The 120,000-nt window shown below is 44.0% G+C and overlaps 8 protein-coding genes across 16 annotated transcripts; 3 read left to right on the forward strand and 5 right to left on the reverse strand.

Moving 5' to 3' along the window:
* The first annotated feature begins 1,895 nt into the window (after positions 1-1,895).
* Positions 1,896-19,789, forward strand: epn1 (epsin 1). Of its 2 annotated transcripts, XM_026999124.2 has the most exons (13): positions 1,896-2,330; positions 4,320-4,450; positions 5,569-5,670; positions 6,932-7,090; positions 7,226-7,354; positions 12,393-12,513; positions 12,662-12,801; positions 15,340-15,411; positions 15,874-15,957; positions 16,610-16,868; positions 17,423-17,581; positions 18,122-18,370; positions 19,204-19,789. In XM_026999124.2, the coding sequence occupies exons 3-13, from the start codon at positions 5,602-5,604 to the stop codon at positions 19,695-19,697; spliced, it is 1,935 nt and encodes a 644-aa protein (XP_026854925.2). In that variant the 5' UTR covers positions 1,896-2,330; positions 4,320-4,450; positions 5,569-5,601; the 3' UTR covers positions 19,698-19,789. The 2 variants fall into 2 exon arrangements, with proteins under 2 accessions (XP_026854925.2, XP_026854926.2); XM_026999125.2 differs by lacking the exon at positions 15,340-15,411.
* Positions 19,790-21,088: 1,299 nt separating this feature from the next.
* foxj2 (forkhead box J2) lies at positions 21,089-25,564 on the reverse strand. The gene is made up of 10 exons (XM_026999142.2): positions 25,281-25,564; positions 24,706-25,124; positions 24,529-24,603; positions 24,157-24,246; positions 23,957-24,064; positions 22,901-23,054; positions 22,474-22,689; positions 22,291-22,392; positions 21,818-22,198; positions 21,089-21,718 (listed from the first exon to the last, which is right to left on the reverse strand). The coding sequence occupies exons 2-10, from the start codon at positions 25,054-25,056 to the stop codon at positions 21,609-21,611; spliced, it is 1,587 nt and encodes a 528-aa protein (XP_026854943.2). The 5' UTR covers positions 25,057-25,124; positions 25,281-25,564; the 3' UTR covers positions 21,089-21,608.
* A 209-nt stretch (positions 25,565-25,773) lies between these two features.
* isoc2 (isochorismatase domain containing 2) lies at positions 25,774-28,548 on the reverse strand. Of its 4 annotated transcripts, none has more exons than XM_026999178.2 (7): positions 28,365-28,548; positions 27,900-27,998; positions 27,370-27,494; positions 26,887-27,099; positions 26,687-26,757; positions 26,472-26,589; positions 25,774-26,087 (listed from the first exon to the last, which is right to left on the reverse strand). In XM_026999178.2, coding segments are annotated over exons 2-7 (594 nt in total). In that variant the 5' UTR covers positions 27,901-27,998; positions 28,365-28,548; the 3' UTR covers positions 25,774-26,021. The 4 variants fall into 4 exon arrangements, with proteins under 4 accessions (XP_026854979.2, XP_026854977.2, XP_026854978.2 ...); XM_026999176.2 differs by having other exon boundaries at positions 27,900-28,004; XM_026999177.2 differs by lacking the exon at positions 28,365-28,548 and adding an exon at positions 28,139-28,354 and having other exon boundaries at positions 27,900-28,004.
* A 93-nt stretch (positions 28,549-28,641) lies between these two features.
* On the forward strand, positions 28,642-36,270 carry u2af2a (U2 small nuclear RNA auxiliary factor 2a). Of its 2 annotated transcripts, XM_026999145.2 has the most exons (12): positions 28,642-28,721; positions 29,041-29,174; positions 29,658-29,808; positions 29,938-30,044; positions 30,135-30,286; positions 30,543-30,659; positions 30,811-30,949; positions 31,044-31,123; positions 31,213-31,335; positions 31,976-32,062; positions 32,999-33,250; positions 34,891-36,270. In XM_026999145.2, the coding sequence occupies exons 2-12, from the start codon at positions 29,126-29,128 to the stop codon at positions 35,023-35,025; spliced, it is 1,392 nt and encodes a 463-aa protein (XP_026854946.1). In that variant the 5' UTR covers positions 28,642-28,721; positions 29,041-29,125; the 3' UTR covers positions 35,026-36,270. The 2 variants fall into 2 exon arrangements, with proteins under 2 accessions (XP_026854946.1, XP_026854947.1); XM_026999146.2 differs by having other exon boundaries at positions 28,650-29,174.
* A 1,235-nt stretch (positions 36,271-37,505) lies between these two features.
* On the forward strand, positions 37,506-48,771 carry cacng6b (calcium channel, voltage-dependent, gamma subunit 6b). Of its 2 annotated transcripts, none has more exons than XM_026999163.2 (5): positions 37,506-37,559; positions 40,442-41,000; positions 45,570-45,644; positions 46,051-46,188; positions 46,561-48,771. In XM_026999163.2, the coding sequence occupies exons 2-5, from the start codon at positions 40,646-40,648 to the stop codon at positions 46,782-46,784; spliced, it is 792 nt and encodes a 263-aa protein (XP_026854964.1). In that variant the 5' UTR covers positions 37,506-37,559; positions 40,442-40,645; the 3' UTR covers positions 46,785-48,771. The 2 variants fall into 2 exon arrangements, with proteins under 2 accessions (XP_026854964.1, XP_026854965.1); XM_026999164.2 differs by lacking the exon at positions 37,506-37,559 and adding an exon at positions 37,577-37,898.
* Positions 48,772-51,379: 2,608 nt separating this feature from the next.
* On the reverse strand, positions 51,380-72,410 carry cacng8b (calcium channel, voltage-dependent, gamma subunit 8b). 2 transcript variants are annotated; one of them, XM_026999152.2, is made up of 6 exons: positions 72,105-72,410; positions 58,559-58,814; positions 57,719-57,943; positions 55,952-56,035; positions 55,030-55,170; positions 51,380-52,421 (listed from the first exon to the last, which is right to left on the reverse strand). In XM_026999152.2, exons 3-6 carry the CDS (start codon positions 57,939-57,941, stop codon positions 51,589-51,591), a joined length of 1,281 nt encoding a protein of 426 aa, XP_026854953.2. In that variant the 5' UTR covers positions 57,942-57,943; positions 58,559-58,814; positions 72,105-72,410; the 3' UTR covers positions 51,380-51,588. The 2 variants fall into 2 exon arrangements, with proteins under 2 accessions (XP_026854953.2, XP_035387012.1); XM_035531119.1 differs by lacking the exon at positions 55,030-55,170.
* A 2,238-nt stretch (positions 72,411-74,648) lies between these two features.
* On the reverse strand, positions 74,649-94,643 carry cacng7b (calcium channel, voltage-dependent, gamma subunit 7b). The gene is made up of 6 exons (XM_026999157.2): positions 94,350-94,643; positions 84,011-84,206; positions 83,694-83,780; positions 83,480-83,620; positions 77,231-77,376; positions 74,649-76,500 (listed from the first exon to the last, which is right to left on the reverse strand). Exons 2-6 carry the CDS (start codon positions 84,204-84,206, stop codon positions 76,039-76,041), a joined length of 1,032 nt encoding a protein of 343 aa, XP_026854958.2. The 5' UTR covers positions 94,350-94,643; the 3' UTR covers positions 74,649-76,038.
* Positions 94,644-98,133: 3,490 nt separating this feature from the next.
* On the reverse strand, positions 98,134-118,355 carry prkcg (protein kinase C, gamma). 2 transcript variants are annotated; one of them, XM_035531132.1, is made up of 17 exons: positions 117,552-118,355; positions 116,530-116,722; positions 114,422-114,453; positions 114,186-114,268; positions 112,472-112,583; positions 109,904-110,032; positions 109,020-109,176; positions 108,450-108,651; positions 108,131-108,313; positions 105,240-105,413; positions 103,673-103,764; positions 103,507-103,569; positions 103,143-103,281; positions 102,423-102,503; positions 100,927-101,034; positions 100,453-100,593; positions 98,134-99,924 (listed from the first exon to the last, which is right to left on the reverse strand). In XM_035531132.1, the coding sequence occupies exons 2-17, from the start codon at positions 116,715-116,717 to the stop codon at positions 99,763-99,765; spliced, it is 2,046 nt and encodes a 681-aa protein (XP_035387025.1). In that variant the 5' UTR covers positions 116,718-116,722; positions 117,552-118,355; the 3' UTR covers positions 98,134-99,762. The 2 variants fall into 2 exon arrangements, with proteins under 2 accessions (XP_035387025.1, XP_035387026.1); XM_035531133.1 differs by lacking the exon at positions 105,240-105,413.
* Between the last annotated feature and the right edge of the window lie 1,645 nt (positions 118,356-120,000).

The raw sequence follows: 120,000 nt of genomic DNA on the forward strand, positions 1-120,000 counted from the left end.
ACACTTGTCTCAACTCATACATTGCGTGACGCTTAAGGCTCAAGACTAATCTCATCAGTTACAGCAATATGCTCAAAGAATTTTATTTTAGTTTTAATGTAGAACCACCTTTTGAACAAAGGGTTGCTCTAACATCTTAAAATTATTCAGAGCAGAGGAGAAGTATCTAAACTATTGACACAATGTTTGTCACCATGTGGACTTTGATAACCTGAGATTGATACAATCGACAATTCAGTGTGGAGCGTGTTTATAAAAGGATGGACATATAGATTATAAAGTAGAAATATATACTCTTTATCTAAGACATATTTTCATTTTCTGTTTAGAGTCATTCTAAATCAATCACAGAGTCAAACACAACATAAACCAGGGCTAGCAAGCAAATATAAAAGGTATACATATCCCTTTTTTTGGGAAAAACATAATTATATCATTTATCTATGGCTATAATATTTGAAGGCTTTCGAGTCCAAATAGGCAGCTAGCCTGGGTCTCTCACTGCTGTTCCAAAAATAATAATCTCTGTTTTATCTTTATTTATCTGCAGAATGTTTTAGCCCATTCAGTTAGTGATGTGCTCATGGTACTTACAAAGACAGTCAAGGGGACCTTGGTTGTTGGTGAGAGTGACAAATAAATCGTGTCATGTGAATAGTTGTGGTAAGATAGCCCAAGTTCAAGATTTGGAAGCACATATATGCCAACCAAACCCTGTGAGACACAACAGGTTATGTGCATTCTTTTAGAAATATTATTTTCTATTGTGAAGGAAAAAAAAAAGGAAAAAATAAAAATTAGAGTTCTTTGAATGGGTACTGTATATAGCAGTACCAAAAATGTCGTCAATGTATCTCAGAAATGTTGGTATAGATCTAGTATATTTTTCAGAAAATGTTTCTCTACAGATCTAACAAAGCGATTTGCACAGGGTGGTCCCATACTAACTCCCATACTATGTCCTGTTATCTGTGAGTTATATGTGAGTCAAAGCTGAAACACAAGTTCCTTACAAGAGTACATGTGGGGAAATTCTCTTCAGGCCTTGTAAGAAAACTAAAGCTCTAAAAACATTTTCTTTAGAGATGACTGTGCTGATGTCCATTGAAAAAAATAGAGTTTTGGCAGGTAGTCTTTGTTCTTTCAAGAATTCAAGGATACGTAGAAAATGCCAAGAGTCTTTTAACATATATGTATACAGATTAAACAATAAATTGAAACAATGTCAATGATAAACTGGGATATCATTTCCATTGGGCATCTTTATAGGCATTAAAAAATCTTTAGTATCATTAACGGACTTAAATTCATTAGTAGTTATTACCTTTAAAGCATTTGGCATAAGCTCTTATCCAGAGCAATTTATATATTTATAAGTATGACGACCTACAAACTGAGTCCATGACTTTGGTGTTACTAGCAGGTATGCACTGCTGTGCTAAGTGAGCTACAGCTTTGGAGAAGCAGTACTATTGTTTCCATCTGCTTTCTCAAGTACAGCCAACTTCTTGTTTTTAGTATTAGTCATGAATTGAAAAATATCAGAATTCAGGTGGGGGGGGATTACATGTACAAGGTGTGTGTGTGTGTGTGTGTGTGTGTGTGTATACACGCATCATCCATTTATATATTACTCCTCCAGCATTCTGTGCAGCTATATTATGAAATGTGCTTTATGGTGATGAAATATTCTTTTTATTCTTTTATTCCTTTTGGAAGCATGCTTGAAAGTAAACGTTAATCTGTAACTATATATCAAGTGTCCCTGTTATGAAACCCAGTAAATGTATGGCTTGTTGTTATTTCAGTGAAGCGCACTGCCCCCCACCCCAAAAAAAATGAAGAATATGCAAGGGGGTGCGGTCCATCCGGTTTCAGAAAACGGAAGCGGAAGTGCCGCCATCTCCTTGTACCGAGCAACACAAGGGTCAGTACACACTTTATTGTAGAAAATAGTATCGATTTTCCGTTAACAAGTTTTACATGATACGGTGTATATATATATATATTATATATATATATAGTGGATACGGTATGACGGGAGAGACGTATTAAAGAGAGTCATTGTCAGTTGATACACTAATAAGTACATGTCTCTTGGAGCAACATGGATCGCTAAGTTTCGCTAGCTACCTAGCATAGCACCTAGCATAGCTTGTGTTGAGCTGTAGTTACTACAGCAGGGAAGCTTCAGAACAGATATTTACTACATGTCTCACCGAAATGGCTAGCTTTAAGTAGGCCTATGAAGGAGCGTTACCAGGACTCAGGTCGCCGCTTGTGCCGTGCCAACACGCCAAGCAGTTGCACTTTGGTTCGGATGTTCCGCGGTAAGTGGAATTGGCGGAGCCAGGGCTTTGTTTATCCACACAACACGGCATGCAAAGTTGATGTAACCGCCGACTAAGCGAACTGTTTCTACTGACTTCGAGGACTGCATGTTCTCTCTGTTCATAAATTCGTTTTTATTCCAGTATCGCTGTCGTTAAGTTGCTGCTGTTGTCGGATCGCCCGACCTGGGTGGGGGTTGGCGCTCCAGCTGAGGGTGTGCTGTCAGATACGTGTTGTCAGATTTGGCACAGAAGCCACAGTTTAACTTATATTGATAAGATAGCGGCGGGGGGTTCATATCTTATTTTTAAATCTCCGTGAAGCTTTAATTTCGGGTGATCAGGCACTGCCTGTTGTTAGCTAACTTAGGCTGCTTGTTAGCGTTAGGTGTACCGTGAGCTAAAGTGCTCTTGTTAGCCGCTTAGTCCTCCGTTTCGCCAATGGAAGTGATAACTGGATCTTTGCTCTGGTCTTGATGTCCACAGCGCGTACATTTTTTTCATAACGGGCGCTTGCTTGTTAGCTTATAGTTAAAATATATTTTAAAAGTTTTTTTTTATTATTATTATTATTATCGAGTATCAACTGTTGCTTCTCGATGACACTTGTTAGCTACTCATGACTTCCATCGTTATTTGGTCATTTTATTTGCCGACCGGTTCGCTATGTTTCGACAGAAGGGGATAAAAATGAAATGCGACGGTGGATAATTTTCTTTAATTCCACTCTGGTTTTCTCTTAGGACTTTGGACTATCTGTTTCTATTAGCCTGTTATGTAACGTTAATCATGTTTACATAGTGTGTCAAATACCACGCCGTATAATCTCATTTAGTTTTCATAAAAATTTCGAGAATAGTTTTATGCTATTTTGATATTTGTTTACGTTTGCTTTTTATATGAAGATGTTCAGTGTTTGCCCTAATACTTTTGGATTAAATAGGATTCTTGTGGAAGCGTAGGCGATCAACAAGCGGTGACTTTAACAACGACAAATGTGCAAAATGTTACATTTTATTTTACATTTTATGTTTTAGGAAATGAGAAGTTTGTAAAGTGTAGGGTTCTCTGAGCTACGTTGAGGCTATGGTTGTTAAAGTACACTTTAACCAGATGGTTATTTTACTTCCTTTAGATGTTATAAATATAATTATTATTATATAAATATTATAATTATGACTGAGTTGTTTGATGTAATATTGCCTGCAGGTTCATAGAAAGGTCAAGTTCAACAGGCATCAGCCAGTAAACTAAACAAACACTTTAATACTCAGTTAGATTTCTTTACATGGTTATTGTTCATACACAATGGAATTAAAAGTCTTCTGGTATTGTTATATGAACGACTGTTTGAAATTCAGCATTCCCTCTGTCACTGTTCTGGGAGTCCGGAGATGTTAAACCAACACACCCAGGTCTCTCACTGTTATTTATACATGCCTGCTGAAGATGTCAGAGGTCAGAGTGAGTGTTTGCCTTCCCAACAATTGTGTCGGCAAACAAAGTCGCTTTGCTTCATTTTATTATGGCAGAGCTGAAAAAGCCTGGTAGCAAAATCAGATCGCCTTGCTAATTCCAGCCAAACTCAGCTTCATGGATGATAACAGGAGTGAGTGAAAGCTCACGTGTGTTACAGGCAGTGCCACTTGCTTTATGTTAACTACTTCGGCTTCAGTGCTGAATCTTAACACAAAATCTTTCATTGCTCCACAGGCCTTATTTACGTGACAGAGTGACTATATGTTTTTCCCAGCTGCTGTAAGCGTGGACTCTCGTACAGTACGCTGTGACCTTGGCTGCCTGCAGGCACAGCTTCTTGGATCTGTGCATTTATCGCATTGCATTGAGACAAGCTTAACACCCCCCCCCCCCGGCATTATTTGGGAAGAGCATAGTATGTTTTCACACTCGTTGTCTCCTGTTTCTGTCATGCTCATCTAACACCCCTTTCCTTTGCTATGCCTCTCCTCGGCCGTTAATTCTCCCCAGATCTTCTGGGCCCCAATGTGGCTGTGCGGAGGTTCAGAGCAGCGGACAGGCTAAAGACTGAGTGCTCCGTGACCCTGACCTGAGCTCACACGCCGACGGATAGGGGGGGAGACCGAGACTGACGTGCCCTGGTAACCATGCACCACTGTAATTGCAGGAAATTGTTACAGGAGAGTGGAATTATGCCAATCAATTGTTTTGCATTTAAAGAAATTCCCATGCTCAGTTTTTAAAAATGCAAAAATGTATTTAATGATCTGTTATTTATTGCTTTAGTTTATTGCAGTCTGATGGTGGGGGATTGTGTGGGATGAATTTTCTTGTTCACCTTTCACTGCAGTTAGATTAAAACCTTTATGAAATTGGACTTCCACTCTTGGATGCCACTGGTGTTACTGGGATTCTTCTTCAAAGGAAGGGTTTTCCTTTTGGGGTGCATTTTAGCTGCACTGTTTTGCAAACATATTAATTCCATATATGCCTATTTTTTTAACTTCCTAGCCAAGAAGAGACAAATGCGTGTTTATATTGTTCAGAAAGCCAGCATTTAACACATTTGGTCAGCTACCTCACAAAACATTTTTAATAATAAACAGAAATAAGCAATAAATGGAAATTGCACTGCATGCTCTCAGAGTGACCTTGGATCTTTCCACTGATTGCTCTGATAATGTTCTGGAAGATGAAAGATGATCAGAAAGCCTGACAAATGTACCATATTCACAAATAAATTTCCATGGTAATTAACCTTCTGAAGAAGTTTCAGAGTCATGGTTATTCACAAATAGAATGTTGTAACATTATAGTTATGTGTCACTCATAACTCACAAAAACAAGCAGAGAAATTCTAAGCTTTCAATCAATAGTATATTTGTGTCTTTGAGTCAAATGGGAGATTTCTTTTTTTAATGATTTGAATTTAATAAAATTGTCACGTGCAATGTCTTATTTTGCTGGAAAAATAACCCTGACTCCATCGACGTTGTTTTCTGTTAGTTTCTACAGCCTATGAGTGATAAATAATGAATGTTGTTATAACATGCTGTGAAACTTTGTGAGTTCAGAGGGTTAAGGAGCCCTGTCTTTGCATACCTAATGTCTTTTAGACTTTGTGTTAATTTATCTGTTTCAGGCACTGCTTTTTTATTATTTATATTTCATATGCCTCTCTTGGTCTGTGTACGTTGGCACGCAGTGGTTTTTGTCCCACCTATCGGTGACTTATTGGCCTTGTTTTATAATTTACCAGATTTTACAGGAACCTGATAACCACCCTGTTGCCATGTCGACCTCATCGCTAAGGCGACAAGTGAAGAACATCGTTCACAATTACTCTGAAGCAGAGATAAAAGTGAGTGCTCGGTCTTTTCTCTCTCCTGCCCCTCCTTTTGATTTCTTTTCCACTGTTTTCTTCCCTGTTCTTTCTATAGAAAGATCAGCCAGTCACTTATTGTGTAAATGGGTTATGTGTGTTAGTAAATGTGCAATTTCTGTGGTGAATTATGTCACACTCCTAGACTGTAAGATCACCATTTTATAGGCTTTTCTTATTGTATTTTGTTTGTCCACCAGTGTCACAAAACTTGTACTCAGTGGTGGTGTGTGCAGGCCTCCTTTGGTAATTGGCTGCGAGTGGCATAAAAAGCCAGTGAAAATTGGATATGGGCCACTCGGTTAGCTAGTCAGTGTTTCAACATGGCTATCACATTAGGCCATAGCTTCTTATCAGTCCCATTGCTTTGCGGTTGGCAAGTTTTTTTTTTTGTTGCCCTGTGACATCTGATTGAGCTTCTGAGGCACTTGATTTTTATCTGATCAGCTGGATCCGTACGGCCAGAACAGGAAAACCTTCAACCTGTACAACCCTTGGCCCTTTAACCCAAAAACTGTGGTGTTAAGTGGAAGTTGAGCTCTGCATTCTCTCCATTGCCAGTAAACACACTACGCTGTTCATTGGGCTTCATCATCGCAGTCGGGCAAGAAGCAGGGTGAAGAAGCAGTGGCTTCATGTGTCAGCGGAAGCACACACTGGCCCTCATCCTCCATCAGTTCTTAACTATTGCACAAATGTTCACCTTTCAAAATGTTCAGTTGTTAATTTTTTAAATCTGTAATATCCACGAATGATGTATGTAAAAATGACATGTATAATGCATCCAAAACCAAAAAAAAATCAATTGATATTGGGCAACATTGAAATTAAAGATATCGGTATCAGATCGGCACAAAAAATGGTATTGTTCCATGTCTCGTTTATATTTATGGTATGTAAGATTTAAGATTTAAAAATCTTTCGTTTGGCTCTCAGCATATTACTGATTTGACTTATTTGGGCCGTTTGAAAAAGTTTTAAAACTCCTGCAAAAGGGGCGTTTGTGGTTGAATATGGTATTGGTATCACTTCTACTTTTCTGATCTATATTTATTCTAATTTGGATGAATTGTTTCTTATGAGTAGCGCACTGTGCACCACTGCAAAGCAGTGCACTGAAACACTGCAATGAACTTTTATTTTCCACTTTTGTGTAACAGTATTTTTATTGTACATTTCTATAACTTAACCCATATCCATAAGTGAACTTTATTAAATGTGCTTTATTACCCTCCCCCAGGTCAGAGAAGCAACTTCCAATGACCCTTGGGGTCCTTCTAGTTCTCTCATGTCAGAGATTGCAGACCTGACATACAATGTAGTGGCGTTCTCAGAGATTATGAGCATGGTGTGGAAGAGACTTAACGACCATGGCAAGAACTGGAGGCATGTGTATAAGGTCAGGACTGCACTGGTACCCAAATAAACTGCAACCCTCATGTTTTGTGCGAACACAGGGGTCAGTGAACATGTTGCTCTTTGATTTAATGGCTTTGACATATTATTCACTGCCCTTTACCCTGGTGTTTTTCAGGCTATGACTCTTATGGAGTATCTGATAAAGACGGGTTCAGAAAGAGTGGCACAGCAGTGCAGGGAAAACATCTATGCTGTCCAGACACTTAAAGACTTTCAGTACATAGACAGGGATGGCAAGGACCAGGTAACATAAATGCATTTGTGCGTGCACACGCACACACGCGCGCACACACACAGATGTGAGTTAACTGCAGCTTGCTGTACTCTATCTTCATACATAGTTGAACAATAAGCGACTGTGAACTCCGGCTTCTTCCAATGTACTGCCATTCACGTTATGTTCTGGAAAATATCAAGGTCTCAGAGACCAAAGAGGAAAAGTACAAGTATATAAAAGCTAACCGCCCACTCAGGCTGACGCACTCGCTTGCCTGCGCGCGCACACTCACATTCATATGGATGCGCTGCAGCCCTCTCTTCAAACTCTCAGCATATGTACAGTTAGGAAGGTAGCCATTGCGCATTCTTCACTTTGAACAAATACAAACACAGCTCAGCTTTGAAGCACTTCCAACTGTGATTTAAATGACCAGTAGTTCGGAATAAATAAACTAATGTTTAAAACATAGTACAACCAGGTTACACAAGAACAGCATTTTTGCATAACAGTCCATTAACAAATTTACACCAAGAGTAGAGTACCATCAAGGATTATTTTTACAATTATTATTGTACAGTACCCCCGAGGCACTTATTACTCTTGTCCTTTTAACGAAATTCACCATTCGGTTTCAGATTCGCACCACTCCAACCCACCACTGTCGCGGGCAGCCGTAATCCTGTACGCACCGTGCGTACAATTTTTATTGGTTTTGTTCATTTTTTAAAAACATTCTGTCTTGAAAATAAAATTGTGATAACAGCAGATCATATCGTTGAAATTTTTTTAATTAATAAGGTGCTTAAGAATGAGATGCGCTTTTTTTTGGGGGTGGGGGGTCTGTGTCTGCTGTTCCCGGCCACAACGTTATGAAGCAAATATATTTGAAGGCTGATGATTTGTGTTAACTGACTGTGGGTCATTGCGTGATCAACATTTCTGGCATTTAATCGCGATTATTGGCAATGTGGAATTTAGCCAGATTTGTCTTATCTTGCGTGTTGGCAAGCCAATTAACAGCACAGAAGTGTGCAACCGAAAACCAGACTTTTTTTTCAGACTTTTGAAAATAGAAACATTGAGAGCAGCATGAGCACTGAGCACTGCTAATGCTAGGACTAGCAGCTAGCTACATTTCCTGATCCTCCTGCAGCGAGAGAACTGGCAGGAGTTATTTAATTCTGTCCACATCTTGCTTTTTGCTTGTTTATTGTCGCAGATTGCTTTGGTCTTGCAGTTGCATATTGTTATTACCATCTTTATGCCGAACTGTTATGCTGCTGCTAAAGAACATTGTTTGCTTGCTGTCTTTTATTGCCTATTACTCTGGATTGCATTTAATATAGTGTATTGTAGTCTATTATTTAGCTGCTTTTTATTGCTTTTCAGGCCTGCTGGCTTATGTTTGAAATGCATGTGGTAGGATAATCAGTTTAGAATGGTGGCATATCGGTAACATGCACAAACACCTGACTCAAGTGCTGAGTAGTTGTATGTAAGTGCATTGGAAACTAGACATTAAAGGGAGCATTCCAGCAGGGGTGAGGGTTCTTGTGCTAACTATTAAAAATTATGCTGTTGGTGCCACTGTATCCCAACTCCACCTCTATTGTCCTGTCTAGTTATTGCACCAAACCGATTTTCTTTCAAACGCACAAGGACTAGAACATAAACATAATAAATGTTAAATGCATTAGAAAGGAGAAATGATGTTCCAATATTAATGATATTACTCAGGTCAGAGGGAGCTTAAAGAAAAGTAACTGAATCATTTAAAAGTAATGGTACGCTTTCTGCTGGAGTGTGACTAGATGGGGGAAGGTTCCCTTCTGGTCCTTCAGATGAGGCTCAAAACATATCAGTTTGCCTTGGGTAATACATTGACCCTAAATACTGGACAGAAATATCTGCTGTTAATTAAAATTGATTCTGTCTGACATAACTGACATGTCTGCTTTTGAAACCATTGTATAAAATTAGGTCATAGTAATCTGTTGATAACTTCCTACCATTAATAATGTGCTGGTTAGTGAGTTAATGTGCCTATGCATACAATTTGGCTATATCCCTTCATGAAGCATGAAAAGTTCATAAAAAGTGATATTTAGTATCCAGCTAGTTTTCTGTGGTGCCCCTGTGGAAAGCGTCCGTCTTTTCACTTGTGATATTAACGTGTGCATTAAGTCTTCTGCTCTGCACTTCAAGTTGGATTCAGTCTAAGGCTATCTGACAATGAAAATCGCTAATAAAATTGATTGTGCTTGACAGTTAATTATAGTGCAATTAAAAGTAATAATAAACTTTTTGTATAGCACTTTTGTATATACCGTTTCCAAAGTGCTTTACAGAAAATAGAGAATACATAGAGCAATAATAAAGCTTATTGCATTCTGAGATCTGTCAGCTCAGGAAGGTATTTGGCAAAGTTAAAAATAAAATTTAATTATTCAAAGAATACAGTGAAAAATTAAGACATTCAAGGAATAATAATAATGAACAGTTAATTTAAAGAACCTTAAAGAATGAATAATTTAAAGACAATTTAAAACCGCATTTCTGTCCATCAAAGAGATAAAAGTGCAGCTGCATAAAATACCAACGTGCATAGTTAAAAGTGAAAACATTATTTTAAAAATAGATAAGGGTAAAACAACATTTTTAAAATGAGCATGGTAGTAGTATGGTGGAGGCACAGCATCTTAATTCAGGTTCCTTACAGATCGAAAAGTCTTAACCTTCTTTTTGAAAGTTTTTAAGTCATCGAGAGCCTTCAGGTCACCTGGGAGATAATTCCAGAGTTTGGCCATGGCAGCAAAAGGCAGTCTCTGAATTCGTTAGTCAGGTCGAGACCCCCTTGATCAAAATTTTATCAGCTGATCCAAAGGCCCTTGAAGGTGCATGCCTCGTGATCATACTGCTGAGATATAGAGGAGCAAGGCCATGTGAACATTTGAAAGTGTGCAGTAGTAGGTTAGTCAATTCTGGATGACACTGGTAGTCATTGCAGTTGTTTAAGGATCTGTAATACGTACTCTCATCTTTGCATGTGCCAGTACTCTGGCCGCTCGATTTTGAACTCTGTAGGATTGGCACTCCAGATATGTTATCACATCAGTGCACTCATGACCATCTCTGTCCGTGTTCTCGTCGTTGAGTCGCAGGAAATTATGACTAGGGACAACTGTGACCAGCAGAAGCATATAAAGATTAAAGAGTGCTGGTCCCAAAACTGAGCCCTGGGGGACGCCACAGGATAACACATGGCGTATACAGGTACTTTCATCAAGTGTGACATAGTACTCATGACTAGATATGACTGGAGCGAGTTCAGAGAAATACCAGTTAGGCCAACCCAGTCTCTTTAGAATTTTACAATGGTCTGCAGTTGAGAAATGATTGGGAGTTATCGAGATGTATGCATGAGTTGTTCCTAAAATGTTATCTGATGTTCATCTATGTCATGATAACACGGCATTCTCATTTCACAAATCTCATTTTAAATGGCTATATCCTTATTAAACAAATGGTTTAAATGATCAATGGTTATTGATGGCAGGAGTACATGTGCCATTCAATACAATGAATTCAATATATAATTATTCTGCTAACTGTCAAAGTGCATGGCCTTGTACCCTCTTATATTGCTAACTTACTCCGCCTGTACATTCCATCTCGCTCGCAGAGGTCCTCCAGTTCAGGTCTACTCACTGACCCACGATGCCCACGATAGGTGGCCGCTCATTTAGTGTTTGGGCGCCTTTCCTCTGAAACTCCCTCCCCACAGCTGTCAGCTTCTGTTCCTTTCTGTCTACCTTTAAAACTCGGCTCAAAACCTACATCCTTTTTCAGTATTTATATTCATCATGTTTGTAACGACCTGTAAATCTTTTTTTTTTTTTTTAAGGCACTATATAATTCTAACCTATTATTTATTTCTAAGCACCACCTTTATTGTTGGTTACTTCAACCAATTGCTTGATGTCACAGCTGGTCAGTCCTGTGCAGCATTTAGGAGGTATTCTGGTCCACTTCTCTATACAAAACTTGTATAGTTGAGGTCACAGAATGGCATTTCTGTGGGATAAAAAAAATGTGTTTTTGTTTGGGTCACGCTGTGGTTGAGCTCCTGTGTTTTGTACCATTGTCATATTGCATGACTACTTTTAAGTTTTTTAGACAGATGCCCTGTTATTTCCTACAGAATGTCCTGATGTAACCTGACATTCATTCATCATTGATTGAAACCTGTACAAACCTGAAGGAACTGAACAGATCCATAGTTATTGCTGAATTTCTCCATTTGACCCCTTATAGTCTTATGAGTTTTTGTTCGCTCAAGTCTCTGCTAAAGTGGCAACTGGAACAAATTTCCAACAAAGGCAGCCTTATGGCTTCCTTTGTTTATGCGGCAAGCTTTACTTTGGCGGTTTATTAGGACCAAAGTTATAACATACCGAACGTTTTATTGTCTTCAGAGTGATTGCTGTGAGTTGAAGGATTCGCTCTGTGGAACTTGGATGAGAAATGTGTGGTTAGGATATAGTAAGTAATCACAGTTACTTGACCTGACCATTCTGTCATTAAATTTCAAACAGCCAATAGAACGTGATTTAGGTCGGTTTCTATCAATTAGCAAGTGAACTCTTTACCTCAACAAAGCATCCCAGTGTTAGATAAGCAGGGAAAATGTGGCGTTGGGCTTGCCAATTGCATAGTAACCTTTTGGATGTCTTGATGAAAATTTGTATTCCTTTTGCTACCATGGCTGTTTGTCCAGTGTGTTTGTTGGAACACTTTGGTGAATTACAAGGCAGTGTGCAAATGTGTAAAAATGGGTAGTTTTGTGTAATGGAGTGGTAGCAAGTGTTTTGGTGGGGGAGCTGCATTATTAGCACCAAAGCTGAAAAAATGGCACATTTTAATTTTAAACATCCTTGGTTTCAAAGCATTTGAGGGTTAAGAATGGATATTAGTTGATTTGCATATTGTCTATGTGATTGAGCAGTAAAATAAATATACCAGAACTGTACCATTCATCGAATGTGTCTGCCTATGTGTCCAGGGTGTGAATGTGCGAGAAAAGGCCAAACAGCTGGTGACTCTTCTGAAAGACGAGGAGAGACTACGAGACCAGCGGATCCATGCACTCAAGACCAAAGAGAAGATGGCACAAACGTCCAGTGGTGAGTCGCCCTGGTGCAGCTTATTCTGCCCTGACCCTAATTCATGTGCCGAAAGCAAGCTGGCTTTTGTCAGAGAGCCGGGAGGCACCCTGTGCTTTGTCAGTTTGCTTCTCTGATTGTAATGCTTGTGATAACGTTTAACCCTCAGCGTCTTCGGCTCCCTCGGCTCCTGCTTTAGGAGGACTGCACTCGGGTACGGACTCTGACCAGGCGTGGCCTCAGAGTTCGGGGGAGGAGGACCTGCAGCTGCAGCTAGCACTGGCCATGAGCAAAGAGGAGGCAGAGCAGGTAAAGTCACTGAACCAATCAGCCATGAGGTCCTCTGGCTACAGGTAAAACTAGCAGACAGAGAAGTGGAGGAATATGTAAGACTAAATATAGTGTATAACACACACACATAAATAAAATAAAGAAATATTTTCTAATTGCAGCACAAGCTTAAGTACCGTGCAACGTGAGTTTAATATTTACATTTAAATTATTAATAAAATGATAAATGATATTAAATTATTAATAAAAATGTAAATTTGTTAATAAAATGGCACAAAATTGTGTATATGAATATATCTATATAACTTTTAATTTCAATGACACTTCATACAACATTAAATAAGCCTTGAAATTTAAATGGGACACTTTTACCAAAATTGGGAGATGGATCATACGAAAGTACTGTTTTTTAATTCTTCAAGTGACTTGATTCTTTTGTTCATCCCTAAAATTGTCTGGTGGGCGGCGCTGTGCAGGTCAGTACTATTAGCTCAGTTTGGCTAAAATGTAAGTGTAGTACTTAGTTAGCTACTTGTGTGTGTATGTGTACACGTGTGTATGTACATGTGTGTACGTGTACTGTAGCATGTTTGTGTCTGCACGCATGTGCTCGCTCTCTCTTCCTCAGCAAATTACTAACCAAATTGGTATGAACAAGCATAAAGCCTTCTTTACAGGCCAGCGAAATAAAGGCATTTCCTTTGTCTGAAACAACCCTGTGTCGGATTGCACTGTGCAAAGATTGTTTCTTTTCCTGTGGAAGCCACCCGGAGCAGCGGTGATTACACAGCTGTTTATTAGACACAGTGAGCCTGATCCTAGTGTGTCTGAGATGGGAACTATGGCAACGTTTCTGGGTTTCAACCATGCCTAGTTGTAGTGGAAAGTGCTACCTGTTGGGCTATAATAAGCACAGCAATAAGTGTTGTACATATTATAAAACAGTTTTCCTCAGATTATATTAGATATGTAGTGTAAGATATAGCATAGTACAGGTATAGTCTGTACACATTCATTCAATCAACCTTGGTCACCTCTGACTTTGTGTACTTAATGAAAACACCTGAATTTTAAAGTGTAACAGCTATTATTTCATATATATCATACTGTCAAGTGCATTGACATTAAAGGCCACATGGTAAAACTATAAACAGTAAATTTATAAAGATGAATGCGAGGTCGTCCAGACGACTGCTACTCAAACTGGCCAAATGCAGTTGGCCAGGGAAAGGCCAAAGAGAAGAACGTGTGAGGATAGCAGCCATGTCAGACTAAGATGGTGAAAGAGGAGTTTCTGCCGTGCACATGCTACACTAGGAGCTCTGGCACCAGCCCTGCGGATACCCACCCTGTGCTTGTCTGGAGGTTCCTGTCATGCACTGCTTGAATGTCCTAGACTTCAGTCAGCAGACACTGGGCTCTCCGCCAGGTTTCTTGGGGAAAAGTGACAATTTAAGTTTCACCTTGATTTTCGTCTTGGCATGTAGTGTCATTGAAAATAAAAATTCTTTTTTTTGAAGAAATAAACAACTAGACAAGCAAATGCAATGTATACATTTTGTGCCATATTAAATTTCTTGTGGACATTTTGTCACTAATTATATATATATATATATATATATATATATATATATATATATATATATATATATATATATATAATCTCACACACATATTGTGTATTTAATTAATTTCGAAGGATTCCACAGTTCGAAGGATTCCACAACAGTTATTTTTATTTTAGTTGTGAATTTTTATTTTAGTTGTGAATTATTTACATTTTTACTTTATACTAATAGGAAAAGTAGTTTTTTTTACCTTTAAGGATGAGTAGAACTGTCAGAATGATGTTATCAGAAAAAAGCAAATAATAAATCCTCAGAAATGCCATCTGAATGTGCCTTCAAGCTAGCCCTGTAATAAAGTTGAAATGTGTCCTGTTTTTGACCAGTAATTTCATCTTGTATTCAGAAGGCCTTAGCAATATCCCTGCATGACGCAGTCAAATGATGAAGACCAAATTTAAAATGAGTTTGGTTATTTGAAAGAAGCAGCAATAGTGCTTGTGATTAATGTTGTTCAGCGGTCCTCAGCAACATCCACCTGTTGCCCCATCTCCCCCCACAGTGGATCATACACTGACAGCTGATATAAAGCCATTTTATTTCATTTTGAGCAAAATGTCACCAACAACACACAGCATCATAAGCTGGCTGGTTATATTTCATACCCAGTGATTCATGTTTACACTCGATGAAGCCAGTAGATGGTAAAAAGAACTTCAGCAAATGAACTTCAGATGGCATTTTTAAGGAACCTTAGGTACTCTCCCTGATAGTAACCCAACACTGCCTGCTGGCGTCTGCCTCGAGAAGCTCCCTGCCTCTCCTTCCTAACTGCCCCCCCCCACTCGCTTCCTCACTCCACTTTCGCCGTCACTCGTCTGGGGCTAGTTTAGGTGTAGTAGGTGCTGAACTAAGGCCCTTCAGGGTTGTTTTTGCACAGGGCCCAGCTCACTCATTCACTCCTGTCCTTGATCCTACCCCCCTCCCCCAGACTAGTGCTGACCCGCTGGAGGATGCCGAGCTCCACTACGCACTCACTCTCAGCAAGGAGGCTCACCAAGAGGTCAGGGGTCAAGGTTCACAAAGGTCACGGGGCGAAGCCGCTCCCGTGCCTCTCACGTCTCTGCTCTACTCTCAATCAGAGATCAAATTTGAATGGAGCCTCAGTGTATGTCAGTCTAATTTTGGTGATCAGTCAGTTTTCCTTGTGTGAGTGTGGTTAAGGAAGCTCTACAGCAGTGAAGTCTCTCACTAGGACTGTAGGCCAAGATTTGTTACTTTTCATGATGGTTTCAATTATTTGGAATTTGTTCATGCATGATCAAATTAACCCCTTTTTCCCTGTAAAAAAAAAATCATGAAAATGTGGTAAATTTCGTTAGAGCATGCCTTGCGAATTCAGGCCGCTTATAATTGTTCCCTGATCTAACCTGGAGGCGTGCCTCAAATACTGGTTAGGCGCATTCCCCATCAGCCCCTGGACACTGCTGAGTGTACTGATGTCATGCTGGCATGTGATTGGCAGGAGGAGCGTCTTCGCAGGGGAGATGACCTGAGACTGCAGATGGCCATTGAGGAGAGCAAGCGGGAGAAAGCCAAACCAGAGGAGGTGGGTGTGGATACGGGGGTGTCAATCCCAAAGATCTGAAGGAGTGGCCTGCGGTTGTGTCGTATGTAAAGCTGGTTAGCTGTGTGCCTACCGTTCTCTCCTCGAGCGTTGCGTGTTCTGTCTTTATCTCTCACCCTGTATATACTCTGGCACTAAAGGTTGGTTGTGTTTAAAACAATGAAATGTGCATACTCGAATGTTGGTGCAGGCCCTTTATTCACCGCACAAATTCAGTACATGAGTAGACTTGTAATAGCTTTGTAATGTAATATTAATATGAACATTTTACGTAAGAATCTTGACATATGTGGAATGACTTTTTCCAGTACGTGACTGTACAAATGATGAAAGGTTGGCAGTAGCATGCCCTAACCTCTGCCAAGGGAAGGAATCTCCTTTCATTTTGAAGATTTTGCTTTCATATTGCATTCCTAATATGCACTTGCTCACAAACTAAATAATTTAACTTGCAACAACCATTAATTATTTCCTGATAAAATAAAATTAAAACACCTGTACACATCACCTAAATCTGTACCGAGCAATGAGATTGAAATGTAAAAACACAACAGATTGTTTCTATTATCAGATATTCTGTAGAAAGGAAGGAGATCTCTGTTAACCTGTGTGTGCGTGTGTGCCTCTGTGCCAGTCCTCTCTGATGGAGCTGAGTGCCGTGGACCCATGGGGTGCTCCAGCAGCTCCTAGTTCCTCTGGCTCCTCTCCGCCTCCATCAGTCACCCCAGCCCCTGCTGCTGGTCCCTGGGGGCCCACCGACCCCTGGGGGGCTGCTTCGCCTGCCTCCCCTCCCAGCGCTGACCCCTGGGGTGGCGGGCCACCAACGATGGCACCCCCAGCAGACCCGTGGGGTGACTCCTCCAGAACAAACTCTGACCCCTGGACCTCGACAGGTGAGTGACGACTAAACTCTGCAAGACCTGTGTGTAGATGCGGTGGGGAACAGTATGCATGCATTTGGACTGCAATGTCAGAAACAACCCTGATGTGTGTTTGAGGCTGTCTCGCTTTTTCGTGTTTTCAAATAGGATTGACAGCATCTGTGCCAAAACGCGTCCGACTCGGGAGCTTTTAAAAGTGCAAGATCAGTGATGGCCAAGTTAAACAACCAGTCAACCTCTGGTGTGCAATTTATATGCACTTTACATAACAAGGCAAATGAAGTTGGTAGCAGGGCAGGCCACAGTGTGTCCCAGTTGGCAAAACGTCCAAAATATGGTGCAGTTTCAGTACAAGTTCATATCGTATGGTTACAAAAGCTTTTAAGCCTCATTGTCACTTTGGTGTGAGTTATCATGACACTTTAAGAGCCCTCTGCAGTCAGCATGAAAGTGAAGCATCATCCGGCATCCAAGCTTGTGTATTTACCCTGAAAGTGCACTTCCTGTCTACTTGTTATTGTGGTGTGTTGTCCTCTGACCTTTGAACATTTGTGTGTCCTTGCCAGCTGTAACCCCCCCTAGTGCAGACCCCTGGGCCCCCTCAGTAGCCCCCTCCTCACTACCAGGGCCGTCTGATCCGTGGACTGGAGATGGGGTGGCCCCTGCCACTGATTCCCTGACCTCTGACCCCTGGAGTGGCTCCACTAAACACACTAATGGCACAGGTACACATTCACAGGCACACAAGAGTTTACATATGATTACAAGTATATGAGTGTAAGCACAACTCACACTTGTGGCAAAGACATTTCCTAGTTTCGAGCTGAGCCCTTGGTGGTCCTGTAGCTGTCTGTGGCCGTCATTCATACGAGAGTTACAGGTTGGGTGCTCAATGGATGGGAAGGAGGACAGCACGCCTCTTTCACACTGAATCATGTGATGTCAGTTTTGTTGGTCATTTCATGTGAATAACGAATGTTTCATAATGAAACATTGTTCTCATGTAATTCTGAGAGAGATTGACTCCCCACCTCAATCCTGCGGTCTCTTAGTGGTTGTACTCAGTAAAAGCAGGTTTTTGAAAATCATTCACAATAAAAAGCCCCGTAAATGATATATGACCAGCTCAAACTTTTCTTTTTTTCAGTATCTTGTGTTAGGTGGTTAACAGCCCTCTGAATATTGACGACTGCCCCTCTACACACACACACACACACACACACACACACAAACATTCTAACTCTACCTCCTCCTCTTTCTTTAAGGAGATCCAGAGAGGCACAGCTCTGCAGTAACAGGCAGTGACGGAGGATGTGAAGGCAGCACAGGGTCTCCTGTGCCCTTTGACCTCTCATCGCTTGGGTCCTCCCTGCCTGTTCGGAAAACGCCGGAGTCGTTTCTGGGGCCCAATGCAGCACTGGTGGATCTCGACTCATTAGTGTCATCAAAACCCAAACCCAAACAGACCCCTCCCACCATGGCTGCCTCTCACAACCCTTTCCTTCAAACACAGGGTACGCACTCGAAATGGGGACGCATATCGGCTGAGCATCAGACATCACAAAAACTGTATCAAGTATATTTTTCCAGTAGAGAGTGACATAAAGTACAGATTCCCCACCTGGGACATCTTTACATCAAATCATATGCGATACCTGGTAACACACAGTGAAGCACTGGGCAGTACTACAGTGTGTTGCTGATGATTTAGCCTCGGAACTGTGGCCTGACAGGTTCACACTGTGGAGGCTTGGCTGTATTCCATGTTACAGGTTATAATGCACTCCTTTTTAGGCTCCTTTTTAAAAAAAACAAAAAAAACAAACTTTGAAACTTCTTAAATGCCAGCATATAGCATGCAATCAAGGGTTGTGAATCTCGCCATAGAGAGAGCAAGTCCAATGGTATTTGTGTAGTTTACATGTTTTTGTCCTCAACAGTCTTACTCTTCATGTTCTCGAATTTGAAGAGTCAATGTATGTGATTCTATATTTAAACATTCCCCTGCTTTCAGTTCTGGCTGTGGTATCGTCTGTCTTCTCTTCAGCATTTGGCTGAAAGAAAGAAAAGCAACTCCAGACTTCCTGTGGTTTGCCACATGCATTTTGCCATGTGCCAAATAGATGCCTAGAGCATAACTATCACACATTTTGCTTCACTTAATTTACATAAACGTCATGGTTCTTGCAGTGTGGTGAGAAAGCAAAACACAGACATACGTGGGAATTTTATAATTTTGGAATCCTCTAGTTCCTCAAAATGTTTGTGAACCATGCTAGAAAATGGCCTTATAAATCATGTATGCATATTTACTCTCCCCTTCGCCATTCTTTCTGTTTCCTGCTAGGCTCTTCCCCTGCACCAGGTATGGCAGTTACTCCAGGCAGCACTATTTCCAGCAGGGGAGTGTCTCCAACGCCACCTCCGTCTTCTAACCCCTTTGGCGTGACCCCAATGGCCTCCATTTCTCCCCAGCCCTCCTCGCTTGGTCTAAGCCAGTTACGTACCAGTCCTGTTCCACCCAATCCTATGCTGGGCCACATGCCTCCTCCAGCACTAGGGATGGTTCAGCCAGCGATGGGCATGCCAGGAATGGGAGTCCCTATGGCAGCCCCTGCCATGGGCATAGGAATGGTACAGTCCAGCCCAATGGGAATGCCTTTCAGTGGAATTTCCCCCATGGGCCCTGCCGGAAACTCCCTTATGATGGGCCCAGGGAGCACCAGTCAGCCTGCATTGGTGATGGGCGGGCCAACAGGAGTAGGCGGGGGAATGGGCACTGGAGGATCTGTGGGAGGGGGTGGATCTTCGGGTGCAAGCACCAATCCTTTTCTTCTTTGAGAGATTTCAACACCACTTTGACCTTTACACTTGACAAATCTGCCCCAAACACATTTTGTGTTTAAAAAGTGTGTGTACATCACTGCATTTAAAGAAGAAAGAAAACATTTTTGATTGTTTTTCTCAACAGAGCATTTCAAATATCTTTTTAATTTTGCTTTAAATGGAACCTGGGAATGGGAAAGGTCAAGGCCTATTAATTTCATTTAAATTATTATTTTTTTCCTTTTTTGGAGACTAATGTGAGTTTGTTCTTTCATTGAATACTCACAAATTATTATTATTATTATATTTTTATTATTGCACAGAAATTGAAGGATAGGCAAAGGGTGAGAAGAAGGAGAGGTGGGGGCATAATTAGCCACTAATAAACTGATATAAGTGAATCATCTGTACCTCCCTCCCTTGGTTGAAGATGAAGTGACACTTGGAGCGTGCATGAAGGAGCACTTAACCTCCCGCTGACTGCAGACACCTCACCTTTGCATTTCAGCCACAACTCTGGTAAAACTTTTCAGCAGCTGTGTTCCGTCTAATTTAATTAAATGTGTAATTTTTTGTAATTTATTCTTTTTTTTCTGACTCCTGGAAACAAATAAACCAAAATCGCACCATAATACAGCCACTAAATGACCTGCTGTGGTGTCCTGTACCATGTGATGTCTCGGTGCAGAATGATAAACTGGTTCTTCTACACTTCTGACTTGCTACAGGAAGGTTGGATCTGTGCGAGCGTGTGTGTGTGTGTGTGTGTGTGAGAGAGAGAGAAAAGGGGTGTGTGTGTGTGTCTTTCCATGTACCCCAACGCTGTGCTTGCTACATAAAGCCTCATCTATGGGGGTGGGGTGGGGTTTGTATTTACATTAGTGATACATTTCAGTGCTTAATGAATGATAATGATGGAATCTGAATTTAGTGTTGATGTCCTTTTTTTTGTTTCCTTTATAAGTTTTTGAAGCATTAGTTTCAACTGTGTCACGTGGGACACAAGATTTTGTGCTCACATTTCACTGTCCCACCATTGCCCCTTGATGTTTCAGAAACAATTGGGCAGGTGGACTATAAATGCTTCTAAAACAGTATGACCAGAAATAATATTTAAAAACATTTAAATGGTGGAATTGGGGACTGAATAACAATTTGTGCTGTTATTCTTAATTTAGTTTTGATTAATTATTTTATATAAAGATATTTCTCTTATAAGCTCAAAGAAATTGTGGTGTTAACTGTGAACATTCACATTGGGGGGGAAATGGAGGGGGGGGGAAAATGTAAAAAATAAAAAAAAAATCCCCCAAAATGAATTTCTATACGCTTCTGCGTTTGTCAGCTTCTGTGTGGGAAAGGCTGCAGCTGGAAATCCTGGCCAAGACAGTTCTTACAGATGTTGGTGCATTTTTGTACTACTTTTATTTTGAATAGAAGCATAAAATATTGAAACTATTTAAGTAAAATGGAACACAAAATGGCAGATTCTACTGGGTTATTTTGAATTAGCTAATGTGTTGACCAGTTTCAGGGAATCAATATTTCTGAATTAGAAATAATAAAAACTCAGTCAATTATTCAGTCATTTACACTGAAGAAGCCCACATCGCCTAAACACAATGCATCCCAGTTCATTTAATTATTAAGCAAGAAAAAAAATACAAATTCAAGTACACTTTAAAAAGGTGTAATTGTAGACAAGTAATTTATCACTCTTCTCTGAATTGTATTACAAACTAGAAAGCAAACTTCAAGCATAAAACAATACACTACTGTTTGTAGCTGGAAGATTTTAACCATAACATTGCTGTTTTTTTAAGATTTTTAAAATATGTCAGTGGTCATCCATTGGTAAATAACTGTCTTCTGCAATATTCTGAATTGCACTTTAGTTCATGAATCCTGTCATTAGATACAAAATATTCACACGATTAGTGAATCCCAGTCAAAGTCATCCTGGATCTCTTCGCTGTTGCTGTGGAGTTGCTTCATTGGTGGTCTGCTTCTAGGCATCAAAGGTTGCGCTTGCAGAACTACAAAGCACAGTCCCACATCTTGAGACTTGAAACATCCAGATAATCACATTTAATAATCATAATTCTGCACTGATGAAGATAACCATATGGTCTTACCACTGGAAGGCAGAGGTTGGCTGGTGCCAGGCTGGGGTTCGAGGTTACTCTGAGGAGTGTGGCATTGGGTCTGAGGGCTCTGGGTCTGGGTCAGGGTTTTCCTGAGGGGCTGAAGAGGGTGCCCGCCACTACATGTAGGAAGCTGAGAGGGGAAACTCAGTGGAGAGGGATGAGTTGAACTAGCCAGTGATGAAGGACCAGTTGGTTGCATGTTGGAAAGAGGTGGAGCAAACTGACTCAGAGAGGCATGGTTGCCAGATGAAGAACCAACGAGACCCTTCTGAGAGAAGAAACGGTTGAGCGAATCACAGAGCGAGGTGAAGAGTCCCGGATCCAGTGCCCAATCACAGTGTTCTGCCTGAAGCATGCTCTCTACCAGGTCTGAGGCAGAGTGAAAGAGTGGGGGATGAAAACATGGAGTGCTTTTCGTCACTGAACATTTCTACACATGCAGGTTCTATTGTGCCACTGACCAGGGTGACTGGTTAGGTCAATGGTAGCCCAATCCAGACTGCTAGCAATCCTGAAACTCTCTCTGAGAGAGTCTGCATTACTGAACCAGTCAGCAGGAACAACTGAGAAAGAGATACCATGGATCAGGAGTCACTTAGGGCATCCTGCATGCCAATATTCTTGGTTAAGGAATAAATACTTACCGTTGTTGTGCATCAGCCTGTCAAGCTCAGGGTTAACCTGTGTGCTGTGTGCTACAGCAAAACTAGGGTTAGTGTGGTTAGCGCTCGTGTTAGTTCCAGGAACTGAGACTGTATTGGGATTAGTGCTGGGACAGAGGTGAGGCGACATAGGGGGAAGGGTTGGCGTGTGAAGTGCTGTAATCTCATTGGGTACTGCAAGCAGACTGGGTGCTTCCGCTGGAAGAGAGAAGAGAAAGAGGTCACTGTCGTTTGTCTTGCTTGTACTTATCAGCAATCCATTTACAAGGAAAAAGCACGGGCTAGTATTAGGTGGTTACCATTTAGGACAAACGGTAAGGCTAAAAGAAATTCAGGGAACAGAAACTGAGAGCAAAACCGAAACGAGGATGGAGAGGTCAGGCGTTTCCAGTTTTCTTGTTCCACTCACACTGTGAGGCGACTCTCTCTCTCATGGAGCGACAGAGCGACCGAAAGGAGGTGTAGAGATCAGGCAGGTTCAGATCGGTGAAGGAGAAGCAGAGAGCTGGTTCTGCTGAGGGAGGAGGGGCAGCGGGGACCGTGGTTACAGGGGCAGGTGGATACTGGTGGAGGAAATGTGAACAGAGAAACGTTAGCAGCTTATTTCAAATCTGGATAAAAACAAATGTTCAAGCCCTCTGGTCTCAGTCCATGGTGCTCAATCCAGTTTAAGTTTTTACTGTATTCCAACACCCTCAAGTCAGTTATCCCAGAGTTGTGGAGTGTAGATTTCCAGACCTGGGTGTCTCGAAAGCATGGGAACTCGGAAGACGTGCATGTTCTATGAAGGCAAGTCTTAGAAGGCAGGTGTTTCAAGGGCAACTTGGTTATTTTAGGCTGTAGTCTAGTTTAGTGCTGCAGTTCACAATAAAAACGAAAAAACCTCTCCAAATTGGAGGCAAATGTGTAAGTAAGAATTCACCTCACACCTCTAAAATCACTATACCCTTGTAAATTAATGTTTCCCACAAAATTGCTTTCATAGTTATACATGCATACTTCTAAAATAAATTTCATTAAAGATGTAAATCTAACCTCTGTCCTGAATCCCTTATAACTAAAATGATTTCCTACAGCCACTAGAATAATAATAGTTGTTAATAATAAGTTACCAGCGTTCCTAAATCATTTTTTTTGCTATTTCACATTCACAACTACATGTTCTTCTCTATACTAAACTTACAGTTTTGAGCAAAAGTACACAAAAACTCATTTTAAACATTGAAAACTGGTCAAATACAAATCCAGTCTGGGATTTCATTGTAGTTGATTAAAGGATTAATGACAAAGTGGCCAACCAGTTACATCACACCTGACTCCCAGATGAAGGGAGGGTGGAAAGGACTTGGACCCTGAGGACTGTGATTTACTGCTGTTAAACATACAGAAAATGTTTTCTAGAAAAACATTAATTTAAGCAAAACAAACTGCCCAAAAAAAGAGAATGGAGAGAGCTCCACGGTACCTTGCACGGTGGTGAAGCCAAAGTGGTTTTGATGTCTGGTGGAAGAGGGAGGGACTCTGCTTGACTGACAGGTGCTTTGTCCTCTGTGAGTGGAGCTTTTTCACAAGGCTGACGGAGCATCAGAGAAGACACTGGATAAAAGTCTGTTCACATCACGTGTTTGCTCATTAACAAAAATGAGTAGTGTGAGAGGACTATACCATCATCACTTCCTCCTCTGTAGTATAAGACCTTTTAACTCCTCTAAGCTGAGTCTGGTCGAGTGGTCCATCTATTATCCAGTACGAACCCTAGAAAAAAAAAGTCAACGCGAGACCTAACTGATAGTATAAGAGTACCTAAAACCAATGACTATTTAACGTGGTCATATAGAAGTCATAAGACTGTGTATAGCAGGTTATTACTTTCCCAGGGTCAAATACAAGACATAATATTATAATATTTGTAAGCCATTTATTTATATATATATATATATATATATATATATATATATATATATATATATATATATATATATATGGATAATAGACTGGATTCTTGCATGGGGAAAAAAAACAAAAACAAAAAATCACCTTCCCAGGGTCACTCTGTGGTCTTGGAACTTTCCGGAAGCTTTTATTCAGGGAGAGGTTATGCCGAATTGAGTTCTGCATGGAAAAGAAGGATATGTCAGGACCTTGACTTGAGTTGCGATGCACAACTCTGAAGACCGAGAGTAGAGTATCTGGAGAATATGAGCTCCCGAATACCTTCCAGCCTCGTCCCGCTCTGCTATAGTAAGGGAATGCGTCACTGATCCATGTGTAAATGTCATTCAGACTCAGTTTCTTCTCTGGGGCAGAGCTTATTGCCATGGTGATGAGAGTGGCATAGCTATGCGGCGGCTTCCCTTTGGAGTTGGCCGGAGTGGTGGCAGAAGGGATGGATGGAGGAGCGTCTCGTTCTCTCCCTTGCTTCCTCTCACCTCTCTCCTTCCCAGAGCGCAGAGTGCTCACCCCCAGCTGCGGAAGCCAGTCGATGCTCGTCAAACTGGAGTCCAGCTCTGATGTCATGGTCAAGGAAGTGGATAGGGCGCAGTAACACGGAGCAGCGCGATGCATTAAACAGCGGCCGCGGCTTCGCGTCAAAAGCTTGCAGTCTGACTTTTGTAGATATTTCCGCCCCAAAGCTAAAAATAGAACAACTGAGTTTTAATGCTTCAAACCAAATGGAGCGCGGCTCCTGAAAAGAAGTGTGAACTTTAAGGAGCGTTTCTATAGAGGGTTGGATAGTTTCACATTCTTTCCAGATAGACTCAGATGTAATGAGAGAGAGAAGCACTCACCCTCCTGTCAACAGGCCCCAGGCTTCACGCCGTGTCCGTCTCTAACGCTGTCATGTCTCACAGCGCCTGAGCTGCTCCCTCAGCGTTTACTTCCCACTTTCCTCTTTCACGGCTTTTTTTTGTTTGTTTTTTTACGGCTATCGCCCTTCCATTTCCAACCCAGACGGCCTTTCAAGCGTTTGCGTGCTTTACACTTTCTCTGCGATATTTGTTTAAACGAGAAGGAGGAGGAGGGAAAAAAAAAAAAAAAAACAAAACTCGGAAAAGTTCTTCCTTTTTCTCGTTCCCTCTCCCCTCCCTTTGTGACGCACGTCACACGCTCCGCCCCGTGCCCCATTGTCTCCTCCCACCTCTCACGGCCATACCCACGCTAGCTGTGCTTCACTACAGCTGGAGTCCCACAGCATTCATGCCTGTTGGGGTGAGCCTGTGTCTGCGACACCTGGGTCAAACTCAGCCCTGCTCTTTAAAGAAAATGGCACGATTCCGAAAACGCTGTTATAGCTCAGCTTTATTTATTAGTTTGTGTGCATTAGTAACGATACATACAAAAATAATTACATTCTGCTTGTAATTGAGAGAAAAAACAAAAAACAACAACAAAAAAAACCTGAAGCAGGTGAAGACAAACGTCGACTGAAAATTTAAGACAGCCATAAACGGCCAGCGATGGTGATGTGTACTGGAAGATGCCTGCCCAATGAAGGATTTGTCAGGCTAAATTGGGCCATGTGGCTCTTCCTACAGGGAGCTGAAGAAGGCAAGAAGACCCGTGTCTGGGGAGGGGTGAGTCAGGAGCTTCTGGATCTGTGTGCAAAAAGAACTCGCCAATAACCCCAGGGCACAAAAGCTGTTAGCCTCCCAGTTCTTAGGCCTTCTGTTCCCACATGCAAAACCAATCAGACTTCCTTATTCACTCAACATATCCAACACGAACAGGAACAATCCCAAACATTCCCTGCTTGTTTCATTGTTCAGAAAGGAATAGTTCCTTTCTAGTTTTCTAGAAATATTCTTTAAAAACTCCAAAAAAAGTTTAGTTATTTAAAAGCCACACTAAATTTGACTTAACTGGGCTTTGTAATGCCCAGTAGGTCTGACCTAGAATACTCGATCTACATGACAGAGTGAGATTAGGCAGTAACAGGTGCTAGGTAGAGCGTTTGTCTGCGTTCTCCAGTGTGGCTGTACCTCTTTGAAGTTGGGGTGCTTGGCATCCTGCACCAGCTGCAGTAGGACCCCCTCTGTGGTGGTGAGAAAGGCCCCGCTCTGCTTCAGCCGCGACAGGGCGAACAGCCGGTCCGTCGGACTGAGGTGCAGGTGAGACGCTCGCTTTCAGCTAGTGAGCATTTACCTCAAGAACGCATTTAGGTTGTGGGTCGGGAAGTCTAAGTCAGCGGCAGTACCTTCGAGATGAGACGGCGTCTGCAACAATGTGAACCTCCATTCCTCTCTCCAGGAGATCATAGGTTGTGCACTGGAGAGAGGGCAGAATACAGCGTCAGAAGTCATAACCATTCCTTCGATTTGAAGGCTTTGATGTTTTTCCTACTGCGCATCCATAGCTGTCTGTTAAACGACACAGGTAAAACACCACAAAGCTTACTGCGATGCAGGCTTGGGCCTCTATGCCACACAGGATCGCCTGCTGAGGGTTGCCCAGGCTCTTGAGCTGGTTCTCCACACTCTCAGTCAGCATGGAGAAGCGGGTTTTGGCATGGGCCTTCAGGCCCTGTGCACCCAGCTCAGAGACGGTGGGGCCCAGACCCGTAGGGTACTGCTCAGTCACAATTGGGGGGACACCCAAGATCCGGCAAGCCTGCACAAGAGGGCGGCGCCAACCATTACTGGACATTTACCCTGGGCTCAGAGTTGTAAGGCTTGTGAGAAATATAAATAAGGAATTTACTTATTTGGGGTCAGCTTGTATGGGTTTTACATAAAAGTCATTTCGGGATAGTGATGGCGCTATGCCCTGGCTCCTTATTTTTACTGGTGCCACTTGTAATATAAGCCGAGTGACGTGCCAAACATACATATGTCCTAATACAAGTCCTGAGCGAGGCCCAGAGGCATTATGGTGGACTACCTGTAGCAATCTTGCAGCATTGCTCACAATGTTGGTGAACTGGAAAATAGTTGGTCGGAACTTCTCTTGCATGTCACACAGCAACAACACTGTGCTTTTGGATGACAGACGTCCTATATGTGCCACTGAAAAAAAAATCATTTGAATCAACAAGTTGTTGTTTGTTTGTTTTTTTAAATCCAGGATTTGTGGAAAAAGCACGTGGTTCACCAACCTTCTCATTATTAACAAGTATTTAGTAGTAATAACCGTTTCACTTCAAGTTTTGACATATTACAAAGTTGCCTCATAGACAGCTGCGAAATCTACGCTGGAAAACGAATTTGTGGGAAAGACTAGCATTCAGGTAGATGTATTTCAGAGATACGAAGATATAACCTTATGTGTATGTCTTCGTTGGAAGAGGTTTTACATTTGCATAGATTTGCACCTCCACCTGGTTACAAGCACCATCTTGACAAAAACCTGCGCGCCGTGTCCCTGCGACATGCAAGGCGACACCTGCAGATAACTCGAAATTCGCCACTTACTTTTGCTTGAGGACAGGTCGCCAGCGATGTCCTACGTCTATCGGTAATTTTTTCGTACGGAAACGTCAGAGGTTTGTCCGAGCAGCCTGGGGACGACGACTGTTACTGACAAGAAAACAACGGTTGTACCCCTCGTAGAAATGTGCAGCCATGTAGAGTAACACAACATGATCGACACACAACCTAATACAGATTTCATATTTATGATTGAGAGCTGACACTTGCTATCGCTTTCTTACAGATGCAGATTAGTAGACTATTTCGATCTAGACACCTAACAAGCGGATTTCCAATGTCTCTAAAATTGAAAAATTCGCATTTCTATGAAGGCATATTGAGGAATATTGGTGCGACATCATGGTAGAGTTTACTCTCTTCGCCCCGGTCTTGTTCCTGGGACGGTTCTGAGACATTACATATGGATCATCTTTCCCAAATCTCGCTGGTTTTATTAGAACCACCTACCCATAATATGTCCACGTATAAGAAACGTAAGACCTTCCATAAGACAAAATGGACTCCCTCCTGAGGCGCATCCACCAGGGGACGGTATGGGATAAACCAGTGCAGTGTAATTGGACTGTTCAATTAGCATCATTTCCTTTTTTTCCTTTTTGCACAAATCGACACATTTATGATGTTGTTTATTTCTCCATTATTTCAAACATTTCAACGTAATCTCAAAAAGAGGAGCCGTCTCCTCCCTCCCCCCCCTTTTAATGTGAAATTGACCCGGAAGTACTTGGGCGTGGCTATTGACCTTAGCAAGCGCACTCTTTTGGCCTTAGCTGGGATTTGGGGGATTTTGTGTGCAAAATAGCGGTAGGACTTTAATTAGTCCAGAACTTTGTAAAGTCGAACGTACACTTAATAACCAAAGTATTTTTGAAACATTCACAGTTGCTTGTAAAGCGACCATTGACTCCGTTTTTTGAAAGCACTGAGAAATAACACGTTTTCTTATGCTATGCTAACCTTTGTATAGCTCGAAGGGTTTCGGGGATTAGTAGCTAACTATAGCTGTTGCTAATCTGTTAGAGCATACAGTGTTTGGTGTCGTAGCGCATTGATTTAATCGCTTTGTTGTGTTTTAATTTGATCTTTGTACATATATATATTTTTGTGTGGGATATTTTTGTAGTCGCCGAACTGCTGGCTACTTGCTAGCTAGCTAGCTATCGCTAGCCCCTTTCACACTCGAGCGGCGTGTTGGAGCTGCAGGGAAAATGTCAGATTTTGACGAATTCGAGAGACAGCTGACCGAAAACAAACAAGGTAAGAAAGCATGTTATCGGATTTTAATTGAAACGTAATAAGCGGTCTATATATATATATATTTTCTAGTTCACCGGTAATTTTTTTTGATCGCGACTGCATAGAGTCTAGCTAGCATAACATAGCTGGTCACTAATGAAAACCAGTGCATCTCCTCGGTCTTTGAACGGTCTGCACCATTAACATCAGCTAACTAAGATTTTTTTAAATGTAAATTTAGTACACTTGTTGAAGATGGCTGAACTTTAGATGTTTTCAATGCTTCGGTGCTCAATTTAAACCCCTTGTCACAGTCATCCTGTTTGTTTACATGGACTTATATATGGATAACTTTATTGTAAATTATAGTTTTTTTTCCAAGCAGTGAACCTCACCCCATGGAAAGAACCCAGTAGATGTACTAACATCCCACATATTTTCCTTTGCAAACTATAAAGAAGTAACAAGGAATACCAAATAACCTTTGGTCTCTTGCGCCGTTAGCGGACAGAGATAAGGAGAACAAGCATCACCGACGCAGCAGCTCCCGGAGTCGGAGCCGGGACCGAGACCGGAAGAGGAGGAGCAGGGACAGAGAGAGGAGAAGCAGCCGAGATCGCCATGGTGACAGCAAGGACCGCAGACACAGACGGAGGTGTGCTGCATTCTGCTGTTGACAGATTTGACTTTAGTTGATAAAATGGCCTCCTGTCCCATGCTTCCTGTTTCCATGGCGCGTTAAAGCCTTCAGTAAGCACGGCCCTTGCGGTGTCTCTCTTTACAGTCGTTCCCCGCACCGTGAGAAGAAGAAGGCCAAGGTGAAAAAGTACTGGGACGTACCGCCACCCGGCTTCGAGCACATCACACCCATGCAGTACAAAGCAATGCAGGGTGAGTCCGTCTTCCTCCCTCCCTTGCTCCTCCTCCTCCCCTGTGTCCTGCTTTGTCTCATCATTCTCTGTGTTGTCTGCTGTCCCTCAGCTGCCGGTCAGATCCCCGCCACTGCCCTGCTCCCTACGATGACTCCCGAAGGGTTGGCCGTGACCCCCACTCCTGTCCCCGTCGTGGGCAGCCAGATGACTCGCCAGGCCCGGAGACTCTACGTGGGCAACATACCTTTCGGCATCACGGAGGCAAGCATGGCTAGACCCTACTTGCAGATGCACAGTCATTTTTCCAGTATTTGTACTGAACCTGTCTGTTAGCCAGCTGCCTTAGTAAAGGAAACATAACCACGCCAGAAGAGCTTTGGTCTTGGACTGTCTTGTTTTGATGGATGAGGTCTCACTCTTTTAAAGTGGTGTGTGATTGCAGTCGCACGGCCACTGTGTCGATGCTCTTCGGTGTTTGTGATACCAGTGGAGGACACGGACGTCTGGTCTTTTACAGGAGTCCATGATGGACTTCTTCAATGCCCAGATGCGACTGGGTGGCCTGACTCAGGCTCCAGGAAACCCGGTCCTTGCTGTGCAGATCAACCAGGACAAGAACTTTGCATTCCTGGAGGTCAGCCTCCTAAGTGCACTTCTTCCTCAAACCCTCAAAATCTGACGTAGTTTCGTAATTCGCTGTTCTAAACAGAGACGCCGTGTCCTTCTATGCTTTAAGCCACACCGTAAAGCTTTCCAAAGGTCGACTGCTCTTTGTGTTGCCTCAGTTCCGCTCCGTGGATGAGACGACACAGGCCATGGCATTCGATGGCATCATCTTCCAGGGGCAGAGCCTAAAGATCCGTCGACCCCACGACTACCAGCCCCTGCCAGGCATGAGTGAGAACCCCAGCGTCTATGTTCCAGGTTGGCTTCATTCACCTGTCTCATAATGGGCACAGCTGAACTATTAGCTGTGGTCACAACACCGAAACGTTCCATCTCTTTGCATCTGTCCCAGGCGTCGTGTCCACAGTGGTGCCTGATTCGGCTCATAAGCTCTTCATCGGTGGCCTGCCCAATTACCTCAACGACGACCAGGTTGGTTTCGATGAACATGTGGTTTCTAGATTTATTTTTAGAGTTCACTAATGGCTCTCTCCGTTTGCTGGCTTGTTGCTACGTCTCAGGTGAAGGAGCTGTTGACATCGTTTGGCCCCCTAAAAGCCTTTAACCTGGTGAAGGACAGTGCCACTGGTCTCTCTAAGGGCTATGCCTTCTGCGAATACGTCGACGTCAACATCAGCGACCAGGTAAGTGCCCGTGTACTCTTCTGACCGCCGGACGGGATTTAAACCTCCGTGGCTTGACAGACTTTGGTCCCAGCACTGGCACGAGCCACGAGTCCCGAACATGGCTCCGCACTCTTCAGATCTCCGACTGTTCCTGCTTTGAAACGGAGCCTGTGTTAAGGAAATGAAGGCTCTCTGTGCTAATGCACTGTATTGTGGGCGTGGCTGCCTCTTCAGACTTAGACCTGCTTTTAAAGGGCTTTAAATAGTACCGACGTTTCTTAAGATGACATAGTGTGCACTGTCGGAGAGTGTCCAAGCTTTATTCAGTTTGGAGAACAGAATGCAGACGTAGACTGAGAGAACGGGGGAGACGAAGGGGGAAAGGCAGAGTGTAAGTGGATCAGTAATGCAAATCCGGAAAAGTGGAGCAGAACGTGAGTGAGCGGAAACGATACTTAAATGTAGACTGAATCTGAAGCAGAAATTAGCATACACTTTCAGGAACGACTGTAGCACAGGACGCCATATCCAATCAGGAGCAGGAGGCGTATCCGTTGCTTCACCTGCTTTAACCACTGGCATGGCCGTTTGGGTGTGTAAAAGGCCCAGAGGCTTAAGCCACGCTGTTTGTGACCTGTCTCCCTCTCCCCTGTTGCAGGCCATCGCTGGCCTCAACGGCATGCAGCTGGGGGACAAGAAGCTCCTTGTTCAGAGAGCCAGCGTTGGATCCAAGAACACCTCACTGGTGAGTGGGGCGTGGGTGTGCACGCGTGCCAGTGTAGTCCGCTGTTTCCCTGTGGGGACGTTGAGAAAACAATTCCCCTCTCCTCATCTGTCCCTCCCTGAGTTCTGTCTTCCATCCCTGATCCATGTTCTCTCTCTGTATATGTGTATGTATATGTTAACCAAACACTTAGAATTCTTATGAATTAATATAGGCCGTGTACTCCCGCCTAAATGCACCCGCGTATGCGACTCCGCCTAACTTATCGAGTTTGTTGTGGTGTGTGAGAGGAGTACCAGCATGGTCCCACAGCCACAGAAAAGTTTATTCCATTCATGGCAGTCAAAGTGTAGATAAGGTCAGACTGCAGTATATTAATTACTGAAATGGAAGAGTCCTGGGATCAGAGCTAAGATAACCCAGCTCGGACATAAGAGAGCGAGGAGAGAGAGATCTGTGGTTGCACCCCACCTAACTGAATGCCTGCTCTGTTTACCCACCTCATCTGTTTTCCTTTTCCTTGGAAAATACCCAAGTAAGCTCATTTTATTAGCACTTTATAGGAGTGTCTGCTAAATGCCAGTGTAATATAGCCTGTTAGTGCCATTAACCAACTGAATTCCACATGTGGGCACAGGGGTGGGAGTCAGGCTTCTCTAGGGACTTACTAAAAGCATTGCATTACATAAATGGTTGGTTAGATTTATTGTAGTTTTAAGTTTGTTTGTTTATTTGTTTATTTGTTTGTTTATTTATTGCTGTGGCAGCAAGGATTTTGGTATGCAGGCCACCATGGAGAAATATTCCCAACCAAAACACTGTAATTACAAAATAAATTTCAATGACACCACAGCACAAATCACGAGGTTTATGGTCCCCTGTCTGTGCTGGGTTGCATGCACGCCTGCGTATCGTGAACCGCCGCCTTACGTGCGCTGCTGTTCTCCCCTGCACCAGACTGGCATCAACCAGACCCCGGTGACGCTGCAGGTGCCCGGCCTGATGAACAGTTCCATGAACCAGATGGGCGGTATCCCCACCGAGGTGCTGTGCCTCATGAACATGGTGTCTCCCGAGGAGCTGCTGGACGACGAGGAGTACGAGGAGATCGTGGAGGACGTCCGTGACGAGTGCAGCAAGTACGGCCAGGTCAAGAGCATCGAGATCCCGCGCCCCGTCGACGGCGTCGAGGTGCCCGGCACTGGGAAGGTGAGGCCATAGCTAAATTTGGTTGTGTTAAAATAAATGAACTGTTAATAGGCTCGAGGCTTGTGTAGCAAGTAATGACAGCTGGTTAAGATCGCCTCGAGAGAGCAAATGAGAGAGCAAACATTCCGGCTACTGTACAGCGTTCAGTAAAGTATTCAGATCCCTTTTTGCACACTTTTGTTGTGCATTTTGATTGGTTATAATTGTGTTTTTTTTTACCCATCAACCTACAATTAATCACCCATAATGACCCATATGAGTTTTGAATATTAATTAAAATAAAAAAATTTAATCTCTTATTTATGAAAGCATACATACCCTTTATGCAGGGTATGTTTGTAAAACATTGTAAAAAACTTTGTAAAAGCCCCTTTGGCAGGAGTTATACCTGCCAGTCGACTTGGGTTTGTGTCATACCTGCATTTGGGCAGTTTATCTGTTCCTTCATGTCAGACTGGATGGCAAATGTCTGAACTCCCATCTTCAGGCCTCTCCTTAGCTGTTTTTCGGATTTACATCTGGGTTGTGGCTGGGCGACTCGCGGACATTCAGGGACTTGTCCTGAAGTCAATCGAGTGTTGTTTTGGCTGAACGCTTCAGGTCCCTGCTGTCAAAGTCGAAATGTTGCCCCAGGCGGAGTGTGCGCGTGCTCAGGACGAGGTGTGTGTGCGTTCCTCCATCCCTCGGTTGATACCAGTCTTCCTGGAAACACCCCCGTAGCGAGATGGTACTACCACCACGTTGCACAGCAGGGATGGCATTAGCCAGGCGATGAGCCATGCTGTTTCTGTCACCAGACATGGTGCTTCGCTTTTCATCTCCTCGGACCAGGGCAACCTTTTCCATACGTTGCCAGTAATGTGCTGTCTAGCCCACGACAGGCGGTCATGTACCTTTTCCTCAACACTGGCTTTCGCCTTTCCACTCTGCCGTGATTCAGGCCTGATATAGGGAGTGTTGTAGTGATGGCTGTCCTCCAACCTCTTTAGAGTGCCCGTTGGGTTCTTTCTTACCTCCCTGAACAAGACGGCCAACTCTAGGAAGGTTCAAGGTCGTGCCAAGCTTTTTCCATTTCAAAATGATTGATGCCACTGTTGTCCTGGGGCACTGAAAGCCTGAGATATTGGTTTATATCCTTTTCCTGATCTATGCCTTGCCATCATTTCATCATGGCGATCCTTCATGATTTGGTTTTTGTCTTGCCAATGCAGTGGAAGTTTTTAGATCTATAACGGTCTATAAGGGCTCGTTGTGTGCCTTTCCAAACTGTCGTCAAATTGCAGCAGGTGGACTCCACTTAAGTTGTAGACACACCCAAATCATAATTAAAGCAAACAGTTTCTCCCTGATCACAGTGTGAGGTGCCACAGCAAAGGGTATGATTTACTTTTCTGAAGGAGAGATTTCAGTTGTTGATTTTTTTTTAATTTTTTTTTTTTCTTTTTTTTTCTTCTCTCGCAACTCTCTGAAACATCACTATCATTATGGGTTATTTAAAATAAAAATTAAATACATTTTTGTATTGTTTAGCTCACTAACTCGCCACACAACACTACTTGACACAAAGATCAAATATAAGAGGTTGACATTTTTTGAATGCACTGTTCCTTTGCTCATGTGGTGCTTTTCTTTCCAACTAGATCTTTGTGGAGTTTATGTCGGTGTTCGACTCACAGAAGGCCATGCAAGGGTTAACAGGAAGAAAGTTTGCCAACAGAGTGGTGGTGACCAAATACTGCGATCCAGATGCCTACCACCGCCGAGACTTCTGGTAGAGGAGGAGAGAAGCGTGTCAGAAAGAGAGAGAGAGAGAGAGAGAGAGAGATGGAGTGTATGGAATTTACAGTCCCCTGTCCCTTTTGTGTGTTGGGTTTTTTTGTTTTGTTTTGTTTTTTTTATAAATCTATCTATCTATCTATCTATCTTAGGGTTGTGAGAGGGAGTGAACAGTTTTTAGTGAAACCAGTAATGCATCTGGTGTCTGTGTGCTGCACACCTGTCACCAGTGGTGTTACTGGCCATATTGGCCGCACTGGCTAACAACTTTTTAAATGTAACTCGCGTAAGACTTTGCGTAAGGTGTGGTACAGTGAGAAGAGGCACATGTCTTTTGGGAATTAATTAGGCCTTGCATCGAGAGTTATCCTGAACATTTGTACACAGAGACTTGATGTGTTTTCACTCTCCAATGGTTGTGAAGGTAGAGACTTCCTCTACAGGACACTGTAACTCTCTCACGCTGGGAGAGGCAGAGAGGGTCGAGGGCTAGTGAGGGGGGTTCCTGAGCTGAAGGAGATGTGCTTTTGAACACAGCAACCAGAAAGCAGCCACAGGTTGTGAGAGGGGCAAGTAGCTGTTCACTACAAGTCTGATGTCAAAAAGGTTTGTCGGGATTGCAATGTCTGAGGAGGGAAAATGGCACAGTTACGGACCATACAGTGACTTGCTTTCTCTGTACATAAAAGAAGTTCAATTCAAAAACAGGCTAGTACAAAAAATCTATCAGAAGTTTCTGTGTTCATTTTCCCCCCTTCTTTCGACATGTTGGCTCAGTCTTTCTCTCTCTCTCTCTCTCTCTCATTTCTGCTTGTTCTAACATTTCTTTTCTCTTGCAAGCCATTTTGTCCTGACCCTATCGAATCAAATTTGTACCCAGTGGAAAAAAAAAAAAGAACTTCTTCTTTTTTTTTTTTTTTTTTTTTTTTTGGTGGTTTTTTTTTTTGTTTTGTTTTTTGTTTTTTGTTTTTTAATACATTCTGTAACTAAATGTCCACTGCTGTTTTTTAAAACTGTAATAAGCTGAGCGAGTTGATTTAATACGGTGCGTTGTATGAGGACCAGTAGAATGATTTGGCGTAATAAAGTCAAAGCGTTCACACGTGTTTGTGCATAACCCTCTCATCTCGTCGTTCTGCGTGGCTAAGCCTCCGGCCAGCACTAACGGGCCGCCTCAGTGCCCTCGGTCCATATCGGCTCTATACTGCTCACCGCGAGATTGTAGTATAGCTCTTCATTTCAGAGTGCGTGACAGTGGTGAGGCAATTGGTCTTGAGACTGTTTTAAAAAACGATGGGGCCACCAGATTGTGACTTCACAAATGTTGGGCGTGTTCCTGCCTCTTGCCTTTCTGTCTTCAGTTGTTTTTGTTTTTTTTTCAATGTAATTTCTCGAATTCATAAATAAAACAATCTTAGAAAAAAAGTTAGTGGGTGTATATATTGATTGATTGTCAGTCTCGCTTATCAGTGATGGACTATAAATCAACATTAGTGTTTGTAGAAACTTCAGTTTATTCTTGCATATAGTGGCCTGTTGCAAGAAAAAAATCAAAAGCATTTTTTTGAAAAGTTGAACTGTAAATGTATAAACATGTCGATCTATATAGTATATAACATAGACGTGCAACACTCATAAACTAAAATGTAGTCGATCGCTATAACCCTCTTAACTGGTTTGTGGCTGCAGAATACTGTTGTTTATCTGTGATTGTTTTAAGTATGAAATCTGTTTCCCACTAGTATTCACTAATATAAAAAAGCGCCATATAAGAATTCTGTCTAAAGAGGTTTGGAAAGGTGAATTTGTGCCACAAGCAAATAAAAAACTATAAATGAGTTAACAGAAATTGTAAAATAAAATAGCGAAGACACTCGGTAGGCCGTGAGTGGTTAGCGACTGAGTTTCTGAGCTGGACATACAGTGGGTTCCTGATATAGAATCTCTTAAGAGTGTTTGTTGTAGGCTGACCCGCACACATATGCCTGACCCCACAGTCCTAGTGGTATCTGATTAAAGTGGATGACATGTAGAGAAATGTTCATCAGGTATCCCCTTTCCATGACAGTATTTTTTGCTTAATTTTATATTTATCAATTAAAAGTTGTCTCCTCTCCACCCACCCCTCCCCCGTGTAAACAGCTCTCTGCCACTACCTCCTGTGTTCTTACTGTCATTAACAGGTGGGTGTCCAAAATAGAACATACACACACACACACACACACACTTGTGCGAGCACACACAAAAAGTGGCCCGACTGACGCGAACGCTGTGGGGCTGGAACGTTTTCCCCTGCTCGCGTACAAATCGCCTGTGTGCTGCCTCCGAAACTGAAGCTAAGGAAGGGTAGCATGAACAGAAGTCAGTTCACATGCACGGAGGAATGTTTGCAAGGCTGCAATGGTTGGATGCAAACCACCCCCCCCCTTCTTTCCCCCTCCCTCCGCCCCTTAAAGTGCAGCCCCGCCCCTCCCCTTCTGTCTGCAGAGACTCGTGCTGGTGGTCCCCAGAGCTGCACCTACCCAGAGAACAGGTCAGAATTTTCATTACACTCACTCATTGATAATGCGAATCTGGTTTTCAGTCCATTTGCTACCCACATACACATTTCTCGAAAATCTGAAGTAATAATTATTACTTATGCTTAGTTATTTGTGATTTTGGTAGTTTGAGTTTTAGAAGACATTAGTTTCAGACTCACATCCGATGTGCCGCATCAAAGTGCATCTTTACTGGACTTGATCCTGCGGTTTGTAGAGAATGTTGGGGGATTTCTTCTGAACCACCAAAAACGTGGAGTTGATTCCTTCAAAAAATCCACTGGCGTGATTTGTAATGGGTTATGCTGATGTCAAAGACTTTCACTGACGAGGTCAGAATTACTATCATCATTACTAAGCTTTTTTTTTTTTTTTTGTGAGCTCACTCATTCATTCATTCATTCATTATACACTTTTCTGAGAAAGGCATCAGTCTACAATAAACCTGGTTGTCTGTTTACTTTACTAAATAATTTAGTTCTTTAGTTCTGCCTTTAGATCTGCATGCGTGTGTTTGTGTGTGTGAAGAAGCTGGAAGGAGAGGTTTGTTGAACTGGTAATCTAACTCTTCCAGTATGATTGCCTAAACACGTTCCTAGTAGCCGTGCAGAATGCTGCGCTCTTGCCTGTTGGGACAAGCTGCTGGCTCGGGTTGGGGGAAGGTTTGCACCACCTTACCCAAGTTTCATATTATCACTAACAATCACAGCTAGTCTCCCAGTCCCGTAGCTAGCCAACTAGTAGACAGTGGCAAGGATTTCTTTCCATAACGCTTAGGGTCAGCAGATGAAGACTTACTCCCACTGGGTTAATTTTAGACTGTGTTGGCATAAGCAACTTATTCAGAGGTTTTTTTCTTCTCAGACTTTGCTCTATAAGGGTTTCTAGCCTTTCTTGTATGTCCTGTCCCTCATAATGGCCTTAAATCATTTTCTTGTGCTAGGAGTGTTTTTCTGCTCAGCATTTGTATCAGGGGCAGTGAGAAGGTTTTTGGAGTCCAGGGAGGTCATTGGTTTTTAGTACTAGTTTTACTTTTTAGTCCCATCTGTTTTGGTCATTTCATGTTTTCTAATGCTTAAGTATTAGTTTTCAAAGTGACACCCAGAAGACTAAGCAAAATTTCATCATGTGACCCAAACATCCCTGGTGACGTGCACACGCCTGTGTGTGTATTTTAATGATGTCCTCTGATTCCCCCTCACATTATTAATGTTACTCCCCCTGTCAGTCAGCAAGTGACAAACACCTTTCTGTTCCTTCCTCTGCTCTCTCTCTCTCTCTCTCTCTCTCTCTCTGTCTCTCTCTCTCTCTCTCTCTCTCTCTCTCTCTTTATCTATCCATCTGTATTACTCTTCTTTCAAGAGTAAACAACCTAAACAACCCTTATATTTATCTTATTTTAAAAATCGCAATATTCCCCTCACTCCCTTAACAGGCACACACACACACACACACTTGCCCCTCTTGTAGGAGCATACAGTACGAAGGTATTTATGTGGTTCAATACAGCACCACAGTGGGAACAAATAGGTCTCACACTGAGTGCCTGTCCTGTGTCAACCGTATGACACAATAACTCAGGCCTCATAGTGAGTGCCTGTCCTGTGTTAACCGTATGACACAATAACTCAGGTCTCACACTGAGTGCCTGTCCTGTGTCAGCCGTATGACACAATAACTCAGGTCTCACACTGAGTGCCTGTCCTGTGTCAGCCGTATGACACAATAACTCAGGTCTCACACTGAGTGCCTGTCCTGTGTCAGCCGTATGACACAATAACTCAGGTCTCACAGAGTGCCTGTCCTGTGTCAGCCGTATGACACAATAACTCAGGTCTCACAGTGAGTGCCTGTCCTGTGTCAACCGTATGACACAATAACTCAGGTCTCATACTGAGTGCCTGTCCTGTGTCAACCGTATGACACAATAACTCAGGTCTCATACTGAGTGCCTGTCCTGTGTCAACCGTATGACACAATAACTCAGGTCTCATACTGAGTGCCTGTCCTGTGTCACCCATATGACAATAACTCAAGTGCGATACTGAGTGCCTGTCCTGTGTCAGCTGTATGACACACATAACTCAAGTCTCATACTGAGTGCCTGTCCTGTGTCACCCATATGACAATAACTCAAGTCTCATACTGAGTGCCTGTCCTGTGTCAGCCGTATGACACACATAACTCAAGTCTTATACTGAGTGCCTGTCCAGTGCCTGTCCTGCGTCAGCCGTATGACACACATAACTCAAGTCTCATACTGAGTGCCTGTCCTGTGTCACCCATAAGACAATAACTCAAGTCTGTCCTGTGTCAGCCATATGAATGCACTATGTAAATGCTGCCTGGCAGTGAGCTTTGTAAAAATAGTTGAATGGAATAATGTCCAGATATTATTGGCTGCTGATGCGTTTTCCGAGTATCTGGCTCTGCTTTAGTTATGAAAATAACCTGCATGAGATGAAAATATCAGAGAGGGCACCACATACAGAAGCCAAAGGTAAAATCAAAGGGCTTACCGGGTGGTTGAGGGCCCGGGATCCCTGTGCCCAGCCCCTAACCTTACCCAGCGTAGGACATGCTAAGGAAACGCTAAGCCCACACGCCTGAGGTGAGCGCTACATTCCTGTGAGCCATTTTGTGGGAAACTGGCACTAACGTGCCCTGTAATTGCATAGTTGTTGCATATTTGGTGAGCATACTGCGAGCCGCTGTACAGGTGAATGTGTGAATACCACAAGTCACGCACGACAGCTCCAGTTTGGGCCGTTTCTCCCTCGTCGGGAAGCTGTGAGCCCGTCGCATGCTGTTGTCCGCGTGCCGTTCAGGATTTGCTCACCGGGATGGCCTCTCTGTGCATCTTCCTTCCTTCCAGGGTCTTCAGAAAGTCAGTCTACTCCTTCCTCCTTGACGCATCCTCTTGCTCCTCCTCATCCTCTGATCGCGATTGCTGCCTCTGTGCCGCCCTCGCCGCTCGTCCTACGGCCCGCCTCCTATTGCCACTCAGGCTCGCCCCTCCGCCTCCATCGTCCATCTGCTTCGTTTAGCCTCTGCTGCCTGTCCCTCCACCAGCAGGGCCATGTGGTCTAACTTCGTGCAGCAGGAAGAAGAGGGGCGAATGGGCATGGCCTTTGGGGGCGTGGCCGGGGGAGTGGTCAGCCGCGGGGGCAAGAGGGCCAGGGCCCCTCGCATGAGCGACAGCCAAGAGGGCAAGATCAAGCTGACGTTCTTCCTGGTGCTCGTGGGCGTGACCCTGACGGTGCTGGGCCTCGGCACGGAGTTCTGGGTGGAGCTGGCGCAGCCCAAGCACTTCCGCAACAACCAGACGTGCGAGATGGCACACTACGGCCTGTGGAAGAGCTGCGTCCGCACGCTGTGGATAACCGACATCGACCCGAAGAGAGAGAGCTGTGGTCCTGCACAGCTGCCTGGACGTGAGTGCTGGCTCTGTCCCTCTGTGTCTCTCTCTCTGTCTCTCCATCTAGGTCTCCATCACTAACTCTTTTTCTCTCCCTCGTTTTTCTGGGTTTTTTTTCTCACACAAATGCACGCACACATACACACACGTGTTTTTTTTTTTAAAACTTCATTGAGACCACACTATTTAAAGGCACCAGTTCACGTGATGCCACAGAAATAGCTTTAACGTATTACCTTAAATATTATTATTATTTTTATTAATGTGCACTCTGTATGTTGACTCATTATGCAACAGTATGCATATGTATGCATCTGGGTTAGCAGACTTGAGCAGAACATGCAGAATTATTCTTGGAGGCCGGCGCCCTGATAAACCCCAGTGCTGGAGGAGTCGCTGAACCTCTGTGATTTTTTTTTTTTACCATTTACTGTCAGAGTATAACTCTAATGCTTAGCATAAGAAGCATGATGTCAATCAGTCACAGGCTTACACACACACACGGACACACAGTTAGCTCCAGCAGAGATCTCTTTGGCATTCCGAGAGATGGAATATTTTGGTATACACCCTAGACACCCGAGTGCACTGTGGGAGCACTCATACTCTAAAAGCTTTAGTCTTCAGTTCTTTTCTTTCAGTTTATCTGCCTTCTGTCACTTCTGCAAGTCCTGGTGCATTATGGTATATATATGAAAGATCGTTTCTTTCCAGCAAACAGGAGTGTGAAACGGACATGTGCAGTGTGTATGAGAGAGAAGAAGTGTGTGCATGTGTGTGTGTGAGAGAGTGTGAGAGAGAGAGAGGCAGAGACCTCTGTGTTAATATTAAAAAATCAGCGATAAATTTGCTTCACCCTTGGTGAACAGCCAGGAAGGTTTTCTTAAGTGCACAGGGCAAAAGAAATACACACTGTGATGGAGTTTTGCAGTTAGTCAGAGCTGTCCAAAATTTTAATCCAACCTCATTTGTTTTATGGTATCCCAAAATATCAGAGCAAAAACACTCTAATCTGGCCAGGACTGTTCTTAATATAAAATTGCATCTTACATTTATAAACGGAGGACAATTTTTAGGTTTTAAGGTTTTAATGTTAATGTTTAGGTTTTAAGACAAATATAATTTGGGAAAAGTGTTAGCCTATATATTAATGAATTTTGAAAACACACACACACACACACAGTCTTCAAGACTGATGGAAAAGTATCACAGGTGGCTGCCTCATTTAAGAGAAAACCAAGAGCATGCAAAGCTGTCATCAAAGTAAACGAATCTAAAATCTAAGACAATCGATATTTGTTTAACACAGCATAATCACAGGTGTGTTATTTCACTGGTTTCATAGTCACTGTTTTTTAATGTAGAAAATAGTAAAAATAAACAAAAAAGTAGGTGTGTCCAGATTTTTGCCTACTACTATATGGATGCCAGTCATCACTGGCTGTGGATAAAGCTGACAAGAATATGAAAAAGTTTCAGTTTTAAAATTAGAAAGAAGTAGTGATGGAGATGTGAAGATGGTGAAAGGTGCAGAGAAATGGAGAGAGGCAAAGAGAGATGGTGAGAGGTGGTGGAGAGGTGGAGTAAATGGAGAGAGGTGGTGGAGAGAAATGGAGAGAGACAAAGAGATGGTGAGAGGTGGTGGAGAGGTGGAGTAAATGGAGAGAGGTGGTGGAGAGAAATGGAGAGAGACAAAGAGATGGTGAGAGGTGGTGGAGAGGTGGAGTAAATGGAGAGAGGTGGTGGAGAGAAATGGAGAGAGACAAAGAGATGGTGAGAGGTGGTGGAGAGGTGGAGTAAATGGAGAGAGGTGGTGGAGAGGTGGAGAGAAATGGAGAGAGACAAAGAGAGATGGTGAGAGGTGGTGGAGAGAGGTGGTGGAGAGGTGGAGTAAATGGAGAGAGGTGGTGGAGAGGTGGAGTAAATGGAGAGAGGTGGTGGAGAGGTGGAGTAAATGGAGAGAGGTGGTGGAGAGGTGGAGAGAAATGGAGAGAGACAAAGAGAGATGGTGAGAGGTGGTGGAGAGAGGTGGTGGAGAGGTGGAGTAAATGGAGAGAGGTGGAGAGAGGTAGTGGAGTGGTGGAGAGAAATGGAGAGAGACAAAGAGAGATGGTGAGAGGTGGTGGAGAGAGGTGGTGGAGAGGTGGAGTAAATGGAGAGAGACAAAGAGAGATGGTGAGAGGTGGTGGAGAGGTGGAGTAAATGGAGAGAGGTGGTGGAGAGGTGGAGTAAATGGAGAGAGGTGGAGAGAGGTGGTGGAGAGGTGGAGTAAATGGAGAGAGGTGGAGAGAGGTGGTGGAGTGGTGGAGAGAAATGGAGAGAGACAAAGAGAGATGGTGAGAGGTGGTGAGAGGTGGAGTAAATGGAGAGAGGTGGTGGAGAGGTGGAGTAAATGGAGAGAGGTGGTGGAGAGGTGGAGTAAATGGAGAGAGGTGGTGGAGAGGTGGAGTAAATGGAGAGAGGTGGTGGAGAGGTGGAGAGAAATGGAGAGAGACAAAGAGAGATGGTGAGAGGTGGTGGAGAGGTGGAGTAAATGGAGAGAGGTGGTGGAGAGGTGGAGTAAATGGAGAGAGGTAGAGAGAGGTGGTGGAGTGGTGGAGAGAAATGGAGAGAGGTGGTGGAGAGGTGGAGTAAATGGAGAGAGGTGGTGGAGAGGTGGAGAGAAATGGAGAGAGACAAAGAGAGATGGTGAGAGGTGGTGGAGAGAGGTGGTGGAGAGGTGGAGTAAATGGAGAGAGGTGGAGAGAGGTGGTGGAGTGGTGGAGAGAAATGGAGAGAGACAAAGAGAGATGGTGAGAGGTGGTGGAGAGAGGTGGTGGAGAGGTGGAGTAAATGGAGATAGGTGGAGAGAGGTGGTGGAGTGGTGGACAGAAATGGAGAGAGACAAAGAGAGATGGTGAGAGGTGGTGGAGAGGTGGAGTAAATGGAGAGAGGTGGTGGAGAGGTGGAGTAAATGGAGAGAGGTGGAGAGAGGTGGTGGAGAGGTGGAGAGAAATGGAGAGAGACAAAGAGAGATGGTGAGAGGTGGTGGAGAGGTGGAGTAAATGGAGAGAGGTGGTGGAGAGAAATGGAGAGAGGCAAAGAGAGATGTGAGAGGTGGTGGAGAGGTGGAGTAAATGGTGAGAGGTGGAGTGATGTGGTGGTGAAAGGTGGAGTAAATGGTGAGAGGTGGAGTGATATGGTGGTGAAAGGTAGAGTAAATGGTGAGAGGTCGAGCGATTGGTGGAAAGAGGGTGAGAGGTGGAGTAAATGGTGAGTGGAGGTGGAGGTATGGAGGAAGAAACCTCAGTGTTGGACACTGTACCATAACACATTAAAACACAATCACCCATACAGTTCTTACAGCACCAATGGAGTGCATTTTTCGGTCTATTCATAAAATAGCATTTCTCTCTCTCACCCTTTAACGCTCACTTTTTCAAATCAAATCAAATTTGCTCTATTGACATGACAGAATAAAACACCTATGTGGCCAATGCAATACTGTATATGTAGATGTATTATTAAAATACAAATGAATAAGAGTTTTATAGAGGATAGAAAACAAATAAAATTAAACAAAATAATAACACAAAAACAGTAGTAGATCGTCAGCATGAACAAAAATGGAAGACAATGAAGTAAACAATAATGGTAACTAAGTAAAGGGCATTAGATTACAGGCATTAGATTACAGGCAATAGATTACAGGCATTATATTACAGGCAATAGATTACAGGCAATAGATTACAGGCATTATATTACAGGCATTATATTACGGGCATTATATTACGGGCATTAGATTACGGGCATTATATTACAGGCAATAGATTACAGGCATTATATTACGGGCATTATATTACGGGCATTATATTACGGGCATTAGATTACGGGCATTATATTACAGGCAATAGATTACAGGCATTATATTACAGGCAATAGATTACAGGCATTAGATTACAGGCATTCGATTACAGGCAATAGATTACAGGCATTAGATTACAGGCAATAGATTACAGGCATTATATTACGGGCATTAGATTACAGGTATTATATTACGGGCATTAGATTACAGGCATTAGATTACAGGCAATAGATTACAGGCATTAGATTACGGGCATTATATTACAGGCATTAGATTACAGGCAATAGATTACAGGCATTAGATTACAAACAGTGAAATGATTGTGAATGTATCTTTTATAGTGTTTTCTCTGATCTTATGCCAGTTTTGTATTGTCCTGCTAAATCATTTCCCCCAGTAATATTTTCACTTTTCTGTATAAATCAGTGTGGGGATGCTGGGGATTAGTAATTCTATGCAGAAAGGATTCTCTGATGGTTTGGAGTTATGTACATAACAGAAGAAAGTGACCCTGGGTTTCAGTCTCTCCGGACAGGCGTGGGTGCAGATCCTGTCCCCTCCCACTCTGCTTTTTCTGTGCTTTCTTGCTTCGATGGCCATTTTATGGTCACTCATTCTATGATTTCATACAGTTTGCCTTTGTTTTTTGCATTTAATTTTGACGCGGTAAAACCTCACTTGCTCATTCTTTCTCTCTCACTCTCTCTTGCTCGCTGTCTCTCTCGTTCCCTTTTCTCTCAGAGTCTAATTGCACATACTTCAAGTTCTATACCTCGGGAGAAAATGCAGTCATTTTTAAGAAAACAACAAATAAAAGTAAGTTTCTATCACTTATCTTCTCCTCCCCTTTCTTTCGTTCATGGACATGCTTCCCTCTTTCTGTTTTGCCTCCTCTCCTCTCCTCTCCTCTCCTCTCCTCTCCTCTCCCACCCCTCTGATCTCCCGTCTTCACGTATTCATCCCTCCATCTTTTTCACTAATAAGAGAAAATCTTCCTTCCCAGGCTTCTCTTCAGTTCACTCCAGAGTTCTGTCATATGAGATCTCTCTCTCTCTCTCTCTCTCTCTCTCTCTCTCTCTCTCTCTCTCTCTCTCTCTCTCTCTCTCTCTCTCTCTCTCTCTCTCTCTCTCTCTCTCTCTCTCTCTCTCTCTCTCTCTCTCTCTCTCTCTCTCTCTGTCTGTCTGTCTGTCTGTCTGTCTGTCTGTCTGTCTCTCTGATCCAGATCTGAATCTAGCCTCAGCCATGCTGGCAATCTTCAGCCTGTTTCTCATGGTGATGGGCTGCGTGTGTGTCATAATGTCCCTCAGCAAAAACGTGCCCTTCCTCCTAAAGCCGGCCGCCGTCTGCTTCCTCGTCTCTGGTGAGCCTCACCGTGAACCCCTGCGACCTCAGACCAAAATGCCTGCCAGTGCCTCGGTCATCTGAGGCCAGGAGCCTAAAATGAGTACAGCTGGCCCTGGGTGGGGAGGATGGCCGCGTTTGTCTCTATTGATCAGCGTCTGTTAGGTCATGTATACAGAATCCAGCAGTTAGTTCTCGCCTCAAAACGTGTGCAGCTCTGGCTTGTCTCAGAGAAAGCTGATGTTAGCCCTCGCGTTCCCAGGGGGAGACTTATCTGGTGAGTGGGAGCTGGCCACGAGTAAATTGGAGAAAACAAACAAACAAGGCCCTGCACCGCTACATGTGTGTCTTTATCACCTTTTCTCTCTTTCGATCTCTCTCTCCCTCTCAGGCGTCCTGATCCTCGTGTCCATCATTGTTTTCCACCAATCGGTGCTGGCCCTGCTGGCGAGTGACCACAGCATGCCCCTGAACCACGAGCTGTCCTGGTCGGTGGCGTGCGTGGGCTCGGCCGGCGCCATCCTCATACTGGGCAGCATTCTCTTCATTCTGCTTGCGTTGCCCTTCGATCCTCTGGAGAAATGCATGCCGCGGACCAGCCGCAGTGACACCTAGAGGCCTGGAGGACATTTATATTTTCAACTGTCTGTGACATAAAGAAGCTCGTTAAATTAAAAAAAGACTGATAAATTGTTTGAATGTACGGAACGACAAGAAGGTATGTAGTATTCTATGATCATTTTTAGTAATAGATAGACCCCAGCTATTTGCTTATTGGCAACAATCAATACATTGCATTGTGTGTGTATCTGGCCATTTTATTTGGACAGGTTGACCTGAACTTGACTCGTTTTGATCGGTGGTGTTGTATGTTAGGTCTCTTTATAGCGGTTGAGAAATGTCCAAACAGCCCTGCAGTCATTAGCCAAATGTCGGGATGACTCTCCATGTTGCGGTTTACTTCTGCTACTGTGCCACACTACACACTGGTTGCCAAAGGTCACCACTGTTGGGCCCCTGAGCAAGGCCCTTACCTCGCCATTGCTCAACATGTACTCTGTCATAATTGTAGGCCACTTTGGATAAAAGCGTCAGCTAAATTCCATAAACGTAAGTGTAAATCCTACTCTTAAGTGGTTCTCCATTTGCTTGGCAGCGTGAAAAGCCATAGGATAAAAACACCAGGGTAATGGAACAGTAAGCAACATTATTACATTTTACTTGTCAAGTAATTTCCACTGACCCAGTCACTGTAAAAAACAAACAAACCAAAAACCCAAAACCACAAACAAGGCCTGCTCCTACCATGTAACATTCCACACCATTTTTCTTAATATCTCATCACATCCTATCATGCCTTTTATTTTTACATATGTCAAAAGCCATTCCTAATGGGTTCCCAGTACGAGGGGGTGAAAGGTCATCATACTTCCTCAGCACTCACACAGTGGGCTAAAGAGAGCTTTATTAGGAAAAAAAACTCACTAGAACATTCTCACGCTGTTATATTCAGTAAGCAGGCGTCTCCGTGTAGAGTCGTTTGGAAACCGTTTGTTTGTGCATAATTAAGCGCTGTTGTTGTAGTTCAACGTTCGTTCCGGCTCCAAAGCTCCACTGTAGATGCAGGCCAGTTGCCAGGACCTCTTACACACCGTTTGTGCTGCCTCATGGCATTGTGCGGGCATGGTTTGTAGCTGTTATGCCCGTCAGAATCAGTGGCATAGCCCAGAGCTGTGGGCGAAGGGTCAAATCAAAGAGAAATCTGCTGTTTACGGGAGCTTCAAAGTTTCCGGAAGCTTCTCCCTCCAGCAGTAGGCTTGCTGTGACATTGTTCTTGTGTCGGCTGAACAGCTGCTCTGCAGGCTCGGGTCCTGTCACGTGCCTTTGGTGAACCGCACAGGCCCAACAGTTTGGGAACTCCAGAGCTACAGGAAGGCTGATGGAGTCGTACTTCTTCATGCAGGTCAAATGTCGGTTCAGGTCAAATGTTGGTCAAGATACCCTTTGATGTTAACTGAAAAATTTATTTTGTGAATATCTAGACCATGCTGGTATGAAACTTGGCTCACTGGTTAACTGAAACTGAAAGCCATCTTATGCTGTCCCCTGACATTATTTTATTTTTATATTTTAGCTATAAAACTAAAATATTTTTATATTTTATATTTTATAGGGGTCACCTTGCAACAGATGTTTTAAGCTTAGCATAATTGTGATCTACTAGTTAGCTTGAAAATCTCCAGATAATTGTAGTTTCAAACCTTGCCCTGTAATATAATTTTTTTTCATTATATTCAATATTTATTCTAAATATTTAACCCATAAAACAAAGCGATCATAAACAAGGTTCAACCACAGTCGACAAAAGTCAACTGGTTTATGATACTAGGCTAGTGTACCCAAGTGCCACCTTAACACGAATAATAAATAACGCAGGTAAACATTTGAATTAACACTCAGAAAAATATGAAGAATGTTGTCAGAGTGCTGTATGTTTGTCCTGTGTGAAATGTAAATGATGTATGGAATGTTTTATTTGACTGTGTGTCGTACAGACAGACCTTATTCAAAAGTGTAAATAAAGTGTTTGTATTTCACTCTAGCAGTTGAGCAGGATTCATTTTTCTCTTCTCTCTCTTCATGGTTACCTCAGTTTGCTGGAGAATTCCGTTATTTTGCACAGATAGGTTTAACAGGTTCGTTTATTTTCTCTTTTTCTGTTGGTGCTGCTCATGTAGGCTAAAATTAGTGCACTGCTTGTCTGTGAACACCAAGCTAAAGTGGAAGAGAAATATTATCCTAGAATTCCAACTATGGCCGTCCTCCTCTGGTACAGGTCGCCACCCCCTGTGGGTTGGTCGGAGGACCTGGCCTGTAGAACGCTGCCTGTAGCCCCCTGTATTTCTCTGTATTCCGTCCTGTGTACAAAAGGTCCAAGGTCTGTGTGCAGCCAGTACGGTAGCAGTTTCTAAGGTGTTTATTATGCTCATAGTAACGGTGTGTTACTATGCCTGACCTTGAATGAATGAGTTTGCAAGGGTTTGCATAATGTCAAGCTGCAGAGTGACTGGTTGCTTGGCATATATGTGCGTGCGTGCGCGCGCGTGTTTGTGAGCGTGCATGTCTAAATTGGGGGCGCGGAAGTGAAGAAATCAGAGCCTGTAGGTGGACACCCGAGGCTGAATCTCGGCTGTATGTATATATAGCCCTTTAATGGAAGCTGTCAGACTGCATGGCTCGGTGCAGCAACACGCCACAGCATGCTCGCGTAGGTCTAACGCACCCGCATCGCCACCCAGTCTGGGCCTCCACTTAAGCAAGTGGTTGAAAATGGGAACATAAAGGACTCCAGAGCCTGTAGTGACTCTGCAGGCTGAAAAACTCCACTTCCAGAGCAGTACGCTTGGCTGCCTGGCCTAGGAGAGCAGCAGGCTTGGAGATTCATCTCGATCATCCGTAATCCCAACTCCAGTCAGTCTCTTTTGAGGCTCACACATACACTATATAAGGTTTTATATGAAGCAGTTCAATGATTTTTTATTAGTGTTTTATTATGGTACTTTGCGATCTTTTGTTTTGAAATAAAATCTATTTTTATTTTATTTTATTCCCGTTTAGTTTATAATTAGAGCTCTGCAGAATCAATTTTTTTTTTCAAATATATAAAATACTTTGAATAAAAAAAAAATTCTCGGAATTGAAAATCATATCAAGCCTTAAAAATCCATGAATGGTTCTACCCCTAGCCACCACGGTGGGAGAATAATACACTCGCCTCACTGTTCTTGTAGGCCTAGAACAACAAGAATGACATCACGCCGTGCTTGTCTTGGTCTTTTATATATAAAATTCGTGCATTACAGTATTTCAGTTTATCACACATTTAGATAAACCATATTGTTGTGTTTTTTAATTGATCTATTCTCCACTACATATTATTTAGTGTTCCCCACATAAATGTAGTCTATGTGTTGTTTTTGCGTTTAATTTACTGGTTTAGAAAAGACCTCCATTTGTAGTAGTGTGTTATGTGTGATGCTAATTTGCACTCTAGTGTCCGGGGCCAGACGCTGTGTGAGATCAGCGTAACGTAACGCCACTTGTGAATCTCTCACTCGAAGAAGCGAAAAGGTGAAAAGTCAATTGGGACTGAGTGCAACACAGTGAAAGTTCATTTTGTTGGAGCGTTGCCATAGTGATGCTGGCATGGTCATATGACACAAGGAAGAGAAAAACACAAATGACATGACATGCCCCTAACACAAGTCTGACCCAATCAGGCCTCAGGGAAGTGTCCCAATGTATAGATGCTTACAAAGGAACCAACCACAGTTTCTGCCCCATACTGACCGCGAATTGCTACTCACTTCAAATAAAGTATCTATATCTATTTTTTTCAAATATAGTTATGCATAATTATAACATAACCTGGCATTTCTAAAGATTTCATATTGATTCTATCACCCTGTCCATTATTTTTATAAAGTTATTTTTTTGTAACATGTTTCTTTTTCTCCACCCTCCTTTGAAAGCACAGTTTCGGATAGAAGTCACTTTAAAGTAAAAGCTCTTAAGGAATGGCCTCTACTACCCCTTCTGTAAACATCTCTCTCCCTCTTTGTCCTGGCGTGCAACCTTGGTAATGCCCCAACAGAAAGACCACTGGTAAGGCTACAGCTATGTCTACTGCTACCAATGAACAACAAAAATAACACCATGGCAGGTTTCATATAAAAATGTCTTTTGTTTCAACACTTGGTCAGTTCATCATACTCTATTTTCCTGTTGACAGAACTGGAAGACAATTTACAGAATAAAGACTAAATTGTGTTATCAAAGGGTGGAAAGCAAAACATTTCCAGAAAACACATGAAAACAGATGCTCCCCATGAATTTGTAATGCTAGCTGTAATAATAATAATAATAATATTTCTCGTCCTTTATCAAGTTTAGACTCATGTTTCTGCATTGGCCAGTGTCAATGTATAGGAATCACAGTTGATGTCTTTGAAAATCCAAATCAAAAGTTTAAAACTAGAATCGTTTCCAACATCGTGAGCAGTTATTCCGCTTTATCATAAAGACAACAACAACCTCTCTCCTTCATTTAAAGCCAAATAAAAAAGGTAAACTTCACAGTATCCAATGATTATTGTTTAATTAAGTTAAATAGAAAGGCTATAAAACATCAGTATGAAAAGAAAAATGGAAGAATGTTGTTGTTGTTTTTATTATGAGCTGTTCATCACTAGTACAATCTTTGAATTGTATTTATCATAACGTGAAAGCATCTTCTAATACAGGAAGAAAAGGATAAGATCATTTCTTCCTCCTCTTTCTTCCTCCACTTCCTGCTGTCCGTCCTTTCCAGAACCGTCGTCTTCCTTCGGCCGAAGGCTCTCTGCTTGGCGTGGCCGCACTACACCGGCGTGGTCTTCCTGTTCAGCGTGTTGGAGTTGCTCTCGGCCTTTCCCAGCCGGTCTAGCGTGCTCATGCCCCGCTCCCTCTCCACCGTTGAGGAGGAGAAGGGTGGAGGCTGAAGAGGTGGGGCCACGGAGTTGCCGAGCACCGCGCCTCCGCCCGACGAGTTCCCCGCCCCTGGGTTGTGAGCCTTGAGCGGGGGCAGCGTGCCGCTCATCACCACAGCCCCACCTGCTCCCCCTCCCCCTTCCTTGGTGAAGCAGTTGTGGAGCTGGTAAAGCGTGGCGCGGTCCACCGTGCCGTAGAGCGGAGGTGCCCCCAGGCCACCCAGAGCCCCGAGCTTGGGGTCTCGCGAGAGGGCGTAAAGGGAGATGTCGCCGCCCGGCAGGGCCGAGTGCGAGCGCGAGTGTGGGTTGGGCAGCGTCGACACCGACATGGGGCCCTGTGACAGGAGGGCTGACGGAGGCAGTCCGAAGGCCTTGGCCCCTGGTGGCCCGCCCACGGGGGAGGGGTCCCGCGAGCGGGAGGGGTCGGTGGAGCGCGAGCTGGAGCGCGAGCGGCGACGGAAGCGGTAGCTAGGCAACCTCAGCATGGCGTGCGTGGTGCTCTTGAAGATGTCAGTGCGCGAGCGGCACCGGAGCTCCTTGTTCTTCTCGATGTAGATGTTGACAGCGAGCACGCCCACCATCTCGGCCAGGATGAACGACAGGCCACCGAAGTAGAAGGACCAGCCGTACGAGTACTGCCACTTCTTGTCTTCGTCCTTCTTCGGTGAGATGTCGCCCAGCGCCGCGGAGATGTACACGATCACACCGATGATGTTGCTCAGGCCTGCGGGTTGGCGAGAACACACACGAGCTCGGTGGGGCTTTTCAGAAACACACTCTATACTCGCGTGAGGCCCAGACCCCACCCTCCCTTAATGTCAGAGGATTTAAAGAATGCTGTTCAATTCTGTGCTAGGGCCACTCTCTTTGATGAGCCTCTACGCCAGCGATGACAAAAGCTTATTACACAAAGAGACGGGAGTGGCAGCCACGTCACAAGCGCTGCGTTTTCGGAGCGGATGCAGGGACAGAACTCGTGCACACGTTAGGGGTGGAGCCGAATGCCGTGTTGCGCAATGCACAAACTTTAACGCACATTTTAAAAAGCGTGTCGAATAACCCAGCTAGTGTCCCTCGTTATTGTGAGATAGTTTAATATAACGTTACTTTTCTTTTGCTTTCCATTCGGACCTGCAAGCGGAGTTTGTTTGACAGGAACGATATCAGCTCTGGCAGTGTAGTTACAAGCCAGCTGGTTCACGTCCACGCTGCACTCACCGCTCAGTCATAGTGTGCGTCAGGGACGCAGAGCGTTAACCACAGCTATTCTCACAGCTGCTGGCTCACTATTTCAACTTAGAAGATACAGACGCTTGTTTGACTAGGAGATGATTAGGTTAGCGTTTGCCTGTGAGCTCTGTACATTGGAGGCAGTGTAAAAGTGCACCTAATTGCTACTACACTTGACAAGGACGTTGACTATAAAGGGAGTGTTCATGTCGCATATTTGCAGCTCACATGGTCACAGAAACTACATTCACATTTACGTTTACGGCAATTAGCAGTCGCTCTTATGCAGAGCGACTTACAAAAGTTATTTCCTAATAGGATACATGCTTGTACAGTACAGTAGGTTAGAGTCCGATATACAAATGATCTAGAATACTGTAGAATTACAGGGATCACTGCTCTTGCCTAGCAGTACAAAACACATAAGGTCTCTTAAACAATGCTAAGTGCAATAAACAAGTACTAGAGTTTGTTAGACATCAGTGTAATAAACAATACCCTACAATAAGTATTAATTTAATCAGTCAATATAGGAGCAGGGTGAGTTGTCATTTACATATTTCATGCATAGATGGATCTTCAGTCTGTGTTTGAAGACTGCAAGGGACTCTGCTGTCCGGACAGCAAGTGGAAGCTCATTCCACCATCTGGGAGCCAGGACAGAGTCTCCATGCTTGTCTTCCATGAGACTTGAAGCATGGCATTTCAAGCTGAGCCGTCCTTGACCAATGACCTCATGTATGAAGGGGCTGGTCCATTTTTGTTTTTGTAGCGCAAGCACCAAGGTTTTAAATCTGATGCGTACAGTTACTGGAAGCCAATGAAGGGAGCGCAGTAGTGGAGTAACTTGTGTGAACTTCGGAAGATGGAAGACCAGTCATGCTGCTGCATTCTGGACAAGTTGGAGAGGTGTGATGGCTCTTAGAGGAAGACCAGCACGTAGTGAGTTGCAGTAGTCTAGCTTTGAGATCACAAGAGACTGCACTAACCGAAGGTGTGATCATAATTTTGGTAAGAATGGGTTCTCTTTCTCATCCTGATATTGCGGATGTAAAAAACATTCAAATCTTTTCTGGATGACCAGTTCTGGATGATGGCTTTCTTATTTGTCTGGGCCAACATGAATAAGGCCATCAGTGTGTTTCCAAATCTCCCCGTTTGATTTCATTTCCCAGTGTGCACCAGTGCTCATTGTGGCATGTTTCTAGTTAGATCTGAGGTATAAATGATCTTGGGCCAGTTTGTCTTACAGGGAATTAGGCTTTCCGCATGCCTCAGAAATTTTCCCTTTGTGTTCATCTGTGCCACATGCAATGTTGCTCGTTGTGATGTGTGATATCACCATGAGCCTGACTAAAGTCAGATTCTCCTCACGCAAAGAAACTTGTTTTCTGTTGAAAAATGACCGAATGTCTGGCCTGTGGTTATTTAAACTCTCAAACCTGAGCTGGTATTTTTCTTCTGATAAATTTTGTGTATATCACTGAATGTATCATGTTCTCAGTTAGTTCTGATGTATAAAATCACCAAGAGCCAGGTTAAATGCAGGAATTATTTACAGCAGAAATGGAGCCTAAAACATATTGAACTGACATTATACCCTTGGAATGAACTGAAATAATAAACAATTTAATTTGATTTTAATCTCATATTTATATTCACAATATCATGATGAGAAACAGAATCAATTTTTACCAAATTTATGATCACATCTTTATTTCCATGTGTAAAACATAAAGTGTGCAGCAAATATGCAAGGTGAACACTCCTTTTAGGAATAAGGAACCATCTTCGCTGAATAGGGAACGGTGAATAAGTAACCAATTGGAAACTCTGTCTTCACATGACAAGGACTAAGTTATTTGCGTAGCCTATTAGGCTAATTTTTGCTAGCTAGTCATTGTTACCTCCATAGTTAGTAGTATTTTTTTTGTCCATTTACTGCCCCAACCCCTAAACTATTTTACAACATGAACACACTTTTATTTGAATATAAATAATTTTGCTGCCTCAAACAAATACAGATACAGCTACAAACACTGGCCCGTCTGCACATCTGTAGGACATATCAAATAAAACCAGTGAGGAGGTGAAGTGCGCACCTGCCGCCACAAACAGGATCCCGGCCCCCAGAATGATGTTCCGCTTGCTCTTGTAGAAGCGACTGGCGGCAATGCAAACCCCGCCCATCAGCAGCAAGATGGCACTGAGGATGGGGAAGATGTTGGAGGCCCTAACCACTCCTAAAGGCGGGCGTGGAGAGAGGGGGTGGTTGGTGTGGGGCAGAGATAGAATTAGAGCAGTTAGAGGTTTAACGTAGCGGGGGGGGCGGGGTCCAGTCCAGGTCACACCCAACGTGGGTCCCTGTCTTATGCAAATATGCCAAACATTATTTAATCCGCCCCATCTGGGTAATTAAATCATGTCTCTGCAATGTGTGTGAGTGTGTGTGAATAAAAAAGTGTAAATAAACAAAAACAAAAACAGGAAAGAAGCTTCTTTTCCTAAGAGTCCAAGAGCCCATCTGGGACAGGCTTAGCTGGGACAGCGAAGGAAAATGCCAATGAAATACCAACCAAATGCCACCCAGAATGTGTGTGTGTGTTTGTGCACACATATGTGTGTGTGTGTATGTATGTTTGTGCACACGCATGTGTGTGTGTGTGTGTGTGTGTATGTGTGTGTGTGTGTCTGTGTGTGTGTGTGTGTGTCTGTGTGTCTGTGTGTGTGTGTGTGTGTGTGTGTGCACGCAGATGCAAAAACACGAACTACAGCTGCAGCTGACAGTGGCACAGTGCATCCCTGATGCTTTTCGGGTGATAGCATTCATCCCCACTCAAAGCCCCTCATGCTGAACAAAAAGGAGACTGCTGCTCTTTAAAACAGATGCAGAGAAACGAGGGCAGAAATGCACAAAAAACTACCCCCCCCATCCCTCACTCCAACCCTGACCCCCCCCCCCCCCCCCCCCCCCGTCATGGGCCTGCAGTGCCGAGAGATGGCACATGAACGTGGGTCTCTTACGTAAAACGTACTCCGCTCCATCGTGGTCAAAATCGGCGTCCTCGGGGAAGTGGTTGATCTGTGAGCACACGCCTCGCTTTACCCCTGCAGGGACGGGCAGAGGAGATCAGGGTGAGGAGGTCGAAACAGAGAGGAGCACACACACCAGGTCAAGTGGTCAGGGCAACCTGCATCAGTGAGCATCCGTGAGAAACAGGAACAGGACGTTCACGAACACACGCACACACATAAACAAACACACACACACACACACACACACACACACATACAACTGAAATTATGATGGCTGTGTATGAAAGCAATATCAACTGAACGAAGCAAGGTAATACACGTGGGAGTTCGGCATCAAATAATCTATCGATAGCCTGTGTGATCGAAGAATGCAGCAATAATGCAGCTGTCATGGTGTTATTCTGCATTCCTGAGTCCAACACAAACACAAGATGTAAAGAGTGTATAACGCAAAACCATTTGATAATAAATGTATAAATACTTAAATGCAAACTGCATACAGCACAAGAACTTAAACGCTTAAATACGGAACACAGAAAGACCCAGAGCCATGCAGGCAGTCGGATAGCTACCCACTCCAGTGCTTGGGGCTTAGTGCTGACAGACAAAATGGCGCATTATGATGACATCAGGAGGCACCATGATGGCGGCATAGCTGGTGGTGATGGTTGGCGTGAGAGTGTGATGGGAACGGAGGTGAAAGGAGGGACAGGCTCGCTTTCCATCCTCACTGTCATGTCCTCTCTTTTTAACGTCTCCTCATACAGATTAGTCTGTATGAGAAAGAAAAGAAAAGAAAGTTGGGAGACACAAGGAGTCGGCGCTTGACCTTGTGACCCCGACCTCGCTTCTGAGGGAGTGGCGTCAGAATCCAGCCTTACATCATTAAGGCGAGCAGAAAGGGACATTACCATTACGCAGCCCTGGAATTGCAAAGATCACACATTGATGCCACTCCTTCACCTTCTCCGTCTACAGGTGACCAAGACTCCAAGTGGAAGGTCTGACATCCATCATGCAGAGCCAAAATGGATTCCTTTCTTTCTTCACTTACTCTCAGGATACAGAGCTACTTAGCATCCATCTTGGCTGAAAACCCTTGGGGACTGTGAAGCTTACTTGACCTCTAAACCGTGCCAACCGTGCAGTACCACAGTTACCGGGGGGGGGGGTTGGATAGCAATGGAAGGGGGGTTAGCACTGAAAGGGTGATGTAGAGGCTTAGCTGTTCTTTAATCGGATGTGTTGTTTTCGGGGAGCTTAGCCTTGAAGCTAAATTTGCAGGGCCCAATGGCTGGGTACACACTGAGGGGTGTGAGTGAGAGTGAGATGAGTGTGAACAAACTGACGTGGGTGTGAATGGGAGTGACATGAGTGTGAACATGAGGTTCTAAAATGCTACCAATCCATCATTGACTGCCACCCCTTTGGAACTGGGCCTCCACATAAACAGAATAAATGGAAAAGAACAGCATTTGGCTTTCATACAGTCTTCCAGCTCATCATCTATGGTACAGACTAAATGGGAATTGCAGGAAAACTTCATGGGAATGAGTAAAATGGTGTCATATATCTGTCTTATATAATGTTTCCTCAAATTTATCACTCATCTGTCAAACTAAAGTCAAACAATTGCAAAAAATGCACCTCTTCTTTGTTACTTTGGAAATATCGGCTGCCACAAATTTCCATCTAATTCAGCATAAGTGCTGAATGCTCCTACACTGGAACTACATATCCCAGAAAGCCGCTGACCCTCCAGGCAGCAGATCCTCCAGAGGCCGGAGTGGGTGAGGGCTCCGGGGTCCTTCTTGTCCTTGTTGTGGGGATCGTCCTGGGTGACATTGGCCGTGCTGTTGCAGATGACTGCCCGCGAGTAGAGCCAGTAGTCCGTGCCGATCGCCACCGTCATCAGGCCGAAGGAGGCGAACGCCCCCACGATGGTGAGAAGGATCTGGATCCCCTTCTCACACACCATGCCTGGGGGGGGGGGGGGGTGTTAGAGCATGATGAGAGGTGGAGGAAATGACAAAAAGAGGGGCAGAAACAAAGAACCGTTCTCACGTGATGTGACCTGAGACACGAAATAAAGACATAAATGCGTCTGAAACCCAATGATGCCACAGCCTTTGGACTGGGAATCTGACACAATACACGCTGGGTTCCTGCCTGTCTTCCAGTTATAGTGATGCTAGCCAACGGTGTTTCTCTGTGGGTCACGTTTGCTAGCCAATGATGTGTCTCTGTGGGTCACGTTTGCTAGCCAACGATGTGTCTCTGTGGGTCACGTTTGCTAGCCAATGATGTGTCTCTGTGGGTCATGTGTGCTAGCTAACAGTGGGTCTCTGTGGGTCACGTGTGCTAGCCAACTGTGGGTGTCTGTGGGTCACATGTGCTAGCTGATGGTGGGTGTCTGTGTGTATTGGGCTGAACTGGGCAGTTTGTGTTCCCCTCCTGGTGTGTTTAGCTGACGCATGACCCTGTGTGATAGTGCATAAACACTCCCCCTGTCTGGTAGGAGGCATACACTAAGCCCTTATCTTCCCAAATAAACATTATAGAAAGTAAATACATTTAAAAATCTTAACGGATTACCTGATGGCGAGTTTCTGTCCTTCGACTCAATTTTGAAATCTTTCTTTTCCTGGTCAGATGAGAATGCGCTGTCCCCTCAATCCGCGCAGCATCCATGGACTATCCTCGCCCTCACGCCCTCCCTGCACACACTCACTCCCTCTGCTTCACTCTCTCTTCTCTCTGTTCAACTGCGCTCAAGAATGATGATATGGTTGGTGTCCCCTTGTTGTATAAATGTCTTTATTTGTTCAAAGCGTTGGTCATAGCTCACAGTCTAACAATGAGGAAAGGTGCAGAGAGAGAGAGAGAGAGAGAGAGAGAGAGAATGAGAAAGAGAGAGAGAGAGAGAGACCTTAAATCCTGTTTTCACCTGTTTGAAAGTCTAAGAAAATGTTTTCAGTGTTTTAAAGTTTGAAAAGAAGTCTGAATGGAGCTCAGGGGAAGGGGGGCATAGGGAGGTCTCTCCTGTTACCATGGCAACACTCTGGAACCTATAAGCTTTGTCAGCATAGAGAGAGAGAGAGAGAGAGAGAGAGAGAGAGAGAGAGAGAGAGAGAGAGAACCAACTGCAGCACATCTTTCTCTTTTCCACTTGAGAGCATTACAGTGAGACACATGAGGACACAATTAACACAATATGAACTATTTTATTCTGAGCATGAAAGGGAGGATCAGAAGTCTATGAGTACTAGAAAGCCACACACACACACACACACACACACACACACACACACACACACACACACACATATACACACACACACACACACATATACACACACACACACACACACACACACACACACACACACACACACGCGCACATACACACACACATGCGCACAACCAACAGTCACACAGTGCACATGATTTACCAAACATAGGCATAATGCAACTTGGTTATTGGCTGTTAATAATTCATAATGCAATATGGCACCACCATCAACATAGGCTGGACCCTGCCTGCATTATAAGCTTCCGCGCCAAAGATGTGGATTTGTAACAGCACGTACAAAACGTCCCTGTACTAAAAACAGCATATACAGTAAACCTATACATGGAGTTGTTTGAAGTCTTCCTGCCAGTCACACACACTGATATTCTTGCACCAAAAAAAGATTCTGCCTTATTTCAGTAATTGAATGCACAATACCGATCTCAATGCAGATTAAATTGCAAGATGTTGGTCACATTTAATTAAAAATGCAATCAAAACAAACATGTGCTGTTATTCAACTGCTCTAGACAAACATTACAGTAAAGCTACTTGTGATGGGGACTGTCACTTATTAGGGTTAAATGGGTGCCGTGTCTGCTGGCCCAGGGGGCCGGCCAGATGCTGACTCGTTGGCCCAGTGGTCAGTGTTCACGTTTACCTCCCGTTGGCCCTTGGTTTGAGTTCTGGGTCGTGACACATCTCAACAGGAGAAACATCTCATAGATGAGGATGACTTAAAGTGTGTTGATTTCACTTCTGTATTTATAAATCACATTTAAAAACAGCAGCAGTTGGTTAAAGTGCTGTAAAGTCAAATTAGCAAAAACTATAATCAGAACAATGACAATGCACAGACCTGTTTAATTAATGACAATGGACCAACAATAAAGACAAAAAGAAAACACAAATTTTTTTTTTACAAAGGCAGTAACGCGAAAGAAAAAGAACTCTCATACTGAGTTTTAAGGCAAGATTTACCAAGAACACAGTGTCACTGATGTTAAGCACCACTGTAACACAGTACCCTTGTCGTATTTTTTCCCAGTAGTCCTAGGAGTCCCATTATTCCCAGCCTAGTTCAGAATTTACTGCTTGCTAACTGTGTGTGAGTTACAATCCAGTTCCAAGAGGTGCTTTGCATCTAAGAACAGGTAATGCAGCCAAAGTGCACCAAAGACAGCTCATTCCAGAGTTTAGGGGCTATAACCGCAAATCTCCCCTGTGCATCACTGATTCTGGGACGACCAGAAGGTGATCTGAGTGGAACATGCCTCAGCAGAACGTGCAGTCGTAATAGGTCAGAGAGGTCATTTGGAAAGAGCCCGTTTAGAGATTTGTAGGCGAACAAAGAAAGTGTAAAAATGAACCGTAAAAGCCATCTGGGTCCAGTGGAGGGAGGCGGGTTTGGGGGAAACTCCTGCCTGTGTGGTCCTGTTAAAAGCTGGAAACATCAGAGGGAGACCTTATTAATACAGACACAAGGAAACCGAAGCAGGAGGAGACAAAAGCATGTAGAACCCTCTCAGAGTCATGAGGGGCCTTGGAGAAGGGTCGGGAAAGAGTCTGTCTGTTTGATTTAAAATCACTATTATGATTTATTATCACTCCAGATTCTTTTCACTAGGTCTTACAAATGGTTGCAAGAAGCAACAGACTGACCACAGAAACAGCAGCACCTAGAATGGTGATGATGATGATGATGACGATGATGATGATGACCATCGAGCTGACCAAACAATCCTCTGGCCGTCCAAAGAAACACAACATTCCTTCTGAGGTCCATGCAGGACAAATGGCTCCCTGCGTCCCTGCACTATATTGGACTGTTTGCACTTGTGTAGCATGTTGTCTGTTGCACTGTTGTTTTTATGTTGCACCATGGTCCTGGAGGAACATTGTCTCGTTTTTGTTGTGTACTTGTATATAGCTGAAATGACAATAAAACCTCTTTGAAATTGAACTTTGAACTTGAACTTGAGGGTGAACACACGGCAGGGAAGTCCGTTTTTCTGAGCTTGTCTTCTTCCCGTGGCTCAGCAGTGCGGAATCACCGTACCAAAACCCCATTAGAAACTGGGGGAACACACACTTAAACACACGGCTCAGACGATTCCTCTGGACGTGGCTCACCCAGAGCGGCTGGCCAACTGCGGTTCACCACGGGGAGCGTGGCTCCCTCCGACTGCGGACCGAGCCACTCGCTGGGCCGATCCGGACGACTGGAGCGAGTCCCGTGCGGTGCCCGGTGACCACGCCTCCCTGACTGAACAGCCTGTGGGCCAGCTTGAGAAGCGGGAAGCAAAAGGTAGGAATCTTTCCAAGATTTTTGCGAGAAGCCAGAAACACTCACTCAGCATTACATCCCCAGACCTGAGCTCTACCAAACAAGGCAGAAATCCACCGGGAAAGCAATCCTGTGCACCTGTGTCTCCCAGCTCTCCAGATGGAGACGAGTGGGGCGAGATAAGTGAACAGCACAGGACAAAGAGATTGGGCAAATGTGTCTGGCCAGTGCACCTGTCTGCTCCTCTAGAGCTACACACACACACATCAAGCTTCACACACACTGCAGTCTCAACCCCAGCTGGCCACAAGGCTGACATCTACAAATAATGCCACCTCAATATGGAGCAGATCAGAGCAGCCCGCGGGAGGTCCTGTGGAGGTCAGAAGCCACGCCCCCTTCCTGTCCATCAATTCCTGGCTCCGTCTGTGCTACAACCGCCCTGTAGTGGGCGATTGACTGATTCTGGCCAGGGTGATTGGGTGTGATGCCCACCTCAGACTCCTGTCTGTATGCCTTACAGCGGCTATCTCTCCCACAGCACATCCCATAATGATGCATCACTTATCACACGCACACACACACACTGCCATTCAGGAGAAATCACCAAGGAGACGTTTCAGATGTTGCCTGGTTTGCCTTCATCTACCACACTTCTTTGCATGACATTCAAAAGAAACACAAAGCCTGGAAGATGCAGGAATCATGAATCAATCATTCATAAAATGGGAAAAATTAAACACTGAACGTATCATTCCTTCCCTCCCTCTCTCTAGTAACATGAATTTTCTCGTCATCGTCCGCGTGTGCGCATGTGTGTGCACGTGTGCCAACTATGCCCGGGTTTATAATACAACGCACTAGCCTCCCTGACAAACCCTAATAGCCACGCACACACATATGCGTGGACATAACATTCAAGTCAGAACACTCATAGAGACAGCTGCACATGCGTTTGAGTGATGGCAAAACACTAACCCCACATATTTATTTATGTTTATTTATATTCACACCAGGAGAGCTGTGAGGATATGCGTAGGTAGACCCACTGGTGCTTACACTGGAACACATTTCCTCCACTAAGACACTGCCGCCGGAGCTTTGAGTCCATGTGACGGAGGAAAAATGACACCAACCAGCCGATTTGTCCGCTGTAATTACTCACGCCGTATATCTAAAGCGCTAAAAAGATGCACAATGAGTAACTTGTCAGAATTGTGGGCAATTATGAGTCAGTTTAAACAAATGATGTTGTAATTGAGAGAACCGCAGTCATAATTATGGGCAACACGTCCAACTGCTGTGACTCGTGAATCAAAATCATCAGCACACAAGCCTGTGCTTTGATCATGACAAAGAGATTCCCATTATGACCTCTACTAGATATGCCTCACGAGAGTGCAATAGATAGAATGAGAGAGAGAGAGAGAGAGAGAGAGAGACAGACAGACACAGAAAGAGAGTGAGAGTCAGAGAGAGAGAGAGATACAGGCAGAGAGAGAGAGACAGACAGACACAGAAAGAGAGTGAGAGTCAGAGAGAGAGAGAGAGAGACAGAGACACAGAAAGAGAGTGAGAGTCAGAGAGAGAGAGATACAGGCAGAGAGAGAGAGAGAGAGACAGACAGACACAGAAAGAGAGTGAGAGTCAGAGAGAGAGAGAGATACAGGCAGAGAGAGAGAGACAGAGACACAGAAAGAGAGTGAGAGTCAGAGAGAGAGAGAGAGAGAGAGATACAGGCAGAGAGAGAGAGAGAGAGAGAGAGAGAGAGAGAGAGAGACAGGCAGACAGACAGAGAGAGAGTGCAGTGCCGTATGGAGTCAGCTTGAGAGGTTGGTATTGGATTGTTGTTTGCTTTTGTGTAAATCATGTCACTGTCCTTCAGTATTTTTAATTGAAATGTATTTACATATTTTCATATAACTGCCATGTAACTGTAATTGTCAATATCCAGGCTAATGTACCAGTGTTATTATTTTGCAATAACATGATGGATAGTTCTGAATATTTAAATATTTTTCCTTTTTTTTAAACTTGACACATTTTTTAACAGACGAGCATACACAAAGTAGAAACCCCATACTAATGGTGGACAAAGACTGCTAAAAGGCATTCTAAGGTCAGCACAGCCATGACACACTGAAGAGTCGGGTGTACAAGCCCGTGAAATCACACTAAGTAATGCAATGTCTAGATGAATTTAGGGGAAGGCTTGTCTTGCGCTGCTAATAGGCTGAGGCAGCGGGCCTGTGTACGTGTATGTGTGTGTGTGTGTGTGTGTGTGTGTGTGTGTATGTGTGTGTGTGTACGTGTGTGTGTGTGTGTGTGTGTGTGTATGTGTGTGTGTGCGCGTGTGTGTGTGTTAGTGTGTGTGTGTGTGTGTATGTGTGTGTTAGTGTGTGTTAGTGTGTGTGTGTGTTAGTGTGTGTGTGTTAGTGTGTGTGTGTGTTTGTGTTAGTGTATGTGTGTGTTAGTGTATGTGTGTGTTAGTGTGTGTGTGTGTGTGTGTATGTGTGTGTGTGTGTTAGTGTTTGTGTGTTAGTGTGTGTGTGTGTTAGTGTGTGTGTGTGTTAGTGTGTGTGTATGTTTGTGTGTGTTAGTGTGTGTGTGTTAGTGTGTGTGTGTGTTAGTGTGTGTGTGTATGTGTGTGTATGTGTGTGTTAGTGTGTGTGTGTGTTAGTGTGTGTATGTGTTAGTGTGTGTGTGTGTTAGTGTGTGTGTATGTGTGTGTGTGTTAGTGTGTGTGTGTGTGTTAGTGTGTGTGTATGTGTGTGTGTTAGTATGTGTGTGTGTTAGTGTGTGTGTGTGTTAGTGTGTGTGTGTGTTAGTGTGTGTTAGTGTGTGTGTGTGTTAGTGTGTGTGTGTGTTAGTGTGTGTTAGTGTGTGTGTGTTAGTGTGTGTGTGTATGTGTGTGTATGTGTGTGTTAGTGTGTGTGTGTGTTAGTGTGTGTGTGTTAGTGTGTGTGTGTTAGTGTGTGTGTGTATGTGTGTGTGTGTTAGTATGTGTGTGTGTTAGTGTGTGTGTGTGTGTTAGTGTGTGTGTGTGTTAGAGAGCCGTGGAGCGGGGCAGAGAGCTGACAGCAGTAATAAAGGACCTGAGACCAACACCTGCGTTCTGCTGCACTGTTTTCCATGCAGTCACCTTCATCAGCACTCCCCCTCCCTCCACGACTGCCCTGGTCACTACCCCGTCCAAAACCCTGTCCCTCCGTCCCTCCCTCACCCCCCTGGTCGCTCAGGCCCACATGATGGCCCGGGGGGGGGTCACAAGGTGTGCGGACGCCTCACATCCGCCTGAGGCGCCGTGACGGAGCCGAGCCCCTCGGTTTCGGATGTTTAGCCGTGCCACTGTCACTTGGATCTGCTCCGCCTATGCGCACCACCTCTTCCTGCCCTCCACTGGCGAAATTCACAGGCTTCATCTGTGTCACTTACGTAATCCTAACCTGGATTGGTGGCCATCTATAATGCACCAGCATTCATTACCAGAATGACTGAGACCTTAGTGACACCCAATACAATTTTCAGCATTAAATGAGTTCCTGCAGAATGAGGATACAGTTGTTCATTTACAGAAGAGAAAATCATTAGCTTTATTCTGAAACCAACCCCAGAGCTGAACTGGCCCATTAACCGCTAGCTCTTTATTGTCTACAACCACCAAGCTCCCTTTTACAGCTCTGTAAGTCATTGCTTATTATAGTAAACCATTTTGTACCAGTAACAGGCTAACTAGTAACATACTCGGCTCAGAGAACAGGCATAAAAAGCAATGAATTCAGCAGTGATGAATAGTTGCTGTAGGACAGTTGGCTGTAAACCGCTCATTACTATGAAGTCACGTGTGTAATATTATTACTACTTGTACCCTTTACTCTATTTAGGACTGCATTCGTCTCCCTGCTGAGGCAGGACTGCATTCGTCTCCCTGCTGAGGCAGTAAACACCTACAGCATTACCTCTGCTAAATTTGACTGGAAAAGAAAATGTCTCCACAATCCCACTGATCAAGTGCATTTTGGAATAATATCGCCTTGACGCAAACACACACGTGCACATGCACACGTGCACATGCACTCACGAGCACGAACGCACTCACACGTGCACCTGCACTCACACGCATGCACGCACGTACACACAAACGCACTTTGAGCACTGCACAAGTACCTGGACTCCTTTATCCAGGCTGCTCTAAAAAAAAGCAAATGAGTGCAAGTAAATGAGTGTCCTCTGTGCACTCACAGTTCAGTACAGTGTATTAATAATAGAGAATGTTAATAATAAACTATTAATTATAGTGCACTAATAATAGTGTATTAATAATACTGTACTTATAGTAGTGTATTAATAATAGTGTTTTTCGGGATAAAGGGAATTTCCACTAAAAAACATATGCATTTAATGACATATTCTGGAACTTTTTCAATGTATTTCTGCTGGGCCTGTTTCTGCCAATGATGCTTTCACTGTGTTTAATGTTAAACCTCAGCAATACTAAGCCATGCAGACATACTGGTCGGTTATGTCTGGAAAATGAACAGTAGATTGAATTCATTCATGGAGCTTCTTTCTTACATTTTACTAACTGCACATAATGGCTGCATACTCCTGTAGATATAAATATTCTGAACGGACTGAGTACCACACTTTCCCCCTTTGAAGTTCCCTGTTGTGGCCAATGCCACGCATGGCGTGTGGGAATATTAGCATGGTAATGACAGTATATCGCTCACTCAGCCTTAGCTGAACACAAAGGACTTGCATCACAGCATGCTGGCAAAGGATTTTATTCTGTGGCCAATCTGATCTGTTTCTGCAATAATACCATGCGAGCAACAATGCTCAGTTCCCCAGTGTGCAAGTATCTAAGAAAAGGGTCCACGTCTGTGCCAATGTGTCTGAATCCAAAGGCCACTCAGGGGTTATGCCATGGTAAGATTCACTAAGCATTCTGGGTATTTACTCTGACAACACTATCTTTAGAGTAAAACTAGTTTTACATGCTTGGATCCTTAGCCCATTCGGGGGTTATGCGATGGTAAGATTCACTAAGCATTCTGGGTATTTGCTCAGACAACACTATCTTTAGAGTAAAACTAGTTTTACATGCTTGGATCCATAGCCCATTCGGGGGTTATGCCATGGTAAGATTCACTAAGCATTCTGGGTATTTGCTCGTTTTAGAGTAAAACTAGCTGTACATGCTTCTGTTTTGTCAGCCCACTTATCTGGCAGTTACCTAAAGCACAATGCAGGCTGCCCTTATGGAGTATAAATGTCCATGGTTGTAATAGCTAGACTTCCATTTCTGACTCTTCCACAGACACACACACACACACACATACACACACACACACACGGAAAGGGAGAAGGAAGAAGCTTCAGCCAAAACAAGGCCTGGAGGGCCAGAAGGAAGCCGGTAACTAATGCCACTGGGAAGCCAGCAACAGCTTTGACAAACCTACAGATGTCACTGGCTGAGCGAAGAGAAAATGTGGATCAGTCAGCAGTTTCCAGAACGCTGCACAATGTCAGCCTCTATTGCAGAGTAGCAAGAAGGGAGACGTTACTTAAACATCACCGGCGCAAAGCTCCCCTGCAGTCAGGATAGAAGCGCCTGAAGAACCTGCCACTAAGAGAGGAGCGGAAAGAGCTTTGGTCAGAGGAGAAGAAGATAGAAAGCTTTCACTTTACGCCAAGAGTGACGTTTGACGCAGTTTGGAGTGATGCGCGGCAACACCACGCCAGCTTCTCGGCAGCAGGGACTGGAGGACTTGTTAAGACTGAAGGACACATGGGAGTAGCAAAATACGGATAAATGTTACAAGTCTGTTTCACACCAGTGTGGTGTAGCCAAGGACAGGCTCTCAGCTGGTTCAGGCTAGCCGTCACCGGAATGCCGTTGGGAACAGCTGGTTGGAAAGATTTGCCAAAAAACTTTGAGAGCTAAAGCAAATCTGTTGAATAATAATTTTTTTAAAAATGCTGAAATTTATTGTACTTTTTAAAAAAGGCTGTACACCTCATTTTGTAATTTTGCTAATTTTAATGTCATGGGTAAGATTTGAATACTTTTGCAAAAGATTATATATTAACATTAACATATTAATCTAACCGAAGCATCACATACAGATCACATGATCAACATATGAAAACCCTTAGTCTAGGTGTATAGGATATTCAACAGACTGTTTCACAGCAGAAAGAACCATTACAGGTTCTTTCCCACCAGAAACCACAACAATACATTACAATAATCACATCACATTACAGCCTGAAGACCATACGTGCACAACGAAATACTGGGAAATGTTACAAGCAGGTTTGTATAAGAAAGACTGTACATGAATATCAAAATATGAATTCCGCCAAAAGAAACGACATGAGACTGTTATTCAATACAAATCAGACTATCAAAATAAAACCCCCACCAAATTACAGTACTGTCACATCTTTAAACCCCAGTCTGCTTTGAAATATTTGCCTGGGAGAAACCTTGCTGATGCAGTATAACTACCTTGTGTCTTGCCATGATGTATGACGCTGTGACATGAAACTGCCTTCCACAACCTCATCGTTTGTAGCAGAGTTTGGCTGTTCCTCATCCAGTCTTGAGCCTCCTACACAGCTGTTTCTGTTTCGCTCAATGAATGTGTTTCAACCTACATATGAAAATAATTATTTTTATCACCTGTTTGGTATAACTGATTACTCATACACCTGACTATAATCCTACAAATCCCTGACTTTGGTCAAGTGTACCTAGAAGCATTGATGCTGTTTTAAAAGCAAAGGCTGATCACCAAATATTGATTTGATTTACATTTCTCTTTTGCTCATTCACTTTGCATTTTGTTAACTGACCAAAATAAACTATTAACGCTTCTATTTTGGAAAGCATTCTCACTTCATTATTGCAGCATTTTCCCGCACCTGCCTAAAACCTTTGCAAAGTACCGTGCATCACAACAAACTCTTGCAGATTAAGCTTATCATTGCTGATATGAGCGTCAGGCGTGGGTCAGGTTGCAGAATAAAGGCCCAAATATACTGCCATCATCACATAGCCATTTTAAGCTGTTCTGGTAGCCATTCATTCTAGGTACAATAGCAGCAGACATGGAGACCTTGATATGAGATGTCACACATTCATTACTGTTGTGAAAAACAGAAGGAGATACAATTACTGAATCAAGTAGAATGTGCACTGTAAAAATTATTGTACATTTACAATATTTGGCAGAAGCTCTTATCCACAGAGTTTTACTAGATGATAATCTTGATGTTTTTTTATGATCTTGATGTCACCAACACCTTGCTTTACCTGTTTTATCAGGTAAAGTACAGGAGAAAAGCTAACTAATAAAACAATGAATAGAGCACTATTGGATTTATTGCATGAGCATAGATGATTGGCTAATCATTAAATTAGATTATTTCTGTAGTCTCAGTAGCATCCTACATTCCACCAGAACATCTGATAACTTGTTTTTACTTTGAAATTGAATATAGTAGAGTGCTTGGTTAAAGCTGCTACTGTATCCCAGCAGAAAGCCCATCTTAAATTATACATTTCCTAACGAAGATAATAAGAGACTCAGGGAGTCATAAAAATTAGATTCAGAAGAATTATACTAAATGTACAAACCCTTACTCATGTTTGTATTCAGAATAAGTTTTTCTCAGGGACAACACACTTGCATTACTTGTTAGCACCACTATTGGGTAAAAATAAAAAAGCAGAAAGAAGCCACATCTGGATAGCAGCACCGAAGCTCTGGCCACATGAGAAGTAAGCGGAACAATCACTGTAAATCTGACTTCCTTGAAGATGGCTAATCTAGAGGCATAGCTCCATGAGGTATGTTTGATGTGTTGTGGTGAAATAAGGTCAAAGCATCATCCGTGGGCCACTGCCCGTGCTGGAGGTGGTTTACAGCCAGCTAGATGTGCGCTAGGAAGCCATTTTCCAAACACACATAAATCCCTGTTTGAACACAGACCTCATGTTTCATTCTCTGTGTGGCAGAGATTTGAAAACTGACTGACATTGAGAATATGCTCATCTTCGCACACATATACACACACACACGCACGCACGCACGCACGCACGCACACACACACACACACACGTTCTTAATTTAAGGCAGAGAAGCCTCATTCTGGGACAAATTTAGTCACTATAGAGACCTTCTCTGTGTGGAAAAATTAATTATCAGTTCTTTGGCTAACTCAGAAGAGATCAACTGTGTATGTATGTGTGTGTGTGTGTGTGTGTGTGTGTGTGTGTGTGTGTGTGTGTGTGTGTGTGTGTGTGTGCGTGCTGCGTGTGCACGTGTGTGATCTATGTCTTTAATGTCATGGCTCATATAGGCTTAATAGGTTCTGAGGAAGTCAGAATTTGGACGAGTGCTTCTGGCAAACAGGAAATAAGGTGCCTCACTACAGCAGTGATTTGTAAACTGCAGACTTTTTGCAAGTAAATGCAAAACTCTGTGGAGACAGACAGACAGACAGACAGACAGACAGACAGACAGACAGACAGACAGACAGACAGACAGACAGACAGACAGATAGACAGATAGATAGATAGATAGATAGATAGATAGATAGATAGATAGATAGATAGATAGATAGATAGATAGATAGATAGATAGATAGATAGATAGATAGATCATTTAAATGGCAGTCACAGTTTGTTTTTTTTTATCTTAGGGAACTGTACCTTACTGGCTTATTATGTGGCATCAAGCTGTAGGCCTCACGATAATAATGTACTGAAAGTAATGTATCGAATGTAATGTACTGAAAGTAATGTATTGATTTTAATGTATTGATTGCAATGTATTGATTGCAATGTATTGCCAGCGATGTACTAACAAAGGCAACAATTATTTCAATGCTGCTGTGATACCAGTCTATCTCATTTTAAAAAGATATATATTCCTGATCAGCGTGTTTTTAAAGCAGCTTTTCAGAAGTCCCCCCAAAAACCCACAAACAATTTATCACTGTCTTAAACATGCCGTGAGCAGATGAGAACGTTCCACTTAAAGTACACAGAGATCTGGTCAGTCCCACAGCGCTGAGGATGAGGCTGAACTTCCACACACCATCAGCAGCCGCTCGCAGCTCTTGGCTGCTGTGCAAGGACCATAAATGGCACTCGTACGACGGGAAAAGGCGACCGTGTTGCTCCATCAGTGTGAGCTACAGTGGAGTTGCCTTCCTCTCAAGGGAGGGACACCCACGAAGACTCAGGAGGATATCGTCAGCCGCCCTGGACTGTGGACAAGAAGAAGGCGGAAAACCACGACCGCATCGCACACATGTCCACCTTCTCCACACTCTCTGCTATTACCGGAAGCCACAGATTTATTGCGCATATCAGGAGCTGCCTCTTCTTACAGGAGGCTGAGGAAGGAACTGACTACTGGAGACTTTTCTCCCAATCACCCTAAAAGAAGAGAGGTGATCTCATCGCCGTGCTTAATATAACACTCTAGGTGCTGGAGCGATTTTTTTATTTTATTTTCTTTAATTTTCCTCAACTGAAATTCAGTTTCTTCACATTTTTTTCAAACTAAATCAATGATATGGCAGCTTGACTTGCTTATTACAGTTCGCACATCTATGGATAAGCTTTTCGCGGCCACACCATGAAATGAAAACTTTTATACTGGAGGCGAATACTGGTTCCTCACCAGTACTCCCATACCGCCGTTCGTCAGTGTGTCTAAAACAACATTCTTTTGCGAGCCCGACGTGTTTGGCCTATATTGTGAGACGCAGTGAGGTGGGCAGTAAGTGTGCTTCCGCCCTCTTTGGGTCCCTTAATGTGGGGGACGATGGGCCCTAGACAAGCAGACATGTTCCTGCATCCTGTGCCAGAGAACCCTGATACACAGAGCCGTCTATCCTCACGCCCGCCCGGGCTGTACCGCGCGTACTACCTGGTTTCTGCTCAAAGCAAGCGAGCGGAGCAGGCTTTGCGCCGACGCGAGCCGCAGTGCATTCATTAGGGGCTGACTACCGGAGTGCACCGAGCGCCCCAAGGACCGAAAATGGATGCTTTGGCACTACGCGACCGGCTCGGCGCGTTATAGCGCATCCGAGCTCAGCAGCGCAGATCATATGATGCAGTCACGGCGAGCAGTTCGCTAAATAATCCAGCACAGCCAGCATAAGGAAAAAGACGAACACGCGCCAGTTACGGAGGGTGCATTGGTGGTGGCCGTGTCAGCGCACGGGATTTGGCCAGTACGACTTAAAATACAAGATCATTTCAAAGCGTTTTAGATGCACTCCGATGCAGGACGAGGTAACCAAGGTTGTCGACCTGCATAGTCACAATTGTCTGCAAATATTCTTTTAACTCGTTTGATGAGATTGCACACAGTGAGTGATGACAGCCTGCAAGCTTGCAGTTTGCAGTTGATTGATTCTGTTCGCTGCATTCCACATGGACGCGCGAGAAAAGACAAAAGCAGCCCAAATGGCAAATCTCGACCACCCCAATTCCCCCTTTACAAACGTGAGTGTAGCTAATACAGCGATCTTACCCGCTTAGTTGGTTGCCTTTTCGAAGAACGTCGCACTCTCGAGAAGAGGACAGAGCGAAAGAAGTGAGGCTCGGAACGGATGTTCTGAAAACGGCGCACAACTCGAACAAATGAAACAACGGGAGCTTATTTGTGGCAGGTCGTCTTTTATAACGGAGCTAAAAGAAGTGTGATTAGAGTGTCAGTCTTCCACAAGACAGAACGGTGTAGAGAAGATTTGCAGCGCGCACAAGGCTTCACGTCACTGGACACGAATTTGTCCACAGCGCGAGCAGCCAATGTTTTCTCAACGCGACTGCGTATACCCCGCCCGCACCGCAGCGCTCGCGCCGCTCGTCTGTTCATTTCCCTGCCTAAAAGAAAGAGAGAAACTTGTCGCATCTCGACTCTTTAAACGATTAGAAGACGTGCTTTTCGCAAGCGTAACTGCCTCGTGTTCCTTCGCGGTGTTGCACTTGCACGCTGCACAACTCACTCCGTGGGGCTTTTTTTCAGAATGAACCGTGTGCATGACTGTGCGTGCGCGTGTGGAGTAGGTGTTTTGATTTTCGGCGTGAGCGTGCTGTTTCTTCAAAGAACCGGGTATTTGTTTGAAGTGGGACACGAGAGAGGGCAATGTAACCGAAAGAGATGGCGAGCGGTCCTTTCTTAACGAAAGGTGGTGTTATCTCGCCTTTGCGAACCTTCGAGTACCGCAGCGAGAGAGAGAGAGAGAGAGAGAGAGAGAGAGAGAGAGAGAGAGAGAGAGAGAGAGAGAGAGAGAGAGAGAGAGAGAGAAGGGGGGATGGACTTTAATGCGACAGATGTCTGAAAACTGGCTTCGCAAGAGCGGGCAAAACCTCTATTGCTTAGACTTTAAGACGTTAAGAATTGTGCTGCTGAAATGATCGAGTCGACAAAACAGCACCCGGGTGGTGGTAAGTTTTCATGTGGAAAAGGCATCATACGAGCTCCGGTTTGGGCTGCAGGTTAAGCAGTAATTATTCTACCTCTAATTATTATTCTACCTCTAATTATTTTAAAGTAAAAATCTCGATGCGGGGTTGCCAGTTTAGCACGTGGCTTTCACAGAATAGCCTACTCTTATTATCTAAACTGTCAAATAGGTAAATTCGCGCGCGTTAGCCCAAATACTGCAATATTACTGTACAGTGAACTATGACCTTCAAAGATTTTCGGGCCGATCATTCTCTCTCTCTCTCTCTCTCTCTCTCTCTCTCTCTCTCTCTCTCTCTCTCTCTTTCTCTAACACACGGAAAACGAGGGAGAGTCAAGAGCAAGGATTGGCTAATGCAGAGTGACAGTTATTTCATGCAGTAATAGTGATGGTGACAAGAGCTCCACTCAACCCTTTACTCTCTCTCTCTCTCTCTCTCTCTCTCTCTCTCTCCCTCTCTCTCTCTCTCTCTCTCTCTCGCTCTCTCTCTGTCTCTCTCGCTCTCTCTCTCTCTCTCTCGCTCTCTCTCTCTCTCTCTCACACACACACACAACACACACACAATTAATGTATACCATGTAAATATACTGCATTAAATGCATCATCAAGTAAAATTTGGAAGAAGTCAGAAGACAGAACTATTATACAGAATACACACTATTCATGCATACACAGACACACTCATACACACACACTTTCTCTCGCTCTCTCTCACACACACACACACACACTTTCTCTCTCTCTCTCTCTCTCTCTCTCTGTCTCTCTCACACACACACACACACACACACTCACACACACACTCACACACACACACACACACACACACACACACACACACTCACACACACACACACACACACTCACACACACACACACACACACACACACACACACACACACACACACACACACACACACAGATCAATTGGTCTGCAAAGTGCCCTATGGCAGCAGTACTCTGCACCACAAAGCAGAGTACAGGAACAAGGTTTTAATCTAACAGCCCCAGTGCAGAACAAACACTCTCTCTCTCTCTCTCTCTCTCACACACACACACACACACACACACACACACACACACACACACACTCTTCAATCTGTTAAGCTCACCATGCATGCCATGCATTGTAATAAAGGACTGCAGTGTTTCAGCCTCAACACAACACCGTGCACTGCACATTAAGTACTGCATCAGGCATGTAAACATACCACCTTATCCCCCCCCCCCCCCCCCCCCCACACACACACAGTCACATTCATTTGCTTCAGGAACTCAGAAACTACAAAGGACTACACAAAAACATTACATAATGTGGTGCAGAGACAAAGTGATCTCTCTCTCTCTCTTCTGTCTCCGTCCCTCCCTTTATGAGAGCTATCAAACAGAGCATGCTATGATGTCATCGTGCACAGAGACTTATATATATATATATGTATGTTCTCAAGCTGGAAAGCCATACTGATTCTTGCATGCAGACAAAAATATACTGACTTTACCTGCATGATTTCAGGTAAATGACCTTATCTGTTCTGCAAATGAAGTTTTGTCTCATGCAGTTAATGACAGTGATGTTTTATGCTCTATTATATGACTAAATTGCAAGCACACTGAAAAATATTTTATTGTAACAATTCGACAACTTGGATCTAACGTACAGAAATAGCTCAGTACTCAGAAAATGCGATCTACTAGGCATGGTTTGTGATACTGTGGGTTATGTAAAAACTACACTTGTTTCAGAACCGTGGACAGTGCCATCCAAAACGTTAATTGCACCATTACATTTGAGCTGACAGAGGGCGCGCCGCATATGATTGCCTACTGATATGTAGTCTCATGTTCATGTTAATTTACGTGATGTTGCGATTTTGGAAAAAGAAAATAAGCTTGCGATTACTAACATTTAACCGAAAAATTTAATTTTACAATTCTAAACAGTTTTACCCATCAGAATAGTCCAGTTTCGTCTCTCTTTGTTTGGCGGTATATTTGTTAAGTACGATCTATATATATGATCATTAAAAACATGTAGAATCAGCATAGTGTCTTAAGTCTAGTGACAACCGTCATTATTCCCGCATTTTATGCTTAATCTTGGATTTCTGTCACATCATTCGCATCACACACTTTACGTCTAGTAACTCTAAGGTACTTTTAAAGCCTTGAACGCCTTGTTCCCGGTTAAACTCTGTGTAAATCGAGCAGCTTACTCAGTTTGCGTGTATCAGTAGCCTAAATCAGACCTACCGTTTATAACAGGGAAAGAAAGTGATGAACTCCACCCTGAACGAACAGATCAAAGACGGAACCTTCGCTACTAACTCGCTGTTAGAAAGTTCTTACGGGAACTTGGAAACTTAAATGTGCCCAGCAAGTCCCGGAGGCTTTAAGAGGTCGATTCTCAGTCGTCTGGAGTTTAATGCCTTTATCACTCCTTTCTTCACTGTGGAATCTTCAGCGTTTAGTTCATATTTCCATAGTAGTTAAAAATGAATCAGCACATAATGTCTACATATTTAAAATCACCAGTCTCCATAATCCCCTTGATAACGAAAGGGGAGTTAAAATACCCCTTTACATATTTAACCCTTTCCCTGGTAACATGTAATCTTATTTTAAACTTTATAATAATAACACCACTACTGATACATTGATTGAGCGATGAAAATCAGAATGAGTTTTCAATATCACCAGTAAAACTGAAGGCAGTAGTTACAGTCTTTGTGCAGAAATATGTGACTATACATGAATATGTTATTTTGGAAAAGTGTTTTGCATTGTACACCGCTTGTGCAATAAGATCTATACCTCCACTAAATGCCTTGTAAAGAAACCTTCTCTGCTCCAACATTCGCACCTGAATGCCAAGTCTTGCTTGCTTTAACACCCTAAACTCTCCCACTCTGTTTCTGTAAGGACCTTTTATTTGCTCCTCTCATCCACTCTCCAGCCAAAGGCAGACAGGCTCGGCGTCCCGCCCACATGTCCTTTCTCTAAAACGGGGAGGCACTCATGCGCATGTGCGCGTGATACTGGGGAGGCGGCACGGCAGGCGGGGGCGCAGACAGAGCCAAGCCGTGGGCATCGCCGGCCGCCCCAGGGAGGAGCGGGCGGCTGAGGGGGAAGGCCGCGGCCGAGCCGGGCGACGCAAGCTCGTATCCGGCGTCGGAGGCGGGGCTGGAGGCAGCGGTCATGCCGGTGGAGGATGCGCTCTGCTGGGGGTTGACCTTGGGCGGGGGCTGCGGGTTCTGCGTCAGCTGGATGGAGATGTCGCTGGAGAACTCGGAGGCGCTGCGCGCCCGCTGGGGCAGAGGCCAGGTCTCCGGGTGGAGGAACTGCCCGCTGTAGTCGCTGCTTTCGGACAGGCGGGGGCGGTAGAGGGTCGGGTGAGGCCTGTAAATCTCCTCTTCTGTGTAGCGCTTCATGAAGAGATACACGGACATCACGCCGGCGCCCTGGGAAAGGAAGTTGAGAGAGTCGCGGGAAATCTAAAATATGGCCTGGCATATACATGAGATGGCAAAGGACATTGTGACATGCCGCAGAAGACACAAGAATATGTGTGTAATTTAGATATTTGCCAAAGGTTTTTAAAATGTAGCACACTATTCACATTAGTCATTCTCTTCCTTAGTGAGTGGCAGGGCTGAGATTAAATGATTAAAATATAAAAAATATTTAAATGATTTAAAAGGTTTCCCTAGAGCCTCTTTTGAAATGACTATTTAAATTTCCTTTTCTCCTGCTTGCTCTCATGAGTTCACTTTCTATTTCTCTCTCCCTCTCTCTCTGACACACACACACACACACACACACACACACACACGCACACACACAAAACATAGCACACACACTCACACACACACACACACACACTCACACACACACGGCTCCTTAAGCAAGGAGACCCTGCTGAGTAAAGCAGGAAAAAAGGAATTGTAGTAACAAGTCCAACTTTGCTGAATCCTCACTTTATCAGCATACAGAATGACTGCCTGATAGCCAGAGTGCTCCTCCTCTGACCTGTTCCCCCCTTCTACACTGAATGTCCTGAACTAGCTAAATGAAAACTCGAATAAAGCTCGGGTGGGTCACAGGTGCCTGCACAAAGCGCGTCCGTCAAAACCGAGGCAGGATGCGCGCTGGAGCTAAATGAATGGCGTGTGACGCCGGAGGTCAGCTGACCTCTTTGAGAAGGAAGGAGCTGGCGGCGAAGGCGAAGGACCAGCCGTAGTGGTAGTTGAAGAAGTGCTCAGGCTCCCTCGGCCTGTTCATGACCTCATCGTTTATACTGGAGATATAGAGTACCAGGCCCACCACCAGGCTTAGACCTGAGACCGAGACAGGAGAGAGAGAACAACAGAGACAATACAACACAAAGAGAGAAACGGGAGCGAAAGGCGTGTTTCGAAACTGCATTAAACAACAGCATTCTTACGGCCACTGGGAGGGGCAAATCCCTTAACCATAAAAAACATACAGAGAGCCTTCCAGAATGGCTGTGAAGTAATGCCCTTGTATCCAAGGACTGAGGGATCCAGAGGGCTTGTGTATAGAGGAGCGTTCTACCTCCTCCAGCATCATGAGGGAAGACGCAACGCTGCTCTCCTGGCAGGCGCAGGGATGCTGATAGTTGTGACACAAAAGGACTGTGTGCATTTTGAGAAAGAACGTTCATTTTTCAGGATTGTGTTTGGTCTTTTGATCATTTAACCTCCCTGGAAGGTGAGGGTTTCTCTCATCACTGCAGTTTAAGATCGAGCTTGTAAAAAGCTTCATTCTGGAAGGCGCTGTTACTCGGTCCTGATTGGGCAAGCTGTGTGGGGGTTGGGAGGCTTTGTGGGACAGGCTTTTTGCTTGATCCACCCCCATTGAGCCATCACAACATATATGCATCCATCCAGAATCCACACATTCCCACACACAGGCGCGCGTGCACGTACACACACACAGCTGAGAGGACATCAACTCCATCTGAATGCATCACTTCACACAGCCAGCCTACTGCAGCACTGTGCCCACTACCACTATGAGAACAGGACACACACACACACGCGCGCTTCTAACTCTTCTAACTCTTTAGCACTTTAACTCACCATCAGTGGGTACACATTTCACTTCTTTATGTTCTCCCTTTGAATGCCCTGAGCTGTCAATCAGCAGTACAGGCCAGTCCATTAACATATTCCACACCTCTAGTACAAATTGACACATTTCATATTATCAGACAGAATGACAGAGGAGGACAGAGGAGGACAAAGGTAAAAGTGTTTTTGTTCCAAGGACATCGTGTCAGTAGGAGTTTGTGGCCCAACTAAGGAAGGCCTTTCAAGACCTGTTTCAAGGTGAAATCAGAGGGAGGTAAACAGAAGTTCACTCTGCATGCAAACACTCCTGACAGGAGTAGAGCTACTGTGCAGCTACTCTACCTGCTTTGTTACGTGACCAAGAACCCTTCAGTACCAACACACACAAAGCGAAATAGGTTATGCCCACACAGCAAAATCCCCAGTGTTGGATTTACAGCAGTGGTTTGAGTCCCAGTGTTGGATTAACAGCAGTGGTTTGAGTGCCAGTGTTGGATTAACAGCAGTGGTTTGAGTCCCAGTGTTGGATTAACAGCAGTATTTTGATTCCCAGTGTTGGATTAACAGCAGTGGTTTGAGTCCCAGTGTTGGATTAACAGCAGTATTTTGATTCCCAGTGTTGGATTAACAGCAGTGGTTTGGGTGCCAGTGTTGGATTAACAGCAGTGGTTTGAGTGCCAGCGTTGAAATAACAGCAGTGTTTTGATTCCCAGTGTTGGATTAGCAGCAGTGTTTTGCATCCATCTGAACAATGCAGGTTCAAAGTCAACAGGCTTTGCTGTGTGCTGTATTTTTTGCTGTTTAACTAGTTCAAGATGTCAGGACGACAATAATAGAGAATGTGTGTATTAATCTATAGGGTCACTGGAACCTTATATGAGGTGTTTGGCCCAGTGGGTTGGGAGTGTTAAAATAAGAAAAGGGACCCAGATCAGTTCTATCTGGATAAATGAAAGGGATGATGGGATTTTCTCTAGTGTTATCTATGCTAATAAGAACACTTGAGCTCCTACCCTCTTTAGACCTCTGCTGCTAGAAGGAGAACAGGAAGGACTTTGTGATTGTTAGGACTAGACCTGCTCATCGGTGACAAAGCATCTAAGATTACACCAGAAAACGTCTGCCAGTAGACGAACTGATGCTGCCATATCTATGTACTGTTTATGAGCTGGGCCACCCAGGGAGGATGGGTTTCCTCTTGACTCTTGGTCCTCCCAAGGTTTCTTCCTTAATCTGCCCAGGGAGTTTTCTTCCTACTACTGGCTTGCTCAATAGAGATCTGGACCCAAATATTTGTAAAGGTGTTTTGTGACAGCATGTTGTAAAAAGTGCTATATAAATAAATTTGACTTGGGCTTAATATTTTTTAGGTAGTACAATTTTTTGCCAAGACACACTTGAAACTTGAAATTATGCTCCATTTCTCAAAACTCTAAACACAAATGCATAACTGCACACATAAACACAAACTTCAACCTTCCACGTCAAAACCAAACTCACCATTCAAAACCATGTAATCTAACATCTAAACCAAACTCTCCACTCTAATCCTTGTAATCTTCCATCTAAACCAAATTTTGCCTTCAGACAGCACACAAAATCCATCAAATCCACATACAGTACAAAACCGTCATTACACACTGGTCAAATAAAAAAATCAGTGGAATTCAAGAAACTATCGTAAAACTGTTACTGCAGTGAGTAATGATGTTTATGGTTTCCTGTAGAACAATCTCTGTATATGAGTACAGTCTTCTGGGGTTTCGGAAGGGAGAATATGCAGGTAAAAAACATTGCTGCATCCTGGGATGTTTATGAACCACAAACTAGAGCAGCCTTGCCAACACTGAACTTGTCCCAAGTGCCCTCATATCTCCTATACTACAGTATATCCTGCTCTAATACATAACTGTACTCAGATAATTGATACAGTATAAAAACCATACTTGCACGATTCACTCGCCAGTTTTGGCCTATTGGAGTTCCTTTCTAAAGGAACACAGTAGTCCTGTATCACCCTCAATCTGTTTCGTCAAAGAAGGCAGTCTGCTGAGATGTTGACTGCACCAATGCATTGGAATATATTCCGTGATCCTCAACAACTCTTTACTTAATGCAAGTGAAAGATGTTGGCTATGGCCATATTGATGACTTCCAACTCTTGCTCTTCAGAAAATAGCTGCCTTCTTCCTCCATTATGTGGTCATTTAAGTCTTGCTGGGATCAATGAAAACCATCCATTTGTCAAAACAGGAACATACAGTAACTCCAAATGAACTGTTTGAAACAGACTCCCTACAGTACTACAGAGTAAACAGCAAAAGTACAAGAATGTGCTATAACTGCAGAGACTACAGCAGTGCAGAGTTCCAGTAGAGCGTGGTATGTAAATGACCTAGCTGTTCTCCTCTCCAGATTCTAGAGTCTCCTGTAAAGTCTCTCCACTTGAGTACATGGGGCAGACAGTGATTTGTGTATAGACATTTTCACAAATGTTCCAACAAATCTGAATCATTTCGAAAAAGGGGTCTGTCTTTTGTAGTTGGCATCATGATTTGGGATGTTTAGTTTAATTGTTTCCAATTTCAAATCATTACAGTCACGTCAGCTTTTTCAAAACCCTGAACAGAACCTAAAAACTCCAACTCTGTTGTCCACAATGGATCTCTGACTTTCAAAACCCAACAACTGAATCAAAAGCACACTACTTCCTTCTTGACACTAGGGCAATCAATAGAAAACATTGTAGTCAAAGATGTTCTTGTGTTCTAGATTGCAAATCTTAACTGAATGAATTGATAAACAGGACAATACACCTGTATAAAGTAAACTGTGAGTGTAGACAAAACACTGCAAACATAAGCGTGTGTGGTGAACCCCTCCGGAGGGGCTCTAAAGCTGCATCGTTGCAGGCCATCACTACTGCATGAAGTAGATTTTCTCTTTCCTACAGACATCTCTCACACACCTTCCATCACCACAACTGCCATGCTGACAAAGATTCCTGATTATGGTTTAGGAACACACAATAATGTGAAAGGAACAAATGTGTGAGTCTAACATTACTGTGAAACCATTCATGGACTTCTATACTGATGGAAACTGGCGTGATGCAGAGTGCTCTGGCTATGCCCTTATTCTCTGCATGTCCCGATTACAGACGCCACTGAGAAGATCTTAACTTTGTCTGCGGCCGCTGGTCAACTTCGCTCATGGGCATGGACCAGTGTGTATGGTCAATAACTGCTTCTCTGTTGTCATCTGTAATTTGGTGTCATTCTCCTCCTCTGCCTTCATTCATTGTCTTGGCTCCTTTCGCTGCGTGCATTCGCTTTGCATAACATTTGCCTCGTTGGCTGATTGGGCAATCAGGACACTGTGTGGGGACTTCAGCTCAGTCCTGTTTACGCAGTGGCAGCTGTGTGCTGTTTGTGTTGTGACAGAGAAACAGGGGCTATCTGCCAAAAAACACTCGAAGAATTGTGTTTGGAGTAGCAATTTTAGTGTTAGCAGCTGAACAAAAATGAAAATAGGCTCAGTTATAGTGTGCAAGCAATCGAGAAAAACTCTAAAGGTAAACTGTAAATGTCAGCATTTAATAATCCCATAGACGGTGTAAAGCCTCTGAAACCGTTGCCTGGTTTGGTCATATCTTAAGATATATATCTTAGAGGAACATTCATAGTGAAAATATGCAGGTGTGGGGAACACAAAAGTGTTTTTCTAAGCCATGAGGTCTGCCTTCTCGTCTGCCTCACTCTGATGCTCTGCAACACGACACACTCAATCTAAAAATCTTTTATGCCATTATATTACACATGCAGCATGAGATTTTGTAGAAACACAGTTATAATAGCAAGAGTCATTAGTAAAATAGAGCAATTCAATACAGCCCAAAAACACCAGTGCCAGACAGTAATAAACTAAAGCAGATGGAGGAACCACATGATCAGAGAGGGTCTGAAACTGAATAAGATGACGACAATCAGAACGCAGATGGTATGGCTGCACTCCCTAGACTGAAAATATAGCATCATACAGGGAGTGACTTATTTAAGAGAACTGCATTTATAGAGAGTTCCACCGTGTGCTCGTAAACACGGGCAGAGGCCATATAGCTCACATATGAATAGCATGTGAGCATGTATTTCGGTGTGAAAGGTTGCACAGTGAAATCTTAGTGGTATGTGTAGCCATACTTGAAAAGCAAAGTAAGCTGCACGGTTCCGCTTCAGTGAGTCAACGACTCCCCGGGGTTCGGTTCCGGCTACCCGACTTTGCTAATTAGATTGCGCCTGCAGATACAATTAATTAGTGAATTCAAGTGGATGGCAGGACCTTTGCTCTTTGTGCCTGTACCTTCATGCATCTGAGGCATACGCAAGGCTGCCTGACCCGGCCTCTGCCGAACGCATATGCGTTGTCGGGCAGTAAATCCTAACCGAGCATGAGGTACGAGGAAGATGAGGGGCTTACAATCTCAGGCATCACTCCTCAGGCTATGGCTCGTTCCTATTATAGCTGGCACATCCACAAGATGGCAAAGGAGAGTAAGGAGAGAAACCTTTTATCTTACCCCTTAGCTTAAGTCAGCCAAGACCTGCTCACAGCTCAAACGTCCACCACTGCTTTTGCAATATTATCTGGACGTGATGCAATTTCTAAGCTAACTGAAATAGAATCTAAAGGTTTCTGGGCACCAGGCACAGAATGAGACCAGAAAAAAAGTTGCCACGTTTCTTAGGTCTTTTTTTAAATAACTGGTGCCATCAGATGGCTATGCAACATTTGTTTAGGTTTTTTTTTTTTTTTTTTTAAAGATGAATAGTTGAATTATTGTGCTAATGCTTGAGGCAGACTGAAACACATTTTTGGCCCACACAAGGTAGAGTGTTGGGAAGGATCCAGCTCTGCTCCTGTGGAGTCTCTACCATGTAGAGTTTTGTACCAATACTATTCTACCTCATCAGATCCAGTTAAGCACAATCAATCACAAGTAATCCCATTTAATCCCATTTGATCCAATGAATCGGTCTTCAGCAACATCTGGTAATTGAATCAAAAAAAGTTAAAAACTCCAAAGGGTCATACACCTCCAGGTACAGAACGGAGCACCCCGGGGCTAAAGAACTCTCTTGCGTTCTTTTTGTCTTATTTATATGCAGCGTACACAGGCTGTGTCAAACGAATCAGCGGCCACATGCATTGTTTATGATCAAGTTTTAAGGCAAGCGCAGATGTGTCCAAGAGTGTGACCTCACTGACTAGGGCCCAAGTGCCACTTTGTCTGCTGTCTACACCTCGTAGTTCAGGCAGTGTAGCAGAAGGGCGGAGCAGGAGTGAGTACCTGAAAGGATGAAGAGGATGCCCGAGATGAAGGCCAGGATGGTGCGCTGTGGGCGGATGTGGCCCACGTTGCTGATGACGAAGGCCGTGAAGACGAAGAGCAAAGACACCATGGGGAAAGGTGTGGCTGTCTGCACCATCTCTGAGAAGGAACGAACAGAACGCACATCAGGAGTGTGCAGGAGTTTCAGCGGCTGTGACGGAGGTTTACTCACTGAGAATATTCGCAGTGTTTTCTGTGGTGATCTCGTTCTCAGGCTCTGTGAAGTATTCAGAGGCCACGCATCTTCCTTTCTCCGAACCTGAGAGGGACATGCGGATAAAGTGACATAGAGACACAGGAGGGATAGGGGCAATCATAAAGAAACAAAACACAGGAGGCACGAAATCTGGAGTGGAATCAAAGACATGGTAGCAGCATTCTATTACAACAGTATTTGCATCTTGTATGCATGTGTCCATATAGAGCACCTTTACTGCACGAATTTGTATGTGTGTGTGTGTGTGTGCGTGTGTGTGTGTGTGTGTGTACCTGCTATGAAACACACTCTCCAGAGGCCAGAGTGCAGTGCCATCTTGACGTCGATGGTTTGGTTCTGCTGCAGTACTATGCCCTCCTCCATCAGCAGCCAATAATCCGTTGCCACGGCAACTCCTACCAACAGCAGCCCGCACGCCCCGAACACCGTGGAGAGCAGAGTCAGAGCCCTGCTGCTGCACGAGCTCATCTATGCACACATGCACACACACACACACACACACACACAAATAACACATATAATAAAATCTTTAGTATATATATATATATATATATATATATATATATATATATATATATATATATATATATATATATATATGTTTGTGTGTAAAATATATATATATGTTTGTGTGTAAAATATAACCAGCTCTATTCATCTTAGAAGTATTCACTTGGCTCTTTATACTTGTTTTATATGATGAATATAATTTGCTACCAAGAAGGCAATTTCGAAGACTCTATTTGAGGCTTATTATGTTCAAGCATACCTTTATTTCTGAGCCAGTTAGACTGTCCAGTCAGCAGGGGACTTAAAAGGGTAAATGCCACTGTGATTAGGTGTTCTGTGTGTTAATGCAAGGCATTGCAATTTGTGGTTGCCATATATAATTGTTATGCTTGATGTGGGGTTATAAGTATAATAAAAATCTTTACAGCATTTTCCTTCTGACAAATCGGATAATATAACAGCATTCTGTCATTCTACAAATCAAAAGCCCTTTCAGACAAGCCAGAGGTGAATGGAACTTCAAAGATACCACATTTATTACATTTACCTTTTGTGTTGTTCCTGAGTGCCCATGAAACGCAAATTTTTTTAAAAACGTTGAAAATTATGTATTTTTATAAGCTGTTATAGGCTGCCACTCCTTACCACTCTTACTCACAGCTGGTTTTCCTCAGACCACCCACTAGTCTTTAATATTCATAAGCAGACCCCCAGTGTTCATTAATATTCATTGGTGTACTTGCTTAAGTTCATATGGTAAAGTGAATAAAGTAATATGGTTGATTCTGCTCAAATGCACTTGTCTGAGCTTGAGTTTGACACAGAACACTTTAACAAGTCCCTAATTGACTAGTAACAACTTCAGTTGAATATGAACTGTAATCAGACCTGACAAAATAATATGATTCAGTTGACCTTGAACTAGCTGTAAGAGTCAATTAAGGGCTAGGAGATTGTTTATTGTTAGTTATTGTTAGTTAAAAACAATTGGAAATTGATGACAATAATTTCATATCTGATCTGTTATGCATTTAGATTTCATTTATGTTGAATTGAATGCAGAGGTTGGTCACATTTGAGTGATGGAACATTTGGGTTTTTGAGACTTGACCATCAAGTGTGATGTCACTGCTTTATTGTTTCTGATTGGATGTAACTTTATTATCTGATTATTGTTTCTTGATTGGATGTAACTTTATTATATGATTATTGTTTCTGATTGGATGTAACTTTATTATCTGATTATTGTTTCTGATTGGATGTAACTTTATTATTTAAAACTACTTAATTACTTTTAGAGAGTTGGGTTTTTTTCTGGAAGCAACAGTTTTTTGACTGTACATAATGCAATTTCTAAAAGGAAATTATTTTGTCTCTTTTTAGTGTTTCAAAGATGTGGTGTGTACAACTGCAGTGAATAATATACTGTAGAATGCCTCTATACTAGCTACCCTATCAAATCTCATGATTTCTCTGTGCATATTTACTATACAGATAATATTCCATGAACATTCTGTGTTAATGTTACCTAGTTACTAAGGGAATATATGGTAATTTATCACTCATGAAGTATAATACCATTTTCTTCTCCGTTACTATATTACCTTTGATGTACACTTGCATATATACTTGATTTAAAACTTTTTCAATTAATTAATTTAGTTTTTAAGTGTTACCATCTATATGATAGTTTTTACTAGAATAAACGATGTAGCCAGCGATAAGAAGCCCATTAATAAATTTGTACCTTGGTATAATGATCAAATTCACAATTTAAAACAGAAAACTTGAAATATAGGACATTAATGGTGCCACAATAAACTTGTAGAATTCCAGCTTGCATGGAAGGAGAGCCTTTTCGAGTACAAAAAAGTACTTATTACTGCATGCTCAAAATCTTCCATTTGCTTACTAGAATCACTGCCCATACACTTTCTTTAGGAAATCCTATCTGAAGTAATTGATCCTTTACTAAACTGAATAAACTCCTCACTGAACATTGGCTATATACCTAAATCATTCAAATTAGCAGTAATCAAACCACTTATTTAAAAAAATCTACTCACGTAAAATCAACCCACAACAGCTGTCAAACAACGGGCCAATCTCAAACCTTCCATTTATTTCCAAGATCCTAGAAACATCTGTAGCTCAGCAGCTAAACTCATAGCTGAATCAGAACCAGACACATTCAGTCAGGGTTTAGGCAAAATCATAGTACAGAGACAGCACTGATTCAAATATTTAATGACCTGTTGTTGGCTTCTAACAAGGGTTATGTTTCTTTGCTTATATTCCTGGATCTGAGTGCAGCATTTAACACTATAGATCAAAACATTTTACTAGATAGACTCGAAAATGTTGTTGGGATTAGGGGAACAGCCCTTTACTGGTTTAAATCTTATCTATCCTGTCACTACCAGTTTGTTAACATAAATACAGACTTTTCAGCATACAACAAGGATAGCTGTGGTGTACCACAAGGATCTGTTCTAGGGCCTCTGCTTTTTTCTTTATATGTGCTACCTCTAAGTGACATTATACGTAAACACTGTGCTAGTTTCCACTGCTATGCTGATGATACTCAGCTATATGTCTCAGCCAAACCAGAGGACATTTATCATCTTACTATTATTGAGGAATTTGTAAAGAATGTCACACACTGGATATTGAGGAACTTTATCGCACTTAATCCTGACAAAACAAAAGTGCTTCTATTAGGCTCACAGACAGCTGGTCCTCACTTTCTAATTACTTAATGAACCTCAATAGTCTCCCAATTACATCTTCTCTAACTGTTAAAGATCTTGGAGTCATTATGGATCCCAGTCTCTCGTTCGAAGCTCATGGAAATATTTCTGGGACCACCTTTCTCCACCTCAGGAAAATTGCAAAGATTAGGAACATGCTCTCCTCAGTTAATACGGGAAAGCTAGTCCATGCATTTACCACTTTCAGATTAGACTTCTGTAATGCCTTACAGTCTGGTTGTACCATTAAGTGCCTAAACAAGCTTAAAACAGAAAAGCCAGTGTTCTTACTAGAACTAGAATATTTGATCACATCACTCCTGTCTTAGCTACGTTACATTGGTTCCCGGTAAAATTTCAATCAAAAAGTTTTGATTATAAAATACTTCTAATGACCTACAAAGCATGGTCTTGCCCCACAGTACCTTAGAGAACTCCTACTGCTTAGATCAATAGTTGCAGGCTCTTTACTAGTACCAAGAATAAGAAAATCTACTGCAGAAGGCAGAGCCTTTTCCTATAAAGCTCCCATATTATGGAATAATCTTCCTGTAAATGTAAATTGGGTAAACTGGGTAAACTGGGATGTTATGATGCTTCACCTCTCTTTTGTCACTCTAGTTTGTTGACTGAGAGCGGCAGAACGCTGGAGTTCCTGGGTGCCCTCATGCCTGTGTTTCCTTCTGGCTCTTTCCTTATAGCCGTGCTGCCATAGCTAGAGCTGCCGGAGTCTATTGTTGCACATTACAGTTCCCCAATTTACACACCCTCCTACATGGACATGTCTAATAATCTATTCTTTCTTTCTGCTGAGGTGCACCTACCCCTGATGTCATGATGTTACTGAGCTTCAACCTGTCTCAGCTACCATGACTACTCCCACCACCCCCTGATGTCCCCTGCTGTAGCCCACCACACCTCCACCCCAGCCAACTACTTCTCCGTTGCCCTTGATGGACATATTTGTACTGTCGGGACTGGACTAGGACTTCTAGGAAACCAGACTAGACATTGAATGCTTATTTTTTCTTTTCTGTTATTATTAATTTGTTTTCCTCTCTCTTTCACTACTTATTCTGCTCCTTATTGTTTAGATTGTTACTACTATAGTGCCTTTTGTTGGCCAGAGAAGAATGGGCACTTGCTGTGAGTCTTGGTTCCTCTCAAGGTTTCTTCCTCATGATCTTGGGAGTTTTTCCTTGCCACTGTCACCCTTGGCTTTCTCACTTGGGGCTTGGACTCTCACATCTTTAAAGCTGCTTTGTGACAACTGCTGTAAAAAGCGCTATATAGATACATTTGACTTGACTTGACTTAAGAGTAGCTTACTTAGTTGAAGGACTTAGCTTCCTGAGTTGAAGGAGTCGGTGAGTTAGCATTAGCCAGCTAGCTAGCTATGTAGCTAGACAACAGCGTGCTGAACAATGGGAGAAGAATATTGCATGTCACTGCAAACAAACATGTTTGAAACCAGTGTTGTTCTTACAAACTTGTGCAAGAAATACACTAAATACACTCTCATGTAATCACACCCCTGGCAAAATTAGTTGTGTGCAAATACATTTACAATTATATTGTTATTTACAGATTTAACAGACACTCATGACCAGAGCTTCTTAGAATAGAGCTTTATTGTATCCATGGAAAAAATACTTAAAAAAGAGAAGCACTGCTGATTAATCAAGTGTCTTGGATGGCCGGGGATCATGCAAGTTCTTCTTGACAACATGGATCTACAACTGAAGACAGCAAAGGATTCTCTATGGATGTGTAGTGGCAGAATATTTTGATATTAGCCCAGAAAAGAGCCTTAAGGCAAGTCTTCTCTGTATGGCGCTTCAAGACGTGCTGTACTTGAGGCACAAAGGGTGTAAGACGCAGTGCAGGATAAGTTGAGTGCTTTCAGGTAGGAGGGCGCCAGTCCATTTTTGGCTTTGTGGGCAAGCGTGGTCTGATATGGGTGACTACAGAAAACCAATGGAGGGAACGCAGCAGTGGAGTTCTGCGTGTGTGAACTTGGGAAGACTCAATATTCATATTCCGAATCAGAGTAATAGCAAATAAAGTATGTATTTTTGCACAGATGAACAGAGCATGTCTTTTAGGTAGCATTTGGTCACTACCAGGATGTGTCTAACTTTACTTGAGTTGCACTTGTTTGTGCTGTGTGTTGATTGTGACTTTAGACCTATCACAGTGTGATAAGCAAATGATATGCAAATTATTGCAATTCTGAATGGCTTGTAAAATAAGGAATGTTCTTATCATTTCTGATCTGAAGGCACTGTGCATGCAGTTTCTCAGCCTGTGTTTGAAATCACATTCTTTCATACAACAATTCTTTGCATAAATAAGCCATTCGTATGTTCACAATGCGTAAATGCAATAATCTAGTACCCTTGAAAGAACTGCGATGCAATACTAAATCTGCAAAAACAGCAACTGCACTATGAAGGACACTTGTCATTCTATTTCAAGTAGCCTAAGTACCATGGAAAGGAAGGGGTGAATGCACTTTCATCAGCTCTAGCAGTGACTATGATTTATAAGTAGAAGAAAACACTTCCTTATACAGTATTTTCACATTCACATATGTATCAGTGTAATTCAAACAAGTTAATTGAGCTATCTTATATTTGATGTGTGCCGCCTAATGTTGTCTAGGTTATGCAGAGGATTAGCTATCACATGGGCCGTAATATACTTTAAGCGCAATTTTAGAGTTATGGAATTTAACATATTTAATAGAGGCGTCCTAATACTACTATAAATTATTTTTTTCTTTTTTGTAGTTTTCAGTCATACATATTCTGGTCAGATTATTGTACTTAAAATAATTGTCTATGCAAAATTAGATTTTAATTTTAAAAAATGACAAAAGAGAACAATGAATTTAAAAGTATTGTTCTGCTTTGACAATAACCTGCCAATCACAAAGAAGGTCAAAGTTCATCTAGCATAAGGAGTGATAGCCACTAAAGCAGAAAATGAGGCATTATTGTCAGTGAATAAGACAACATTCATGCATACACGCATACACACAATCGCATACATGCATATGTATACACCCCCCCACCCCCCACCCCACCCCCACACACACACACACAATGAGCTATGAGTCATAGTCATGCATACAGATGTCGCCTCAAAGCAAGGCGGCTTTCAGCAGTTGCACACACATACACTGCATAGCCTTGAGCAGCTATTGATACCGTGCCACAGATCTCCTCTGCAGCGCATGTAAGGCATACACAGAGTCTGGAACAATGCACCCTGAATGGGGAATGAGTAATGAAAACATCATGTGTATATGAGAGAGAGAGAGAGAGAGAGAGAGAGAGAGAGAGAGTGTGTGTGTTAGTGTAATACATAAGTGACTGATGATCTAGGAGAGTGTGCTTATAGAGAGACAGAGTGAGAATTGTTCTGTTCATATCCTCTTAGAGCCCTACTCTTTTTGATGACCTCATGGTCACCCCTCAGCCTCTCTCCCAGGAAACAGCCGATCGATGCTTAATGAATGAATGATGTGTCATCATCTGTCTCTAGCTGTTGTGATGGTTTTCACATGGAGTTTAAATAACTGTCATAAAGATATGCAGACTTTGTGAGGACAGTCGTAGGATATAAATTGCAATTATATTGGCTTATTTGAGGAAAGCTCATTCCATGTGCCTTACGTGTGTGTGTGTGTGTGTGTGTGTGTGTGTATGAGAGAGAGAGAGAGAGAGAGATAAGCATGATGATTTTGTGCATGTGTACTGGTGTACGTGTGCATATAAAACTGCATTCATGCATTCGTGCTGTTTTCAACCTGTCGTTTCCTGTCTGTCTCCCAAGGCTGGTGACTCAGAGCAGCAGCCTGTGCGATGAGAAGAATGTACCCCACAGGGCCGGGCCACAGAGAGAGAGAGAGAGAGAGAGAGAGAGAGAGAGAGAGAGAGAGAGAGAGAGAGAGAGAGAGAGAGAGAGAGAGAGAGGATAGAGATGGAGTGAGCATCTTGACCGAGGAGAAAAAAAAGATGCAGAAACAGAGTACAGGCCGACAAGAAGGGAGAGAGAGAGAGAGAGAGAGAGAGAGAGAGAGAGAGAGAGAGAGATGAAATAGTAAGTAAGACAAAAAAATGAAACTGAGTGACCCATAACTGCTGCTTTCACTGCAGTCCTGACTGGTGCCTGAGAGATGCATACTGGGTGTGTGCCAGCTTGTCCCAGTGGACAGAAGGTTTCAGAAGAAAGTTGAGCTGTTGGGCCAAGGCTGTGTGTGTGCGTGTGTGTGTGTGTGTGTGTGTGTGTAATGGATACATTAGTATATTTAAATATGTCACACTATATACAGTATTAATATTTTTGATGACAGATATGAAAACCTGAAAGCTGAAATCTGCTAAGCCCTTGTGTAATCAATTCCAATGCAGGTGTCAAATTTTTGGATCACCTATCATCAAGATCCTCAGGGTCCGAGGTGGGGTCAGAGCTGGGGTCAGAGCTGGGGTCAGAGGTAGGGTGTGTGCCATCTTTTGAGCTATTGGGCACATTTTAATACATGTGTGTTTATAATCCTTTGACCAGTTTCTAATAATCATTACACAATTTTGAACAACTTAATTCATTGTCAATACAAAGTCAGCCTACTAGTAAGTAAAACAAACTAAAAATAAATACCCCACCCAGTGTGGAAAACAAACACTTTCTCTGTAGGCAGGCGATCTACATTGCAGAAAAAGAGTCAATTCCAAACCGCAGAAATAATAAGAACAAATACCAAACTTGTCAGACCAACTGACAAGTAGCAGGGTGCTCTCTGTATGACAGTGTGTGAGGACACAACTGCTCTGGAGCTACTCTGCCCCCCTCTGGCTGTGTGTGCTGGCGTGACGGGGAGGTCACAGCGCAACTCGGACATGCTATTTTAATGTCCCTGGCTATGCTGGCACTACAAGGTAACACGACAACGAGACAGTGGCCTAAAGGTCTCCCAGGGCACTGAACTCTGTCATCAAAATGAAAAGCCAAGAATGTGTGTGCAGTTCAAGCTCTTCCTTCCAGAAGATGTTTGTAGGCTACTTTCCCAAGGGAGTTCCAGCAAACATGAATGGCAAAACAAATCTTGGTCCATCAGCTGCTCAGTAAATGCTGGTGCCCATTGTGAAGAATGTAAACTGCACTTGAAATCTCTGTGCAAACTTGTTACCTTGACTAAGTCAAGAAAATCTTACTGAATTAAACAAAGTTTTGAGCAAAACTCTTTAAATTAGTAGACTGGACAACAGCGCTGAGTAAAACTAAAGTTAATCTCACTTCGCCAGCTATCTTCACCATTACATTCCCAATATATGATGCAATTACACTACACGTTGTCTGTGGTTGACGTGTTTTGCACTGTCCCTGCTGCCCTGCTGGACAGTAAATAGAAGCTGCAGTAATTCGATGCGGTCCAGACCCAGCAGACACGCACTCTCATTACTCGTAATGGGCAACACCGAAAGGCCTACTCAGTGTTGTGCAATGCATCCAAAGTTCAGTGCTTTTTAAATCCGACTTCGCAGTAAACGATGCAGTACTCTAACCTTGATACTGTAGATTTTGTATTTACGTAGGCAAACAGGACATGTATTCTCATGCTAGTTTGACTCGGATGGGCGAAGAAGTTCGAGGAGTTGCTGCTCGACAAGGTTGAGAGACAGAAGTCGCCCTCCATTTGCACCGGCAGTAACGCAAAGTGTCCAGAAGTCAGTCAACAGATTCAATCAGCATCAGGATATTGTAAGAAGATTTTTTTTAACTTATGAGACATGTGACTTTTGCTTACTTGTGACTGCCAAATTGGGTTGCTTAATTTTTATATCATTATAGCTGACTTACAATCCATTTTATACCTTTTAAATAATATGCAATGATTTTTAGATGATGCCAAATGTTTTTTTTCTTCTTTTTAGTATCATTTTGGTATGGAGCAGTAGGATACTCCACATGGTAATGGTATCAGTCAAATTTCTGGTATTGTCACGACATTCCTGTTGTTCCTGTTGAAGTGTAGCGGGCAACAATTCTGCTTCTCCCGTGGGGGTCTGGCTTGAATCTCCACTCCATGCAAGTGCACCATTCTATACCAGTAAGAGTCCTTTGGCAAGCCCCCCTAACACTGCTCTCACCTACCTATGTAACTTGACTGAAGTTGTAGGTTGTTCTGGATAAGAGTACGTGTAAATGAAACACTACAGAGACGAGGGGTTTTATATATATATATATATATATATATATATATATATATATATATATATATATATATATATATATATCACTTCTTAATTTGGGTGTGAAATATCTAGATTACTAAATTGCATTTTGAAACTGGATATTGATAGTGTTAGTGAAGTGTTTATATTGCTAAACATTCAGTGATCATTAAATATATCCTCCAGCAAAGTAAAGCGCTCCAGGCAGATCTATGAGTTCAGACATCTATATTTTGATATGAGTGACTGAAGCACGGGTGGTATATACAGAAATCGGAGAAAAGCTTTTTTTTAATGCTTGAAATCTTAGAGAAAGCTACATGATCCAAACACCCCATGGTGACTAGGTTGAAAGTGCATAAACGCGTAAAACAAGGCCAGCCCGTGCAGAAGCGTGAGCATGGCGCGGGGATGAGGGTAAGGTATGGAAAGTCCTTGGCCTAAAAATGAGAAGAGATCCCACCTGCACTCACGTGCGCGCCTGCTCGGGAACACACTGAGCCAATTAAAGCGCGCGCACTCCAACTTCTTCTGCACTTTGCCGTCTATTAGTGATGGTATATAAGCGTCACTATAGGCACAAATAGCGCATATATAGGTTGCCGTTTTACCGACCGACGAAAGTCGGACGGTCGTTTATTTCTGACTGTGTCGCCTCCACCTAGTGACGTCGGACTAACCCGTAGCACTTCGTCTCAAACAGGTACCGGGGTGTCTAGATGTGGACACCGGAGTCGTGCCACACATTTACATGCCGCGCCTTCCCGTGGAAAAAGTCCCCCTTCCACCGCGCTGCTGAGATGCCTCGGTGGGACATGCGTTTCATTGCAGAAAAAGTCTCTACCTGGACGCATGGACAGCATCAGACGACGCTCAGTAGAATGTCCCCCAGATTCCGAATTAAATACGGCGGATCTTGTATATGAATTAGCGGCAACACCCCCCCGACCCCCGCCCCCAAACCTCAGATGTTTTCATTAGTGAAACCTCTGTCGAGAGAGTGCAACTCTTCACAGGTCTGGTTTAGTAAAATCATCGTAAAGACCATATGCATGTCTGCGACGAAGTGCTCGTATGGGCGCTGGAGAGAGAATGAAGGGTTTCGTACTCACCCTTCCAAAAGAGCTGGAGGATGCAGCGCGCGAAAGAGAAGCCAAGCTCCACACACCAGAGATGCCCAGTAAAATATTGCGCGCTCCCTCTCTCGCGCTGTCTCACGAGCACACACACAGAGACTCTCTCTCTCTTTTGCGTATTTTTGCACTGACGCCCTAATCTCGTTCTTCCTTCTGCACGCTCGCTCTTCTTATAGGCTATTTCAGCAGTGCAGTTAGAAAACAAAGACAGAACAAACAAATGAAAAGCCAAGGTAATAGAAAGGAGGAGAGAGAGAGAGAGAGAGAGAGAGAGAGAGAGAGAGAGAGAGAGAGCGTGTGAGAGAGTATGTGTGTGTGAGAGTGTGTGAGTGCGTGTGTACGTGTGTGTGAAAGAGAGAGAGAGAGCATGTGTGTGTGTGTGAGAGAGAGCGAGCGTGTGTGTGAGAGAGCGTGTGTGCGTGTGAGTGTGTGCGTGTGAGAGAGTGTGTGTGCGTGTATGTGAGTAAAAGAGAGAGAGAGAGCGTGTGTGAGAGAGAGCGTGTGTGCGTGTGAGTGTGTGTGTGTGTGTGTGTGAGAGAGAGAGAGAGAGCATGTGTGCATGTGTGTGTGAGTGAGTGAGAGAGAGAGAGCGCGTGCGTGTGTGAGAGAGAGCGTGTGTGTGCGTGTGAGTGTGTGTGCGTGTGAGTGTGTGTGTGTGAGTGAGTGACAGAATAAAGAAAGCCTAGAATTGACTCAATTAATGACCACGAACATTAGGGCTCATTAATGCGAATATTAATGAGTGCAGGCAAAAGTACTCGTCACTTGGGTGGCACTCAGTACTGAAATAGTCCCGAGATATTCACTCCGTCATAAGCAAATCACTGCATTGCACGTCAGTGAAAACAAATGTTTTTCAGCACAGTACCAACAAATAAATAAAAACTTTGCACGTCAGTTTTACCGGAGTGGCAACCTCACATATCCAAAGTGGCGACCAAGCTGATCATCAATTGTATGATTATCAATCTTTTGACCAGTGTAAAGTGGCACCTTTCGTTTCTTAATCAAAGATATGCTAAACACGTGCCATTACACACTCACTCACTCTCTCTCTCTCTCTCTCTCTCTCTCTCTCTCTCTCTCTCTCTCTCTCTCTCTCTCTCTCTCTCACTCACTCACACACACATGCACACATGCACACATGCTCGGTCTCTCGCACTCACACAAACACACACACACACACACACACACACACACACACACACACAAACAAATGGCTTACTGTCAAAACCCACATATGTGTCTCTCCTTTCCCCATCTCTCCTATCCTCTACTGACTCCTCCATTCCTATCTTTAGGCTGTTGAAAATGTTCTATATTTTTAGAAGCTACATCAACAGCATATAGAAATCTCCCAATAACATATGTGACTCAAAGCCCTTCAGACAAGGAGAAATCATCTATTAACGTGTCAACGAAATTGTATCCATTATTTTCAGTGTCATGTCTCTGCTGAGCCTTAGCCTCACAGACATTAATGTGTCATTACATATTCAACAGGTGGCAGCTTATATGTCAATCACTTTCAAAGGAGAATGAGCACACACTCAAATGAAGAGAATGAGTTTTAAAATTCAGCAGTTTACAGTGAAAGAGAAGCAGAAAGATAGTGAGATGGGAGACAGAGAGAGTTACAGTAAGGAGGTTATGGTGGAATGAGATAGGCAGGGGATCTGAGGAGTCCCTGGGGGAGTCCCTGGGGGAGCCAACCGGATTGGAGGCATGAGAGGAGGGACAGAGACCGGAGAGGTGAGGCTAGGAGATGTTTGAAGACGTGGTTTCACTGTCTTGGTGGCCTCCTGAGTACATTGTGGAAGGCAGCTGCTTCAAAAAAGAAAACATGACAGTCAGAAGAAAGGCACACAGAAACTGGTGGCAGAGTAAAGAACTGAAAAGAAAACTAATGAGCACATCCAATTGGAATAAGAACTTTATTTCACAACCTAACAAATGCAAAACAAATAATTACCAAACTACTGCGCATGATGTGCTTATTCTATCTATCTATCTATCTATCTATCTATCTATCTATCTATCTATCTATCTATCTATCTATCTATCTATCTATCTATCTATCTATCTATCTATCTATCTATCTATTTTCAATTATATTACTACATAGTTAAATACATTTACATTTTCTGATTTTTTTTTCACTGGTGAAATATTTAAATAACACTTAAATATTATCATTGAAATAACAACATATACAACAACTTTAACTACCAGTGAGAAATGGAGTCAAAAAAGAGATTCATTTGGCAATGTGATTTTGAGCACACGGTTGTTTCCAGAACCTTCCGAGCACAGAGATGTATAATACATTGACCAGTTAATGTGGGACACATTATACGGTCTTACATCTTAAGCCTGCACCGCTCTCTTAAGAAGTGGTATGTGGTCGATGTGTCTTTTTGCAGTGTTGCTGGCTGGCTGTGCAGGATGGTAGCATAGGCTGGGTAGGCCCTGCCACGCCATGCAGACTTTTCCAGGCTGGGTGTCTGAGGCTGAATTTCTGCACATAATCTGAAGCCAGTTTCCCCGACCTAACCCATATCTGCAAAACCTCAAAGCAAGCACACAGGCACAGTCAAGGAAACGCACTCCAAATGCGCACACAATACGGATTTTTATTTAGAATTAAGCAGTTTAGGATTCTTATTTAGGCTTAATCAATAGACAAACCAACCGCTTTTATCATAGTGATTTTATATCTTTCATTTGTTAATGAATGGAAAAGGCGAGTGATATAATTTATATATGTAAGTATATATAATGTAATTATTATAGGTTTTATTATATTGCATATTTTTGTAACTAATATAGTGTAATTAAAACCATGAATATATTTGTTATTTGTTGTTAAGTGATACTTATGGAATAACCTATTCTAATAACTGATGTGAAATCGTCTATATTTGGTTTATGCAGCTGAAAAATAATAGATTACATACATATAGTTGACTATGTATGACTATGAATATAGGTAATAATCAACCAAATAATATCATAATATAAAATGTAGATAATAAGCTTTCTCACACTGTAATATCATAATCAATAGATACTGTACTGAATTACAATTTCAAATGTCAAAATTTACAGTTTAATTGTTAAAATTGTTAAACTGTGAAAATTTAGTTTAATGGCAGCTCATATAATGAACATTGCTAAAGCTGGCTAAAATCCATTCAGACAGCGGTATGTTCCAATAATCCCAAGGCATAACGATCTGGAATGATGGCTTGATCTAGGGTTAGCCGACTTAGCTAAAGTGAATTCTGCCATACACAGTAAAATCACCAGTGTTCATGACTCTTAGGGCCAGTTATACTCTCAGAGTTTTAAAATCAATTCTAACTTCCTCTTTCCCCCCTTTGGCCAGTCACATAAAAGGTTCCGTTCATCAGTGGCCACTCTCCTACACCGTGTGGTGTTCGTGAAGGCTGGCTGGAATATGTCGACCCATAGAGTACTAAAGTGTCCTAATCCTTCAGACATCCTTCATGACCCACAGAATTCAGGATTTCTTTTCAGAAGGATGTTAATCATAAAACCATCCCAGGTACTGCAGGCATGATTCTTTGTAGAACAAGTATATAAGCACCCAAGCCTTGCCATTTGTGTAATCAGAGGCAGTTGGAAAAGATTACCATGTTTAGGAAAGATTCCAGTTTTTGAAAGGAACTGGCACAGTTTCCTCTCCTCCATAGACACCTATTTTCAAGCAACAAGCAACAACAGCCACTGTTTAAGCATACATGGTTTTAATACTTCATGCAGTATTACATATCTTTACTCAGAGGGCAAATATGTAATTTAGAACATATATAACAACCAGGTGGATCTGCGGTACACATTTGTTATAATTACACAATTACCACATTAAGATTTAATTTATACATTCTACCAATTTTGAATGATAATAAAGTAAGTCTAAACTGAACTGAGAAATGTACTTTCTAAACTAAAGGAAAGAGATCTTGGAGTCTTCGGCACGCTACAGAAACCATTGCTACCACTGCGTTTCAACAGGACAAAAGAAATAGCCACTATTGACCACACTGGTTCTTAATTAGCAACTTATAGAAGTCATTCCAGTGCTTTGTAACCACTGTAAAACAAAAGAAAGCATTTCCACAGAGCGTGGACGGTTATCACCTTTTATTCTAACTATTGCTAAGTAACATCGATCATCATGGTTCTTTCAGATTTGAATGGAACTCTCACGTTTTGTGCATGCACGTACAGCAATATTCCAATTTAACTTGGAGGAGAAGGTACAAGATTCCATGAGTCCATGTTGGTGATTTTATTCCAGTGAGTCAAATACAGTGCTCTCCACTCCATCAGACAATAACTGGTGGGAGAGTATATTGGATGTGCTCATCAACCATAGTCAGATAGGTATGGAAGCAAACAAATACAGTCCATAATGTGGACTTCACAGGACATCACATACTTCACTGACTAACTGAATGCACCCCTTTAAGTAGATGATATCACCACTGACACCACTAGGTGTGTCTGGTGAGAACAGGCCAACGTAAGTTGGTATTCACCGTGAGAAATGACATCCCATAACAATATGGATGTCATGCAGTCCGTCAGATCTGCCACGAACTACATGTCCCAGAATCCTCCGGGGAGATCCTCGTCACCGGAATATTAAGTGCCTGCACCTGTTCTTCATTTACGTAGCCTATTTATATGCTTTGCACGGTCTTAAGCAAGTCATACGACCTGTTTAAGTGCATATCGAGCGTTATTTTCGGACTGCTGTGCATTTCCCTGTTTTGGCCATTGTTCGTATTTTGTTCTACCTCGATTTTCTGCCTTGCCTTGGATATCCCTGTTTGCCCCTGTTAAATTGTCCATGATCGCCCCTCGACTTTGGATTGGATTTGCTTTTTGGATTTGTTTGTTGTTGACTGTATTGTTAATAAACTCTTCTATTGTTGTCGGTCCGCGAGCGTCTTGCGGTGTGACAATGCACTTAAAAGTTCCCCAGGCATTTTGAATTTTGATGTCCTCCCAGAGAGAAGTGCAAAAATGCTTACATGTATAACTAATATATGATTTCTACAGAGCACACAGTAGATTATTTCTGAGCATATTCGATTCTCTTAATGGCTAGCAATGCCACCCAGTGATACAGGTAGACTCTCTAGATAACTATAGAAGACATTTTGCCTGAGCAGGAACAGTGCATTCGAATCCATCGTTCATTTAACACTGGCGATTTTACTGCACACTAAATCTTCAGTGGCTTGTCTATTGTGGTTACTTTTAATTCATGGCTTATAGAGCAAGTACGTTTTAAGGTTGCAGGGAACAAAGAGTAGTGATAAGTGGGCAAGGAGAAGCTGGTTTGTGCTGTGTGAGTTCACACAGCGGTGAGCGGTGATGCAGTGAAATCAGTGTTGAAAAAAGTAAAGCCCCGAAAATCTTCCTGATCGATGGCTGCAAGTACATCCGGGTCAGATGGCGTGAGGGCGGCAGAGGCAGACGTGAAAAACTTGTCAAAGTTTTCTCCTTTTTTCCCTCCCTGTAGAAAAAAGAGAGAAGGCACTGTTATCTGATAGCTATTTAAACATGCACTGTGAGGAGACGCAGGCCCGCATTCCTGCATTCATTTTCAGCACTGTGTATGAGGATGTCCTGCTGTCCTGGGGCTTAATGTGGCAGTCTAGTGCGGGCAGCGAGGATTGACCTTCTGCCCCCTGCAGTCCATCCAGCAAACTACAGACACACACGCGTGCACACACCACACGAACACAGGCAGACAGCAGGGATGAGGACTGCGTCCTTCAGCATGAGCAATATGTAGGCAGAGCCTGGGGTCGTTTAGGCTTGACCTCATTTTAATTTTGCAGTCTCTGCAAGACACAATGAGCATGATGACACAAACGCTCACGCGCGTGCGCGTGCACACACACACACACACACACGCAAGTCATATACATGGAAGGTTTCTTTTTTTTCCACACCCACTTGTGAATGCACTACATATCCCCCATTCTTTGCAGTCAATCCCTACCCCACCCCAAACCATCACACTCTGAGTGCTACTGACAGCCCGAGGTTTGAAGGGTGGCTGGATTTCCAGTCTCTCCAGCCTTTCCCAGTCTATCCAGCGGAAGAAAGGATGCTCCCTTATCTCTCTCTGTGCATCGTCTCCTCCACCCAAACGCTTCGCTGGGTTCTTGGTCAGGAGCTGGGGGGGGGGGGGGGGGGGGTACAGTGAGAGAGAGAGAGAGAGAGAGAGAGAGAGAGAGAGAGAGAGAGAGAGAGAGAGAGAGAGAGAGAGAGCGAGAGACACTGTAAATTAATTTTTGATTTATCATAATGTTCATCAGCATGCACAGCCGCGTCTCGGGGCAGGGCTCTTTGTTCATCTGTGCTCATTAATGGAGTAGGGACATTTCCAGTCTGCGCAGACCCTCTCCGATATCCACAACGTGCTAACAGAAAACACTGCCAAAGTTTCTCAAAATCGGCTCTTCCACATCGACTTATATCCTTCTGAAAATAGCAGTGAGTAGCGTACCCCCTTGCAGATGGCGACGGCCTCGCGAGACAGACTCTTGGGATATGAAACACTTTGCTCCATGATGGACTGAAACAACTCCTCCTCATCTATGCCATCAAATGGAGGCTGGAAAAGTAAAACCACACTATAACACAGTATATACAGTATCAATTGAGTTTAAATGATTAATAATAATTGGTTTCTTCACTTTTAAAATGCTCCACAGTGTTCACAAGACATTTCTGAAAACAGCACAGTAGCTTAATTGATTACTCTTTCATTTCCCAACATAAGACGAGAACTTTAGAAAAGACCTTCTCGTATATGTCTTAACAGTTTAAACCCCCCTCACTTACATTAAACGATGGGGTACTAATGTAAACAAATGGTAAAAAAGAGGTAAAAACTACTGTTATTCTGACCAACCGAATGAGTATCAGTTATTACAAACCGTGCATAAAGACGATCATATGGTGTTAGGTAACCTAAACCATGGCAAAGTTCACTGGAATGTTTACAGGAACCTGCCTGGGCTCATTTGCACCCAAACCTTTATATAGCAACTACACTGCTGAAGTGGCTGCTTCAACAGTGTTCCATGTGTATCACAACACAGTCAAAAGGATCTTTTTTCCAAAGCTAACTATATTTTTAATCCACCCCCATACAAAACCACAATAATGCAGAACAAACCGCTGTTTGTCACTGAACAACAACGACAACTAAAATGATTTAGGCTATCCTGCGCACTCTGTCTATTCAGCTGACATAGATTTTCTCTAAAGTACATAAAAATGTAGGTCAAAACCAAAAACAACACTTTCCTTATAAGAACAGTTCTAAGATACAAATTATGAATAAATTACTCAGATTGGGGCAGAAATAGATTTTCTGTTTTTAATTAAATGAAAAGCAAGCAAATGTTCTCTTGTTATACTTCTGAAGCTAGTTTGTAAAAACGTCATTAGGGACAAATATCGGCAGGAATGTGCGTTAGCTTCCACTGCAGTGTCATGTTCACTTTCTAAACAAAATAAGATCGCAGGAGAAGTCAGTGCAAAACCTTCTGCACCTTCATGCAGTTCACCCGAACACCCTGCAAGTAAAGCGCATACTTAAGTGACGAAGAAGTCAGCCCAGGCGTATTTACGTTAAGGAAATCTGAGCTGAACGTCACATTAAGGATGAACTTTGTGCATAAAAGCATTGTTCATTCACAGTGTGAATTCCAGAGGAACTGTCTTCATGCACCTAAGAAGAGCAATAAACAGTCCAACACTACACACAGTCCATTAACTCCCCAGTCACTTTCAAAGCAGACACATCAGGGAACGTGCAAGATGGTAGTTTTGCTCCAAAGGATGCATTTTTCTGTGACAATGCCCGCTCTGGACCATAACACAGACAAACTTTCATCAGACTCTCAAAAGAACTCATGTATGTACACAATGCGCACATAAACAACGATACTGTACAGTGTCTCTCAGTCTGGGCTAGTGTTAATGCTGACTTACCTGCCCTGCCAGCATTTCGTAAAGGAGAACCCCATATGACCACCAGTCTACCGCTTTCCCGTAGGGTTGATAGGCTACGATCTGACAAAGAAAGACAGAAGCAAAAGAGCAGAACTCCCCACTTCCTCACAGACAAGAGAAGGACCTTACACCATGTTGCAGTGCCTTGCTACTAAAATGATCATTACATCGCCACATTTTGTGCAGTGTTTGCATGAGTGCGTTTGTGCGTGAGATGACACAATAATCAAGCAACTGTATGTGCATGCGTGTGTGTTATTTCCTTGGCAGCAGGGCACATATTTTTTCTTTCAAGGATCAACACATTTTTATGTAATGAAACCAATAACAGTGATTTTTTCACTCCTGGTTTAATTATATCGTGCAGATGCATGCAGGGATGAAGTCCAGTGTGTGTGAGTGTGTGTGTGTGTGTGCGCACGCGCGCACAAGCACAATCCAAAGTATCACTGTCACATTCACATATTACAGCTGTGATACGACAAGGCACACGACTAAACAAATAACATGGAATGGCGCTATACAAGTTAAGATTCTTTTTAATTAAATAAAATGTAATTACATTTAAATTAAAAAGTATCAGACAACTGAACATTTCTGAGGTTCTTCATGCCACTTCTGAGATTCCCCCTGGTCTTCTGAGGTGTGAGTGTGTGTAGGTGCGTGCTGGTGGTCTGCAGTGGGCGGGGCTAAACCAACCTCGGGAGCGATGTAGTCAGGAGTGCCACAGAAAGTGCGCGTGGTGTCACCCTCCTCTATCCCCTCCCTGCACATCCCGAAGTCGGCGATCTTTATGTGGCCCTCGCTATCCAACAGAACGTTGTCCAGCTTCAGGTCTCTGCACAGAGGACGAGCGGGGGAGGGAGGATGGAGAGAAAGAGGGAGAGAGAGGATGCATGCCTGCTTGTTGTAGTGTTCTGTGCTTGACAGCGCACAGTATACACAGTATACAGCGTTGTTTGTCACGAGGGACGTGGGTGCGTAGACTGTCACGAGGGACGTGGGTGCGTAGACTGTCACGAGGGACGTGGGTGCGTTGTTTGTCACGAGGGACGTGCTATACCTGTAGATGATGCCTTTGCTGTGGAGAAAGAAGAGCCCCACTGCGATCTCTGCCGCGTAGAACCTGCAGGACAGAGCGGCAGTGGCACGGTTCAGCACGCGGGGGCCCGATAAACCAGGAGCAGGGTCATGACCCCAATGCCTTAGAGGGAAGGAAAGATACTCACGCTGCATGTGGCTCTTTGAATTTCCCCACGATCTGAATGTGGAACATGAGGTCCCCGCCATTCACGTATTCCATCACATAGTACAGGCGGTCCTGCAACAAGCCAACAGTTACCGTGGTGATCGATCATGCGGTTTGGTTCCATCACATAGTACAGGCGGTCCTGCAACAGGCCAGCGGTTACCAGGGCAATCGATCATGTGGTTTGATTCGAATGCTCCTGTGAACGGTCTAAACAATTCTGCACCGCAAACAAAATGATTAACCAATTAAATTATCATCTGTACATGAGTGTATACACTACAGTTCATACATCTGTAATGGGGGAAATTTCAATGTTCCAAAAGCTCTTTCTTCATCTCCTATTGATGAGTTTCACACTTGTTTTAAATATTTGCATATGGTCATGTGACTTGGGTGTTAGAGCATATGTGACTGGCAAACTGTCTCCTAATGTACCGATAAACAAACAATCTGTCATCAGGATTTCACTCCCGCTCAAATGAACATTTCTGGAACAACGATTTGCTATTGATTTAAGAAAATCTCATACTTCAAAAAGATTAACAAAACACACACACAAACACACACACAGCAAAATACACACACATTCAAATAATAATCCTTAAAGGTCTTACAGGTGATAATGAGATTTTGAGAAATCAAATCCATATATTATTGGAAAATGGTATACATATACCTTTATGCAGTATTGCACAAAGGCACGGATATGCACAAACACACACACACCACAATTTCAGAAAACCTGAAACTTGAAAGTGATAATAATAATCGCATAATGAAAGCAGAGAGACTTTGTCAATTACTCCCTTTTAATCTTAACGTCCTTTGACAGACAGCCCTCCCCACGTTGGTGGATTATGTAATACCCCTCAAAATAAAAGAAGCAGACTGTTCTCATTAAGCAGCTCCGCCCCTTAGGACTGTTAATGTCCTTGCTGAGAGCACCAGGAGTAATTAATTAATTTAATAACGATGGCTCATTTTTAGGCTATGACGCACCTCCATTTAATTAAGTGAAAATAATGATATAATGTTACTGTACAGCGTTACTGTAACCTCCAACCCCCCCCCCACCAAAGTGACCGGCGTTAAGCCAGGGCTGACCAAGGACACGGTTGGGCGGCTGTTAAGGCCCCCGGGGTCAGCGCTGCTGCAAACATGCGTGGGAGTGATGAACATGTTGCCACACTGCAGACAAAAGCATTGATAAAGGGGGCATGCTTTCCACCGTCAGCACAGCGTATGAACTGCAGTGCGTGCGTCTGTGCATGATAAGTGCTACAGCACGTCGCTGCAGAACAGCCGCAGCATGTGTAGCGCAGTTTAGAACTTCGTACACAGTCCTCGCTGCCCGTCTCTCTCTCTCTCTCTCTGTAAATCTCGCTTTGTTTTTCCGGCTCGTTCTTTCCTTCAGGTCAGTTCAAGATTGCACCGAATCCTAAACGCTGTCAAACAGATGTGCTCGCACACACAGGCACGCACCCGCACGCGCGCGCGCACACACACACACACACACACACGCGCGCGCGCACCCGCACCCGCACCTCTGTCTGGAAGGCGCAGTACAGCGAGGTGAGGAAGTGCGGCCTGCCGTTCAGACCCAGCACCCTGCGCTCCACCATGGCGCTCTCGGTGTCCTCGTCCTGGAACAGGACGTCTTTCTTCAGGACCTTCACGGCATACAGGACGTCGCTTCCCCTCTCTTCTGCCAGCATCACCTGCCCCACACACGCCGCATGGCGTATCATTATTTTATAGACTTATTTTTATTTCGGTTCTTAAAATGCCTTGATGAAACGAGAGAATCGGACTAGTCGCATCATACCGCCATGCAGCACACTGCAATTTTCACCGCATGTCAACAGTATGACATCTGAAAGACAGGGAAATCTCCAAAGACTAGAATTTCAATGGCTTTGTCTTACTGCCGAGAAATAAACCACGCTAGACGCCTGCAATCTTCCAAGCCAGTCTACTGTGTAGAGCACCAATATAATAGCTGGTCAACTTTGAACTTACAAATTGTTAGTTATAGCCAGAGCTAAGAATATATGCTCATGAAGTCCCTTGGAGGTCTCGTTAAGGGCATTTCAGCAGTAGGGAGGTAGACATTTACAAAACAAGACCGCAACATTACCCTTGAGAAAATTAGATGGTTATAGTGTAGCAAGACCTCTACAGCTTAACCGCAGCAGCATCCGTGAAATCATCACGTTCGTTCAAATGTGACTGATCTGTGATGCATAGCTATGTTTAGCTTTAGCCACTAGCTAACATTAGTGGAAATAATCATGAAATGCACGTTTGTCTACTAGCCAAATTACATGATTAAAGGGAGAAAAATAACCACGCTTCACTGTCTACCACTAACTCAAGCCCCACCCACTTTACTTCACACCTGCCGTTGGCTGAGTGATTCCACATGCGTGACATCCTCCCTCTCTCCACACCTCCACTCTGTTCCCGCTCTGTCTGTCATTCCTGGCCCCGCCTACTCCATCTCTCTCCACACATCCACTCTGTTCCCGCGCTATCTGTCATTCCTGGCCCCGCCCACTCCATCTCTCTCCACACATCCACTCTGTTCCCTCTCTGTCTGTCATTCCTGGTCCCGCCTACTCCCTCTCTCTCCACACCTCCACTCTGTTCCCTCTCTGTCTGTCATTCCTGGCCCCGCCCACTCCCTCTCTCTCCACACCTCCACTCTGTTCCCGCTCTGTCTGTCATTCCTGACCCCGCCCACTCCATCTCTCTCCGCACCTCCACTCTGTTCCCGCTCTGTCTGTCATTCCTGGCCCCGCCCACTCCATCTCTCTCCGCACATCCACTCTGTTCCCTCTCTGTCTGTCATTCCTGGCCCCGCCCACTCCCTCTCCTGCTCCATGTCAGCTTTTTCTCTCTCTCCTCTTGGGTGTCTCACTCTTCCTCTCTCTCTTTTCTATTCTCTCACCTTCTCTCTTTTTCCCTCTTTCTCTTTCCCTGCCCTCCCTCTCTTTCTGAGTAAAGCTCTGTTAGCTGTATTAGAGTTTGGTTTTCATTTTGTGTGTTGTAATGTCATATTCCCGTCTGCCTTTTGGGGAGATGTTCTCCTTTACGGGCTTATTAAAGTGGCCTCTTACTATATACCCTACTATATACCCTATATACCAACCCTACTATATACCCTATATACCCACCCTACTATATACCCTATATACCCATACTACTATATACCCTATATACCCTATATACCCACCCTACTATATACCCTATATACCCATACTACTATATACCCACCCTACTATATACTCTATATACCCACCCTACTATATACCCTATATTCCATACTACTATATACCCTATATACCATCCTACTATATACCCTATATACCAACCCTACTATATACCCTATATACCCACCCTACTATATACCCTATATACCCTATATACCCACCCTACTATATACTCTATATACCCACCCTACTATATACCCTATATTCCATACTACTATATACCCTATATACCATCCTACTATATACCCTATATACCAACCCTACTATATACCCTATATACCCACCCTACTATATACCCTATATGCCATCCTACTATATACCCTATATACCAACCCTACTATATACCCTATATACCCACCCTACTATATACCCTATATGCCATCCTACTATATACCCTATATACCAACCCTACTATATACCCTATATACCCACCCTACTATATACCCTATATACCATCCTACTATATACCCTATATACCCATACTACTGCATTTGAGAACTCACACCTATGTAGATGAGTGCATCAATGTTTGTTCAGATCTGAATGTTTTTTCCATAGACCCCAGTGCCTTGTCCATACCACAAAATCCAAATCTTTATTATAGGATCATATCAGAGTAAATTTATCATAGGACCATATCATAGCAGAAACAACTGTAGGTGGCACACCTATAAATACCTTTAAAAAATGTGTAAGACTGTCTGAGCTTCGGGTAATGTGTGGGTGAATTTTCTGTGTGGGGTTTAACAGTACGTCTCCTCTGCACAGAAACACTGCCGTGTTGTGCATAACAACATTATAAATAGTTTGTCCTAGTGTGAAGCAGCGCGCTGCTCTCAGGAGTTTGAGGCGGCCGCCTCTTTAGCACAGGGCCCCACTCGTCCCACTCACACGCGCTCACACTACAGGCCTCGTCTGCTAGTGGCTCCTCTGTGGAGGTTAGCGTGTCGAAGACTTTGGGAAGGGAGGGTGACAGGCAGTCATAATGTATGCATAAAGTGTCTTTGTGAATACTGATCTGTGTGTGTGTGTGTGTGTGTGTGTGTGTGTGAGTGTGTGTGTGTGTGTGTGAGTGTGTGTGTGTGTGTGTGTGTGTGTGTGTGTGTGTGTGTGTGTGTGTGTGGGTGTGTGTGTGTGAGTGTGTGTGTGTGTGTGTGTTTTACCTTTCCAAAACTGCCCTTTCCTAGCACCATAAGGAAGTTGAAATCATGCAGTCCAATTCGGCCCTTCCCTGCTGGGGCACTGTTGGGGGTGGGACTCAGAATGGGCGGGGTCACGGCAGGCACAGGTGTTGCCACGGAAGCAGGAGCAGGAGGGAGAGAGGGAGACGCAGCAGCGTCTGGTTCCTAGGGCGAAAGAGAGCACGAATGAGCGGGAGGCCATTGGCTCATGAGTGGCACTCTACTGCCCCCATGTGGGCATGTTGCACAATGGCAGGAGCACAGGGTTCTAGAACCCAGAGTGCTCGTGTGAGTGCAGTACCTGCAGGTCTGGATCAGGGACTGGGATATTGTAGTATTCTCCTTCGTCTTGGTTAAGTAGTTTGAACCATCCGCTGACGGGACGTCGAAATATCTCGCTCACTCCAAACGACAGAGCTCCCATGAAATCGTTCCGAGAAGTGCGGTCCCAGTCCCATACTTCTATTGACAAGCGCCTGTCCCACTGCCTACCACGCACAGAGCTTGAGCAAGAGACAGAGAGAGAGAAAGAGAGAAAGAGAGAGATGAACAGAGAGAGAGAGACAAGGACAGACCGAGAGAAAGACAGACATAGCATAAAAGAAGAACAATATTTTGGACCTGCAGACACACACACACACACACACACACACACACACACACACACACACACACACACACACACACACACACACACACTCAGTCAAACTTTATGGTTATTCCTTCTCACCACAGACATGCTGAGTGAAGAATGAAATATAGAAGAAATTATGTTTTTGGAGCCCCCACACGCATTCTCTCTCTCTCTCTCTCTCTCTCTCTCTCTCTCTCTCTCTCTCTCTCTCACACACACACACACACACACACTCACAAGGTGAAGCTCTCGTTCCAGACAGGGTTCAGAGTGGAGCGGATTGTCTTGGTCTTCTGTTTGCTGTGGCTCTTGGGGTCGGGGATGAGTTTGAGCTTGACGTAGGGGTCAGACAGGCCATTAGGGTCCATGGGAATCAGGTTCCGTGCTTCCCTCACTGCCAACACCAAACACTGTTAGGCAAAGTCCCATAACTGCAAAAAAAACCTACCTAATTAAAAAAAAATGTTTGGAACATGTTAGATGCCAATATCTCCCCCCGTCGAACTTCTTATTGTTGTTGGTCTGACACCATGGAGAGAGGTGTGTGTGTGTGTGATAATGAAGGTGTGCTGGGAACCACAAATACGTCCACCACACTGCTGCACAGAAGCGCCCCAGTCTGGGGCAGGAAAGCAGTGATATCACTGAGGAGGCATAGAAGTGGCATCAGTCAGGATTGTGGTGCTGTCAGTTATAAGATTATACAACCCTGACATTCAGAACGCACCACACAGATTACACTACATGATTAGATTAGGTCCAAACATCTCTGGCAGGATTGCAGGGATTAGGAGAGTGCCAATATGGGATGATATAAGCATGCAGGATACAGTGTCATGGGTAACCAGTTCACACAGTTGTAAGAAAACATTCCCAAGTGCACTGAATTACATATTACATCATTTTATCCCTCTATGAGTGACGCTGGATGCCACTGCCCTCTGCTGGAGAACTGCTGAACTTGTCTGAAACGTTTATATAAGTGTCTCCTGTAACTATGCCACCTTTTCCCCAACCCACTTCAGTCTCACCCTTAGCTGCTCCATATCCCACCTCCCTTAACCCACAGCCAGTGTGTGGTGTCCTATCCTCCGTGACTCCGCCTCCTGCTGTTCTCTCACCTGTGACATATATGTCCTCCTTCTCCCCGCGCACGCTCAGGTGGATCCGCCCTCTCTTCTCCGTGTGGTCGTGTCCGCACAGACTGGGCACGCTGTTCTCACATCGCTTATGGACGTTCATGTCACAACCTCACACACATGCGTGAACACACACACACAAATGTACAGACATACAGATGCATGCACACACACAAACAAACACACACACACACATGCAGAGACATACATATGCACACACACACAAACACACACACGTGCACAGAGATACAGATGCACGCACGCACACACACGCGCACGCACACACAAACACACACACATGCACAGACATACAGATGCACGCACACACAAACACACACACACAATCACACACACACACACACACGCACAGACATACATATGCATGCAAGCACACACACACATGCAGACATAGAGATGTACACACACACACCCACACACCCACACACACACACACAAAGTTAATCTTTCATAGCTTTGATTTCAATGCATTCTGCTTCTGTAAGTATTCTCTCTGGTGTAATTCCTTTCCACAACACCTGTGTGTATCTGCTGACCCCACAGTCAGGCCCCCTAACGCCGCGTCCCAGGGAAACGCACCGCAAGTGCTCATGGATGGCCAAGGCAGCACTGACCGGGCGCTCCAGCTCAGAACACGCTGTACTTTATCTAACCCACCCTTGTGGCTCGGAACTAGACGCGGTCCACAGGACTGGGCTGCATGTCAAGGCCCCGCCCTCATTCACACGCCTTCCTGCTGGGCGCTGTTCCCGGAACTAATCAGAGTGCACTTCATCGCTTTCCTGCCCGCTACTGCCCGGCTTCCAGATGTCTCCATGGCAGCCCAGGGCTGACATTATGCCAGCACGTTAATGTTCAGTGGGGGTGCACACACAAAATGAATGGGGGTAGACAGTGGGTTAATGCAGAGTTCTGTGGCCGCACTGCAAGAGGCAGGATGGAGGTCCTTTTTTAAACAAAAAAATGATAATATGTTTTAATTTATGATCTCCTCATGCATGTCCTGTGTGCCCTTCTCCTCTGCCAGTGGGCACAAACCAATCTTGCCACACAGTGGCAATCTTATCACATAGTGTTAATATATTTTGTTATTATATAGTTATTACCTTGTGTTACTGCACAGTTTTTATATTGTGTTTTTACATGACCTCATGAAATTACATTAATTTTACACTGTTATTTCATTGTGTTTTTATTTTTATTACATTGTGTAATGTATGTTGAATTATTAATGTTATTACTTTGTGTTTCTACATGGTTATTACATTGTGTTATCTTGTGTTATTAATTATGTGTTACTACATTGGTATGTGTGTTATTATCTTGCATTATTGTGTTATCTTGTGTTACTACATTGTTATTACATTGTGTTATTAATCTTGTGTTACTGTGTTATTATCTGGTGTTACTATATTGTTATTATACTGCGTTATCTTGCGTTATTGTATTATTAATCATGCGTTACCACATTGCTATTATACTGTGTTCTTATCTTGTGTTACCATGGTGTCTCTTAGTGCTTCTACCTGCTCTGCATCTGCGTTCACATGGAAACAGCACTACACTGGGTCTAGTGCGGCGCTGCTCTATCAGCTACACAGAGCTGCTTTGACGCTATGGGCTGTTTTGAACCGGTTTCCTGAGCAGCTTTTCATCACTGTACTAGACAGTAGCTTTTCAAACTTTCATTTCCACTCCAGTCGGACGAGACGACTCCCACTCTCCAGCTTCGTCAAAGCGGAATAAATCTAACAGCTGTAATCCAATAGCACTATCATTTTAAATGTGGCATTAAAAAAGTGTACGAAAAACACACCATCACCAACTGCGCTGGCCTGAGAGACAGGCAAGAGGTGTTGATGTCTCCTTGATGATGACATTTCACGCAAAGTTACGCCAGTGATGGGCCTCGCGGGACATGTTTATTAAGCAGAAATGGATTTAATGCTTGTTAACGTGGCACGTTATTTAATATAATAGAATGTCATGTTGTTGAATATAATAACGTGTGTTAAAAACCCTGGCCCTGCACATTTGCAGCAGGTAACAGTCAGTTCATTTTTTCATTTTGGGTTAATGAGTTATGGGTAATAAGATCGAACATTGGCCTCAGGTTGCTCAGGGGTAATATCGTAAACACCAGCTCTGGTGGAATGGACTGAAACTCAAATAACGCATATAAGACACAATTTCCTTCTAAACCAAATTGCTTAAAGCTGTTTGTCTCTACTGCATTTCCTCTCGTTATGAAAGTGTTGTTTAATGGCGCAATAATTAATGTCCTGATAGTAAAGCAAATCAGGCTTCACTCAGACTCGGGTTTGAGCAGCCTGGGAAAAGCCCTGGACTCTGGAGTTTTGGCAGGTCACTTCCATCAAAAGTGCATCAAATATATCCTTCTGTTGCTGTCCCACTGAGACACACATGTGCACACGCGTGCACACACACACACACACACACACGCACACACACGCACACACACGCACACACACGCACATACACGCACACACACAAATATACACGTACACTCACTGGAGCATTTCATGCCCTGGTGAATGAGGCCATAGAGCAGAGAACCACAATGATCACAGAAGGTTGGGCTGGAGTAGGTGTGGACCTTAAACTTGTGTTTGCTCTTCAGATCCTAGAGAGAGAGAGAGAGAAAGAGGAGAGGAGAGCAGACAGAGGTTTACATTAGGTGTCTGTTGAGAATCTCAGTGTGAGGAGCCGTTTAGGGCGAAATCATTGAAACACTTGCGCAAGGGCACACTACTTGCGTGTACTTTTGATACACTTGCGCATACATATGAAACATTTTCACTTAAATATCACACTACTAACATTTGCGTATGATAACTTGCACTAGTATGAGTTGTACAAAATGTTGGTGGAACTGTAAGAATATTCCTTCCTTTGATATTCCATTTGTCAGAATTACATGCTGACAATGTTTTTTTTTCTTTTTTAGAGACCTCTCTTCAAATCATATTGATGAGCTTGCTGACACATGTTAAATATCTGCCTTTCTGTTACAATTAATACCGGGTGCACTGAAAATTGGTTTACACACACGCAGCCACACGCACACACACACACACAGAAACGCACAAGCATAGTGAAACTGTGTTTACGCAGCAGTGAATGAATGTGCAAATGTAAGTTATCATATGCAAATGTAAGTAGTATTTATGCGAAAATGTTTCATATGCATGTGCAAGTGTTTCATTGGTATGTGCAAGTAGTGTGCACATGCGCAAGCGTTTCACTGACTTCACCTTAAATGGCCCCTCATATATCCCACTGATACTGCCCTTCGCTCTATAAATAGAAGTGTTCTGATGAGTCCGACTCTCTGCACAGACACCTGTAAACACACACACACACACACACACACAAGCGCACGTACACACACATAAGGAAGGGCTTAATTTTGAAGTGGCTGAGCCAATTAGCTCAGGCTATTTTCAGGCAGCTGAATGGCTGATGAATAAATGAGTTCAGCTCAGCTGTGAAAGCTGAACCCTCCGAAATGAATTCCCCTCTTCCTCTCTCTCTCTCTCTCTCTCTCTCTCTCTCTCTCTCTCTCCCTTATCCCTTCTTTCTCTTTCTCTACCGACCTGTCACACTCTTCATCTTTGCCCATCTGTCTCTGCAGCCTCTCTATCACTCTTTCTCTCTCTCTCTCATCTTGAGCTCCTGTCATCTCGTCCTCTTCCCTTCATCGCTCCCTCTCTTTGCATAGTTCCTGCATCTCTTCTTCAACCTCTGAGCATCAAGCCAGCAGTCAATGGCTTGTCCATACACTCTCATCCTCCTGTCAATCTCTCTCTCTCTGACACTTATACACATGCACGGACACACACACACACACACAGGTGCGAACGTGCAGACATACACAAACGCACACACACATACGCACAAACTGGCCATGGTCTCATTCAAAGTCTATTTGGTCCATTTTTTTTACGGGTGAATATGCTGAAGCAGGTAAAGTTGACACAGCGTGAAAAAGGAATAAAGGAATAAAGAAAGCAGTTCAGTTCCTCTTACAATCGCTCTCTCGCTCTCCTCAGTCTGTCGTTTCCACCATCAGATTGCATGAGTGTCTGTGTGTGTGTGTGTGTGGGTGGGTGAGAGAGAAGGAGAGGGAGAGAGAGAGAGAGAGAGAGAGAGAAGGAGAGGGAGAGAGAGAGAGAGAGAGAGAGGGGGGGGGGGGGGTGTTGACGGATGTTCTATGCGTGTGTACCTCTGCTTTAGGTCCAGTGATCGCCCCAGGGCACGTAAACGTGACAAACTCGTGACAGCGTTTGTGCACCACAAAACTGCAAACTGAAAGACACTCAAGTTAGATGTTTCATCAGCAGATGGGATAGTACAATAGAGTTCACATAAGGCGAAGCTTAATCGTTACAAATGTCCTCCAAACTGTATTGTCCAAAATAAAGCTGCCATGCTGTGTGAGAGATGCTGTAACTATGTTACCTTGGCATTGGAATCCCTGCTTTCCTATACCCCTACGAGAGGAAAGAAGAAAAGCCGCGCACACAATAAGTGCATCTTGTGGCAAACAACGTGTCTATATCACTTACCACTAGGGGGCAATAGATAGGCGTGTTTCTACTTTGAGAAACAGCGGCACCCAGTGGACATTACTCCAGTACATTTAACGGTTATTTCCATGCTTTGCAACAAGCTAAACAAAATAAAGAGCAACCCCTTCCTTCACAAATGGTATGTTTTAATGTGAAATATTCTGATAACGCTCCCGGCAAAAAAAGAAACCCTCTGCTTTGATGTGTACTTACTGAAATAATGTTCCCAAGGTAAGCAAAAAGACTATAGCAGGCGACAGACATCTCTGTGTGCCACAATGCCTTAGCAATGATGTGCCAGAATGAAGAGAGAGACACAGTGAGAAGGAGAGAGAGAGAGAGAGAGAGAGAGAGAGAGAGAGAGCAAGGCAGAGGGAGGGAGAGAGAGATGGAGAGAGAGAGAGAGACAGAGACAGAGAGAGAGAAAGAGAGAGAGAGAGAGGGAGAGAGCAAGGCAGAGAGATGGAGAGAGAGAGAGAGAGACAGAGAGACTGACAGGCTCAGCACTACAGAGATGGAGAAAAAGATGGAGAGAGAAAAGGAAAGAGAACGAGATACACAGAGACAGGGAGATGATGGACTGAGAGAGAGAGAGAGAGAGAGAGAGAGAGAGAGAGAGAGAGAGAGAGAGAGAGAGAGAGAGAGAGAGAGAGAGAGAGAGAGAGAGAGAGAAAGCCAGCAAGGACAGCAGGCAGGTCAGACGGAGCGATGGGGGCCGAGGGACAGCGGGGACACGCGACGCCTGCAGCTCTGTACCGGCTGGGCCGCTCTGTGCGGCATGTGCTCGAGCGCCTGCTCTACCAGAGTGCCCTGCATAATTTACAGGGTCCCTCTGGGCTGGCGCCTCACCAGCCATGCAGGAGGCTGCGCCGACGAGCAGATAAGCTCCAGAGCTTACCCCAGAACCGGGAATCCTGCCCTTCTGTGATCGGCTCACGGCAATGCGGCCCCTCCCGCGTAAAGCGAGGGCGAACGTAACCTTGGGTCCACTAGGCGACCTCATACCTGAGCACGATTATGCGCGAAGCGATGCGATAAAGATTTAAGCGCCAGCAGTCAGAGGTGCCGTAACCGTCAAGCATAAAGTACAGCAGTCAGGTCTGTAAAAGTTCAGGGCCGCTTACAATCAATTTTTATTGGCAGCGGGTTTAGCCTTTTAAATACGAACCGTTATTATGTTTGCTAATGCTAATTTGCCCCGTATTTCAAAACCGAAGCCCAATAGTTCGCCGGAAGACATTGGCACTTGGTCTCTGTTGCGCTGATGGATGGACGACGCTGGCCAGCCTCCGACTTGGCAGTGTTGGTTGTTGGAGAACCGACCTGGAGGGACGCGAGCAGCATCTGGCCGCGGCGTTACTCACTCGAACATGTCGAGGCCCCGGGGACAGAGCGTCAGCACCGTCTGTCGGACGCACCACCTGACCGGCGAACGGTGTTTCAACACAGCTCAGTCACAGTTGTCTATCAACTCAAACAGCCACGGAGCTACGGTTAGACCAACTTTTAGAATTCTTTGCAGAACCCGCGAGGGCTAGGACGTGAGAGGGCTGGAAGTGGTACTCTAATCTAGGAGATGATCTGTGAGATACGGACGGCTTCGGAATGCCTAAGAGGCCGGGGCTGACCGGCCGGCTCCACGCAACGTGGCAGCCAGAACTGTGGCCCGATTCCCGATGGCCCAAGATGCAGGTTTAACCGAGACACGGGGCTTAATCGAGGGGCGACGTCGACGCCTCGCCGCGCGGCAAAAACGGACACGCCGGGTATCAATTTACTTTCTGCGAGGAAACGTTTCCCGATTGCGATCTTCCCCCAGCGGTCAGGCGTGGCTGTCGAGGGAGACTTTGAGCATCAGGAACACAGAAAAACTAGTCGGCAACAAGCTGTCGAGCAGGAGGGGAGCGCAAGAACGTGCGGGGAAAGCGTGTGTGTCACGCAAGCGTGCCGAGCGTGTGGGCGTGTGGAGGGTGGGCGGGGCTCCGGAGGCGAGAATACCAGATGAAGTCGGTGCAGTGGCTGCAGAAGGTGGGCTGTTTGAAGAAGCGCGCGGTGAACTGGTGGTCCTTCACCTCCACGACACGCTTGTGCTTCAGGGCCCCTTTCCGCTGGAAGACCGGGAGCCTGGGAGGAGGGGACAGAGGGGAGGGCAGAGGGGAGGGGGAGGGGGAGACCGGGCCGGACATGCCCGCTGGAGGCGGTGCGGGGGGGAGGCGAGAGGGAGGGAGGGAGGGAGGGAGGGGAGGACGCAGGAAGAAGAAAGAGAAGCAGTCAGGGGGCCAAAAAAAAGTTGATCCAGAATGGAGACGCCAAAAGGGCTGGAGTTTGTGATATCGAGGAAGAGAAGACAGGGAATTCACGGACGAGCAGACGGAGAAGGCATGAGAGAGAGATGAGATAGACAGAGACAAATAGAGGGGAAGAAGGAGAGAGAGAGAGAGAGAGAGAGAGAGAGAGAGAGAGAGAGAGTAGAGACAGTTTGTTAGTGAACAGAATGAAGGAAAGGTTAATACACACACAAACACAGGCTTCCAGAGGGAGTCCAAAGCACATAGTGATTAGTGTGCCTCCTGCCCAACTTCACACACACACACACACACACACACACACACACACACACACACACTCCACATCACCATGTCAACCATACCCCTGCCACCTGCTCCTATGCTTCTCCAGCCCCCCCAACCCCTGCTCCTCTCCTCTGCCCCCCAAAGCCCACCTCACCGCATTCACCCATCAGAAAGGGGCTCTCGCCTTCAGACCGGTGACCCCTGATTCTGGAGCCCCGCTCCAAGCTGGGGGTGGATTCCGGGGTCAGAGGGCAGCAGCACAGACAGGACTGCCCCTCCCTCCAGAGACCCTAGCCAGCGCGCAGCTCAGACGAGCAGGATGCGGGATGGAATGGGGGGGACGAAAAAAACGAACGTACGAGAGAGAGAGAGAGAGACGGTGAGAGGAGGAGAACGCGGGAGAAAACAGGAGATGGGATGAGCGAGGAAGAGAGGATGAACACCTACCTGTAGGAGCGGCGGATCAGTTAACGGACGAGGGGAAGAGGGGTTCGCCGCCCACACTCTGTCCTCTCTCTCTGTCCTCTGGTTCCTGGCGGCCCGTCAGGCTCTGCTTGTCCTCGGACCCGACCCCCGCCTCATAAAAAGGACACGGGACCGTGAGAAGCGACACGCCACGGTCAGAGGTAACTGCACTCCGGGAAAAAAAACTCGACAGCCACCGAGCGGCGGGGGGGTTGGGGGGAGAGAAAAAAGAAGAGAAAGAAAGCGAGGGATGAGCCTGAAGCTTTCGAGGAAAGAAAGTGGCTGGAGGAGAGGAAGGGTTTCCGTGTTGCTTTATCCAATCGAGAGCGAAGAGGGGCAGAGACACGGAGGCGATTTTCACTTTCCAAGATTGATTCTGTTTTTACCGACTGGAAGAGGGGATGATGTAGAGAAAGAGAGAGAGCAGGAGAGAGAGAGAGAGAGTGACTGACTGAGAGATGTAAGGAGGGAGTAGATGGAGAGAAGTAGGCAGCAATTCATTTTTGAAATCTGGGTTACCTCTCTCCAGAGAGAGAAAGAAAGATGGGTGGAGGGTGGGAGAGAAAGAGGACAGCGAGAGAGAGAGAGAGAGAGAGAGAGAGAGAGGGAGAAAGAGCGAGAGAGAGAGAGAGAGCGAGAGAGACACCGGCCACCAGCCGGGCCGCCCTGGGTCAGCCGCCCCTTCGGCTGCCCCGCGAGACGCATGTCGGGAGGGAAGACCAGCGCGCCGATGACTAGATCGCTTCGTCTACGACCAATTACACGAGACACGGAGCGGGCCGCCCTCCTCCTATAAGAGCAGATCAGAGAGAGTGCCAGGGTGCCAGTGGCTGGCATGGCAACCGTGGAAAAGGGGCTTAGCGTATATTTGGAAGCGGCAGACGGCCCGGGGTTGGCATCGGCGGCTGGAGCGAAGACACTCCCACAGGTGGCGCCGCCTCGATCCAGGACAAAGGCAGGACGATGAGAAAGAAGAGGAAGAGGAAGGAGAGAAGCCAGACGGCCATGGCGGCTAAGGGTGGGCGGGGCAGTGGTGGACGGGGGGTGGGGGTGGGGTTGGGGGGGAGTGCACCGTTCCTCTCTGGCAGAGGTGAAAAGGCATGGTAGAGTGGAGCAGCCGACGCGCGCGTGTGTGTGTGTGTGTGTGTGTGTGTGTGTGTGTGTGTGTGTGTGTAAGAGAGAGAAAGTAAAAGGGAGGAAGGGCAGGATGGAATGAACAGGAGAGAGAGTTAAAGGTTGAAGGTCTAATTATGTAAAATGTAGGTTATTAGTCTCCTGATGAGGACACTATGAGAAATTTAATTAACAATTATAATTAGCAAGATTGTTAGAGAGCCAAACGGTGTCATTGGACAGGTGTATGTATGTGGGCAGTAGTGTGAACCTGTGTGCGAGTGTGTGTGTGTGTGTGTGTGAGTCTCTGTTATTATGCACCGGTGCGTGGAGGTCAGCACATTTTTTAACTCGCCACTCTCATGATTTCAGAGCAACCTCATCATTCCAGCTCCTGCGTTAAATCAGGGGCGTCCTACAGCTCAGCCCTGGCTCTCTGTCTACTGTCCTCAGAGTGCGGACGCGTGTTTATTCATACTCATCAGCGCTATCCTTAAATATATGGAGAAGACGCACTTCAGGATAACACGGCGACGCGTGGCGGGGAAACAGATGATACAGGGTCAGGATAAAAATGAATTAGATTTAACTATAAAACAAAAGTCTGCACTACATCCAAGAAAACAAATGCACCCCTCTGGCAGAAGGAGGGGATGATGGAGAGAAAAAATGGAGGGAGGAGAGAGGAGAAGAGAGAGGGGGAGGAGGAGGGTAAACTCATTCCAGGCATGAAGCAGCTCCCGGAAGCTGGAGCTGTCACAACGCCGGGAGCGCAGTATTTCAGGCCTCTGAACACAACCACAGCTCCAATGCAAACCGCAAACATGCATTATGCTTAGAGTCTCTGACAGCAGCCATTCTCTGGGCTAGGAGTCGGCTGTAAAGGCCAGAACACATCGATGTACATAAAGCTGTATGACGGAGCAGAATTAATTTTTCAAGGAAAAAAAAATGAAGGCAGGGGGCATTGATCTCCCAGAAAACAACTGACCAGGTCACATTAAACCAGAAATACGATTTGGCTTTATCAGGCTGCTCATTTCAGTAGCACTGGGCCAGGCTGCGCTTTTATGGAGAAAACATGTAGGCATATTTCACCCAGACGTCTCCTCGTGTTCCGCGGTGCTGCCTTCGGCTCGGAAAACGCTCACGCGCGGTTGCGTACGTGCACGTGCACACATACACGTGTGAGTGCACACATGCATGCAGATGCAGACATCTGCGCACACATGCACGTACATACACACACACACACACTTTCTCCCTAGAAGAACTGAAAAAGGTGACAGAGCATTTTATTGATCAGTAGCTAAGAACA

This window comes from Electrophorus electricus, chromosome 10 (assembly GCF_013358815.1).
Source record: "Electrophorus electricus isolate fEleEle1 chromosome 10, fEleEle1.pri, whole genome shotgun sequence".
Taxonomy (NCBI): Eukaryota; Metazoa; Chordata; class Actinopteri; order Gymnotiformes; family Gymnotidae; genus Electrophorus; species Electrophorus electricus.

Coding starts and splice junctions, on each gene's coding strand:
- epn1 (XM_026999124.2), top strand. CDS start 5,602: ATGTCGACCTCATCGCTAAGGCGACAAGTGAAGAACATCGTTCACAAT. Junction 12,514..12,661: donor GATGGCACAAACGTCCAGTG/GTGAGTCGCCCT, acceptor TTTAACCCTCAG/CGTCTTCGGCTCCCTCGGCT. Junction 15,412..15,873: donor GCAAGGAGGCTCACCAAGAG/GTCAGGGGTCAA, acceptor TGTGATTGGCAG/GAGGAGCGTCTTCGCAGGGG.
- foxj2 (XM_026999142.2), bottom strand. CDS start 25,056: ATGCATCGCGCTGCTCCGTGTTACTGCGCCCTATCCACTTCCTTGACC. Junction 24,065..24,156: donor CAGAGGAGGAAGTGATGATG/GTATAGTCCTCT, acceptor ATGCTCCGTCAG/CCTTGTGAAAAAGCTCCACT. Junction 22,690..22,900: donor AGAGAGAGTCGCCTCACAGT/GTGAGTGGAACA, acceptor TCTCTCTTCCAG/CGGAAGCACCCAGTCTGCTT.
- isoc2 (XM_026999178.2), bottom strand. Junction 27,100..27,369: donor ATGCTGCAAGATTGCTACAG/GTAGTCCACCAT, acceptor CCTCTTGTGCAG/GCTTGCCGGATCTTGGGTGT. Junction 26,088..26,471: donor AGCACCCCAACTTCAAAGAG/GTACAGCCACAC, acceptor TTTTGCACACAG/ATCCAGAAGCTCCTGACTCA.
- u2af2a (XM_026999145.2), top strand. CDS start 29,126: ATGTCAGATTTTGACGAATTCGAGAGACAGCTGACCGAAAACAAACAA. Junction 31,336..31,975: donor ACGTCAACATCAGCGACCAG/GTAAGTGCCCGT, acceptor CCCCTGTTGCAG/GCCATCGCTGGCCTCAACGG. Junction 33,251..34,890: donor AGGTGCCCGGCACTGGGAAG/GTGAGGCCATAG, acceptor CTTTCCAACTAG/ATCTTTGTGGAGTTTATGTC.
- cacng6b (XM_026999163.2), top strand. CDS start 40,646: ATGTGGTCTAACTTCGTGCAGCAGGAAGAAGAGGGGCGAATGGGCATG. Junction 41,001..45,569: donor TCCTGCACAGCTGCCTGGAC/GTGAGTGCTGGC, acceptor CTTTTCTCTCAG/AGTCTAATTGCACATACTTC. Junction 46,189..46,560: donor CGTCTGCTTCCTCGTCTCTG/GTGAGCCTCACC, acceptor TCTCCCTCTCAG/GCGTCCTGATCCTCGTGTCC.
- cacng8b (XM_026999152.2), bottom strand. CDS start 57,941: ATGGTGTGTGAGAAGGGGATCCAGATCCTTCTCACCATCGTGGGGGCG. Junction 55,171..55,951: donor TGGAGCGGAGTACGTTTTAC/GTAAGAGACCCA, acceptor GCCCGCCTTTAG/GAGTGGTTAGGGCCTCCAAC. Junction 52,422..55,029: donor GATCCTGTTTGTGGCGGCAG/GTGCGCACTTCA, acceptor GCCAACCCGCAG/GCCTGAGCAACATCATCGGT.
- cacng7b (XM_026999157.2), bottom strand. CDS start 84,206: ATGAGCTCGTGCAGCAGCAGGGCTCTGACTCTGCTCTCCACGGTGTTC. Junction 83,781..84,010: donor GAGAGTGTGTTTCATAGCAG/GTACACACACAC, acceptor TGTCCCTCTCAG/GTTCGGAGAAAGGAAGATGC. Junction 83,621..83,693: donor AAACACTGCGAATATTCTCA/GTGAGTAAACCT, acceptor GTTCCTTCTCAG/AGATGGTGCAGACAGCCACA.
- prkcg (XM_035531132.1), bottom strand. CDS start 116,717: ATGTCCGGCCCGGTCTCCCCCTCCCCCTCCCCTCTGCCCTCCCCTCTG. Junction 114,454..116,529: donor CACTGCACCGACTTCATCTG/GTATTCTCGCCT, acceptor TTCCTCTCGTAG/GGGTATAGGAAAGCAGGGAT. Junction 102,504..103,142: donor CTGACTACATCGCTCCCGAG/GTTGGTTTAGCC, acceptor TTTCTTTGTCAG/ATCGTAGCCTATCAACCCTA.